Source organism: Budorcas taxicolor, chromosome 13 (assembly GCF_023091745.1).
Source record: "Budorcas taxicolor isolate Tak-1 chromosome 13, Takin1.1, whole genome shotgun sequence".
NCBI classification, from domain to species: domain Eukaryota; kingdom Metazoa; phylum Chordata; class Mammalia; order Artiodactyla; family Bovidae; genus Budorcas; species Budorcas taxicolor.
The window spans coordinates 65,435,863-65,553,409 of NC_068922.1; the positions used below are offsets into that span (position 1 = coordinate 65,435,863).

At 51.0% G+C, this 117,547-nt stretch overlaps 2 protein-coding genes across 2 annotated transcripts; both read left to right on the plus strand.

Moving 5' to 3' along the window:
- Nucleotides 1-3,214: 3,214 nt before the first annotated feature.
- DLGAP4 (DLG associated protein 4) lies at nt 3,215-89,862 on the plus strand. Its single transcript, XM_052651357.1, has 11 exons — nt 3,215-4,213; nt 7,505-7,746; nt 10,507-10,621; nt 13,210-13,260; nt 16,085-16,325; nt 57,122-57,483; nt 59,947-60,035; nt 60,555-60,967; nt 86,207-86,298; nt 87,046-87,201; nt 88,049-89,862. Exons 1-11 carry the CDS (start codon nt 3,215-3,217, stop codon nt 88,265-88,267), a joined length of 2,979 nt encoding a protein of 992 aa, XP_052507317.1. The 3' UTR covers nt 88,268-89,862.
- An 11,677-nt stretch (nt 89,863-101,539) lies between these two features.
- On the plus strand, nt 101,540-109,856 carry MYL9 (myosin light chain 9). The gene is made up of 4 exons (XM_052650698.1): nt 101,540-101,609; nt 104,581-104,790; nt 107,948-108,109; nt 109,065-109,856. Exons 2-4 carry the CDS (start codon nt 104,607-104,609, stop codon nt 109,235-109,237), a joined length of 519 nt encoding a protein of 172 aa, XP_052506658.1. The 5' UTR covers nt 101,540-101,609; nt 104,581-104,606; the 3' UTR covers nt 109,238-109,856.
- Nucleotides 109,857-117,547: the final 7,691 nt, after the last annotated feature.

Consider the following 117,547-nt stretch of genomic DNA (forward strand, 5'->3'; position numbering starts at 1 on the left):
CCAGGCTGGAGTGACCTTGCCGTGAGGCCTTATGCTGTCTCTTTCCCAGGCTGACACTCTTTGTCTCACAGTTGCTTTAGCTCCAGCATGCCACGTGGCTGGAGCCTAGGGTTAGCGGTCTGCAGAGACTAGCTCTCCTCAGTGGCCTTGAACACCCAGCCAAGAGCCATGGGGATGGGACTTCCCTGGTGGTCCAGTGGTTAAGAATCCACCTTGCAATACAGGGGATGTGGGTTTGATCCCTGGTCGGGGAACTAAGATTCCACATGCTGTGGGGCTACTGAGCTCCAACTAGAAGGTCTGTGTGCCACAATGTAAGATTCCCTGTGACATAGTGAAGATCCTCTGCATTGCAACTAAGACCTGATGCAGCCAAGTCAATAAATAAATAAATTTAACAATAACAACAAAAAATCTTTTTTAAAAAAATAAAAGAACTTCGGGGAACCACTGAAGTGGAAGGACGCTACTGCTTTGGCATTTTAGAAGTATCATTCCAGTTGCAGTTTGCAGCCTGGATTGCAGGGGTCTTAGAGTGAACATAGAGAGACCAGGGAGGAGATATGATTTTCCAGGTGAGCGGTGGGAGTGACATAGACAGAGGATACAGAGAGGGGATGGCATCCGAAAATATAACTGAGGTGGAGTCCCTGGGGCTGTCACAGTTGGGGTTCCTCAGAAGCATGACCAAGATAAGGATTCAGGTGCAAGTACTTTATTGGGGAATAGGCGGCACAGTGTGGGAGGAGGGAGGTAAGGCAGGGAAGGGCGGTGGCCAATGGAAGGAGCGTTATCAAGCAAGTGACCGCCCAACTGGAGCTCACTGAGGACCGTAGAGCCCACTCCTCTGTAGTCCCAGCCAAGGGGGAAAGAGCCAGGATATTTATATACCAACCACGCAGAGTCAGTAGCTGAGAGCTGCAGCCAGAAGGCGCGGTGGGGAGGGGGTTGTTAATTCTCCCGCAGTTCCTGCCAGCCACATGAGAGCAGAGAGCACTTCAGCTGCTAGAAAAAGCCCCCGCTCCCTCCAGCAGGGATGCAGGCACTGACAGTTGGAAGTCAGCCTATTGAGCATCACAGTGAGATACGGGTCGGGTACTCACAGCCACTGCCGTAGTCACCAACTGGACATGAGTTCAGTAACAGGCTCTTATTGAAAGACACAGAAACTCAATTCAGACTTAAGCAAAAAGGCTCTTAACTCTCATATCTAAGATGTTAGGCGAGATCTTGACAAAGGACTGCAGGCTGACACTCAGATAGCAGCCTGAGGTTGCCTCTTTCCCAAGAGTTTAGCCATAATCCCAGGGCTGACTCTCACTGGCTAACAAAGATCCTGTTTCTATCTCAGAGCCAATCAGTACTCGGGGATGCAGGACTCTGATTGGCCAGGCCTGGGTCACGTGTCTACCCCTGGCGCTCTGCAATAAGGCTGATTCCACCTAGACCACAAGAAGGGAGTCTGAATCATTTTTCAGGCACAGCGGGAACTGTTATTAGGGGAAAGATAAGAAAGGTCGGGAGAGAAGTGCTCGGGGCTGAGAGGGCGAGTGTAGTGTGCGCTTCTGGGGCAGGACTGCAGCTGTCTTCTGCTCCTGGTGGCCAGCCCGCTCCACCTCTGGTATTTGGAGGGAGTCAGGCCCCTGCTGAGCCAGCGAGCAAGCGGACTGTGTTTGCAAACTCTTCTGCGTTTTCAGTATCATCGACCTTTCTTGAGTGGGCACCAAGGACAGATTGCCACACACACAGTTCTCCAGCTGGAGAGCCGAGGAGGCTGGCCCCTGAGCTCAGGGACACTGCAGCCCTGAGGGGCTGTAAGGAAGCTTGGCCAGGAGCAAGAGGGATCCGGGGGTGGTTTTGTGTCTAGAGGGAGCTGCTGCTGGCTGGAGTGGAGGAGGATACTTGACTGTCTGGCACACTGATGGGGTAGGTGGCTGAAGTCTGAGTTACTTACTCACTTTGGCTAGAATTGCTTCTCCCAGCCTCGGTTTCCCCATCTGTAAAATGGAGACGATGGTCCTCCACCTCATCTGGCTGCTGTAATGAAGATAAAGATGCGAATCAGCAGAGTTCCTCTCCAGGCTGGGGATAAAGGCTCTGACAAGTCACCTGGTAGAAGTAGAGATGCTTCCAGGGGGGCTGTTCAGTCACAAGGACCATTATTAAAATGCTCTGGACTTCAGAAGTGGGGTCCCTCAGGCTTCTAGAGGCAAGGAGAGGTTCTGGCAAAGAACGGGGAGAATTCCACCCAGTGGACTCTGTGCAAGTCTCAGGCTGAGGAAGGCTTGAAGCACCGTTGGTCATGAAAATAGCCAGGTCCAAGGATGGCAGGCCTGCTTCCAGGGCCAGCACAGATCGTCCCATGGTGGTCTACACTGCCAGTGGGACCAGCCCTGGGGATGAGGGGTGGCTGTTTGGGGGACATGTGGAGTGAGCGTGCATGTATGGGGCTCCTTGCGGTGAGGAACAGTCATGCGGCCATGGAATCTGGAGGAGACCCTGGTGGCCCTGTGCTAAAGAATGCCTGCAATGCAGGAGACCTGGGTTCGATCCCTGGTTAGGGAATATCCCATGGAGAAGGGAATGGCTACCCACTCCAGTATTCTTGCCTGGAGAATTCCATGAACAGAGGAGCCTGATGGGCTACAGTCCATGGGGTCACAAAGAGTTGGACATGACTGAGTGACTAACACACACAAGAAGTCTGAGTTTGAACCTGGGTTTCCAGTTTATTGTGAAAATATATTCATCAAGATAGGAAAATAGAACATATTTTAACAGTTTGCTAGCCTGAGCTGTCGCTTTTATTTTCGTATATGGTGAGTGGGTCTCCATTTTACCTTTTTTTTTTTTTTTAATGCTATCATTTGTATTTGAAATTTAAAAAATGATATAAATGAACTTTAAAAAATTCCTTGTTTCCGTATAAATTTTAGAATAAGCTTGTCAATGAAGAATATATATAATTTTTTTTTTGGCCGTGCTGGGTTTTCATTGTCCATTTTACTCTTGATCTCAATGCACAATGCTAAGGGCAGGCCAGGAGTCTTCAGAAATCTTCCCAGCCTTGAGATCTGTGGGGAGTCTGGGCTAGCCTTAGCCTCCAAATCCAGCTGACGCCTGTCTGTCTTCTCTCCCCAGGTCAGCTGCTGCCCGGGAGAGGCAACCCGGGCGCCCCGCTAGGGGGACGGCTCCTGCCCTGAGGGCCGGGATCATGAAAGGCCTCGGTGACAGCCGCCCCCGCCACCTCTCCGACAGCCTGGACCCACCACACGAGCCCCTGTTCGCCGGGCCTGACCGCAACCCCTACCTGCTGTCGCCCACAGAGGCCTTTGCCCGTGAGGCCCGCTTCCCCGGGCAGAATGCCCTGCCAGGGGATGGGCTCTTCCCGCTCAACAACCAGCTGCCACCGCCGAGCAGCACCTTCCCCCGAATCCACTATAACTCCCACTTCGAGGTGCCAGAGGAGAGCCCCTTCCCCAGCCACGCCCAGGCCACCAAGATCAACCGGCTGCCTGCCAACCTGCTGGACCAGTTTGAGAAGCAGCTGCCCATCCATCGCGATGGCTTTAGCACGCTCCAGTTCCCCCGCGGGGAGGCCAAGGCCCGGGGCGAGAGTCCTGGCCGCATCCGCCACCTGGTCCATTCCGTCCAGCGGCTCTTCTTCACCAAGGCACCCTCCCTGGAGGGCACGGCAGGCAAGGTTGGTGGCAATGGTGGCAAGAAAGGCGTCCTGGAGGACGGCAAGGGCCGGAGGGCCAAGAGCAAGGAGCGGGCCAAGGCCGGGGAGCCCAAGCGGCGCAGCCGCTCCAATATCTCGGGCTGGTGGAGCTCCGATGACAACTTGGATGGTGAAGGTGGCGCCTTCCGCAGCAGCGGCCCGGCCTCGGGACTGATGACACTTGGCCGCCAGGCGGAGCGCAGCCAGCCCCGCTATTTCATGCACGCCTACAACACCATCAGCGGGCACATGCTCAAAGCCGCCAAGAACACCACCACCGAGCTAACCGCCCCGCCACCCCCGCCCGCACCCCCGGCCACCTGCCCCAGCCTTGGGGTGGGCACCGACACCAACTATGTCAAGCGGGGCTCCTGGTCCACTCTGACCCTCAGCCACGCCCACGAGGTCTGCCAGAAGACCTCGGCCACCTTGGATAAGAGCCTGCTAAAGTCCAAATCCTGCCACCAGGGTCTCGCCTACCATTACCTGCAGGTGGGTCCCTGCCAAGGTCAGGGGTGGGGTGAGGGGTTGTGGGGAAGGCACCAATTTGAGACCCAGCTGTACCACAGGTTGAGTTGGAAGGTTGTTTCATTCAGGCCTCGGTTTACTCACCTAGGAAGTGGGTGGCCGGTGGTATCTTGCTAATAAGAAGATTCTTTCCATTGGTCATGTGCTCAAGAGCCATTAAGACCCTTCTGAGACTAGCCCTGAGTAAGGACTAAAACATATCCCTGCCCTCCCTTAAAAAAAATATTTATTTTCATTTTTGGCTGTGCTGGGTTTTCACAGCTACACGTGGGCTTACTCTAGTTGCGGTGAGCAGGGGCTACTCTTCATTGTGGTGCATGGGCTTCTCATTGCGATGGTTTCCCTTGTTGCAGATCATGAGCTCTAGGCGCATGGGCTTCAGGAGTTGTGGCATACAGGCTTTAGTTGCTCCATGGCATGTGGGATCTTTCTGGACCAGGGATGAAACCTTCGTCCCTTGTGCTGGGAGGTGGACTCCTAACCACAAGACCACCAGGGAAGCCCATATGTCCCTGCTCTTGAGAAGAAAAATCTGAAAGCTGTGCCCTCTATCCCCTCCTAGAACCAATTGCATGGCATTCTGGTGCCAACCTCCTACCTGGTACTGCCACCAGACTGGGTGCTCCTTGAGGACAGGGACCATATCTGGTGCCATTCTGTGTCCCCAAGGCCCAAGACAGTCTGTCATAGAGGAAGTGCTCAAGAAACATGAGAGGAGAGAGGGGTAGATGAGCAGATGAGCACTTAAGTGAAGAGATCAAAAAGTAAATAAGACCTATTCCCAATTATCAGGATGCTAGGAGGAAAAAGGGGGCTTCCCAGGTGGCTCAGCGGTAAAGAATTCGCCTGACAGTGCAGGAGATGCAGGAGATGTGGGTTCGATCTCCGGGTCAGGAAGACCCCTTGGAGGAGGAATAGAAACCCATGGACAGAGGAGCCTGGCGGGCTACAGTCCATAGGGTCACAAGAGTCAGACATGACTGAGCGACTGAGCATGCACGCTGGAGAAAAAAACACACGAACAGACAGTCCTGTCAGTGAGAGCAGAATGTGATGTAGATGAGCAGGGAGCTGCAGGAGCCCAGAGGCCTAAGTCCTGTTGGAGGACTAGCTTTTTTCTTTCAGACACTAGAGTTGATTGAGGCACTTATTATGCACCAAGGTCCCACTGCTGGAAAGTGGCAGAAGGCTCAGAGACATCTCTGCTGCTACACATGCACTGGCCTCCTCAAGGGCAGGGTGAGTGGCTGTGACCTGGGGAGCTCCCAGCGCCAGAGCCCAAGCTGTAGGTGAAAATGGCAGGAGTAAATTTTCTGTTCACTAGATGGGAGGGGCTGCTTCAGTAGGTAGCGAGTGCCTCATCCCAGAGGGCAGGTCAGCACAGGCCTGGCCAGCCCTTGGAAACACATTAGATGCATTTTGAACCAGATGAACATCAAAGTCTGACAGAAGCCTGCATTCTTGTCATTCTATATAGAATTCTAAAGACAGTGAGACTATGGAGGAGAAAGATTCTTTTTGTTTTTCCAAAGGAGGGAAATGAAGTCTAGGCAGGATTTTATATATTTAAGGCTTTTGTGGCTCTCAATCTACCTTCCTTAGTTTAGAATATAGGAGAGGGTGGTGTGCCACCTAACTCCCTCTCAGATGATGTGGTTTAGTCTGATCATGTGAAAATGCTTCCATGAAATGCTCCCATGGTGAAACACCATGAAAGAGTGGCCCTGTGGGCTCTGGGTTAGTGCCAACTGTTTGCTCCACAGGAAGTAGGTGGGTAAGAGCTAGGGAAGCAACAGGTGTTAAGCAGGGGTATACAAAGCCACCTTCCCAAGGGACAGGTGGAGGAAGAGAGGATGGACTCGCCAATGGTTTGGGGTGGAATGTACAGAACAGTCGGCCGGGGAGAAGGCATTAATGAGAAGTCTGCAGGGGGGACCTGGGCTGGGAATCTCAGGCAGGGACCTTCCCTCAGCCAGGAATCAGCTACCAGCAATGCAGGGGCCAAGAAGAATGTGGACTCTGCAGGCATGGTGATTTGGGGAGTGTGTGCATTTGTGGATGTGGGCAAGAATCGGTGTGCTGTGTGCACTGAGAAACATGTGTGCCTGGGTGTCCACAGTGACGTATAGACCCAGCGAGAGAGTGCGCTCTGCATGTGTTGAGGCCGGGACACAGTGAGGCGGGGACAAGCTGAGGTGGGTCCAAGGTGCACTGGCGGCTAGTGTGCACGTGAGAAGGCATGTAAGCTCTGTGTTCACATCATGCACTCACTGAAGGAGCGGCACACCTTGAAGTAGCTGGGGTGTGTCCTTCAAGAGGCGGGAGCGGGGGGTTATGCCTGCTCTCTGAGATGAGTGTACATGGCACGATGTGTTCACCCTGTGCTGGGCTGAGGTACAGCCATACTCCGTCACATGGTGACCATCCACTGTCGTGGACACGTCGGTGGGTATCAGATGAACGAGGGCGTAGACTGTGCTTCCTGGAGCAGCTGGCGGATCCTGGCCTCAGAGGGCAGGAGGGGTCCCCTCCGTTGGTTTGCCATTGTAACCACTGGGGTCAGAGCTGCCCTCACAGCTGCAGCCTCACTTGCCCTTATCACAGCTCCCTTCCACTGATGGGGTCCCTGGGGTTCAGATGGGAACACTGAGCCCTTTTTCCAGCTCACCACATGGCTGCCCAACCCAGGAAAGCCCCTCTGCTCTCGGTACCTCAATTCACCCATCTATGGGGTGAGGAATGTTGGTTGGTTGGCCCCAGAGACCTCACCCCCATCCTTCAGGTGAGGTCCTCTGGCTGGGGCCCTCTGACTTGTCCTCCCCCACTATCCTAAGGTCTGGTGACCTCTTTCAGGCCTGCGGCTCTCATCTGTGCAGTGAGATCATGAGCCATCCACTGAGTTGGTGGGGGAAGTGATAGGAAGGTATAGGTGCTCACAACTGTAGCTGGGGTGGAAGCCATTGTGAACATTCTGTCTGGGTGGTTTTGCTGGGGCACCCAGCCTGGGATCCTCGGAAAAATCTAAGGCCAGGGAAGGCCACATAGTGAAACTTCCCAGGATATCTTTCGACGTAAGGCCGAATTCTTCAAGATGGGAGAGCGAGGGAGCTTTAAGGTCTTGGGGATGGGGGTTCCATCCCGCAGCTCCGTCCCTAGATGATGAGTCCCATCCTGGGTGGCCGGTGGCGCTCTGTGGGTGTGCGCTCCCCACCCGCAATCCCCGAGCCACCTTCGCTGAAAGCGGTCCATCCCCAGGTGCCCGGCGGCGGCGGCGAGTGGACCACCTCGCTGTTGTCCCCGCGCGAGGCGGACGCCACGGCCGAGGGCCCCATCCCGTGCCGGCGAATGCGCAGCGGCAGCTACATCAAAGCCATGGGCGACGAGGACAGTGACGAGTCCGGCGGCAGCCCCAAGCCCTCCCCCAAGACGGCGGCGCGGCGCCAGAGCTACCTGAGGGCCACTCAGCAGTCGCTGGGAGAGCAGAGCAATCCCCGCAGGTGAGCGCACAGCCCGGGCCCCTAGAGTCGCTCCCCTGCCCCCGGGAGCCCGGCACCAGAAACCCTGGCCACTCGAAGTTCGGCTCCCTAAAAGGACCACTCCCTTAAAGTGAGCCACGCCCCCGCGTGGGCCACGCCCTCCGGCTGTCCCCGCCTCCAGGGGGCCCCGCCCACTTGTGAGCTAGCCTCTGGGAAAGCCTCCTTGCTGCTGCTGCTGCTGCTAAGTTGCTTCAGTCGTGTCCGAATCTGTGCGACCCCATAGACGGCAGCCCACCAGGCTCCCCCGTCCCTGGGATTCTCCAGGCAAGAACACTGGAGTGGGTTGCCATTTCCTTCTCCAATGCATGAAAGTGAAAAGTGAAAGTGACGTCGCTCAGTCCTGTCCGACTCTTAGCGACCCCATGGACCGCAGCCCACCAGGCTCCTCCGTCCATGGGATTTTCCAGGCAAGAGTACTGGAGTGGGGTGTCATTGCCTTCTCCGAAAGCCTCCTTACCTGCTTGCAACCCCCGCTCCAAGCCTCGCCTTCCAGGTGAGCCCCTCACAGGTATGCCCCACCCCTGAGAACCTCGCCTTCCTCCTCTTCGGCTGCCGGCTGTCGGGAAAGCGCAGCCCCACAGATGAATCCTGCCCTCCAGCTTCAGACTCAGGTCCCCTAGGTGAACCCTTCTTCAGTTTAGCCCCCCTCCTGAGATCCTCCTCCTTAGGTTGGCCCCTGGTCTTTGATGAATTGACTCCGGACATCCCCGCCATTTGGTGAGCTACCCCACTACCCCCCTCCACCCCAGTTAAGTCCTGGCCACAGGTGAGCCTTATGCTCTGATGAGCGTAAGGGGAGTCTCTCTAGAGAGACTGGCCCAGGTAAACCCTGCCCAGAGGAGCCACACCCCCAAGGTGGTTTCCACTCCCACAGCCCCAGGAACTGCTCCAGGGGACCCTTTTCTTCTGGCTAGAAGAGCCCTGTCCTTTGGAGGATTAGGGAGAATCCAGAAGTCAAAGGGAGTGATACACAGCCTTCACCTGTCCATTACCTTGCCTGGAATTCCTGGAATGGGACCCAAGCCTATTGTTTTAAGGCTTGGAAGAGTTAGTGAAAGTGTGAAAAATGAAATGCACTCACACAGAAAACAACAATTAACATGTTAGAGAAGTGAGCTTTCACGTGCAGAAGTCACAGGGGGAATGAGAACAGAAAAGAATGAGTAGAAAACAGGTGAAAGTTGCTGCAGGCGATTCAGAACCCACTGAGGAAGAGAAACAAGCCAGAAGCAGACAAAAGGTGTGGAAGAGGTAAAGGAAACAAGGTTAGTGCTAGTTCTTCAGTTCCTGGGGCAACAGCCAAGGCTTCACGGAAAAGGCAGGCTGGGAGGACTGCAGCCGTGGGAAGAGAGCGGAGCAGATGACAGGAGCACCGAGGCAGGGAGTCTCCTTGGCCAGGACAGAAGGCAGGGAATGGCCTCCAGGTGGGAATTCAGGACACCGTAGGCTGTTTCTAGGTCTCACCCTCTCTGAGCCTTTTCCCCCTAGCTTTAAGGAAAGGAGGCTGAGCTGGATGATCTCTAAGATCCCTTCTAGTCCTGACCTCCTACAAGTCTTGAATGATCTGTGGGCATGGAGGGGGGAGAGGTGGGCAGGACCAGGGTACAGGCCTTGAATGAGAGCGAATTGATAATAGTAGTACAGGCATCCTTCAAACCACGGTAATACAGAGAATATCGCAATAAAGTGAGTCACGTGAATTGTTTTGTTTCCCAGTGCATGTAAAAGCTATGTTTACATTCTAGTCTATTAAGTGTGCCATAGCATTATGTCTTTTAAAAGGTACATACCTTAATTTTAAAATGCTTTATTGCTGAAAAATGCTAAGCAACACCTGACAACTCAGGGTTGCCACAAACCTTCAATTTGTAAAAAATAATTCTGCAGAGCACAGTAAAGGGGATTGCAAAAAAAGGAGCGTGCCTGGAGTAACAGTAACGGGGGCCATCTGTTAGCACTTGCTGCTCTCTGGGCTCTCTGCCTGCCCCAGTGCCCTTTAACCTGCATCTCTGAAACCGCCCCACAGCCCCAGCAGACAGGCACGGTGACACCTCCCACTTAGAGGTGAGGAAACTGAGACTTACGAGGTGACAGCTTACCCAAGATCACCCCGGGAGGAACCTGGGTTCCAGTCTAAGTTTGTCTATATCGAGGGCTGAGCTGTTGGCAGCTTGGACCTTATTTTGAGAGCAGTGGTGCAGAGGAGGCCAGTGGTCAGGTAGTTGTGAGAAAGACTGAAGCACCAACACTGTGGGGGGAAAGTGGTGAGTCTTCAGGAGCCTGGAGGAGGCTGCCTGGACATTGTGTCAAAACTGATGACTTTCGGGCAGCCCTAGCTGGAGGTCAAGGGTTGTGGGCCTTGACAGTCTCCTCTGTCCAGCCCCTGGAATTGCCCCAGGCTTGCAGAGGAAGGCGCTGTAAATTGAGCTGCTGTGGAGTGCCTCTGGTTTGAAACAGTCAAAAGCGAGCTTGTTCTGCCACCTCGTGGCTGCAGCGGACATGACAGGTGAAGGCCACCTGCACCCACGAGACTCACAAGGCCTCCAAAAGTTGGAAGCTCTCCCCTTGCTCATCACCCCTCATACTACCCAGGCTGGCAGTGACTTTCATTTTCCCTTGTACCACTGGATGACCTTGGCCAGTTTTCCCGCCTCTGGGCCTTAGTTTCCCAGGGTGAACAAAGAGGAGACTGAGCCCATTCTGCTCCCCATCCCCTCCCAGGAGTCTGGACCGCCTGGATTCCGTGGACATGCTGCTGCCCTCCAAGTGTCCAAGCTGGGAGGAGGACTACAACCCCGTCAGTGACAGCCTCAATGACTCCAGCTGCATCAGCCAGGTGAGGGTGGTGGGCAGCCAGAAGGCCGGTGGGCTGGAGAGAGCCCCGACTCCCTCCCAGGAGAAGGACCAACATCTGGGTCCGGCCTCCGCTGAGTGGTCCCTGAATGTCTGCCCTGTGCTTCTGTTCAGTCTTTGTTCCTGAAGCTGTCTGTGCATGTCTCTTCCCCACTGACCGTCCAGTGCCTGGAGAGCAGCCCCAGGGCCCAACACTGATGGCCTGAGCTGTGGGCACAGAGGGAGGGTTGCACTACTGCTGTCCACCCAGAAGCCCCGAGGATGTGGAACTGGAGACCTGGCTTTGAGTCCCAGTCTTGTTGCTGACAGTGTAAACCCAGGTCAAATCCCCCGCCCCCCTTCCCGGAGCCTGTTTCCTGACTTATCACCAGAAAGTAATCATTCCTATTTGAAAGGGTTGTGAGGAATCAGTGAGATAACAAACACAGTGTGCTCAGCACAGGGTAGCTACCTTGATGGTTAGTGCTGCCATCTTGCTGTGTGACTTCCAGCAAGTCGCTGCTCCACTTGACCTCCATGTCCTACCTGCTTGGTGGATAGCTGGGCTTCCAGGACTTGGCCAGTTCTGCCAGTAATAGTGGTAAGCGCGCTCTGCCGTACTATTAACTCAACCATCAGCTCCTGGATCCCTCACCACCACCCCAGAAGGTCCATATCCATATCCCCATTTCACAGATGAGGAAACTGAGGCCCAGATAGGTAGGATCACACAGGGAGGAGGAGGCAAAACTGGGCAGAGAGGGACTGTCAGGCCCAAACCTGGACCTCAGTCCCAACTGTGTTGTGCACAGTACTTTACCATTTGCAAAGGGATAGCCAGGCAAGGCTTGAGCGCTCCCTCCACGGTGTGAATGCGGGGACAAGGCCCAGAGAGGGCAGACACCTGCCAGTGGTAGCACAGTGAGGCAGTAGAGACAGTCAGGTGCAGACCCAGCTGCCTCTCTAGGCAGGAACAGGCCCCGGGTCCCACTGTGTGCAGCCCCACTGCCCAGGCTAATGGACTGCTTAGAACTTTTGGACCCCAGATCCCCACCACACCATTATACCTAGCCTGGCCGAGCTCTCCCCAGCCCCCCACCCTCAGGACTGTCATTCCCAGACTCCAAGGAGACCGACCTCAGATGGGGGGAGAGGTAGAGAGAGCCCCCCCACCCCAGCTAGGGGACCCTCTGCCCCTCCCATCCTCCAGATCCCACCAAGTCTCACCTGAACAGTTGTGCTGGCCTCCATGCCTGTCACCTCCAACCTATTCACGGCGGCCAGAGGGAGCTAGCAAAAGGCAGAAGTCAGATCACATCACCTGCTCCGCACCCTCCCATAGCTCCTGCCTCCCCCCAGGAAAGCCAGACCCACAAGGCCTGGCCTCCCTCTCAGACGTGATCTCTGACATATTCTGTCACTTGCCCTGCTCTTGCCACACTGGCCTCCTTTTGCTCCTCGCATCCCTCATTCCTGCCCCAGCCTCCCTGCGCTTGTTCCTCCCTAGGAGCACTCTTCTCTCAGATCTTTGCACAGCTGGTTCTTCTCTGTGATCCAGGTCTTGGCTCAAATGTCACCTCAGAGAGACCTGCAGTATCACTTCCCACCTCAGGGGGTCCCCGGGGGCCCGTTCCCTTACCTTGCTTCATTTTCTCAACAGCACTTCTGACTATCAGGAATTATATTTGTTTGCTTATTTACTTGGTGTCTGTCTCACCCTTAAGACTGGGAGCTCCCTGCAGACGGGGCCCTTGCTGTCTTGTCCCCACAGCGTCCCCAAGCAGGTGGTGCAAGGCGTGAAGGTGTTTGCCGGATGGACAGCGCCCTTCCCTGTCTCCCATTCTGTCTGTTCTCTCATCCCTCAGCCGTCTTGTCTGTGTCCCTCTGTTTTTCTCTCCTCTCATTCACATTTTTCTCTGATTCTCTCCAGTGTGTCTCATCTCCATGTTTCTCTCTGGGTCTGTCTGTCTGTCTCACATGTACCCTCTCCATCCCCCGCCTGGCCTTGGCACTGGAAACACACTTTTGTCCTTTGGCTACACAAAAAGGTATATGGAATCAGCCAGGCTGGGGACCCCAGCCAGTCTCTCCCACTACCCCCTGCCCAGCCCCAGTTCTCTTCTGGCCTAGAGTCCTCTGAAACCCAAAACCCTCACCCCGTGAAGCTTTGACATATGTGGCATCAAAGTCAGAGATGTCCAATTCTGTCTATATCTCTGAGTCTCAACTCCTGCCAGGAGAAGCTCCCCTCCCACCAGGCACTGGATGGGGTAAGCCCTGACCAGGGAAGAGAAGCCTCCAGGTTCTGCCCCTAGTCTATAGATCCTGGAAGGCCATCTGCCCAGCTGACAGGCAGCAGACAGGACCTCCATGGTTCCAGAAGCCAACCCAGGAGAAACACTTATAAACCCAGTCCCAGAAGGAGAGAGCCTCCTATCCCTGGAAGAAACCAAAACCTCCTAGTAACTGGGCCCCAGCCAGTCTGGGGAGGAGGTTAGACCAGCCCCAAGTTCTCTTGTAGCCAAGCCTGAAGACCCCACCCCAGCCCCCAGCTTCGGTCTCCCCGTAACCCTCCCCATCTCTTTCCTGCAGATTTTTGGACAGGCCTCCCTGATCCCCCAGTTGTTTGGCCACGAACAGCAGGTCAGTATGTTTGCCATTCTCTTGCCGCCCCATCCCAGAGTCCAGGGCTGGGCCTAGGCATCTCAGTGTCCTGGCCCCTAACCCGGACAGGTGCAACCAGAGCTAGCACCAGGAAAACCTCCTCCAAGGAGGATGGAATTGGGGCTCATGTTGGCACCTGGACCTTTCACTCCCTGGCCCTGTCACTTCACTTCTCTGTGCCTCAGTTTCCTCTTCTCAAAAATGGAAAAGAACGAGTTAGGTTCCATGGATGAGGCAAAAATAGCCCCAGGACATTAGGATAGCATTGTAATCAACTTTACTTTTAAAAAAAGAGTAGCCCTAGGATAAGGGAAGGCATATCCTGAGAGATTCTAGCTCCCTCCTTGTCTTCTCCCCCAAAGCCTGGGAAAGGCCAGGCAAGACTGTTCTATTTGGACAAATCAGGGGCTGGGGACATTGGCCTCCATGTTCCAGGCCCCAGATCCTCTGACTCATCTCTTTTCTTGGGTTCCATCAGGATTTTTAAGGATGTTAGGGTTCTGGGATGAATGCAGAGACTTCTCAAGTTTACCAAAGCTGGTGAAGATGATGCTGGTATTGGCACTGGCTGCCTGTCCCAAGGGTGCCCTCTCCCACGCACACACATCCTACCCCCGGAAGTGGTCCTTTCCTCCCCTCATCACCCAGCCCCAGCCCCAAGGCCACGTGGTCCACAGAGTAGAGCTAGAACTGGTCCTACATCTCCTGATTCCAGCTGGGGATGCCTCATGCACCTCCCACCTTCATTTCAGAGTTCCTCTTGGTCACACTGATGCAGAGGGTCTTTGGGGAGCCCACAGTGGGCCAGGTGATCGCTTCCTTCCTTCAATAGCCTCGGGAAAAGGGTGTGATGTTTCACATATAAAACCTCCAGGGGAGGTTCCCTACACACAGTGTACCCTCAGTGGTACACATACCAACAGCACTAACCAGCTGGCCTCTCCCCCAAGAGCTTGGGAGCATCTTAACCAACACTCACAAATCCTTGCAATCACCCCACAGAGCTGCCTGTAATAACAGGTACAGGTTATCAGCTATTTACTTTCCTCCCAACACACTTCAAAGCATGTGATATGAATTATCTCATTTAATCTTGACCACCATCCTGTGAAATCTGGTCTCTAATTAGCCCCCATTTTATAGATGGGGAAACTGAGGCACAGAGCAGTTCAGTGACTCGCCCACATTCATATTGTGAGAAAATGATGGACCTGGCAGTGAACCTCTGGCTGTCTAGCTCCAGAGCTGGGCCATTACTCTGCAATCCCAAAGCAAGACCTCATTGCCATTGGCAGTCACAAGGGTCTCTCAGTATACCTCCCTCAGGTTGCAGTTTTGGAGGATAAACACCTATCTCTTTAATACTCCCTCCAGGTGAATTCATGGTCTACGTGTTAATTTATCAGTGCTGTCTCATAGAACCTGGTGATAATTAGAAATGTTCTATAATCCATGCTGTCCAATAAAGATAGCATGAGCAAGTGCAACATGGCTAGTATAATTAAGGAACTGAAATTTTTTAAAATTATATTTAACTTGACCCTAGATAGCCACACATGGTTAATTACTACCATCTCGAACAGAGCAAATTTAGACCTTTCCAAACATATACTCTAAATTGGGTGATGATCCCTCTGCCAATTTACCTGGTGCAGGACCTGATAAGTTCACAGGCGTTCCACTTCATTTAGAGGAGGAAACACTGGTCTAAAGGGTTGTGCTGGCCTCAGGTCACACAGCAGGTCCAGGGCAGAGCTGGCCCTAGGCCCAGCCTCATCTTTTCCTCCATGTGGTGGAGGAAACTTTTGCCCCCCTGCCCTCTTGCCCAGGTGTCTCCCAAGACCCCTACCCAGTGTCCATCTTTGGCCGACTCACTCCTCAGCTCATACTTTGTGATCCCCAGGTAACAAGATGGCTTGAGACGTGGGTCAGACAGACCCTTCCAGAACTCTCAGAGGGTATATGTATGGTGAGGCCCCGCTACGCTCACAACTCCAGCTGCAGATTTGTAGGATCTTGAATGATTTTCTCTAGAGGGACACTTAGAAACCATCCAGATGAGGTTGAGCTAAATGTTGAGATTGAGGCAAATCGCACACATACCACCATTCTCCATACCGTGGCAGACATCACTAATTGATCCTCACTGCCACAACCCTCATTCCAGTTTTATTTTCTCTCACCAGACTATTGCCTCGCTTCGTCTCTGGCCTCTGCCTCCATTCCACACCCTCCATCCAACATCCATTCTGTATCCCAGGGCTAGATTAATCTTCCTTAAACACACATTTGGAATACTGATTCTGCTACTTCCTCACCGGGTGCACCTGGCAAGTAGCTTCCCCTCAGTTGCCTTCAGTTTCTTTGCTTATAAAAATGAAGGAATTGGACCATAAGATGGTAAATGTCTAGCACACCTAGTGCCACCTCCCCATTCCAACCATCAGGGCAAACATTACTAATTGAGTATAGCCTTCTTTCTGGTTGACTTCAGATGTGACCTCAAAATCTATTAGTTAATCAGTCTGAACACACAAGATATAACCTAGTTAACATCCTAGAAAGTACACTGAACAGTTTCTCCTCCATCTGAGAGATCAGAAAATTGAGGCCCAGAGAGGTGAGAGGGGCTATTTCTTAAGGGCTCCCTCTGCCCATCCCATGCCCTGAGTGAGATGGGAGCAGGAAGGTGGGCTGAGTTGCAGCACCAGACTCCAGCTCTGCCTCTGAGCCGACCACCAAGCACCCCCATCCCTCCAGAATGGGCGGAGATGGCCCCTGATGCCTGCTTTTGCCCGGACAGGTCCGGGAGGCAGATCTGAGCGACCAGTACGAGGCGGCCTGCGAGTCGGCCTGCAGTGAAGCGGAGTCGACTGCGGCTGAGACTCTAGACTTGCCACTGCCTAGCTACTTCCGCTCCCGCAGCCACAGCTACTTGCGCGCCATCCAGGCGGGCTGCTCGCAGGAGGAAGACAGTGTTTCCCTGCAGTCCCTTTCCCCACCGCCCAGCACCGGCAGCCTCAGCAATAGTCGCACGCTTCCGAGTGAGTACCGAGGTGGGGCCGGGACTTGTTCATTTGTTTTGCCAGGGGGCCCCTGGGACTGTGCCTGGTGGACTGCAGATGGATAGGAATCCATAGTGGGCAAGCCAGGAGTGGAGGGGTGGTTAGGCAAAGCAGGAGCCCTTGGGGCTGAACTTCCCACCAGCTGGTAAACTGGAGCTCAAACAGGGCGTGGAGGAAGGGGTCACAGAGACAGATGTCAACACTGGGAGTGGAGTGAAGGGGTCTAGCTTGTGAGATACTTGGTGGCCCCTGGGTCTCTAAAACCCTGATTCAGAGCAGCCTCCTGCTGGCAGGCAGAGCTCACTGAAGCCGTACTTACCGGTTTGTATTAGTTCATGTAGGCAAACCTGTAGGAAGAGTGGGACCCTGCAGGGAAAAGAATGGGATTTGCATTGAGCCATCTCAAAGGGGTGAGTTTGCAGGTGTCTCTCATATTCACAATCAGGGACAACCTGTCCTTCCTGATACCTGTTCTGAGTTCTCTGACAATAACCCAGGGATGATCAGAGAAAAGGGGGACCCTCTCTCCCGGAGCAAGCCATGATATCAAGACCAAGGAAAATCATAGTACAGTTTCTAGCTTAGTAGACGGAACTTTGATCTCACTCTAGCCAGCAACTTTTCCTCTCTGAGCTTCAGTTTCCCTGTCTATAAATTGAAGCATAAACCAGACCCCAGAGAGCTCTCCAGCAGATGAAGTAAGTCTGTGCCTAGGGAGGCTTAGGTGGGTGAGGCCTTGCATGTGGTAGGAGCTGACAAGTGTAGTTGTTATTACTGGTTCTCAGTCTTGACTCGGAGCCTCCTGACAATCAAAGGCATTTGGGGTTGGGTTATTGTAGGAGAAGACACTTGTTTCAAGTGCTCAGTTGGTGTCTGATGTGAACAAATGAGCCTGAATTTCAAGGAATTCTATACACAAGAAACCAGCTTATTGACTGGAATGAACTTGGCTAGGGACAGAGCAAGAAACCACTGTGTTTCACTATTGCCTTTCAAGTCATGGGTGATATCTGGGCAGGTTCCTGAGCTTTCTCTATCCCTTTTAGACCTTAAGGAACAGTCTTGTTTTCAGATATTGAGAGTCCGGCCTCATTTCAAAACACCAGGCTCATCCACTTCAGGCTTCATGCAGCTGGCAGCTAGGGCTTGACTGGCTGGAAAGCCCACAGTGTGGAGCTGGGCGTGGTGGTCAGTGTCTCCTGGGCTCCTTGTTCACAGTGGCCATTGCTGGTTCCTCCAGTGGGAGGGGAAGGTCACTAGTGCAGGGCTTGTCTAGCATCAGGACTTTTCTATGGGACAGATGCCACTCGCAGCTCTTTCTCTTAGAAAGAGGGCCTGAGGGCCCTCATGATGCCTTCTCTTCCAGCCTGGGAGCCCCCCTCCAGGCCACTGCTGCTTATTCCCCTCAGCTTCTCCAGCCAGTGGTCCCTCTCCTCCCCATTCAGCCTCTTTTTGCCAGGGGACCTGCCCCTGCCAGGCAGGCTTCTTGGACAGACTCCTCTGAAGACAACTCCAGCCCTACTGTCTCCCTCAGCTCGACTTAACCTATATGACAATGGGGCCTGTGCCTTGAAGAACTCTGAAAGTGCAGGGTGGTCTGCTCCACCCTTCCTTCTAGCTAACCCTACCAGCCTCTCCATTTTAGGAGTATCAAGCAGGCCCTGGGGTCCACATTGTTTGGCCTCCAAATCCAGGGAATCTCTCTGCCTGACTCTCCCAGGCACTCCATTCCAGTCCTCTAAGAGCCTTGGGTGGAAGGGTCAGATTTTCCACATCACCAGGCCCAAAGGAAAGTTCTCTCCCTTTTTTTTTTTGGTGGGGGTGGATGTGGGGGCATGCTGTGTGGCTTGCAGGATCTTAATTCTCTGACCAGGGATCAAACCCATGCCCCCTGCGGTGGAAGCACAGAGTCATACCCACTGGACCACCAGGGAAGTCCTGTAAGGGAAGTTCTCTAAGCAGAAGGTGAGCGTGGGGAATCAAACAGCACCTCCAACGATTTTGTTCAAATAAACCTTCATTCACCAATCTCCCCCTACCTCATTCACTCATGAATGGGCTGAGGTTGGGTGATGGGCTACATGACTCAGAGCTGTTTGGAACCCTGTATTGGTCAACTATTGATACAACATTGCTGCATAACAACCACCCACAAATGAGGTGTAAAAAAAAGTACCATTTATTTCTTTTACTCACCTTTGTGGTCAGCTGGAATGTGCTCCACATGTTTCTCACCCTCTTCCTGGGACCAAAGTGTCCTCCTGGGATCAGTGGCTTTGGCAGGGCATGTTCTTCTTGTGGTGATGGCAGAAGTGCAGGACAGCAAGCCTGACTACACAGGCACATTTCAAGGTCCCTGCTTGCATAGTATCTACAAAAATCCTATTGGTTGAAGGGGGTCATATGACTAAGCTCAACGACAAGGGATGAAGAAATACCCTCCCACCTCTGTGTAAGAAATTGATTTATATGGTAAAGTGTGAGGATTGAGGAAGGGGTGACGAGTCCGGGTCAGTAATTCAATCTATTGTGGTCCACTTTCTTGGCCACATTTATTCCGGTCCCTCTTACAGAAAATACCCTTATCCCAAAGATCCTGAAAAGTCTCATTCAACCATAACATCAGGATGTCATGGTACACCTGAAATTAACACTGAAAATCAACTATCCTTCAGAAAGGAAGAAAAAAGATCTCATGGTCTGTGTCAAATTTGGATTTGGCTCCTCTTGATTGAGGAACCTAAAACCTAAAAAAGAAAAAAAGGTATCTACCTGCCACCTCCCAAACACCCCCCCCCCCCCCTACACACACACACACAGCATGCATTGGTGAAACAGGGACAGGATGACTTGCAGGTCACATTCTTGTTCAGAAGGAGGGGGAAGGGGCTCGGAGACTTACTTATCCATGGCCATTGTGAAGTCCCTCTTGGCAAATACTGGGCAAATACTCTGAGAGAGGGAATCTCTCTTGATGAGGCCCAAGGTCTTGCTCCCTGGGGTTGATTCCCTAAGCCATGTATTTCTATAGCTCTCTGGAAGCCCTTCCTTTTCCATTAGCCTTTTTTGGCCATGTCTAAAAGAAGCACTGGAGAATATAGGTCTTTGGGTAGTTGACGAACTGTTGTTGCCAGCTTCCTGCCTGAAGGAAGTTAGGGACCCAGGTGTCTTTTTACACCTTGAATGGTCTCAGTCTCTTTAGCCTAAGCGATCATTGTTTTGGCCACACACCTCCCTCAAACACTTTATGGGTTTTCTGTGTATTGTATTCCACTTAACTTCCATGTTGCAAAAACTATACCATTAATTTTTAAGTTATGACAGTCTCTCTCTACTCAGTTATGACTACTTTGGGTACATCAGGCTTCTATGGGGCCATGCTCTTAAACTTTCTGGAAGCCCTTTTGAGCAGCTGAGAACATCTACTGAATGATACCTTATTATTTTCAAGTATTAATAAAAGATGTTGTAACTATGCTCTTGATTGGATCTGGCCCACAAGTTATATCTTAACTGGCCATGACCTTGGTTTGATCTTTGTCCCCAGGCTGCATATTAATTTGAGACTGATTTACTGGCTGGAGAAGTGTTGACTGATTTATTTTCCAACTCAGCCAAGTTCTGGGCTCTCTGTATTCCCTCTAAAAACTCAACACTCCCTGTATCTTTTATGAATTCCACTCTTTCTTGTAAGCCCTTATCAAATTCAGCCCAGAGGCACCAGCTCTTGCTTTCAACATTTACTTGGAAACCATCTTGCCCAAATCCATTGGTTCTCTTCAAATTCCTATAGATGGACAGTTTTACCACGCATTTTGTCTCTCCATAATGCAAGGTCACCTTTTTTCAAGCCTCCGGTAACAACTCACTGTGCACCACTTGGTCCCGGAGACAGTGCTACATATTTTTATTGCTCATACACCCCACTCTTGGTACCAATTTCTGTATCTACCAACTATTATCACAATAATGCCGTGGAACAGGCAAGCGCATCTAATTTCAGTGGCACCCAATAATACTCATTTGTTCTCATTCATGAGCTTTCCAGTCACCTGGTTTTGCTCCCATGTCCCATATCCTTCTCCTCCTGGGACAAAAGTGCATTCCTGGAATCAGTGCCCAAGCCATGCCATGTGCTTTCCATAGAGGTGGCAGAAGTATAAGAGGGCTAAGCCCACCATACAAGCACATTTCAAGTCTCCTGTGAACATCTGGTTGGTTAAAGCAAGTCACGTGAGCCCAAAGTCAAGGTCCAGGGAAATACACTCGACCTTTTGTGGGAGAAACTGCAGTTATGTAGCAAAGGGCATGAACACAGGGAAGGGTTGAGGACTGAGGCCAAAAATTCAATCACAGCCCATTCAGCACCTCCCATATGAATGATCCAGCATTTCTGGCTTTAAATGTAGGGATGGCAGGGAGGAGGGGGGAGGACTTCAATTATTCTCAATTTGGGGACTTAAGCCCAAACTAAGATACTCAGGAATGCATGGGAGGACTTCCCTGGTGGCCCAGTGGCTCCCTATGCAGAGGGCCTGGGTTCAATCCCTGGTCAGGGAACTAGATCCCGCCTGCCGAAACTAAAGATCCGGTGTTCTGCAACTAATATCCGGCACAGCCAAATTAATTAATTTAATTAATGTATTTTTAAATTAAGAAAGTATTGGTAGCAACATCTGATACCTACCCAGACATGTGTGCACATATATACCTATTTGTGGACATATATAAGATTCTATACCCTTAGACTTCTCTCCATGAAAACATATAAAAGCATATGCACATTGGTGTTCTCGCATGTATGCACACACATCCACCTAATCTCTACCTGCAGTTGCACAGATGCTCTCATATGTGTGTGTCTGTTCTTCAAGGCTCATGCCACCTCCACACCAGTGAGGAAATTGTGCCCCTACCAGATTGGAGCCACCAAAAACATCTCCCCCCTCCCCGCCACTCTGTTTCCCCACTCAGCCCTCTATCCAAGTCTCCATAGTGACCACTACATTCTTGCTTCTCTCCACTCCAACCTCTGACTCCCTCATGCTCAGCAGGTAAACTCACCTGTCTTGCAGGGAAAACCAAAGTCACCAGATTTTCAGACCTCTGCCCAGAGCTGCAGTTGGTCCCTTAGATACCTTAGTGCTGGGTTAAGAAAGACACTTAACTGTCATCTGTTGCAAAATTATCATGTCACACAATTTTTATTAGGCTTTGATCCTGTACTGCCATCTGCCACAAACATGTCATAATAAATATATAATTCAATTATGTCTATGTTATGAACAGCACCCTATCCTATATGTGGCATCCTTAATCTGTGTACAACCTGTACCACCGTACATGGCAGTCTTGCCCGCCATCACCTCCCTCGTTACAGACACACCCTAATATGCACAGGCACACCCTCCCACAGCCGCTGTCTCCCTGCAGGGGTCTCCTGCTCAGAAGGCTGCCCCCTGTCCTCAGCATATGTCTCCAAGAAGTGAGCCCACCGAGGGCTCTTCTGAGCCCCCAACTTGCCAAGGGGCATGAAAGCTCTTTGTCACTGTCACATGGGCACATATGCTCTCAGGCCATCAGCCGCGAGTGGGAGATGTGGGGTCAATTATTGAGACAGAGCCTGGCAGGGGTGGGCCCCTCCCCAGTGGCCATGGGCAAGGCATGGAGCTGCCCACCCACCCACCTACCCGCTGGGAACTGGCCAGCTTCCCAGCTGCCAGCGCTGCCTCCACAGACACCCCCTCTTTCCCTCCCCCTTTCTGACCCAGATTCCACATTCCGGAAATAGCTCTGGCAGGTGACTGGCAGGCGGGGGTCAGCCCCTACTGGGATGGTGGGGGAAGCAGCAGATACACGTTTAGGTACCTACACATGCCCCTCCCCAGCCACAGGACCTGCCGGGAAGGCCCCTGGGTACCCTTCAGTCTGCCCCATCCTCCGTCCTCTTTCTGCACTTCTGAGAAAGAAAAGAACAGAGAACAGAGACCGCCCTCCCTCCCACTCTTCCCATCTCTGACTCTGCCCACCTCCTTTCCTCTCCTTCCCCCCACCCTCCCTCCATCCCCTTCTCCCAGCTTCCCCTCCCCGCCATCATCTTAGTCTTCTGTCTGTCTCCCTCAGCCCTGTTTCTCCCCACCACCCGCTCTCCCGTTTTTCCTCTCCATTTCTGGCCTTTCTCCCTCCCCAGCCTGTCTCTCTCCCACTCCCTCTGAATCACAAGAGAGGCTGTGACATCACTCAGGAGCCGTGATAGTGGTGGGCTGTGGGATGATACCTGCGCCCCCCCCCCCCTGCCCTGCACCAGGTGCATTCTCTGCAGGGGAACATGGGTACACGTGTGTACATGCACAGATGTCCACACACCTGGGGTCACTCTCTGGTGGTGCTTGAGGCTCTAGGGTGAGCTGGGATAGGTTGCTGGCCTGGGAAACATCCTGGATCCTTTTGGATCTAGTTTCTGCTCTGCTAAGTCACTCTGGGTGGGTCCTGGCCCCTTCCAGATTCTCCATCTATGTTGTGAAGCTTGGATTTGGAGACCCCCAAACACCTCCTATCTGAGTCACAGAATTCTCTGTCCTCTTTTCTTTGTTCTCTCTCCCCTCCCCCGGAACTCCCCCAGTTTCTTCTCTGATTCATTCTCTTCTGCACAGACACAGGAAGGGAGGCTGACAAAATTCCAGTAAGCAGCCAGCCTTCCAGGCGCCCTCATCCCCCAAGCCCTCTCCCAAGCCTGACCCTCCACAGTCTCTGATTATCATGCTACAGGCTCCTGTCAGGTTGGACACTCCAGTCTCCAGAGTGTCAGGGCAGAGAGGAATCTCAAAGACCATCATGTCCAGCGATGCAAATAGGCTTCAACTCACGTGTCATTCCTGATCCCTGGAGCTCAGGACTGAGAGTGAGTTAAGCAGAGAAGTGTGGCACCATTGATTAGTGATGTCTGCTTTGGCCAGGAGAGTTGTACTTTTCTGACATTCCTGATTTAGCCCAGTTAATCATGTGCACACACACACGCATGTGCACACACATACATATTGACAGATATTTTACAAAGAAACTGTAGCCTAGAAAAGGTGAGTGTCAAGTCAGGGTAACCCAGTTAGTAGGTCAAGGAGCTCTTTCCCCTGCTGGGTCAGTCTGACTTGAGTTCCCCACTATTCTGTGGGTGTTGAGGGGTGTGCATCCAAGGTTCTGGTAAAGAGCTGCAGTGTGGTCACAGGAGTTTCAAGAAGAATCATCTGGCAACATGGGCAGGATGGATTGGAGGCTGTGCAGTGGCCTAGGCAAGGCCCAGGGAGCTTGGGCAGGGAACATACAGTCAGAGAATAATGCGAGTGTCCAGGAGACTTTCCTAGAGTGAGTGATGAGGAGCCAGAATTCCTGCCTCTTGAATGAGGGCCCTCTCCACAGAAGGCACTGGGCAGAATGGGGCCTTCCTCCCTGGGCCCCACCCAGCCTTGGACCAGGAAGTCCCTGGTTAACTGAGCCAGTCTCCTAAGTCCCATTTTTAGGCAGACCCGTAGAACCTTCTCAGGGAAACAGTGATTGGGCTGCTGGTGGGCAGGCTGGGAATCCCAGGTTTCTGAATGAGACAAAAATATCCCTTACTCCCTCAAGGGTAGAGAGGTCAGGCCAAAGGAGGAGAGACTAAGGTGCTTACATTGAATCGTGGAGGCCCTACAGTGGTGGTGAAGGACAGGAGCCTTGCCATGGGGCATCCCTTTCATTGACTAGATGTTCACTGATTACCTACCATGAGCCAAGTGGTGGTGCAGGACTAGGGACACCTCAGTGAACAAAATGGAAACCCTAGCCTTCATAGAGAGTATGCTCTTGTTGGGTGCAGATGGGTGGGTTGGAGAACAGGCAAAGCAGTCAGCATAAATAATGCAAATAAATATATGGGGTTTTAAAAATGTTTCTTTATTTGGCGTGTCAGGTTGCAGTCTTCATTGTGGCACGATCTTTTTGTGGTTGTGGCTTGGGGCACATCGTGGGCTTAGTTGCCCTGGTATATAGGATCTTGGCTCCCCATCCAGGGATTGAACCCACATCCCCTGCGTTGGAAGGCAGATTCTTAACCCCTGGACTACCAGGGATGTTCCTTAATTATATGGCTTATTGGAAAGCAGTGTAGGGCAAGGAGTACTGGGAGTGCCAGCAGGGGAAGGGGAGGGATATTGCAGCATAAATAGGGTACCAGGGTAGACCTCATTGAGAAACATGTTTGAGCAAACTCTTGAAGGAAGTGAGGGAAGAAGTGGTGGCGGGGTACTCCAGGCTGGGAGAAGAGTGATACAAATGCCCAGAGGCAGGAGGACTCAGTAGCTGATGGAGGCCAAACAGGGCTGTGGGTGTGGTTGGGACACAGCAAGGCAGTCAGGCTGTGCGCTGGGGCTTCCTGAATTTTCCTACGTAATCAATCTAAAGACTAAGTGAATGATATAGGTGTAGCCGTGACTGTGAGAAGGGCAGAGCAATCTAGTATTTTCAAAGTGCCTAGTGCAGTGCCTGGCATCAAAATGGCAGTGCCTGGCATCAATATTAAAAGGAAATGGTTGCTTTTAGTATTTTTGTTGTTGCTGTTTATTCACTCAGTCATGTCCGACTCTTTTGTGCCCCTGTGGCAGTAGCCCGCCAGGTTCCTCTGTCCATGGGATTTTCCAGACGAGAATCCTGGAGCGGGTTGCCATTTCTTTCTCCAGGGGATCTCCCCAACCCAGGGATCCAACCTGCATCTCCTGCATTGCAGGCAGATTCTTTAGCACCAAGCCACCAGGGCAGCCCGCTGTTATCATTATAACTTTATGCAAAAATCACAACAGTGGTATTGGAAACTGTATCATCTTCAGTAAACTTTTCTCCATTTTACATTTGCAAAACAGAGGTGCAGAGAAGGGCAGGGGCTTGTCTAGGTCACTTAGCAAGGCAGGTTGGGGAGCAGAAACTGGATATGCAGATGGTAGACTTACTGTAGGTGCAGCCTGGAGGGATGAGGCCCGGAGGACTGTGAGTAAGGGGACTCACAGGGGCGAGGTGGGGACTCCATGAGGTGAGGAATCTCCATGAATTGTGAAGGGAGTGACTTAGGAATTTACACAGCTCCTATTGCACTTGGCCCTCCAAGGTATCATGGATGTAATGGTTTTATTTTACTAAAGAGGAAACTAAGGTTCAGGAAGTTGAATGGGCATCTTGTCCAAGGTCACACAGCCCTCCAGAGGCTGAGCAGGGATTAGAACCCAACCTGCAAGACCCCAGATGAGCACAGCAAAACCAGGAGGGAGCGGTGGGGACACTAGAAACCCTTAGGACGTAGAGTCCATAGTATTGGGAGGCTAATTTGACCACACACAGGTGAGACGATGTGCTTGTGCGGAGCCTCTGTTTCCCCTGGGGAATATCCAGGTGTAGCCACGATAAACTGGTACAGACTCCGCGGGCCCCCCCGCTCGTCAGGGAGCATGCGTCCCGTTCCAGCTGGAACCGGTTTGTGGGGGCGGCTGGAGGGGCGGAGTCCCGGGTGCTCAGGCACGCGCGTGCTGACGTGGGCGCGCGCTCCCTCGCAGGGTCGGGCGTCCTGGGCGTGGGCTGGACTGAGCGTCTCGCGCGCTTGCGCACCCGCTCCGCCGGGCGCGCGCGACGGGCCACGTGCCGAGAGGGCCGCGCGCGGCCCCGCCCGCCCCGGGAGTCCCGAGCGACGCGCGCGCGCGTCTGACGCGGGGGGCGGGGCGGGGCGGGGCCGGCGCGGGGCTTTAACCCAGAGGCCCCGCCCCTCGGGCGTACAAAACCGGAGCCTCGGGCCGGGCCGCGTGAGGGAGGAGGGTGAGTGCCCGCCGCTGGCCGCAGCTGCCGCCAGCCCGTCCGTCACTTCGTCGGTCTGTCCGGTCCACGTCGTCGCCGCCGCCGCCGCCTCAGCCCGGACGCCTGGGGCCCGCCCAGCGCCTCTCAGAGCAGCCGCGGCCCCGCGAGGAGACGGGCGCCGCCCCCGCCCGGCCCTGCCCCCGCCCTCCTCCCAGTCTGTCCGTCCGTCCGTCCTCCCGCCCGCTCGCGCTTCCGTCCTTCTGTCCAGCCACCGACCCTGGGGCCCATCTCCCCGCTCCGCCCGCTTTGTCTCTCCCTGGCTCGCTGTCTCTTTGTCTCTGCCCTCGCGCTGCCTCCCAGCCCCTCCCTCGCTCCCCGATCTCGGGTCCCCCTCCAAGCGCTCGTCTCATCCCTCAGAGTCTCCCTCTCGGAGCGCCCCTGTTCTTCGGGACTCCCTCTCTGAGCGCCCTCTCATCTTCTGGGGAGGGGGCTTTCTTTCAGAACACCTTCCACACTCCCCGCACATCCCTTGGGGATCCTCCCTTCCATCTGTCCCCCACACCCCCGAGGTCTTGCCCCTTCTTAGCCCTCCTTTCTGCAGGCTTTTGCTTCTTTTGGTGTCCCCCCTATACGCTGGACCTCTGTGATCCCTTGGGGTCTCTCCTTGGGACCCCCGAAGCTCCCCAGCTCCCTGACTTCCGTACCCCCTTCCCTGCCTTTCCTTGGTTTGTCCCCCAGTCGTTGTTCTCTGTCGGGCCTCCGCGCCCCCCAGCCCCCTGGGTCGGGGTCCCCTGCTTTGCTCTCCCTGCCTCTCCCTGTCCTCACATCTGTCTTGCTGGTGTCACCGCTCGATGTCTCTTGCGCTGCAGACCCCTTTTTGAGGCTTCTCCTCTGCCGGGGGCTCTTGACCCCCACTCCCCCACCCCCCACCGCGCTTTCTCCGCCCCGTCTCCCTGTCTCCCCTTTCTCCGCTCCTGTGTCTCTCCCTCTCCCCTTTTCTGTCTTTGCCGGTCTCTGGGTCTCTGACCCCCATCCGGCCCTCATGGCTTTGTGTCTGGAGCTCTTGAAGCAATGTGAGTGGTGGGGTGTCCGGGTCGGGCCGGAGTCCCCCGCAGGCTGGCCGCGGCCGAGGCTCCATGGGGTTGGCGCTGGGGCGAGGGCTGGCGCTGGGGACTCCCCACCAAGAGGGCAAGGGGGTAGGGGCCAGGCTGTCTGGCAGAGGTGGGAGTGGGGGCCCTTCCTGCTCTGAGGCTTCTGCTTTAGTTGCTTGTGTGTGTGTGTGTGTGTGTGTGTGGACCGTGCCACGGGCTGGGCATCCCTGCCTGCTTGGCCCTGCATGGCCTGGCATTTTGTGATCGCTTGTGGGCAGGCCTGGGCTATTTTGGAGCCAGCAGGATGTGATATCACTTGGGCGTTTATTTAGACCTGACTGGGGGTGGGGGCTGCGTTCTTGCCAACTTGAGTAATCAGATTTTGCAGGGGGGTGCGGCCTCCTGGGCAGCTGGGCTGTGAGGTTTGGGGCCAGAACGTGTAAGCCACCAGATGGGCAGGTGAACCAGGGTTTATGCTGCCTTGGTCTTGCTGAGACCGTTGGTCAGGGTGAGGGGAGAAAGGAGTTGTTCTTCACGTGACCACCTTTGCGGTTTGGGTGTAGTGATCTAAGACCTCTGGGGCCATGGGTCTGCCAGCCTCAGACCTTGTGACCTTGAATGAGACCCTCAACCTTTCCCAGTCTCAGTTTCTCCATCTGTACAAAGGGAATCGTGTCAATCTCACAGAGTTGTCATGAAGATCAAATGAAATATCTGTAAAGACACTTTGGGAACTGCCAGCCTAGCTCTAACCTGAGCCCCACAGAGGGGAAGCAGCTAGTCCATAGGCACACAGGCTAGTTCATGGCAGAGTTGGGATGGGGATCTGGGCCTGGGACGCCCCGGTCCAGAGTTCTTTACCCCAAACTCCATTGCTACCTATTATTCAGAAATACACCTGTCCTGTCAATAGGGCAGGGAACCAGCTGTCCCCTTTTATGCCTCGATTCTCAGTTGTTCTTTTTCAGTTTGTAAAGGTAGGTGGGTGTGCCCAGCGGGATGTCTGTGCTGGGAGGCAGTCGGATTTTCCATGTTCCATCCCATTGTTATTTAAGGGTGGTCCTGCTTGCCAGTGGCACTTGGGAATAAAGTCAGTCAGTCTGTGGCTGTGAGCCCCACCTGCTTTGCCAGCTTCCCATAGAGCAGGGGAACAAAGGCCCCGGCTGAGAGATGCTCCGCAGACAGCTGGGGTCCGCTGTCAGGGAGCCTCAGATGTCCCAGAACTTTGGAGCAGGATATCAGATCAGCTGTGATAGCTCCCTCGTCTCATAGACAAGGCCCAGAAAGCACAGAGGATTCGGCAGGGACTCCTGCATCCTCCTCTGTAGCACTGCCAGACTTGTCACAGTCAGGCGGGGTCACCTGCTTACTGGTGTATAATGACAGCTTCCAGCATCCATTGACCTCTTATCGTGGGCCCCGAGCTTGACATGTTACACAGATTTCATGCAGTGGGGAGGAGAAAGGGCTTGGTTTCTGGTCTAGAAGTGGGAGGATCAGGGTGTGGTCCCCACACCGCATTGTGTCAGCGAGGCTGCTTTCCCCTGGGCTTCAGCTTCCGTATCTGCAACATGGGAATAATCTTCCTTGTCCTCAGACGGATTCTGAAATCATGGAATCCCTAAAGAAATTCTGGGCGGCAGACTGCCAAGGTTCTATTCCTGGGTCTGATGCTAAGCTGCTGTGTGACTTCAGACAAGTGTCTTCCTCTATCTGTATTTTTCCTTCAAAAAAATGAGGAAGTTGGATGTTGTGGTCTTGGAGGTGCTTTCAGCTCTGACATTTGAGGATTTTTTTTTTAAACACCTGTGGTCTTTTTTTTTTTTAATTATGAATGACATTTGAGGATATTGAGGTAACTGAAAGGCCACCTATTTGTACCTACATCTCGTCTTACCTGTGAAAGTGTGTATGATCACAGAATAACAGAATGTGTTGAGTGCTGCCAGGTATGTGTTGATAATATACTGTGGGGTTTCATCAGAGAGAGACCTTGTCCAGGCAAAGAGATCAGAGACACTTCCAGAAGGAGGCAGTGCTTGAGCCGGGCCCCTGTACCTGACACGTTCTGCCTCTTATAGGAACTGTTCCAAACGAAAGAAAGAGTGTGGGGTTTTGAGTCGAAAATGCCTGGTTTTAATTGTTCTCCACTCACTGCGGGTGTAATCTTGGTCTAGTTACTTTCTTTCCACTTCGGCTTCTTCATCTGGACTCAAGATAATCATATTTACACTGCAGGGTCATGGTGAGGATTAAGTGAGATTCCATATTTAAAAATACCTAGTACACAGTAAGTGACTTCTCAGGTAGCCCGGTGGTTAAGAACCCACCTGCCAGTGCAGGAGATATGGGTTCAATTCCTGGATCAGGAAGATCCCCTGGAGAAGGGAAGGGAACCCACTCGTCTTATTGCCTGGAAAATCCCATGGACAGAGGAGCCTGGTGGGCTGCAGTCTATGGGGTCACAATGAGTCATTCATGATTTAGCAATTGTGCACGTGTGCAGTACACACTAGGCATTTAATAAATGGGAGCCTTCACCTCCAAGTAATATCTGGATCCCTTTTTTCTTAGTGGGAACAAGACAGAGGCCCAGACTCTCCCACCACCCCTCTGTGGCTGGGGTTCAGGTGACAAGGAAAGCACCTTCTGGCTGTTCTGATGTATAATAGCAGTAATCCTCTAATCTCTCCCTCGCTGTGTGAGACCTTGTATAATCTGCCAGGCTCTTTCCTTACCCACTGTTCCCCACAACAGTCCTGGGAGGAAGTCAGAAGCCAGTGGAGTTCTCCCTGTTTCACAGGTGAATGAAGCACAGGGGGCCCGGGGAGGGCCTTGCGCCCAGGCCTCTTGACTTTTCTTCCGTTGCAACCACAGTGTTGCTCCATATTTACTGCTGCCTGGTAGCCTACCCCTTGGGCCACCTTCTCTCCATCTGGCATCTGTTCTGCCAGGAGGGTTTGCTTGACATTTCCCCAGCCTCTCAGCTCATCTCAGATTTAAAGAGACTAGCTTGAGTTCGGGTGGGGACTGAGTCACCACCTTCCTCCACTTTCTCACCCTGAGCCGCAGCCAGACATGCCCAGAGGGCCACCACCGTAGATCTGCTGGTCATAGACCCTGCACACAACAGGCATTCCTCCCAGAAGCTCAGGTGGCTCTCTCTGGGCTCTCCGGGGAGGGCAGGCTGCAGGGAGGCTCCAAATGTACTTCTTCACGCCTAGGGGGTTGGGAAGCACAAGCCACACTGAGTTGTTGCCTGGCCTCTTCTGCTTCAAGCCCTTATGTGTGCTCTATCCTCGCCCGTGGTGCCTCGCTTCCCTTGGAGGCCACATAGTCAAATGCCTCCTCTTCAAGAAGTCTGTGATTGCTGCCTCTGGAGTCATGTGAATTTAGTCTGCACTCGATGAAAGTGTGACCTTGGAGATCACCTCTCTCTGCCTCCGTTTCCTCATAAAATTTAGGCTCCACATCTTGACACAGTTCAGGCTTCTGAGCCCTATCCCCAAAGGGTCTCAGTTGACCGGTCTCCTTTGGGAGGTCTGGGTGCAGGAATGAGCTTTTTAAACCAGCCCCCTGGAGGAGGCTGATGCTGAGGGCTTGTGGATTGCGCTCAGGGAAAAGCTGAACTGAATGATTCCTGGCCTGGGGTCACAGTTTGGCTTGTCCCTACTGTGTGACCTTGGACTGATCGACTTTCTGCACTTCAGTTTTCTTCTGGGTCAGAAAGGGATGGAAATGCATTCCTCCCAGGTTGCTCTGAGAACGTAAACTGGTATCGGAAAGGTCCTGCAAGACATGGGAGCATGTCTGCCACACTGGGTGTTGGGGACTGTGCTGGGCGGTTTCTGGCATTATCCCACTGCATTATTGCAACAATCCTGTGATACGGGTCCCAATATGATCCCGAACTGACAGGTGGGGAGACTGGTCCCTCATCGTGCTCTTTGTTTCAGGCAGGATTGGTTGTTTCCAGAAAGAGGTTACCAACTTCCCCTGCTCAGTCCCAGCAGTAGATGCTGTCAGCCCTGGCCAGGGTAGGGGCTGTGAAATTGAACAGCTGGGCAGGAGTGCAGTGCAGTCAGCAATAGGAATTGAATGAGGTTGTCCAGGTGTGCGCTGTGCGTGCCTCTCAGGTTCTCAGGTTTCCCAGTCCTGTGGGAGGGGAGCCACATCTGCCTTCCGTCCCTCAGCCTGTGTTGGAATCAGCTGGTTTATCACCCGCCCACCCCTGGGAACCAAGGAAGACAAAAATCTATATTCTGGAGTTAAAAGATTATTGTTGCTTGTTTCACTGTAAGAAGCAGGCCCAAGGAGGGGAAGGGACAGGACGTGCCTAGCACTCCAGAAGACCATGTCAGGGCCAGGCAAGAGCTACTGCCCTGCCTCCCCGCCCAGGTCTCCCACATTTCTCTGTCCCTGGCCTGGTTCGCCTGGGGAGAGCTGGTGCATGGAGGCTCCATTTGGCCAGTATAGAGGACAAGAGCCAGAAAAGTGGTCCCAAGTGGTTGAAGCTGGACGCATCTCAGCTGAATTGGGCTTGGAAAACACTCTCTGACCAGCGGTCTGCCCTCCCAGCCCTGGGCCAGACTCGGAGAGGATGGGAAAGACCAGACAGACAGGGCCTCTGCCCCTGGGAACTCAGGCTCTGACAAGGGAGACAAGGCCTACAATTATGAGAGACTGTGTGACAGTCTGTAATTAAGCATCTGCTGAAGAAAGGCTTTGTCTGCGGAGGAAGAAGTGAGCGTGAGCCAGAGGAAACAAGAGCCCTTGAGAGGGGGACTGGATTCAGAGACCAGCGTTGGGGCTGGCATTCCTGGGGATGGTTTCTCCAAAGGTAGAGGTGTGGGGGCTGGACACGGCGAGCACATATTTTGGAAACAGTGAGTAGACAAGTTTAGCTGCCGCTCTGGGAGGGCCCAGAAGGTTGTAGGCTGCATTGAACTTGAGCCGAAAAGCAGAGACTTTAGAGAGCCATGGAAGGTTTTAGAGCCAGAGCAGCACAACTGGAGGATTTTTTTCAAGATGAGTCAGGCTGGGTGAGTGGGACTGAATGAAAGTGGTGACGGGAGGAGCTTTGCAGGCATCCCGGAGAAGGAGAGGGCGGGGTGCAGGGGGAGCCCATGGGAGGGGAAAGGGCCAGTTGGTGTGCAGAGGATGTGTGTTCCCTGAGGAGAGCCCAACTAGGGGCCTGATGGGCCAGCGAGAAAGATGCTGGGTCTTGCTATTTGGAGCAGGGAATAATAGTCTGAGTGCATTGCTCGTCCACCTGCTCTGTGCCAGGCTCCGTGCCAGGGCCTCCATGGGTGCTCTCGTGAAATCCTCTCAATAAGCCCGAGGCAGGCAGACTTACCATCCCCCTTTTACAGATAAGAAACGTGTGGCTCAGACCCAAGGCTGACTGCAAACACTGGCTCTCCCAGTTTAGCTCAGCTTCTTAGAAAGGAACCTCCTACTGTTAGGGTCCTGGGAATCTGAACCTTCTTGACCCTTGAATTAATACACCCCTTGGGCTTTCCAGGCAGCACTAGTGGTAAAGAACCCACCTGCCAGTGTAGGAGATGTGAGAGACCTAGGTTCAGTCCCTAGGCGGGGAAGATCCCCTGGAGGAGGCTGCCACTGTTCATTCCAGTATTCTTGGTGGAGAATCCCGTGGCCAGAGGAGCCTGATGGGCTATAGTCCATGGGGTCGCAAAGAGTCGGACACGACTGAAGTGACTTCGCACACATGCACGCGCAAGTGTGTCCCCTAAAGCCCACACGCCCCCTGGTTTCTAGAGACTGGAAGACCGGGGCTGAGAACCAGCTCAGAATTCCTTAAGGTGGAAACATCAGAGAACTGAAGGGCCTTCACATCAGCCGTTTTACTCACCAGGCTGTGAGCAGCCTCCAGAGCTGGGCCTCCTGTGGCTGGTCCAACTGTGGGCACGTCTATGACTGGGCACACTGGAATTCTCCTCCAGCCTCCTCCCCCACCCCCAAGAGAGAGTGTTCCCTGGCCCAGCCACAAAGGCAGGAAGGGACTTGTCCAAGGTCCTCTCAGCTCAGGAGAGCCGGGTGATGAAACCCAGTTCTCCTCTCCCAGGCTGCAGCCAGGGATGCCCCCTAGGCAGAGGGAAGGCGAGGGGGAGTGGCTTCTAGGGGAGGCAGCAGTGGTTGGTCACAGTGCGTGGCTTGGAAACCAGTGGCCAGTCCTTCTCTGTGCGCCCCCTTGAGCAGAGCCATGGCCGGGGGTCTTGGCACAGCTTCCACGCGCCGCTCCCCACTCCTCCCTTGCCTGCAGTAAACACCCCTGGGATCCTGATGCCAGTTCTAGTGATAAGTCTCTTCAGTCATGTCCGACTCTTGCAACCCCGTGGGCTGCAGCCCACCAGGCTCCTCTGCCCATGGGATTCTTCAGACAAGAACACTGGAGTGGGTTGCCACTTCCTCCTCCAGGGGATCTTCCCAACCCAGAGGTCGAACCAGCGGCTCCTACATTACAAGCTAATTCTTTCCCACTGAGCCACCAGGGAATACACTGGCATCTACTCTCTGAGCCTAGGGGTTTACAGGGTACAATTGTAACTGCTCCCACGATTTTCATACCAGAAAGCAGGGCGAGAGTTTCGATGAGGGATTTTTGTGCTCCTTTGGCACAGACTGAGCCTGAGAAATTATGTAGACATTGGCGGAGTGAACTAGAGTGCCCTGTGCTGTCCCTTTTGATTGTAGTAATTCATTTGATCAATGCTTTACCACTTGCCAGGTGCTTTGTTGTAAATGTGATCATTCTCAGGTATATTCATTCTTTTTATTTTGTTCTCAGCACATTAGTTTTGGATCCTTAATGTTTGTGTAGCCCGTTTTTGATTTGCAGAGAACTTACCCACCTTATCTCAGATTCTTACCCAGCCCTAGGAGGTCACTACTGTTCTTGTCATCCTCATTTTCCAGAAAGTGATTTGACCAGGGTCACTCTGGGATTTATTGACTGAGCTGTTGTTCACTCATTCAACAAATATTTATTAAGTGCCTGCTGTGTGCCAGACGATGAGCTGGCCCTGGGAATACAGTGACCGGGAGAGCCATTTTAGAGACTTAGCTTCTGACCGCCCAGAGTCCACCGAACCTTCAGGGTCTAGCAAGGATCCACTCCAGTGCTCCTTCCCCCCACCCTGGGCTCTTTCCACTGCAGAGCCCTGGAATTTTGGGCATGAGGCTTACACCTAAATTGTTGTAGCCTGTGAGCCTTCAACCTGGAGCATCATGATGAAGCAAGCCAAGACAGCAAGTCTCTGCAAACTGAACTTCAAGAGTGACAAAGGAGGTCTTCGGTAATGGCTTAATTATTAACAAGAAGGTGAGGGAGGGCATATCTACAGAAGGCCATCTGCTTCTCCCCAGGGGGATGGAAGTTACCCAAGGGCGACTGTACCTAAGATCCTGGCCTGAATTTTCTGCTGCCTCCAAATATTTGATTACAGTCTTCACAGATGTGGAGCCCTGTGGCCATGTGCTAAGCTGGGGACCCTCCTTGCCTCCTTTAATATTAAATGAGACAAAGGCATATCGTAGGATATCAGTCTGGAAGGAACTCTCCCAGCCTCCTCACTTTCCCACGAGTGGGAACCACGTCTCAGAGGGGAAGGGTCTTGCCAGTATCCTATATGGAGAGAGATTCTTTTCTCCCTTTCTGTCTTAACAGCCCGACTTAGTTTCCCCAGTCCTTCTGGAGGAACTCCCCCCTCCCAACTGTACCTGTTGAGCATTCAAAGCCCTCTTCAAGTCTTTCGTATGCCTTAAGGCCGAGTTTTTTTCCCCTGAGTCTTCCCTGCTACTTTCTCCCCTGCGCAGACCCGGTGGTGTCCAGGCTGCCTCCATCTGCTTTCGGAAGCTGACCACCTGTTCTGCAAGGTGACCAGCAGCCCTTGTTCAGTTCAGTCACTCAGTCGTGTCCGACTCTTTGCGACCCCATGAATTGCAGCACGCCAGGCCTCCCTGTCCATCGCCAACTCCGGCCATCTCATCCAGCAGTCCTTGAGGAAGCTTCAAAATCCAGGTGTCTGGGCCTTGCCCCCAGGGAATGCAATGCCTGTCACCTAGAAGAAAGCTTCCTTGGGTACATTTTGCTGGAGTTCTTTTTTATGTGCAAAAGTTATGCTTCTCTTGAGAAAGCAATCCATGTAGGCGGTTAAACATTTCAAACTTGTAGGGAAAAAAATGTCTAGTGATAGTTGTCTGTCTCCCACCTAGGCTCCTAGATCATCACTGTCAAACAGTCTTGGTGTTTTCCTCCAGAAATATTCTGCATACGCGGGCAGCTGTGTCCGTCAGTCCATCTGGTTTTACTACCTAAGGAAATGGCAACCCACTCCAGTGTTCTTGCCTGGAGAATCCCAGGGATGGCGGAGCCTGGTGGGCTGCCCTCTGTGGGGTCGCACAGAGTTGGACACGACTGAAGCGACTTAGCAGCAGCAGCAGCAGTCCCTGCTGTTCTGTTCCTTGTCGGCTTCACGCGAGACTGTCTCTTATTGTAGGTTGTTCCTGCACGTGGCCGTGTAGTCCCTTGGTGGATGGGCCACCCATTGTTTATCTGGTCCTCTACTCAGGGACTTTTGTGTTGTTCCCAGCCTTGCTGTTACGAACACCGTTCCCCACTTGGCTGTATGTATGTGGGCAGGCATCACTGTGGGAGCCGCTCCTGCAAGTGGAATTGCGGTTTCCAAGAATCTGTGCACCTAAACTTCTGTTACCTTCTTCGGCATCCTGAAAATCTGTGTGTTTTGTAAAGCACCGTGGTTAGGTATTGACTATGCTGATCCAGCCTAGAGAGGGGGAGGCCGACCAGTGTCACTCAGCAGTTCTAAGCCGTGAGATGTCTCTAGAGTAAGGTGCAGATGGGAGGGAGGGGGGGCAGGAATGAAGGGAAGAGATGGGCTGGGGGACACATCAGAAGTGGAGCCAGGATGGTGGGGAGGGATGCTGTTACAGGTACCTGGGGACCTGTTTGTGACTTGGTCTGCAGGGAGAGATGACTGCCCCTACACACACACCACACACACACCACCCCCCCTTCCCCTGCTTCTCTGGTGTGTGCCACACCTGCTTGGCAGCAGCTAGGCCAGTGAGCTCATTGGTCCAGCAAATATTTACTTAGCTCCTGAATCCAGTTCTGGCTTAGCCACTCTGTCTCTGTGCCTTTCCAAGCCTCAGTTTTCCTCATCTGAGAGATAGGGAGACTCCTCCTTGCCTTCCTCATGTCACCAGGCTCCATCTCACCAGTGGGGAGATGTGGTAATCCAGCCATCTCCAAAAAACAGATGGCAGTGGTCTTAGCCATATCGTGGCTGGCACCCCGGGGTCAGCAGAGAGTGAAGTTTGGACCCATCCTGGGTGGGCTGCTGTCATTCTTGGCAGATGGCCTTGGCCCTCGAGTCAGGAGTTTCCAGGCAGCTGTTGGTGTCTCCTCTACAACTGTCTCCAGTCTGTACCAAGACTGGATCGGGCTCATCTCCGGGGTCTTCCTGACTGCTCTGTCCCAGGGGCTGCTCAGGATAAAAGAGTTGAGTTGACAGGTTGGAGAGAGACAAGACAGGAAGCTGAGGGAGGGTCTCCACATGGCAGCCAGAGTTTTGTGTCCTCCCACAAGCCCACAGGAAGACCCACAAGGATGACCCAAAAGGTCATCCTCTGGTCATTTCTGCAGCTCCTTTTCAGTTCTCAGTGGTGGCAGGGATGAGGAAGGGGGAAGTTCTGTCCTTTTTCTAGTTTAAAGGGACACTTGAAATCACTAGCCGAGTTCCTCCTCCTGTTTTATCAGTGGGGAGACTGAAGCTGAGGTTGAGGCCCTCCTCCCAAGTGAGAAGTCAGGTGTTCAGCCCTTAACTCTCACTCTCTCTCCCACGTTGTCCCCGTCTTTAGTTTCACTTTGGGGTTAAAAACCAAAGTGAAAGAAAAAGATAAAGCAGGAAGCAGCTGCCCGAGACCCAGCCCAGGCCGCAGTGGGCCCTGGGGGGCCTCACAAGGCCTCGCTGGCAGGGGAGCAGGCCTCTCTCCGACCAGCTCCCACCCTGGTTCTGGGGGCCTGGCTGGGTGGGGGCTGGGCAGGGCCCCGCCAGGAGAGGCGCCAGGCTGAAGACAGGCGGTGGCCTCCTGGCCAGGCCCACGCTGTCTGGGAGACAGCCAGTTCGACGGGTTCCCCCCCGGTAAAGTCAGCCTCTCCCGGGTGTGGCCCCAGGTGGGGAGCAACTGCCTTTGAAACTCCCGTCCTTCCGGGGCAAGGCCAGGCTGGAGCTGGGCCCGTGTTGGCCTGGGAAATCAACCCTGGCTTCCCGAATCCAGCTTGCACAGAGCAGTTCCAGTCTCCCTGAAGGTAAGAGCTAGCGCCCATCTCCACCAAGAAAGCTTTTAACCTTTCAGTCCCTGTGGGCACTTACCTCACCCCCTGGTGGTTTCAAGGACCCAGATGGCCTGAAAGCCTTTTGTCCTGATTATGCTTCCAGCCCCAGGGGCTTGGAGAGGACGGGTTGTGGGGAGCAGGAGCCGTGCTTCTCCAGGAGTTGGTAGGTGGCCTCCAACAAGCCCCGGGATCTCAGGTTCCCCATTTGTTTCTTGGCAGGAGCTAGATCCTTCTAGCTCTGCCGTTCAGCCGAATCAATCTTGGTCCCTCGAGCTAGTGAGAAAGTTCTAACATGCTTTGGGGTTCGCCCATGTGTTTCAGAGATGAACCGTTGCCTAACTACCTGGGGTCTCAAGTTCCTGTTTCTCTATGCTTTTTCTAAGGAACCTCTCAGCCTTGCCAAAGCAGATATGGTAATAACTTGGTTGCTTCAACAAATAGGACTTTTTTGTCCACCTCTCTTCCTCTCCTCTGCACAATCCCAAGGTCCCTAGGCACAGAGCTATGTTGGTTCAAGTCTGCTCCGGGAGGGCACACACTGAGCACACAGTAGGTGATCTGGACGTTGTGGCAGAGCGACTGCACTGACATCCACACTGGACCATGCTGCTCCCCTGGGAGGCAGAACCCGGCGCTTACAAAGCCCAGCCGTGTCCTGAAGCCCACATGCCAGGGGCCGTGCAGCCCGGTAGCTAAGAGCATAGATCTGGAGTCATACTACCGGGATCCAGATCCTAGACTGCTGCCTGGAGCTGTGAGGCTTTGGCAAGTCGCTTAATCTCTCTGGGCCTCAGTTTCTTCATCTGCAAAATAGAGGTGATAATACTGATATCACACGAGTCTCAGTGTGAGAGTGAGTGTGCGTGTATATATGTGTGTAAAGCACTCAGCTTGATGCCCGGCACAGTGGAAGCACTTAAGAAAGAAATGTTAGCCCTGCTCTTATTGATATCCAGAGAAGATGTGGAATATTTAAAGACCATCCCTGTCCCATGCCTGGGAAAGTTCAGATGCACCTGGTGTTTGGAGAGGAGTTGGTCATCTGATGGCTCTTTGTCGAGTGTGGGGCTCTGATGGGGAAGATGAAGCCAATTGAGGCAGGCTTTAGAGAGGACCTCAAAAGCAGGGGAAAACTCCAAGTGGATGGAGATTTTTAGGGGAGGGTGCCTCGGGTAGGAGAGGGAAGGCAGGGGCTGGTTATCCAGGGGTCTGGGGATCTGAGTCAGGCTAGAGAAGCCTGCCCAGAGCTGTCAGAGTCCACCAGGCATTCAGCCAGGGTTTATTTCGGTGCGGTCATCACTCCGTTGGGCAGTTTGCTTCCCCGGGCTGTGATAAGGAGTCTGCTCTTAAGTGCCGTGAATACAGTAATAGGTCCAGGCTCTCCTGGAACGTTCTTGCCTTCCCAGGCTGCATGAGGTGCTGTCGGCCCAGCACAGGGAGTGGTAGCAGTCAGCAGGTGTCAGCCTGCAGGGTGGGAGGAACTGGGCTTGTCCGGCGGTACCTGTGAAGGCAGGGCAGCCAGCGCTACTGCTGCCACAGCAGTTTCCCCAAAGAGGGCACGCGCAGCAATGTGTGGGAACAGTCCAGGGGAAGAGGACTTGGGTTCATCCCAGCCAGCTCCTCCCCGCCCCCACCTCCACGCCCCTTTCCAAACAATCGGCCATTCATGCCACGCGCTGAGCCAGGGGAAGAAGAGGGAACAAGACAAACTTGGTCTCTTTCCTCAGGGAGCTTGGAGACCCCATCCAAGCAAGTAAGGATACACAGGATACTGTATAATTGAAATCAGAGCCCTGAAGGAAACATAGTTGCCGAGAAGGACTTTCTCAGAGAGGATGGGGAAGGCACCTCAGGGAAAGTGGGGTGGAGGATGGGAAGGAGGCAGGCCAAGGCAGATTGGGAACTGCATAGGGGCAAGACCCTGAGCTTTAAGGCTTTTGGTGTATGGAGGGAACTGGGACAGGTTCGGGTCTGAAAGGGTCTGCAAGGTCCGGGCCGGGCCTGGCTGGGCTTGGTGAGCTTGATTAAGTAACATCAGCGCTTCCAAATACTTACATCATCATCACTGTCATCATCAAGTTTTCATACTGATCATTAGTCATCTAGGGAAAACTTCTTCAGCGCTCCCTACTTACTGCTAACGCCCTTTCACATACTGCTTCAGCAGTGCACAGAGCCCTGTTGCTTCCCTCGCTGAGGGAGGCGGGTTGCAGTTAGCACTGCTGTTTTTAGAAATGATGGAACAGAGAGGTGAAGTGACTTAACTGGAGTCACACAGCTTAACCAAGATTTGAAATCCTGACTCACTGCTCTTTCTTTTCTGCCAACTGCTTTTGTCTAAGAAGTCCAAAGCAGATGTTTCTACTTCTTTTTAGCCAGATTGCCATTCCAGAATGGCTCATGCTTAGTCGTACCTAACTCTTAGCGATCCTTTGAACGGCACCCTGCCAGGCTCCTCTGTCCGTGGGATTTTTCAGGCAAAAATACTGGAGTGGGTTGTTGCCATTTCCTCCTCCAGGGGATCTTCCTGACCCAGGGATCAAACCCACGTCTCTTGCATCTCCTGCATTGCAGGCAGATTCTTGACCCACTGAGCCGTTGGGGAAGCCCAGTTTGAAAGTTCTGGTGCAGAATGATGGCATAGTGGTTGTGTTAGGGCACTGGGATTAAAGTGACTTTATAACTTCTCTGTACTGTTATACAGGGTATTTATAGTTCTTTTTTTTTTTTTTTTTTTAAGTATTTATTTGTCTGTGTTGAGCCTTAGTTGCAGCACACAAACTCTCTAGTTGTGGTGCGTGGACTCCGGAATGTGCAGGCTTCAGTAGTTGGGGCGCGCGGGCTTAGTTGCTCTGTGGCATGTGGAATCTTGTTTCCCAGACCAGGGGTCCAACCTGCATCCCCTGCGTTGCCAGGTGGGTTCTTAACCATTGGACCATTAGGGAAGTCCCAAGTTTTAATTTTTTTAACCTCCACATTTACCTTCCTTCTAACTCCTTTCCAAGGTTCTAATACTAACACATCCATCTCTACCCTTGTAGACCTCCAGTCTTTTTAATTTTCTATTTGCATTTTAAAATTTTGTTTATTATTTATTTTTGTCTGCACTGGCTCTTCATTGCTCAGCTCGGGTGTTCTCTAGTTGGAGCAAGTGGGGGCTGCTTTTCGTTGCAGTGTGTGGGCTTCCCGTTGTGGTTCTGGAGCACACACTCTCGGTGTGAGGGCTTCGGTAGTTGTGGCACGTGGGCTCAGTAGCGGCAGCTCCCAGGCTCTAGAGCACAGGCTCAGTAGTTGTGGCGCACGGGCTTCGTTGCTCCACAGCAAGTGGGATCTTCCCAGACCAGGGATCAAACCTATGTCCCCTGCATTGGCAGATGGAGTCTTAATCCACTGCACCACCAGGGAAGCCCTGTTTGAATTCTGCTGTTCCCCACCCCGCTTTTTAAATTTCTGTTTCCTGAATCTCAGGAAATAGTCGTCTCAGATTATTAGTCAGCCCCTGCTCATAAATACATTTAAGTCAAATCAAAAAATTCATGCTTAAAGTAGCTTTAAATATTTTATTTGTGACTTCTGGATTTTGGTGAAAAATCAGTGTGATGACTGGGGCTCATTTGTAGAGGATTCCTCAGTGGACTGTCACTAGCCCATTTTTTTTTTTTAAATTGCGGTTAAGTATACATAAAACTTTACTGCTGAAACTGCTTTTAAATGCACAGTTCAGTAGTGTGAAGTACAGTTCACATCTTTTACAGCTATTGCTGCCCTCCATCTCTTTTTATCTTTGCAGAGCTGAGACTCTGTACCCATTCCCTCCTCCTCCAGCCCCTGCAAATCACACTTCTACTTTCTGTTTCTGTGGCTGGGTACCTCATGCACTAGCCCATTTTAAGGAGGTATATTTGAAAGGAAGAATAGGTGGTGTCTGAATAACAAACTTTTCGGGTTAACTCTCCAAGTTAATGCACACCGCAGCCCTCAGCTTTACTTGGCTGGGTTCTAGCAGAATTTATAAAAGGCTGCTCATCTCCCAGGAGGGCTGTCTCCCCAGAGGCAGCCTTGGTTCCCACGCCCGTGGTGGCTGTGTGGAGCCTGGGCACAGCTTCAGGATCCTTCTTAACACAGGCAGGTGCTACTAATCAACCAGAAGCAGCACACCCGGTGGAAACTGTGTCATTCCCGCCTAGTGCCATGCCCAGCCTTTACAGATCAGTCCTAGGAGGGGAAGGGACCATTTGAGGGGCAAGTGATGTCACAAGTCTCTTTGTGAGAGCGGAAAAGGGCCTGGCAGGACAGCCCAAAGCCTGGGGGAGGCGGGTGATAGGTAATGCTTGCAAAACATCGGGGCAGAGCAGCTCCCAGAGGGGTGGAAGGTAAGGTCAAGGTCAAGTCCACTTTCTCCAGGTGCTCTTCAGAATGCTGGCTTGGGCTTGAGGTCTGTATAAAAGTAAATGCTAGCCGGAGTCCACCAGCAGAAAGGGGAAACCAGGCTTTCTGTGGTGACTTCCAAGCTTTATAGGAACGTGTGTTGTCAGTCTCCTTGCCAGCAAACTTGTATTTTTGTTGTGCAACCAGATGCTGTGAAGGTTGGTTTCTGGAGATTGAAACCTGAAAGGTTTTCCCTCACTTAGTAGATAGAACACAGCTTGCTGGGTGATGCTGAGCAAATCCCTCAGCCTCTCTGAGCTTCCGTTTCCTCAGCAGCACAAAGGGCAATGGTGAAAACATCTCCTCGTGGGGATCAAATGTAAGGACCTCGGAGAGTGACAGGGCCATAGCCGCCGATGCCTGAGCAGGCGAAAAACACCGGTACCTATGACTATTAGTCGCTAATATTCAACCAGTCCTTACGGGGGCGTCTCACACTGTGGCATTGCAAGGGTAGGGTTCTGTGGATGGGATTGGGAAGCTGCTGACCTTCCCCTGGGTAGGTTTTCTTTCAAAGAGATCTTCCCAGGTGTCACCATATTGTGCTTTTAGAGGTGGCGGGAGAAACATTGAGTAGAGAGGGGTATGGCCGCGTGAGGGGGAAGGCCCTGCGGCCCTGCGCTGCTTTGGGGGTGAAGTCAGAGGATCCTGCCTCGTGAGTGGCAGGCACTCTCTGGGGGGACCCCTTCTGGGTGCCACGGGCATGGGAAGCACGCGGTCCTTGCCTTCCGGAGACTCAGAATCTAAAGGGAGAAGGAGAAGAGTAAGGCCTGTGAAACAGTGTGATGGCAGAGGCCTGTGACGCCTCTAAACCGGTCACAGGGGGTGACCCAGTGAGGGGCACTGGGCCGGGGCGTGAGGGCAGTCAGGGAAGTCTCAGAGCGAGGAGTGCTCGGAGTAGACCAGAAGCGGGGGAGGCAGTAGGGTGCAGGAGTGGGGGTGGTGCAGGCAGGGAGCAGCCATGCAGAGGCCTGGACACTGCAGACATGGGGGGTTGGCATGGAGAGGGGGGCAGAGAGGAGTTAGAGGGGTGCTTGGTGAGGCAGGGACACCAGAGGTCACCACCCTAAAATATTAACACAGGTATGCAGGTGTGGCCCCGGGGGATGGGCAGGTGGCTGAGGTCCTCAGGACCCTGAATTTTCCTGAGCCTGCCCCCTGGAGGGACAGGACACCTCGCTTCTGCCTCAGGCCAGAAACCCCCAGCTTCTGGGCCCTCGAGTGCTTGGAGGGCCTGGGGTCAGACAGCTGCCCTGTGGGCCCCTGGCTCAACATGCAGGCCCCTCTTGCCTGGAGAATCCCAGGGACAGAGGAGCCTGGCGAGCTGCAGTCCATGGGATCGCAAAGAATTGGACACAACTGAGCGGCTAACACACACACACAGGCAGTTGTAATGATGGTTCCTCACCTGCCAAGCCCTTTCCCATCTGTGGGAAGATGAATCTTGTGGCAGTCCTAGGGCAGTGAACAGGGCGAGCCCGTATCCTTCCCTTCTTACCAATGGGAGCCTTAGTCATAACCATGAGTCAGTGCAGAATGGTGCTCACACTCAGGGCCTCCCGACCTACAGGCTTCCCTCAACTCAGCAGCAAGTGTGGGGGGAGGTGAGAGCCAGGATAGCTAGTTCCGGCCGCCCTCATATTCTCAGGAGGGGGTTTCCCGTCTCAGGTAGGGGCTCTGTGCCACCAGACTGTCCAGAGGAAGTCCAGGTCCAGCCCTGACCGTGCTGTCTTAGAGGTAGTCCTTCCTTATTTCCTTGGTAGCTTGGCCATCTGAACATTCTCCTGCCCCTCCTCTGATTGTTAGAACCAATTCTCTGGACGCCAAAAAAGAATTGAACAGTGAATGTCATACACACAAAAAAGATGTATGATGTCACATTGAGAACTGAGTGTGAAGTAGGAAGCAAAGAAAGAGCAAACATCTTAGGCCTGGGAGGCATCTTAGAGGCCACACCTGTGGGAGCATGAGTCCCTCCCTGCATCCACTGTGCCTGGGTCCAGCCTAGCTGACCACCTCCTGAGCAGCTTTGCCCCTTAGAAACGCCTCCTTAGGATGAGGCAACATCTCTTCCCCTTGGACCCCCACCTTCGTGCCCCTCTTTGGTTGCACTGTGATGACCGGGACCATGTGTATATGTGACAGTCTCCTAGGTATTTGAAGACTTCCCGGCTCCTACTCCAGTCCCTCAAAGCCCCCCACCCCTCGTGTGCACTGGGCACGGCTCGTGGTGCACACGTGTCACGCCCATCTGTGGCAGATCTGTGACACACGCCACTCGTCAGTTGCAGGAACTCTTGTTCCCTGGTGGCTCGAGCTTCCCTGGTGGCTCAGATGGTAAAGCATCTGCATGCAATGCAGGAGACCCGGGTTCAGTCCCTGGGTCGGGAAGAGCCCCTGCAGTAGGAAATAGCAACCCACTCCAGTCTTCTTGCCTGGAGAACTCTGTGGACAGAGGAGCCTGGTGGTCTACAGTCCACGGGGTGGTAAAGAGTCGGACACGGCTGAGCGACGAATACTTTTTCTCTCTGTTCAGTCAGTCCCAGGCTTTCTGCTGCAGTACTCCACGTGGCTGCACCCAGTCGGTGGAGCTTTACTTCACTGTGAGTTTCCTGAGGTCGAGGACTACTCATCCTGGGTCCCTGGGGCCCACCCAGGGGCCAGCGTGCGGCCTCACTTGTCATAACAGGAGGATAGATTAGAAACTTCTCCCCAGTGCACATTGTCCCCTTCTCGTCAGGCTCCAATTTGGCAACACCCCTGTCCACAGTCACCAACAGTCCCCACTGCTTTACCCAGGAGCCCCCTGGGGTTGCCCCCTCCCTGGTCCTGCACCTTCCTCTGGTGATATAGCCTCAGACCGTGTCTGTGATCCGCCGGAGTCACTAAGGCATTTTCCCACGTGTCTTCTGCTTTGTGTAATTGTCTAACTTGGGATCCTGAACAGAGGACCTTAATATAAGCTCTGAGGGCCAGGCCCTCTCCCTTCCTGTGTCCCTGTCCCCAGGCCTGGCACCACAGAAGGTGGCTGGCCTGGGCTGACCTGAGCTGAACTCACGGTTTTCCCCATTCACTGCCGCACCGTTCATCTCATCTCGTCTCTCAGCTGCCCAGGGTTCTTGGCTCCAAATTCTGTCACCCGATAGGCCACCTGTCACTCCAGGCACAGTGAATGAGCCTGTTAACACCGTCTTTCTATTCTGGGATTCGCTTGGTCATTCAGAATGATGAAAGAGGCCAGCAATCGAGGTGCACAGGGCCTGGCAGTGTCTGGCTTTGCACACTGGACGCAGGGTCCTGTGACAGCTTGTCAAAAGCCAGGCTTTTTGTGACCCGTTACCAGGGTTTGACGTCAGCCCTCCAGTAGTGAGGATGGTTTTAGAGGCTCTTTCTTTTAACTGGCACTTCCCAGGCTGGGCTCCTGGGACAAAGGCCGCATCGAGGTTCACATGCTAGAGCTGGCATTTGACAAGTCAGATGGTATTTGAAAAGCCAAATCTTGGATCCTCCACCCCCTACTCCTCCGCCAGGCCAGGCAGGGGCTGTCCACGTCAAGTTTTTGCGTTGGGCTGGAGCCATAGTGGCCCTGTAACGGGCCATCTTCTACCTGTCAGCACCTCCTTACTAGAATTTATAGCTTTAATGTACGAGAGAAATCATGATTCAGTAACTGCTGGCATCTCTTTAAAGCTTGGACTCCCAGGGGTGGTGGTAATAAGATGTCCTGTGGGGTAGGGCAGGGGCCTCAGCAGAGCTTCTGGCAGAGCCAACTTGGCAGGCAGGTCTCCGGGGAGAAATAGAAGGATTCTTGCAGGAGATTCCAGCACAGAACGGGTGGTGAGGGGTGAATGTTGCCTGACAGGTTGCTGACTGGATACAGTCTCGGTAATGGTAGAAATGTTGTTTTGAGAAACAGCATGCTGGTTAGGGGCTGGAGGAGGTGGGGCTCGGCCACAGTTGGGTGCCTCCCTGAATGTCTGGAGCCGGTGGTCTGCAGGGTAGGGGGCGGGAGGCATGGGGAACACACACACTCAGAGCCCCAGGAGAGGTTGTTGCTGGGAGCGCGTTTGCCTTTCTGACCCTCAGTTTCCTCATTTGTACTATGAAAAGGTTGAATTAGTCTGGTGGAGCTCAAAATACCAGATGGGGAAATGGTATTTCCCCCCCACATGGAGGGGAAAAGGAAAATGGAGCCCCTCCGAGGGCCCTGGCTGGGAGTCAGCCAGCCTCCCCAGGCCCTCTTGGGGGTCCCTGGAATCTGGCTTGAGAATCACTGGAATTACTATCTCCTCAGACCCTGGAATTTGAGAGTTTCACATCCTCATTCCAGTCACAGTACCCCGTCAACCAGCTATGTGACCTGGGACAAGTGGCCTCATTCTGGTCTCTGCTTTGAGGCTGTAGTGAGATTTAGCCAAGCTGGGAAAGTCCTGAGTGACTGGGAAACCCATATCAGGGGTTCTGGTGTTTTCTGGTGAAGGGTCAGAGTGTCCAGGACTGCACATCCAGGGGAGAAGGGCGCTGGGTGGCCGTAATCACAGAGCAGGGCACCTTTTTCGTCCATATGCTGGGGCTCTGGTCCAGGAGCACCAGACCTCTGTCGCCATGGGCAGCAGAGCCAGAGGCACCGCCAGCTAACTCACTCAGAGGATATCGCCAGACCCTGCGTGAGGACCAAGACTAGGGTCCTGACTGGGGAACTGGCCTGGCCAAGATCTCGCAGGCCTGGCTGAGTGGCACCTGCCTCCACCCCTGGGCAGGGTGGTGAAGCAGCAGCTACGAGTGCCGGCTCTGGAATCAGAACGCCGGAGCTCAGATCCTGGCCGCCTGACCTGGGGCTGTTCGCTACTCTCTGAGCCTCACTGTCTTCCTCTTTGAAGTGGGAACGATAGGCCTGGTGAGGACTTGATGATCTGATACAGTTACATCTTTTCATGCTAGGCCAGTTCACGGCCAGCCCTCCGTCTGGGGAGATGCCCTGGAGCTTGTGAGTCATCTGGCAGCTCGCTGTCCTCAGAGAACCAGCTGACCTGAACTGTGGGTCTATCTGGAGGGCATTGCTTAACCCCATCCTCCAGCCCCTCCAGCCTGAACGTGTCAGGACAGAACCACCTCAGACCTTGAGCCCAACGGGGATGTGAGCGGGGCTTTCTGAGGAGCAGCTGTTTCTGGAGGGCACCAAGGCTGTTGCCCCAGCAACCGAGCAGGTCCCTCCCAGGCAGCTGCTCCAGGGCCTTGAAGGGGAGGGGGGGGGTGGCCATTTGTGTTCCTGGTGGGGCTCTCCTGTCCCCCGTCCCCTGTGCCCTGGTGCCATGGGCCCGCAACCAGACCTGGCCTGCCACCAGAAGGGGTTTCTCTGCTTTTGCCCAGCAGACCTGACATAGCGCCAGAGGGGCCTCCTGCTTCTATTTCAAAGTTCCCAAGGGTCTCCTGCCTTTGCAGGAGGTTCTTGGGGACCGGCTTCCTGGGGTGTAGGGGAGAGGAGCTGGGGTTCCGGAAGGAGCGGGGAGGTCTGAGGGCAGCAGCTCCAGCAGTCGCAGCCTTTGTGCCCCGGGCCATGTTAGCAGGCGGGCGTGTGCCAGCACAGTAGTTTGTTTGTTTGTTTTTTTAACTTTGGATTAACTAACTCTGTTTGTTAATCTTGAGGTTTTACTTATTTATTTTTAAGTCCAGATATTTCTGGCTTCACTCACCCAGGTCTCCACCTGACAGCCAGGGGCCAGAGGCATTAGAGGCCTGGTGTCCCATAGACATTTAAACTTCTGACGCCCAATCAAAGGCGAACCCACTTAGCTGGGAAAACTAAGTGATTAGACCCTGTGCAGAGTATACAGCCCACCATGGTCTCACAGAGCAGACTTTTCTACGCAGCCACTCTTTTCTCCTTTTTAATAATTTTTATTTACTTACGGCTGTGTTGGGTCTTTGCTGCTTCGAGGGCTTTTCTCTGGTTGTGGTGAGTGGGGGCTACTCTTCATTGCAGTGCATGGGCTTCTCATCACGGGGCCTTCTCTTGTTACAGGGCGCAGGCTCTAGGCCCTTGGGCTTTAGTAGTTGAAGCACATGGGCTCAGTAGTGGCAGTTCCCAGGCTCTAGAGTACAGGCTGAGTTGTAGTCGCGGTACACAGGCCTAGTTGCTCCGAGGCACGTGGGATCTTCCCGGACCAGGGATCGATCCCAAGTCTCTTGCACTGGCAGGCAGATTCTTTACCACTGAGTCACCAGGGAAGCCCCACAGCCACTCTAGAAAGCTAAATGCCTGTTCTCCCATCTATAAAACATCAGTGATGATTATCTCCCCTCCCAGGCCTGTGGAATAAAGTAGTACCTGGCCCAGTACTCACTCGGTCATGATCCTTTAAATCTGTACATAAGATAGGCCTTGCCTGGAAGACATTGCTTGAAGCACGGCTTCATTGCTAGACTTCACACAGAATGACATTATTTCATTCTTTTTAATGGCTGTGGAATATCCCATTGTATGTATGCACCACGTCTTCCTGATCCATTCCTCCATCAGTGGACATTTAGGTTGCTTCAGTGTCTTGGCTGTTGCAAACAGTGCTCCGGTGAACTCTGAGGTGCACGTATCCTTTCAGGGCATGGTTTTCTCCAGACGTATACCCAAGAGTGGTATTGCAGGGTCATATGGTAGCTCTTATTTTTAGTATTTTAAGGGACCACCATATTATTATCCATAGTGTCTGTACCAGTTCACAAGGAGTTTTTCAGAGTATTTGCCCTGGGCATTAGATTCTAGCTCCAAGTCAGGAATAAATCATTCTTCCCTGAGCCTCAGTCTATCCAGCTGTCAAACGGGTTTGTTCAATCATTCAATAAATATTTACTGAGCCCAGCCCTGTATTGGGCTTGGTCCTGGGAAAGCATCTTAATCCTATAAAATATTCAGGGTCAATCTGTAAAGTGTCTGCCTGCAATGAGGGAGACCCGGGTTCAATCCCTGGGTCAGGAAGATCCCCTGGAGAAGGAAATGGCAATCCACTCCAGGATCCTTGCCTGGAGAATCCCACGGACAGAGGAGCCTGGCAGGCTACAGTCCATGAGCTCACAAAGAGTCAGACACAACTGAGTGACTAACACACACACACAGTCTCAGGAAGCTATGTTAGATACCCAGGATGTGTAATCTGGTCGGGGAGAGGGACAGAAGACAAGTGAACCAGTAGGTTGATCAGTGCCTGATAAAACCAACAAGGTCCTCAGAGCAAGAATAGCAGCTGTAGACAAGGGTGGTCAGGGAGGACCCATCAAGGATATGACCCCTGAGCCAAGACCTGAGTGGGCAGCAGCGATGAGAGCAGGTTAAGAAGGAGGAGGTGTGCAGAGATGGGGGTGGGAGCATCACAGACAGGAGCAGCAGGTTCAAAGGCCCTGAGGTGAGCACGCACTTGCCGTGTTTGCAGAACAGCAGCGTGACTGGAACGGAATGAGCAAGGGGGACGTGCAAGAACTGAGCGTGAAGAAGGGGCAGTGCCTGTTGCAGGCCAAAGTAGGCAATGTTATGGAATGGGGAGCCTTTGCAGAACTTGAGAAAAGGGAGGCAGTAATCTAGTTTGTACTTTTTTTTTTATTATTATTTTATTTATTTTTTTTTTTAGTTGTACTTTTAAATAACTCCTTGGGTTACTGTCTGGAGAGTGGTTCTGGGTGAGTTGGGCCACTGACAAAGCAGGGAGGCAGGAGGGTAGGAAGTGGCAGCCTGGACCGGGCTGATGGGATGGAGAAAAACCTGGCTCTGTGACATGTGCGTTTGTGGGGGAGGCTGGGGAAGAGGGGGTGGGACTCCCCAGGCTCCTGGAGTGTGTCACTGAGTGCAGGGGGTCCCCTCTCCAGGAGAACAAGGCTGATGTGAGGGAAGGAGGCGCAGGTTCATCTGGACACTCTGGACTTGAGATGGCCTTGGCGCCTGACACAGGGCTGCCTCGTGTGCCAGGCCGTGGAGATAGGAGGCGATAACGCACTTCCAGCTGCAGTCATGTCTGCGTGCTGTGGAATCCTCCGACTGCAGGCCCATTCAGAGGGACTGTGAGGGATTCTCTGGGCAAGAAGGTCGCACTGTTCCTGTTGTCTAGGCAGCCCCAGGAAATCAAGGACCCTCTCTCGGGCCCCCTGGCTCCATTTCACCAGCTGAACTACCTGAATTCCACTTCGCCAAGCCAGGCCCTGCTCGAATCTGTCTGCCCACGCTTTGAGCTCTTCTGCCCTACTCCTCTGCTCAGAGTACCCCTCCACCTAAAAACCCCGCCTTTCTTTCCCTTCAGTGACTCTGGTCCATCCTTCCAGACCCAGTCAACCTTAATGTCTTCCAGCTGTCCTCCAGAAAGTGATCAGTCCCTCCTTCATCCAGAAACCATGGTGACTGGAATTGCAGGGGCCACCCCAGGATTACAAGGCATCTTCATATCTGCCAGCTCTTTGGATCCCATTTAGAGCACTTGGGATGTCACACCCCACTTTCTGGGTGAAGCAGTTGACCTGCTCAAGGCTGTTGTTTCCATGTGACCCTCATGGAGTTGGTGCCATAGCCGGGGCATGGGGGAGCGGTCAGACTTCAGGCAGCCTGGGTTCAAGCCCTGGCCCCAATGTTACCTGGCTGGAAGGTGAGCTTGGCCGAGCCTCCGCACTTCTCTGAGCCCCACCTGGAAAATGGAGCAACGACAGACCTACCTCACATACCTGTTCTGAGGATTTGTTTGGCCAAAGTCCAATCCATGCTTATTATTCACAGTGCTTAACACACATAATGTCTCACAGACACTGAATTAGCGATCCTGAGCCATTGTTCCAAAGGGAAATGCAGAGTCCTTGCATGTTCACCAGCTGCCAGCAGAAAACACCGAGGCTTCGGTTAAAGACACCTATTTAGTATATTGTTGATGTGTCAGTGTGGAATTCGGCCAATAACACCGTAACTCACGCCTGAACGAAGCTTGTCTGACCCAGACGGTTTCTCCATAAGGCACGTCACAGCCTTCCTGCACTTAACAACGCGGGACCGCACTTCAGCACTGTCCTTCGGGCCATTTCAAACTGAGAAATCACCACCAGCAACAAAAACACACAAACGTGAAAGCGCAGCATTAAGTAGGCTAGGAAAAGCAGGCGTGTTTACAGTATGAGCTGAAACAGAAAGACGGGGTCGCCCTGTTCAGTGTCAGCTGGGAACCTGCGTGTCGGGCTCTGCCAGTGGCCACCAAAGCCCCACGAGTGTTGATTTAAAGGTTACAGATGAGTCTTAGCGTGTAGGCAAACTTGCATTACAGACTTGTCAATAATGAGGGCTGGGTATAGGTGGAGCACTCGCTCAGTGAGGTCTGCGGTTAGTGTTGGAACTGACACCAACAGGAGTGTGTCCTGAGCGCGTCCCCTCTGGACAGGGCTGGGACTCCCTGAGCTTTGTGGCTTTGTCTTCCCCAGAGTGTCACCTTGGTAACCTCTTGGCTCCTGTGGACTTCGGGGTGGGAGGCCAGTGTAGGTTCTGGAGGCCCTGAGGCCACCCCCCACTCCCCTCCCCCAACTGAAGGGTTTGTTCCAATTCCACTGGGTGGGTGGTGGGACCACTGAAAAGTTTCAAAGCAGAGGTGTGATTGGATTCCTTAAGTGGCCCATTGATCAGCATGAAAGAGGGACAGGAAAGGTAAGACAGGAAGACGAGGAGTCAGGGAGCAGCAGTGTGGGGCGTCTGGGGGCCTGGCTGTCAATCAAGAGAGAAGGGAAGGATGGGGAGGCAGTTAGGAAGCACCTGGCTGTGTGCACTGGCTCCCCAGGAGGATGTTGGGGGGAGAAGTGCCGCCAGTCCCTCTTGCTGGTGTTTGAAATTAAAGTTTGATGTTGTTGTTCTAAGGAGCAGTGAGGGAGGTGGTTCCAGGCTGGCACAGGGAGGCAGGAGCAGGGGGCATGTGGGCCGTCAACAGGAAAGTGGATCTCAGAGGCCAGTCTGTCCTGGGATTTTCTCCCAGCATCCTCTGCTTTGGGGAGGGAGACAGGGAATAAAGAGGAACTGGAGGCCGAGGGGGTGGGGAGCCTTGACTTCTGTTTTTACCATAGCAAGTGAGCCGCCCAGTTTAGCTGCGTGTTGACCCGTTGCATGAGACAAAGAGGGATCTTACAGGTTCTCAGTCAGCCCTTCCTCCAACAAGCCCTCCCTGGAGCCTGGCAGAGCCAGCAAGGGAGGTCAGCTCCATTTGCACGGGGTCTCGGGTGGGTCCACTGGCTCTTCTGCAGAGCTTGTGGCCATGGCTCCCACACTGTTGAGGCTGCTTCCTGCTCGGTTCCTGGGCACCAGCAGACCTGAGGGCTGGGCTGGGCCTCCAAAGCATTTGCAGGGGGGCTAGCATCTGGAGGTTGCTAGGGAACCACAGCCACTCCTCTGAGCACCTGAACTCTGATTGGCCATCTTCTGTATCTTGACATTAAAAAAGACAAACAACGTGCAGAAGCAAATTTATTCCAAGCTGAGAGTTTGCTGGGTAAAATCTTGGTGCAGAAGGCAGAAATGAGACAAAGGGGGCTCCTTCTCAGAAGAAGCGAGTGCTTGTGCACAGTAGGGTGGGGAGACTGGGCTGGATGTCTGGGGCCTGGGGCCAGGCAGCCTCACACAACTGGCTTCTGTCTGATCCTGGGCGTGAGGGACCGGCTGGGCCAAGGTGAAGGCAGGGAGGCACATTGTCCCCAGGGCTCAGCAGTGCAGTGCGCAGACAGTGCTAGGGCTCAGCAGACACTTCTCTTAGAATCTTTAAAAATACAGGAACCAGCTGGAGGAGCCGGTCACCATGGAGTGATCCCCAAGCTCCCCAGGGCAGGTCTGGAAGCTTTCCAGAGTGAATGGACGCAGAGTTGGCCCCGCTCACCGCGCTGGTGTCGAGTGTGGCACACAGGGCAGGGAGGGCCGCAGTCGCATCCTGGCCAGTACCAAAACCCTGGGTCTCAGGGCATTTGCTTCCTCTAAAGTTCATTGGCAAATGATGGTTGTGCACCCTCTGGACTGGGGCCCGGTTGCCGACACGCATGGGACACACACTCAGTCGGAGGCTTGGCCATGGGCCTGAGTGCTCCAGAGGAGAGGGTCAGACTTTGCCTGGGCCAGAAAGGGCTGGGGGTGGAGGGCTGGGCCGGAGGGCAGGAAACACGGAGGATGTGCAGAGGGGTTTTGCCTGAGATGATGCATGTGCAAGAGGGCTTCGGTGCATGATGAGTGTGGCATGTTTGGGAAAGGGTGGGTGGGCTCTCTGAAGCTCGAAGGGGCATGCTGAAGGGGTGGGAGGGCAGAAGGTAAGGCTGTCGGCGTGGGAAGGTGGGACCAAGAAGAAAAGGCTCCAAAGTTGGGACGGGACTAAAACCTCGGGTTCTAAAGTGCCAGAAGCCTTCACTATGGCTAAATCCTGATTTTCGGCACTGGAGGGGGTTTTTTTGTAGTGGTGAGGTTCTTTTTCTTATTTAGCAAATACTTATTGAGAGCTTTCTGTGCTTGAGACGTCACCATGGGCCTGGGATACGACCTGCTGTGCCAAGACAGACAGAGTCCCCCATCCACGTCAGGCCTGTAACCACTGGCAAGTAAATGCTGAGATGAGCAGATGACAAACGTGGCAGGTGCTCTGATGGAGATCCTGAGAGACACAAGATTAGGGAGCAGTCAGGGGAGGCCTCTGGGAGGAAGTGACCCCTGAGACGTGAGGAGCTGAGAGAAGCCTTCCGGCAGAAGGGACAGCATGTGTAAAAGCCCTGAGGTGGGAGGAAGTGCAGGAGTTAAGAACACAGACTGGCTGCATCTGGATGCTGGAAGGGGCTGCAGAGGTGTCGGCCTGTATTTCTCGGCACTTCATGCCTGTGAAATGAGAGCTGTACTGTAGAGTCAGGCCCCATCCTCCTGCCCTGGCTCGGGGTGGTGGGGAGCGTACAGTGCTCACAGATGAGTGATGCCTCCCACCCACAGAGGCCCCAAGGCCTCAAAATCCACTCCGTTAGTCACACCACTTATCACCTGTGCCCCCGGAGACAGAGAGAATCCAAGATAAGTTCACTTCTCTTTCATCACATCTGGCTATCTGGCCTGGCCTCCCTAGTTCACTTTCTCTCTCTCTCTAATGAGTGGGTGCATCAGCAGGACTCTGGCATACACACCCTGAGAGAGAAACTGGAGGGTTAGCCCTCTGTACAGGCCTTTGACTGTGGAGGGTCCCATTGTGTCTTGGGTGGGGCGGGTCCCTGCACAGAGTGACTCGTTCAAGCCAGTGTCAGCCTACAACACAGGTTGGGGACAAGGACCCTGATTGTGATCACAGGGCCTCAGCTAGGCTTAGAGCCCAATTCTGGGTCCTCACACTCACTGCCATCCCCTTTAGGGAGATGTTCTTAGGGAGGTGTCCCCCTTTAAGCATTTTGAGCAGATTGAGGCTTCTTCCTTCTGATGTGGGGAAGAAAACTCCACTGAAGCTTCCTTGGGACATTCAGGCCAGCCAAACAAATGAATCATGAAATCCCTGGTGAGTCTGGGCTCTGTGGGTTGTGGGCTTCAACAGACTGCTCTACGTGTCAGCTCTTGAGGGAGACTACCCTGGGCCTGGTCAGAGAACCAGTCCAGTCTCCCACAGGGGCTGGGGAGTGGTAAACTTTTGGCTCACCCCTAGGTGTGTCTCCCTCAGAACGAGAAAGCAGTCAGCCATGCTGGCCCTGGGCTGTCTGACCTCAGTGATGTAGCAGGTGTGTGTGTCTGAGGGGCTCCCCGAGCAGGGCTGGGGAATTTTGAACGGAGAAGGGGCTGAGTGCTCCCAGAGCACTGGGTTGCCTAGACTGGCGGGCACGAGGCGAGGCTCCGGGGCTTTTCCGTGGTGGCCTCTGGTGGTGAGGCACTCGAGTCACAGCTGTCGCTCTGCTGAGGGGGGCCCCTGGCTTTCCCAGTCCCCAGGACGGGCCTGGCCTAGTACACGTATCTGTCAGGTGAACAGGCGGACTGTCTAAACTACATTTTTTATTTTTGTTGCTGTTGGTCACTCAGTCGTGTCTGATTATGTCCACACGGGCTGCAGCACACCAGGCTTCCCCGTCCGTCACCGTCTCCTGGAGCTTGCTCAAACTCATGTCCATCGAGTCAGTGATGCCATCCAACCATCTCATCCTCTGTCGTCCCCTTCTCCTCCTGCCTTCAATCTTTCCTGGCATCAGGGTCTTTTCCAATGAGTTGGCTTTTTCTTTTTAGGCAGTGGTAATTTGCATACACTTGCAGGAAATAATACAGCAGGATCCTGGTACCCGTTACCCCGTTTCCTTCAGTGATGACATCTTGCAGAACTGCAGGCTGCTGTCATAGCCGGAATACTGACACAGATGCAGCCCAGCAGTCTTAACTCAGGTTTCGCCGTCTTCACTTGTATCACCTGTGGTGCATTTAATCCACTGTGCTTTCATCACAAGTGCCGGTGCCTGTACCCACCAGCATGGTCAAGATACACAGTTCCCATCAATTCGCACATACTGGGGTCTTCCCTGTCACCCTTTTATAACCAAGTCCTCCAGCCTCTTCATCACTCTCTCCCCCAGTCTCCGCACAAACTGCTAATCTGTTCCCATCTCTATAATTAGGTCATTTCAGTAATGTTTTATAAATAGAATCACGTGATCTGTAACTCTTGAGATAGCTTTTTCACGAGGTATAATTCACTTGAGATTCATCCAAGTGGTTGCTTACATCATTGTTCCTTTGTGTTGGTTGCTGAGTGGTCTCCCATGGTCTGGGTGCACCGCAGTTGCTCACCCATTGAAGGACTTCCGGGTTGTTTCCAGTTTAGGCCTATATCACATAAAGTTGCCATGAACATGCACGCCTAAGTTTTTTGTGAACATGTTATCATTTCTATGGGTTAAATGCCCAAGAGTGTGGTTATTGGGTTGTGTGATATTTGCATGTTTCATTTTAAAAGAAACTGCCAGATCGTTTTCCAGGGTAGTCGTATCATCTTACATTCCCACCAGCCGTGTACGAGTGATTCCATTTTTCCACATCCTCACCAGCATTCGGTGGTGTCCCCGTTTCTTATTTTGGTCATTCTGGTGTTTCCGCAGTGATGTCTCATGGGGCAGATGAATGGGCTCTCCCGTCCCTTGTCCATGGCCCCGGTGGCTCTGAGCCTCCTTTCGAGGGTTCCCACTGGGCCGGCACCATCACCTTGATTGACAGCCCCTTGAAGGCCAGGCTTAAAGCCTCTTCTCTGGCTCCTGCTCCCTGTGGGCCTCACCTCGGTAGAGGCTGTTTCCATCCTCCCTGGGGAATGGGCAGTTGGAGTTAAGATGACGAGAAAAGCCACTGGATGTGACCCCACCCCTCAGAGGAAGTAGCTTCTGCTAGTTGACCAGCATCTCCTGTTTCAGACCGAGAGTCGAGCCAGCCCTGGGCCAGGATCGGAATGGGACTCTGAGACCCTACCTCCCACCCAGGGCAGGTCTTAGTTCCCTGAGTCTTGCTGGACACAGTCTGACTGGGTGCGATGGAGTCTTGGGGGAGGCAGACTGGTGTGTGGGGTTTTCACGTCATGAGGTGGGAGTGGTGGGGTGGGAATGGCACCCTGTGGGGAAGGATAACTGAGCCCTGAAGGCTGCCTTGGTCTTTGAGTGGACAGGGAGGGGGCCTCCAGCAGAGGAGCAGGGTGGAGGGAAAGCGGAGTAGGAGGGAAAGACCGAGAAGGGGAGTGGCAGGTCTCTGGGCTTGAGGACGGGCAAGGTTAACCATTCTTCACCTGTCCTGACCACACCTCTGCTATCACTGCGGGTGCCCCAGCTGGATAATCCCTTTGTGTGGGACTAAGAGGGGGAGGGTCTGTTGGTCCCTCTGGGCATCCCCCACTAGACTTGACCTTGGCGCAGCTTGAGGATGGGCAGGGCTCGGGTCTGTCTGTCTTGGTCATGGCTGTGTCTGACCCCCATTCTCCTCCAGAAATCCTCACCGAGGCCAGAGCTAGGGTCGGGTCAGGTGGGGCCTCAGCCCTGAAAGGGGCTCCAGAGGGCTGGCGGCTTCACCCTTCCCCTGCCCTCCTCTCGCCCATCTGCAGGTTCATCATGCCTAGTGGCGTATAAGAAGACCCCGCCACCGGTCCCTCCACGCACCACGTCAAAGCCGTTCATCTCCGTCACAGTCCAGAGCAGCACCGAGTCTGCCCAGGACACCTATCTGGACAGCCAGGACCACAAGAGCGAAGTGACGAGCCAGTCTGGCCTGAGCAACTCCTCGGACAGCCTGGACAGCAGTACCCGCCCGCCCAGCGTGACACGGGGCAGCGTCACCCCAGCCCCCGAGGCCCCTGAGCCACCCCCAAAACATGCAGCTCTGAAGAGCGAACAAGGGACGCTGACCAGCTCCGAATCCCACCCCGAGGCCGTCCCCAAAAGGAAACTGTCATCTATAGGAATACAAGTAGGGGCCCCTTTCGCACTCTGTCCTCGGCCTGCACCGCGCACCTGCCTGCGTGTAATTACATCTGGCGGAGGCCCACTAGGTCTCCTGGGTCACGGTGGTTTGTCTGTTTTGGGGCGTCGGCCCCAAGTGTCCAAACCAAATTCCACCCATAAGCCATGCCTTCCTCGAGGTCGCCCGAACGTGGTGTGGGCCATGCAGCTGTGGGCGCGTGTCCCTGCTCCAACGATGGGTTGTCCCGGTGAATGTAGTTACACTCAGCCAGCCATCTCCTGTCCACTGTTTGCCTGTCCTCTGTCTGTCTGTTCACTCCACCCTTTGCCCTGCCAGCCGACGTGTGAGAGACAGGACTGGCCCGACAGTTTTCTGATCCAAGGTCAGCTCAGGTGCGGAGGCTGCAGCCCTGCCTGGTGGTGGGAGCAGCGTGGAGCGTAGACGCCAAGGGCCGGGGGGACCAGGACCCAGGGCCCTGGAGCCTTGGGGGTTGCTCCAGGGGGACTTTGCCCAGAGCCTTCTCGGGCCTTGGGGACAGGTAGGTTGCTCAAGGTGCCAGGCCCACAACAGATTGAGAAGTGGGACATTGATCCTGACGCCTCCCTCCACAAGAAACGATCCAGGCAGATAATTCCCTGGGACCAAGGGGCCAAAGCCAGGAGACGCCTCCGGAAGCCAGGCTCTCAGTGCACTCGTGACCGCTGCGCGTAGCAGGGCCGGTGCACTAGCTTTCCCCCCACCGCGGTGCCTCCTGCATGACCTCATAGCAGTACTTGAGCTGAGTGGGGAAAACCTGGGCCCCGCCTGGCAACTTTGAAGAGCTGTTCTACATCCTTAATTAAGTAAAGCACACTCCAGGTGGGGAGTGGGGAGGGCAGCTACAGTGGGCTGAGAGCTTGGGGAAGGCAGAGCCCCTCCTAACCCAGATGCCGATCAAGGACATCCAGGTGGCGTGCGTGGTGGCTTAGATCAGACAGGATCTCCGTTTCCCCGGCCACCCCTGGCCAAGTGCACGACAAAGCATCAGAATTATAGAAGGAACATGGGACTCTAAGGAGGGCTGAATGGACCAGAGATGGCTCACTGGCCAGTTGCTTGCACTTGCTTCTTGGGGAGGCAGAGTTTAGGCAGCTCTAGGCTACAGTTTTCGCCACGGATACAAGAAGAAAGTTGGCCGGGAGACTGTGTTTTCTGGTCTCCTTCATAAGTTCAGCCCCTGGCCTATACTCTGGAGGGATTCTGAGGGGTACAGAAAATCGCTTAGTCTTGGTTGGGCAGCCCCACCCTCTCCTTGGCCAAACCAGATGATCTCATCTTTACAGAAGACCTGAGAGACAGAGTCATCCTGATTCTTTCACTCAGAGGTTCACACGGGGCTGTGAACTCTGGCTCTCGGGCCCACCCAGGCGTCTCCCTGTCGGATCACCCCACTCCCATCCAAGCTCTCCAAGCAGTTCTTGGGAGCCGGTGATGCCTCGTCCCCTGAACTGGCTATAGCTGAAGGAGACATGCAGTCACACCCTCCATGGTGGGGAGGTGCCTGGCGCTCAGCCCCGTCCCAGGAAGCCTCTCTGGCCTCTGTGAAGCCAGGAGACCAGAGCTTCCAATTTCCAGTGACAGTCCCAACAACCCTCGTCCTATCCCTTAGTGCCTCAGACTGCTCAAACCTGGGTTCTCCCTCATTCATGAGCAGTGATGGAGAGGCTGGCCTGGCTACTCTGTGGCCACGTACCTCAGTCCCAGGAATGAACGGTAGGCCCAGGGCATCCCTGGTATAGAGAAAGTGCTGGCCTTGCACGTGGCCCTGGTCCTACTGCTGCCCCGGCCCACCTGGTGCTGAAGGTAACCTCAGCCGAGTGTGATCGAGGCCCAGGGATGGCATTCCATAGGGCCCAGGGACTGGGCCGGCTGTGGCCTTGGTGACAGCTTTCAAAACCAGAACTGCTGCCCAAGGTTTGCCCCTCGTGTGGCGCCCCCAGCCTGCCCTTCAGCTGCAGGGTTGGGGGAGTGACCTCTGCCTCGAGACAGCCTGGCTTCAACTACACCAGATAACGGCTGTGGCTTTGTGTGTGTGTGTTTTCTTTCTCTTTCGTTGTCCTTTTTTTTTTTTTTCTTCTCTCTGATGCGTGTAAAGGAGAGGACTAGAAGGAACGGTTCCCACCTCTCGGAGGACAACGGACCCAAAGCGATCGATGTGATGGCACCCTCCTCAGAGTAGGGAAAGGCGGTCCTCTCCACCCCATCCCACCTCCCGCCCGCCTGCCCGCCCGCCTCCGCGCGAATGAGCAGTGCCCGGCTTCACCTGGTCCGGCCTCGGGCCCACGTGCAGTGTCCGCATGCCTCGTGTGCGTCTGTCCGCTCGTCCGTTTGCGTCGTCCCACTAATGTGAATTTCAGCAGCAAGTGTGGTGTTTGTTTTTTTATTTTTGTCTTTGTCCCCGTGCCGTGGCTGTCGTTGTCCTTCAATAAGGTTGACTGCATTCAGCCAGTGCCAAACGAGGAGCCCAGTCCCGCTACCAAATTCCAGTCCATCGGGGTTCAGGTAGAGGACGACTGGCGGTAAGTGGCACCGAGGTGGTGGCTGCCTCTCCCCTCTCCTCTCCCTCCCTCCGCTCTCACCTCTCCCGCGCCTCCTCCTCCTGCTCTCCCTAACCCACTTCTCCTTGCTGGATTTCTAAGAACCAAGCTGGGTTGGGGGTGCGGGCGGTGGTCCAGGCGTGGGAGGCTGCGCGGGCAGGGCGGCTGGTGTGCTGATGAGCAAGGGTGAGCACTTGCTCTTTGAGAGGAATCAGCCATGGGGACTGAGGCTGGGCGGAGTCATGGCCCAGCACCCCCAATGTTGGTGGGCTTCCTGGCCCCGCTGCAGTAAACAGGCAACCTTATGACCTTGTCTGTGTGTGTGTGTGCGGGCAGGGCGGGGGCTGAGCTGAGAATGAGACGGGGCTGTGGGACCCGCTTCAGGCGCATGGTGAGCAGACGATGCATCCGTTTCTCTGTCTCCCGTGTGTCCGGGTCGGGGTGGCCTCTGGTCTCCGACCCTCTTGGTGACTCACCCTTTCCTGTCCCCACCCCCCACAGAAGCAGTGCCCCCTCTCACAGCATGTCCTCCCGACGGGACACCGACTCGGATACCCAGGATGCCAATGACTCGAGCTGTAAGTCCTCTGAGAAGAGCCTCCCAGATTGCACCCCGCACCCCAACTCCATCAGCATTGATGCCGGCCCCCGGCAGGCCCCCAAGATTGCCCAGATCAAGCGCAACCTCTCCTATGGAGACAACAGCGACCCTGCCTTGGAGGCATCCTCGCTGCCCCCGCCTGACCCCTGGCTGGAGACCTCCTCCAGCTCCCCGGCAGAGCCCGCGCAGCCTGGGGCCTGCCGCCGGGACGGCTACTGGTTCCTGAAGCTGCTCCAGGCAGAAACAGAGCGGCTGGAGGGCTGGTGCTGCCAGATGGACAAGGAGACCAAAGAGAACAACCTCTCTGAAGAAGGTGGGTACTGCGAGGCTGGCGTGCTGGGGCGGGTGGTGGGGGTGCCAGCCCCAAGTCTCCAGGGCTCGGCAGGGGGAGTCTCTTTAAGTTCTCTTCTTGGCTCAGTTGTGAACCCACCTCTTATTTTCATTCTTGCTTTTCTTCCTTCTATCCACCTACATAACCAGCCTTTTTCCAGAAAGAATTTATGTCAGCAGCTGATAGTTGCACAGGCTGTGGGATCAGCCACCCCCGCGGTTGAATCCCAGCTCTTTCCTTACTAGGGAAGTGACCTGGCCAGGTTTCTTGAACCTGTTTCCTTACCTGTAATGTGGAGATAGTCCTACCCTCTGATGTAGTGGTGCTTGTTCAAGGTCTGATGAAGTACCAAGCACAGAAACTTGGCACCATAGTTACGCCTTCAGCAGTTCCTTATTGAGCACCTACTGTGTGCCAAGCATCAAGCATCTACCTGTGGGCTCAGCAGGGTGTGCAGAGCTGTGAACGGGTGAGACGGAGATCATCTACTGCCCCACTTGGTTTCTGTCTACACCATACCTGTTTCCAAAAATTCCCCTGAGAATATGTAGGGAGCCTGCAGTCACAGGTGGTTGATACAGGGGAGGGGAGCTCTGGCCCCCAGTTTGCTCCCCTCCACAGACCAGGCAGGAGGGACGGGTCCTCAGAATGTCCAGAAGGGATGGAGCATCCCACTGAGCCCTGGTGGGCAGGGCCTGAGGAAGACACCCCTTGAAGATGCAAAGTCCCTGTTTCCACTGTTTCTAGGCCAGTTCCCAGCTCTGATGTCACAGCAGGGAACTGTTGTGAGGTATATGCCTAATAACTTCTTACAGTACTAGCATTTACAAAATCAGAGCAGTGGCATGGATCCTGAACTGCTTCTGATAGAAACCATCCAGCCCTCTGGCCTTCTTCCTCAGCCTTCCCCACCTTCAGCTCTCAACTGCTCTGTCTTCTGGTATCTACCTTCAATATTTCTTTCATTCGTTTTTTTTAAATGGGAATGCCTTTCATTTCCTCTCATTAGTCATCATCATGTATTGAAATCTGCTATAATAGTTCATATTTAGCTCTGTCACTTCCACTTCCTGTGCCCCACCCTCCATATATTACATCAGTTTAGGGTTAAAAAAACAACCAATATTTCTGTTTACTGTGAGCATGGAAATGATATTCACTGCAGAGCCTTGTAGTATGATTTCATTGTCTCATACATTTTATTTTCCCTAAAATAAATGGTTGCCTCCTCTTCTGTATACTTTGTTTTCTAAGCTCTTATTTGTAATTTTTTTCACATGCCCCACAAGATCTGCCAGCCCACCATTGACATTGTTTCCCAGGTGTGCAGACGTATCAGATCATCTCATGATCTCCTGTTTTTCCCAGTGCCCTCTGTCCCCGGCTCTGGTCTGGCCAAGTTGCTCTCTAGGCCTGCTACCTAGCTGCTGTCCGGAGGCTTCCCTTTTCTTCACCTGGGACTGCCCTTAGCTACTTTCCTGCTTTTTGGACCATGTGGTCTTCTGCTTTCCTGGGTTTAGTCCTTAACTTTACTGGAGCACACCTTCAGTTGGAGATAAATTTTTGGAAACCACCATATCTTTTTTCAGACCTCATATAGTTTGGCTGAATGTAAAGCTGAAAATAATAAATACCAATTATTTTTATATAACTGTAGATATATATATATATAATATTAAATAAAATTGAAAATAACTTTCCCTTAGAACCTTAAAGAGGCTGTATTATACTTAGCTTCCATTACTTGTGCTTAAAAAAAAAAAAAAGTGTGGACTTCCCTGGTGGTTCAGATGATAAAGAGTCTGACTGCAATGCAGAAGATGTGGGTTCAGCCCCAGGGTCAGGAAGATCCCCTGGAGAAGCAAATGGCAACCCCCTCTAGTTTTCTTGCCTGGAGAATTCCGTGGACAGAGGAGCCTGGTGGGCTCCGGTCCATGGGGTCACAAAACAGCTGGACACGACTGAGCAACTAAGACTTTCACTTGTGCCTAAAAGTTTGAGGCCGGTCCAGTTCTTAGTCCTTGGAAGCTGTTAGAGTCTTCACTTCACTTCTTTTGTGAAGGTTCTAGATGATGTGTCCTGGAATGGGTCTTTGTGCCAGTAGTTAATAAGCCACTTGTATGTGGAGACCTTTTCTTTCTGAGAAATAGTCTTGCATTAATTTTTAAAAAACAATTCCCTCACTTCTACTTGTTCTGCTTTCTCTCTCTGAAACTGCTGTCACTCAGATGCTGGGTTTGCTGAGCTGATCCTGTCTCACATCTTTTTTGTCTCTTATCTTTTTATTGTCTGTCTTTCTGGAAGACTTTTTCTCTTTTTTTCCATGCTATAACAGCTTTATTGAGATATAATTCGCATGCCATAAAATTTACCCCTTTTCAGTGTTACCATTAGTACAGTCAGTACACTCATGATGTGCAACCATCACTACTATCTGAATTCTGGACATCTTCATTACTCCATAAAGAAACCCCATGACTAAGCAGTCACTCCTCATCGCCTCCGCCCCACTGTCTCTTAGCAACCACTAATTCTGTCTGTGGATTTGCATATTCTGGACATTTATGCAAATGGAGTCATACAGTATGATCATATGACAGGACTTTTGTGTCTCACTTTTGCCTTTTCTTGCCACACGTTTTGCAGGCTCATTCATGTTGTAGTGTGTATCAAGTTTTCATTCCTTATCATGGAATAATATTCCATTCTATGGATATACTACATTTTATTTAAACATTTGTCTATTGATGGACATTTGAATTGTTTCCACTTTTAGGCTAGTGTGAATAATGCTGCTATGCACATTTGTGTACAAGTTTGTGTATGTAACCAGAAGTGGAATTGCTGGGTCACATGGTTATTTTGTGTCTAACTTTTGGAGGAACCTGCTGAACTTCCATAGTGACTGCTCCGTTTATAACATTCCCACTAGCAGCACACAAGGGTTCTAATTTCTCCACCTCCTCACGAACTCTTGTAATTACTGCTCTTTTTGATTATAGCCATCACCGTGGTAAAGTAGTACCTTGTTGTGACTTTGATTTGTGTTTCCATGGTGGCTAATAAAGTGTATAGCATTTTTGCATATGCTACCTGTGTATCTTTTACTGGAGAAATCTATTGAAATTTGGAGGTTTTCCTGACTTCACTCTGTCCATCAAATGTTTATTAGAGCCGTCCGTATAACAGCACTTTGTTACTCTGTTCCTTTTTAATAACATTTTTTCCTTGTTACGTGGATAGAGTATCTTCTACCTTTCTAAGACCTACATATATATTTATTTAAGTTTTCACGTGTCTCTGTGTTGTCTCTGTTTCCTTTAGATCCTTCTTTCTATGTATCTTTTTCGGTTGGAATCTTTCTTGGAATGTCCAGTAATCTTTGGTTGTTTATTCATATTAAAAGTGAGCAACTAACCCAGGAGTAGGAAGGGATGGAGTATAACATTGCTGATTTTATTGTTAGCCTAGTAGTCCCTCTTGTTTTTTAATCTTATGATTTAATTTAAAATAAAACTTCAGAATTTCCTGACCGTCCAGTGATTAGGACTCAGCACTTTCGCTGCTGTGTCCCAAGTTCAGTCCCTGGTTAGCGAACTAAGAATCCCTCAAGCCATGTGGCATGGCCAAAAAATAAAATAGAACTTAATTTTAGAGTTAGCAAAAGCAAATTATATAAAAACAGCAAAAAAGTCATGGTAATATACTGGTGTGTTAGTAATATACAGTAATAATATCAAAGACGAAATAATTATTTAACCATCAGGATAAAAACTCTCTAATAGCAGGATAAAACTCATAATAGCAGATAAAACTATTATGAATAATGCCGCTGTGGACATTTCACGTACAAGATTTTGTTTGACTACCTGTGTTCGTCTTTTGAGTATATACCTGTGCATGGAATTGCTGGATCATGTGGTAATTCTTTAATTTTTTTCATTTTGTTACTATGAAATATATATAAAACCTGCCATTTTAGCCACTTTTAAGTTTGTAATGCAATGGCATTACTTATATTCACAATGTTGTATATCACCAACATCTATTTCCAAAACTTTTTTATCACCTCAAATTGAGATCCTGTACCCATTAAGCAGTAATTCCCCATTCCCCTCTCCACCCAGCCCCTGGTAACCTCTAATCTGCCTTCTGTCTCTATGAATTTCCCTATTCTAGACCTTTCATGTAAGTAGAATGATAGTGTTTGTCCTTTTGTGTCTGGCATGTTTTCAAGGTTCATCCATGTTGTAGCATATCAGAACTTCATTCCTTTTTATAGCTGAATAGTATATTCTACTGTATTTAAATACTGATACCACATTTATTTGGTCCATGCATCTGTTGATAAACATTTGGGTTTTTTCACCTTTTAGCTACTATGAATAACGCTGCAGTGAACACTGGATATAAGAATCTGTTTCATTCCAATTTTCAGTTCTTTCGAGTTTAAACCCACAAGTGGAATTGCTGGGTCACATGGTAATTCTCTGTCTGGCTTTTCGAGGAATCGCCAAACTGTTTTCCATAGCAGTTGCACCACTTTACATTCCCACCAGCAATGCATAAGGGTTCCAGTTTCACTATAGCTTTGCTAACACTTGTTATTCCATCTTTAAAAAAAAAATTATAGCCATCCTAGTAGGTATAAAGTAGTATCTTGTTGTCATTTTGATTTGCATTTCCCTAGTGACTGATACTAAGCATCTTATCATGTTCTTATTGGTCATTTGTGAATCTTTGGAGAAATATCTATATTCAAATAGTCTCTTTAATGGGGCTGTTTGTCTTTTTGTGGTTGAATTTAGGAGTTCTTTACATATTCTGGATAATAGGCCCTTGTCAGATACATGATTTATAAATATTTTCTTCCATTTTGTAGGTTGTCTTTTCATTTTCTTCATAGTGTCCTTTGATGTGCAAAAGTTTTTAATTCCAATAAAATCCAATTTATCTATTTTTCTTCTATTGCTGTGCTTCTGTTTTTTTAAAATTATGACTATATATTAATTTAATAAAAATTAAAATTAGGACAGGGACTTCCTTGGTGGTCCAGTGGTTAAGAATCCACCTTCCAATGCAGGGGACTCAAGTTTGATCCCTGGTCTGGGAACTATAATCCCACATGCCACAGGGCAGCTAAGCCCACGCCCTGCAATCAGAGAGGCCCAGAAGCTGCAGTGACCACCCGGCGCAACCAGAACAAAGACCAGGACGGAAAACACTGAGGCAGGGAGAGGCAACCAGCAGGTCTGTGGGCAGGGCCTTCTGAGAGCTAGGCTTGCAGACACCTCAGAATATTGGTTTCAAATAACACACAGTAAAAATCATGTCAAGATAACAAAGGAAGCCAGGTACATTAAGATATAGTTACTAAAATAGTAAATAAGCCTGTGATGTGATAATATATGTACTTCTTTGTTAAGGCATTAAATAATACAGTCTTGCAGTGACAGTAAGCGTTATTTCGAGATCGCTGTAACCGCTGTAATACGACATGAAATTCTCTTTGATTTCTGTTGGTGACAGTGTGGCAGGTGCTCCTGACACTGAACCAACGTATTTGTTGCCTATCTGAGTTTAAGGGCGTCCTGTTCTAGCGTGACTGGGTGGCAAACTGGTCCTTTCCTTAGAAGATCTTGAAACGTCAGTATCTTTTCCCTGTAACCCTTCAGAATCTTCTTCGGAAAAGAACCCTCTAGTTTCTCCCGGGGGCCTGTGTCTGGTTGCCGGCATCCCAGATGCTAGGCAGCAGGAGGGTGCTCACAGACCATCATTCATTCCATGCTGTCCTCCACTGACCCTGCCTGGTGGCCTAGGGTTGGAGCACCTAGAGCAGCACTTAGAGTCAAAATATAATGTGAACCGTGAACTTTAAATGTTCTAGAACTGCATTTAGAAAGAAAAAAGAGATAGGTGAAGTTGATTTTAATACATTTATCTTATTCAGGATGTCCAAGTAGTAGTGTTTCAACATGTGTTCAACACAGAAAATTATTGAGGCGTTACATTACTTTCCTACTAAATATTTAAAGTCCAAAATAAATAAAATAGAAGTCCAGTGCGTACTTTATCATTCTCAATCCAGACAAACCACATTTCAGCTGCTCACTTGCTTCATACGACCGGGAGCTGTCGTATTGGACGGCACAGATGAGGAGAATAAGCCTGGGGTTGAGGGGACTTCCCTGGTGGTCCAGTGGCTAAGACTCCACGATCCCAATGCAGGGGCCCCCGGTTCAATCCCTGGTCATGGACCTAGATCCCACATGCCACAACTAAATATCCCACATACTGCAACTAAGACCCGGTGCAGCCAAATACATTAAAAAAAAAAAAAAAAAGCCTAAGGTGGAGGTGCAAAGATACCTTAGTGACAAAGTGTTGGTGGAGTAGGTTAAACTTTCTGGCACTATTCTTAATTCTTTCTGGATTGAGAAAAGGCTTCCCTGCTAAGGGTAATTATGTCATGCCAAACAGTATTACCTTCCTGTAGTATTATAAGCATGTGCTCTTTCAACATGATAACATTTCTCAATAAGCAGTCCCAGCCCTTGCTGTTGAACCCGAACTCTGCATGGAGCCCTTTCCCCAGCCCTGCATCTGTGGCTATAACTTAAGGACAGAATTGGTCACATTGCTCTGTCCCTTAGATTCAAGATAAGTATTCTGACTGCTCAGGTGAATCAGTAACACGCATGCAGGTGGCTGCCTTTCTCAAATAGGTTTTGTGTTAAACCACCGTTCATCTCCAGAACATTTTCATCTTCCCCAGGTGACACTCTGTACCTATCAAACACTAACTCCCCATCCCCCCTCCCCCATCCCTTGGCCACCACCATTCTTTGCATCTCTGTGAATTTGACTACTCTAGGCACCTCATATAAATGGAATCATATGGTGTTTGTCCTTTTGTGACTGGCTTAGCATAATGTCCTCAAGATTCATTGACCTTACAGCTTCTATCAGAATTTCCTTCCTTTTTAAGGCTGAATAATATTCTCCTGTGGGGAAAGACCCACATCTTGCTTACCCGTTCATCTGTCAGTGGCTACACAGGTTGCTTCCATCTTTTGTCTGTTGCCAATAACGACACTTCTATCTCTTAGGACCACAGTTCTTCCTTGACAACGCTGCTTTCTGATCAAATTATGTGTGTCCAGGCAAGGCCCTCGCCTGCCTTACGGCCACAGGTTTCTTGTGTTTAATATTTATTTGCTGCATCAGGTCTTAGTTGTGGCACGCAGGATCTTTAGTTGCAGCTCTCCAGTGTCTCTCTAGTTATCACGCAGGCTCTAGAGCACACAGGCTCGGTAGTTGCTGCACACGGGCTTAGTTGCCATGGGGCATGTGGGCTCTTGGTTCCCCAGCCAGGGACTGAACTTGCATCTCCTGCATTGGAAGGTGGATTTTTAACCACTCGACCACCAGCGAAGTCCACAGCCACAAGTTTGTTTTTTGTTCTTTTTTTTCTTATGGCCACAAATTTTAATGTCACTGTTCTTAGATCTCTGGAAGAGCGTTACCAAGGAGTGCCTGAAGGAGACCACGGTACCTGCATATCATGCAGAAACCTGGCAGAGATCCTCCAGGCATTGCAGCTGGAGGGAACAACAGGGACAAAGGCAAGGAAGCAGGGAAGGGCAGGTTCCAGGAACCACAACTGAAAGAAAGGGATGGGAAGAGTAGGAAGCTCACTGAGAGGGGCCTCAAATATCAGATCAAAGTATTGAGCATTATCCTCCAGGCAGGGTGGGGAGCAGCTGAAGATCTGAAGTAACAGTGAGATGGTCAGATTTTCTAATTAGAAAGATCACCCTTGACTGCTGTGTTGAAAAGGCTTTGGAAACAAGGAGACCTGGGGTGGAGGAGGAAGGAATGGATAAACAAATGTTTCTGAATGTTCCAAATGAACCAGCCAGAGGGGCCCTGGGTTGGAGTCAAGTGGAGAGCTGTAGCTTCCCTGGTCTGGGCCACAGGTGACTGGAGAGGTCATTAACTTAAGGGAGATGGAGGCAGGACATGCCTGGTTGGATAAGGGGGAGCCCTTAGAGAAGCAAGATCAAGTTATGCACATCTTTCTTGCTGTTGAAGGAGGTGCAGATGAAAGCAGCACTTAATTATAGCCTGTGGAAAGTCCTGTGGCCTGGGGCGTTGATAAGACTAATTCCAGAGAATCAGCCTTGAGCGCTGGGCGGCTTACCATTCTTGTTTACTCGCTGCTACCCAGTGAGGTCTATTCAGTCGCTCAGTCGTGTCCGTCTCCTCGCCACCCCATGAAGTGCAGCACGCCAGGCCTCCCTGTCCATCACCAACTCCCAGAGTTCACCCAAACTCATGCCAGTGAGGTCAGACCTATTAAAATCCTGTCTTGAAGAAGAAACAAACACGTGGAAGTGAAGTGCTCCACCGCTCAACAGCTGTGTGACCTTCGGCACATCTGAGCCTACTTCTCCCCGCAGTTCAGTGGGGACCATGACCCCTTCTTAGCGTATGGCGGGGGTAAGATGGGACCCTGTGTATGAAGAGTGCTTGGCCTGAGTGCCCCGCGGTAAATGGTACCAGCTGTGCCTGCTGCAGCTGCCGCCACCATCACCCTAACTTGTAGATGGACGCAGCCCAAGCCAGGAACTGAAAGGAGGCTCAGTGCCGGGAGGCTAGAGGTGAACAGGGGTGGAAACAGAGCCGGCAGCCGGAGGGAGGGGCCCACCATCCCGTCTCCTTGGCGCTCTCGAGAAAGGGAGCTATGAGAGAGACCTTGGGGGAGTCACCTCACTTCTCCAGGCCTCCACTTCCTCACATGTGACTTGGGTGGACCAATATCAACCCCACCGGGCTGTGTATTAATGCAAGATTAGAAACACGAAGCCCTTGGCAAGAACCCAAAAGATGGTAGCATCAACATCTTACTTTTCTTATAGATACAGTTTTATTTATTTATTTATTTTTGGCCGTGCCGAGTCTTCGTTGCTGCATGGGCTCTTCTCTGATGACAGTGAGCAGGGGCTGCTCTTCATTGCAGTGCGAGGACTTCTCATCCAGTGACTTCCCTTCTTGTAGCTCCTGGGCTCTAGAGCACAGGCTTAGCAGCTGTGATGCACGGGCTTGGTTGCTCAGTGGGATGTGAGATCTTCCTGAACCAGGGATAGAACTCATGTCTCCTACGTTGGCAGGCCGTTCTTTACCACTGGGCCACCAGAGAAGTCCTGTATGAATTTTAGGATTGGTTTTTCTGTAGCTGCAAAAAAAATTACTGGAATTTTGATAGGAATTGTATTGAGTCTGAAGATTACTTTGGGTAGTACCGACATTTGAACAATATTAAGTCTTCTAATTCATGAATAAGGGGTATGTTTCCATTTATCACTAATTTCTTTCAGCAGTGTTTTATAGTTTTCATTGTGCTAGTTTATCACCTCCTTAGTTAATTCCTAAATATTTTGTTCTGTTTGATGGTATCATAAATGGAATCATTTTTATAATTTCCTTTTCAGGTATTTATTGTTAGTATATAGAACTGTAACTGATTTATTTTTGGCCACACAACATGGCTTGCAGGATCTTAGTTCCCTGACCAGGGATTGAACCCAGACCCTTAGCAGTGAAAGTGCAGAGTGCCAACCACTGGACCACCAGGGAATTTCTGAAATGCAACTTATCTTTGTGTATTGACTTTGTATCCTAATCCTACTTGCTTTGCTAAATTCATTTATTAGTTCTCTCAGATTGCTTTGGTGGAATCTTTAGGTTTTCTACATATAAGGTCATATCATCTGCAAACATTATTTTACTTCTTCTTTTCCAATTTAGATGCCTTTTATTACTTCTTGCCTAACTGCTCTGGCTGAAACTTCCAATCCTGTGTTGAATCGAAGTGATGAATGTGGGCACTCTTGCCTTATCCCTGATCTTAGAGAATACACCCTGGAGTATGATGCTCATTGTGGGTTTTTCATATATGGCGTTTATTTATTGAGGTAGCTTCATTCTATTCTTGGTTTACTGCTTCTCTCATGAAAGAGTGTTGAATTTTGTCAAATGTGTTTTCTGCATGGATTGATTGCATGGTGTTTCCCTCTCATTCTGGTGATGTGGCGTATTTCATTGATCAGCTTTCACATGTTGAGCCATCCTTGCACTCCAGGAATAAATCCCATGTGGCCATATGTATAATCCTTTTAATATGCTGCTGAATTCTGTATTTTGTTGAGTATTTTTGCATCAGTGTACATAGGGATGATTGCCTGTAGTTTTCTTGTAGTATCTTTGTCTGGCTTTGATAACAGGGTAATGCTGGCCTCATAGAATGAGATAGGAAGTGTTTCCTCCCCTTCAATTTTTGGAAAAGTTTAAGGAGTGCTTTTGCTGCTGCTGCTGCTGCTAAGTCACTTCAGTCATGTCCGACTCTGTGCGACCCCAGAGACAGCAGCCCACCAGTCTCCCCCATCCCTGGGATTTTCCAGGCAAGAACACTAGAGTGGGTTGCCATTGCCTTCTCCAGTGCATGAAAGTGAAAAGTGAAAGTGAAGTCACTCAGTCATGTCCAACTCCTAGCGACCTCGTGGACTGCAGCCTACCAGGCTTCTCCATCCATGGGATTTGCCAGGCAAGAGTACTGGAGTGGGTTGCCATTTTCCAGTGGTCATGTCTGGATGTGAAAGTTGGACTGTGAAGAAGGCTGAGCGCCAAAGAATTGATGCTTTTGAACTGCGGTGTTGGAGAAGACTCTTGAGAGTCTCTTGGACTGCAAGGAGATCCAACCAGTCCATTCTAAAGGAGATCAGTCCTGGGTGTTCTTTGGAAGGACTGATGCTAAAGCTGAAACTCTAATACTTTGGCCACCTCATGTGAAGAGTTGACTCATTGGAAAAGACTCTGATGCTGGGAGGGATTGGGGGCAGAAGGAGAAGGAGACGATAGAGGATGAGATGGCTGGATGGCATCACCAACTCGATGCACACGAGTTTGGGTGAACTCCGGGGGTTGGTGATGGACAGGGAGGCCTGGCAGGCTGCAATTCATGGGGTCACAAAGAGTCGGACATGACTGAGCGACTGAACTGAGCTGAAACTGTGGTGGAGGTGATGAAGATAATGGTGATCTCCTTCAAAAGATCCCATGCATGGACTGCTACACTCAGTGCCCCCAACCATGCAGCAGACCACCACAGACCCACACCTCCACCTGAGACTCCCAGACACCCACAGGCAAGTCCGGGACAGTCTTTTGTGGGGTCACTGCTCCTTTCTCCTGGGTCCTGGTGCACAAGGTTCTGTTGTGCCCTCCAAGAGTCTGTTTCCGAGGCCTGTGTAAGTTCTGGCAGCTGTATGGTGGGGTTAATGGTGGAGTGTTTTTAGTCGTCTTTAAATGGTGGATTTCAGCAGTGAAGCCACTGAATCCAGAGTTTTTCTTTGTTGAGATTTTTATTAGTGATTCAGTCTCCTTACTAGTTACAGGTCTATTCAGATTTTCTATTTTTCATGATTTAGTCATGAATTTGTCCATTTCATCTAGGTTTTCAAATTTGTTGATGTACAGTTATTTTAAGTACTCTCTCATAATCCTTTTTTATTTCTGTAGAATTGGTAGTAATATGCCCACTTTTCATTTTTGATTTTAGTATTTGAATCTTCTTTTTTTCTCAGTCTTCCTAGCTGAAGTACTGTCAGTTTTCAAAGAGCCAACTTCTGGTTTTATTGATTTTCTCTATTTCACTTATTTCTGCTCTAACCTTTATTATTTCCTTCTTTCTGCTAGCTAGGGTTTAGTTTGTTCTTTTTCTAGTTTCTTGGGTTGTAAGTTAGGCTGTTGATTCGAGGTCTTTCATCAGTTTTTAACGTAAATGTTTCTGGCTGTAAGTTTCCCCCTTGGCATCGCTTTTGCTGTGTCCCATCAATTTTGGTGTTATGTCTTTTGTTTTCATTTGTCTCAAACTATTTTCCAAGTTCCCTTGTATTTCTTCTTTGATCTACTGGTTGTTAAACTGTGTATTAATTTCCACAGTTTTGTGAATTTTCCAGTTTTTTGTTACTAATTTCTAATTTTGTCCTCTTGTAGTCAAATAAGATATTCTGTATGATATTATCTTTTAAAAAGTCTACTAGGGCTTAATTTGTAGCCTAACACATGGTCTGTCCTGAAAAATGTCCCATGTATACTTGAGCAGAATGTGTATTCAGTTGTTGTTGGGTGGAGTGCTCTGTACGTGTCTGTTAGATGTAGTTGGTTTATTATGTTGTTTAAATCCTCTGCCTTACGTATGACGGGTGTTCTGTTACCGTGAATTAGGTATTGAAATCTCCAGCTGTTGCTATTGAAGTTTGGGGGGTTTCTTGTTGTTTCATATGCAGGTGTTTAATCCATATGCAGTTTACATTTGTGCATTCTAAGATCTCATCTTACTTTTTCATATGCAGAGCCAGTTGTCACAACACATTCCTGAGTCTCTGCTTTCTTTGCTGATTAGTCATAGCAGTCATAACCTCTGCCGAGAATTCTACACATGCAGGGGTGTGTCTCTGAGTTCGTTCTCTTCTGCTACCCTTTTGTGTGTTTCTGTGTTAATACGACTTAATTGCCTAGCTTTTTGGCATGCCTTGGCATCTCAGAGGGTGAACTCCCTTCCCTGTTCTTTTTGTTCAGAAAGAAAAAGTCTACTTATATCTTCATTTTTCCAATCCTAATTTTAGAATTAGCATATCAGGTTCCTCAGAAAATTTTTGCTGGATCACTGAATAGGAATAGAGTGTATAGATTACTTTGGGAAAAACTGATACCTAAAAAAATACTGAGTCTTCTTAGCGATGAATGCAGTTTATCTCTTCATTTATTCAGTTCTCCCTCTTACATGCTCCTTTCCAAGTGTAAGTAACATATCTGTGAAGACCTTACATATTTGTATTAGATTTATTCCTCGCTACTTTCTGGGTTTGTAATTTTTTTTGGTAGTAAAATGAGTTTTTATATTTGCATACTTAACATTGAGACATCTGCACTGATCTTGTGTCCAGCAGCCTTGTACAGCTCTCGGTCCTCTTGGATTCACATCATAAATGACCACGTTTGCTCGGACAGCAGTTGCCGAGTCTGCCTTTCTAATCTTACTGTGTCTCATGCGCATCTTGTATGGCTGCAGGAGTGTCTGGACGCTGTGGGACAGTAGGAAGACAGCGGCATCCTTCCCTTGGTCCTGACCTTCATTCAGTGAATATGCAGTGAATATTTACTGAATTCTTTCCACACGCCAGCTCCTGGGGATGTAGCAGAATCACACGAAGTCCCTGCCCTCATGGAGCTTACATTCTTATGGGGAGAGACAGGAAATAACCAACTAAACATACAGTGTGCAGGATGGTTAGACATGCAGCAGAGAGAACAAAGCCCAGTAAGAGCAGGATGGAGTGCTGCGTGGCTGGGGGCAGTGTTGCTGTCCCCCATGGTGTGGTCAGGGAAGGCCTCCCAGATAAGGTGACCTAGGAGCAGAAGCCGGAAGGAAGGAAGAGAGAAGCGGTCTTAGAACTCTGAAGATCAGAGAACTCCAGTGGTGAGCAAGAGCTTGACGTGTTCCAGGCTTGGGGAAGGCGGCCAGTATAGCTGCAGGAGTGAGCAGGGGGGAGGTGGGGGATGAAGTTGGTGTGGCAGAGCCCCAGATCACAGAGGGCCTCAGGGTAAAGGCTTGGCTTTGATTCCCCAGAAGAGAACACATTGGAGAATTCTGAGCCCTGCAATGTGACATTCTTTTTTACAGGGTTAATCTAGTTTCTCTGTTCAAAAGAGAGTGGGGGGAGGGGCACAAGGGGAAGCTGGAAGATGAGTTAGGAGGAAGTAACAGGATCTGGGGAAGAGGAGATGGAGACTGTGGAGTGTTTAAGGGAGGGGTCAGATTCTGGGTGTATCTGCAAGGTAGAGCAGGATTTCTTGACAGGGTTGGATATAGACTTAAGAGTGAAAAGAGTCAAAAAAGATTTGGTGTTGTGAGTCACAGAAAGGATGGAGCTGCCCCTGCGATAGGAAAGACTTAGTATAGATATCAGGAGAAAAGTCAGGAGTTTAGTTTTGAACACTATCAAATTACTTATCAAAGCGGAGAGGTCAAGCAGGCAGTTGGATACATGAGTCTGGTCTCCTCAGGTCTCTGGGTTGGAGATCATATTTGAAAGCCATCCAAGTACAGACTTAAGGTCAAAACTGAGACGAGAATTCTCAAGAGAGAATCAACTATGTCCGATGCTTTTCTGATGGGCACAGCAGGGCAGATTTAAGAATGTGAGGTCATCACAGGCTTCAAGAGCTGGTCTGCTTTGGAGGTGGTGGGGTGCCGAGGGGAGGACAGCCTGACTGAAGGACTAATAGAATAGCTGGGAGACCACAAGTACAGATGACTCCACTGATGAAGTTCTCTGTTCAGGGAGCAGAGAAATGAAGGGAGCGAAGGGTCAAAGGGGAGGGCTCGGACTTTTCTGTTGTTCTTTTTATGTTTAAATGGAGTGTTACAGGCACATTTCTATATTGTTGAGAATGACTCCGCAGGAAAAAGGAAATTCATTATGCAGGAGAGAAAGGGGGTAACTGCTGGATGACATTCTTAGGTGGGCGAGAAGGAACTGAACTAGTAGAGAACAGAGTGACAGGGGGAAGCAGTGTTCGGGGAGCCCTGAGGTGGGAGGGCAGTTACCAACACAGCCTGAGAAAGTCAGAGGGGGCATCGGGAGGTTGGGGAGCATCTGAAATGGACACCAAGGAGAGAGAAGGAACCATGTGCAAGATGAGGCTGTAGAGGGAGATCTGAGGGGGGTGTTAATCCAGAAGATGGGCTTCTTTTTATTCTGCTGTCAGTGTAATTGTGTTGTATTAGGGGCTGCCGTCTGTGGGGTTGCACACAGTCGGACACGACTGAAGCGACTTAGGAGGAGGAGGGGATGTGTATCATGCACTTAAAAAAAATTTTTTTTAATTTTGTTTGTGCTGGGTCTTGGTGCTTTGTGAGGGCTTTTTCTCCAGTTGCTGTGGGAGGTGCGGGGGGCTGCTCCCTGTTGCAGTTCACGGGGTTCTCATTGCAGTGGCCTCTTCTTTCGCGGAGCACGGGCCCTAGGTGCGTGGGCTTTAGCAGGTGCAGCTTAAGGGCTCAGTGGCTGCGGCTCCTGGGCTCTGAGCAAGGGCTCAGTATTTGTGGCCCATGGGCTTTAGTTGCCCCGAGGCATGTGGGATCTTCCCGGACCAGGGATCGAACCTGTGTCCCCTGCATTGGCAGGTGGACTCCCATCCAGTGTACCACGAGGGAAGTCTAGCACCTTCTATAAAATGGTGAATTGGTCCTTTTCTCCTTAAAGTTCTGTCACATTTTGCTTTAGATTATTTTGAAGATATCTTAGATGTACGAAGCTCAGGATGTAATATCCCAGGTGAATGTTTAGTGATTCATTCTATTTTTCCAGATGCCTGATTGTGTTTTGCCTCAAAGTCGTCGTGGTAAAGTGTTGAGAGTATTGCTGTACCAGCTTTCCTTGGTTAGTGTCCATCTGTCACACAGCGTTCAATCCTTTCACTCTCAACTTTGCTCTTGCCTTATAATTATGCCTCTTATATGCATATACCCGAGTTTGGTAATCTGTTCAGTCTGCTGATTTTTATTTCAAAAGTAGAGAATGTTATCCATTTACAATGGGATTTCTCCTCTTTGGATTTATTCTTACCATGTTATTTTGTGCTCTTCATTCTACTCTTTAGAGGTTTCTTTTTTTCCCTCTCTCTTTTCTTGCCTTCTCTCTCCTCATTCCCTTTGCTATTTTGAGGTTGTGTTTTAATTTGGATTAGGTTTGCCTATAAATAACATTTAAAAAGGAAAGAAAAGGTGGTTTGAACAAGACTGTTTATCTCTCTCACATTCAAGAATGTCTGCAGTAGTAATGCTGTAGCTTCTTCTTTAGGTTCGATGTCATAATTGGATTCCATTCATGAGATCTTCTCATCTTTCCCAATGGCTGCTGGATTCCAGAACCCCAAGAGCATTCCAGCAGCAAAGGAATCAGTAGCAAAACAGAACAAGCCAGCCCCACCTACCACTCCCACTTTTGTCCCTTTGACCAAACTACTCATAGCTTGTCGCAAGGGTAGCCTGGGACATGCCTGAGTCCTGGCAGCCATGTATGTACCCAGTTAAAACTATAGGTCCCCCCAGACAACTTGTTTTCAAACGCCTGTGCTGCGCTTGCTGGACAGAGTGTGCATATTAGAGCTAGGACATCATACTAACAGCAGAAGCCGTTATTCAACCCTGGTACTAAATGTAACTTGTTCTATGACTTTGCATACCATGTATCATACTTTCCATTTGACAATACTTTGTCCTAGAAAATCCAGTTTGCTTGAGAAATTCCTGTGTTTTATTTCATCTGAATAAAGTTGCTGTTTGAAACAAAATAAAGAAAAGGTTCTACTTCTGAGGGAGAAGGACACAAATGCTAGGACAACTAGCCATAACTGCCACAGAAGTTACGCACTGTATTTCTGTTCCTTTAACACTTAAAATTGTAAAAGTAAGTTAGTCAGCATTTTTACCTTTCTCCCAAACAACATAAAAGCCTTAACATATAATTTATCTAATTGTTTTCTTATGATTTAAAACCGCACACATTATCATTATATAATTTTCAATTATCTAAATGTGTGTTTAAATAATAATTCCCATGTGTTTATCATTTTCTTTGTTCATAATTCCTTATCTCAGATCTTCCTTCCTGGATCGTTTTCTTCTTTGCTGAATTCATCCTTTAGAACTGTCTTTTTTTTTTTTTTTGGCTGTGCTGGGTCTGGGTTGCGTCACGTGGGCTCTCTTTGTTGCAGCGTATCAGCTGTCTCTAGTTGCGGTGTGCAGGCCTCTCTAGTTGCCCACAGCATGTGGGATCTTAATTCTCTGACCAGAGGATCAAACTAGTGTCCCCTGCATTGGAAGGTTGATTCTTAACCATTGGACCACTAGGTAAGTCCCTAGAATTGTCTTTAGTGAGAACCTGAGAACTGGAATTAACCCTGTTTTGATTTATCTGAAAACCTTTACTTTTGCTCTCATTCTTTCTTATTAACCTTCATTTTTATTGTGACATACACACGCAAACAGTAGACAGAGTAAAGAAGAATGTCCAACACTCCTTTTCTCACCACCTAGTTTACAAAATGGAATATTACCAGTATCTTTGGACCTGATGATAGGTCACCTTCTTTCTGCCACAGCAGTAACACTATCCTGAATTCTGTTAGTTATACCCTTGCCTTTCTTTATACTTGCACCACATGTATGTGTGACCCTAAGGAACATACTGTTTAGTTTTGCCTGCTTCCAAAATTTACATTCATAGAAGCCGGGTGTCTGTATTCTTCTGAAGCCTGCCTTTTTGGTTCAGCCTTGTTTGTAAGATTCATCCATGTTAATGCATGTACGTGTAGTTCATTCTCTCCATTAACATGCAGCATTCCACTGTATGAACATATCATTGCTTATCCATTCCACTGATGAGCATTTGAATTGCTTCTACTTTTTGGTTGTGAGCAGTTTTTTTATAATAGTATTAAAATGTTATTTATATATCATAAAATTCACCCCTTGAAAGTATACAATTTAGTGGGTTTTAGTATATCCACAGAGTTGTGTGACCATCACTGCTACCTAATTTTAAAAGTTTCCTTACCCCAAAAAGAAACCTTGTACCCATTCAGCCATCACTCTGTAGGAAATGGCAACCCACTCCAGTATTCTTCCTGGGAAATCCCAGGGACAGAGGCGCCTGGCAGGCTGCAGGCCATGGGGTCACAAAGAGTCAGACACGACTTAGCAACTGAGCACAAGCACTGAAACACGGATCTGCTTCATTCGCTAGAGCTGCCCGTTCTGAACATTCCCTGTGGGGGGACTCATATGCGGTGCCCGCTTGCAGGTCTGGACTCACTCTGCCTGGTGTTTCTGAGGTTTCCTCATGCTGTAGCATGTCAGCACTTCACTCCTTTCTGCTGCTGAATAGTACTCCATTATATGGGTATACTGCATTTTGCTTACCCATTCATCAGGGGTTTCCACTTTTTACTGGTAGGTCTTCTTTGAAACACGACAGGTTAACTTTAATGGAGTCCAGTTGGTGTTTTCATTTGTCACTTGTGACTTGCTGTCAAGTCTATGAAGCCATTGCTAATCCAGCCTCGTGAGGATTTTACTCCTGTTTCCTTCTAAGAGTTTTATACCTTTAGTAGTTACATTTAGGTCCATGATCCATTTTGAGTTAATTTTTGTATATGGTGTGAGGTGTTGGTCCACCCTCATTGTTTACACTTGGATATCCAGTTGTCCCAGCATTTATTAGTGAGACTCTTCTTTCTCAATTGAATAGTCTTGTATCCTTGTCAAAAACCAGCTGACTAAATGTAAGGGTTTATTTCTGGACTCTATTCCACTGCATCAATGTACATGTGTATACTTAGGCCACGACTGTACTGTCATGATGACTGTAGCTTTGAAATAAATAAGTTTTGAAATTGGGAAGTGTGAATCCTCCAATTTTATTTTTCAAGTAAAAGAAGTTTATCGTTAGTTCTCATTTTTTCACTAAAGGAAGTTCTAAAGTTCATACTTCATTTTTCATTTCCATATGAATTTTAGGATCAGATGGTCAATTTCCTCAAAAAACAGGCAGATAGGATTTTATTTTGATAGGGATTGTGTTAAGTCTGTAATTCAGTTTGACAGGTGTTGTCATCTTTTAAGTCTTCTGAACATGAACATAGGCTATCTTTATTTAAGTTCTTAAAATCTTCTTTCAATACTGTTTCGCAGTTTTCAGTGGACAAGTCATATTTCTTTGTTAAGTTTATTCCTAAATATTTTGTTCTGTTTGGTGGTATTGTAAATGAAGTTTTTCTTCATTCCATTGTCAGCTATTCACTGTTACTGTATAGACACAACTGATTTTTATACATCAGTCTCATATGCTGCAACCTCACTGTTCTGGGGGGAATTCCTTAGGATTTTTTATATACATTAAGTCCCCTGCATATGAATGAGTTCCACTCCAAGAGCACATCTGTAAGTCGAGATTGTTCATAAGTCTAACAAAGTTGGCCTTGGTATCCAGCTAACACAATCATTTATATAGTACTGTACTGTAATAGGTTTATAATACTTTTCATGCAAATAATACATAAAAAACAAGTACAGAAAGTAAAGAAAACATTTTTAATGTTACAGTACAGTATCTTGAAAAGTCAAGTAGTACATTGCAAGAGCTAGCATCCAGGGGCTGGCACTAAGGGCAGGAAGCGTTACTGACTAGAGGAGGGAGAGGCGGTGGCAGACAGCGGAGCTGAACGACGTCGGCAGGGGAGACACCCCTGCCTGACCCTGACGGGACGCGTGTTCTCATCTTTGAAAGTCACAACTTGAAGGTTCGTGCATAGGAGACTTACTGTAATTGAAAAGACAGATTCCTCCAACCTGTTGTTCTTCAGGAATATCTTGGCATTGGCTCTTTGCTTTTTCCATATACATTTTAGACTTGGCTTTTTAACTTCTATGTTGAGGTTCTGACTGGAATTATATAAAATCTGTACATCAGTTTGATAGAAAATTGATGTTTATGAATGAGTCTTTTGTATCCAAGAACATGATTATGTCTCTCCATTTATGTAGGTCTTCTGTAGTGTCCTTCATTTAAATTTTATATTTTCCACATAGAAGTTTTCCATACTGTTTAAAGATTCATTAGATTAGTATTTTAATTTTGGAAGGATGTAAGTAGTAGTTTGAACTCCGGGAGTTGGTGATGGGCAGGGAGGCCTGGCGTGCTGCATTTCATGGGGTCACAGCTGAGCGACTGAACTGAAATGAAGTAGTATTTTTGTTATTATATTCTTTTTCTTTGGTTGATGAAATGCTCTTGGCCTTTTTATTGATCTTGTATCTAGAAATACTGCTATATTCTTATTTGTAAATAAGGAATTGCTTTTAGCATTGTACCACTGCCTATGAGGTTTACTATAGGTCTGTTGTAAATACGCTTATTCTGGTTAAGAGAATTGTTGAATTTAATGGGATTTTGTGTATCTATTTAGATAATCATATGGTTTTTCTAATCTGTAATGTGGTAAATTTATTGATAGATTTTTCTTTCTTGTCTTCTATTTAGATTAATCAGATATCTATTTCCACTTTGCTCATGTTAGCTTATTGTTCTTTTAGCAGTTACTCTGTATCCTTGACTTTGTAAGACTAAACTGGTACTTTTACCACTTCACAGATAACGCAAGGACCTGATCATGTGTACTATGGCCGTGAGATATTTCCATTCTATAAATATGATCTAACTGCCCCAAGACATTATTTTTGTTTTATACAATCAATATTACCCACATAATTATTCTTTTCTTTCTGGTAACACTTGACTCCTTTATTTCTGTGCTTGCGGTTATGAGAATCACTTTCCTCTGCCCTAAGAACTGCCTTTAGTATTTATATTAATGCAGTATTTGTCTTAAAATGTCTGTATTTTTCCCTCTCTTTTTTTGAACAGTATTTTTTGCTAAGTATAAAACTCTAGGTAGGTATTAATCTTCTTTCAGCATTTTTATTTACAAAAGTTACTATGTTCTGGTTTCCAGACTTTCTATTGGAAAGTTAGTCTTCCTGCTGCTGCTTTGAAGAATAATTTTTTTCCCCTTTGCTTTTAAGATTTTTCTCTTGTATTTGAGTTTTATCCATTTTTACTAGGATACCTAGGTATGGTTTACTTTGTGTTTTTCCAACTTGATGCTCCCAGGGTTTCTTGAATCTTCAGCTTGAATAACTTTCATCAGTTTCAGAAAAGTCTCGGCCATCATTTCCTCAGATCTCTGCTCCATTTCAGTTCTTCTCTCCTTGGGGACTCCATTTACACATATTTTAGACTGCCATGTCGTTTCTTCATTTTCTCTTCCGAATTTTCCTTCTTTTATTTCCTCCTCTGAACCTCAATCTGGACATTTCCTGCTGGATTATTTTATAGTTTAGCTGTAATTAATCTACAAAACCTATCTATTGCAATCAGTGGGCTTCCCTGATAGCTCAGTTGGTAAGGAATCCAATGCAGTGCAATCTGCCTGCAGTGCAGGAGACCTGGGTTCCATCCCTGGTTTGGGAAGATCTCCTGGAGAAGGCAATGGCTACCCACTCCAGTATTCTGGCCTGGAGAATTCCATGGGCTGTATAGTCCATGGGGTCGCAAAGAGTCGGCCGTGACTGAGCGACTTTCACTTTCACGGCAGTCAATTTCAGTATGTTTTTAGTTCTAGAATTACATTTTATTCTTTTTGATAGATTTCTGGTTCTTCGCTGAAATTCCCCATCATGTCATATATTTTCTTGGACAAACTCAGTCCTTTTAAAGCCCCTGTCCAGTACTTCTAGTACCTGTGTCCCCTGTAGGTCTTTTACTTTTTCTGATTTTCTCTTCGGCTGTGCGGTCATTTGGTCCTACCTCACGGCATGTTTGGTGAATTTCCAAGTTTTTATTTTTCGTTTATTGGCTGTGCTGGGTCTTTGTTGCTGCACGGCTTTTCTCTAGTTGTGCAGGCTTCTCATTGCAGTGGCTTCTCTTGTTGCGGAGCACAGGTTCTAGGGTGCTCAGTTCAGTGGTTGCAGCTTCTGGCTCTAGAGCACAGGCTCATAGTTGTGGAGCCTCACAGGCTCACAGGCTTAGTTGTTGCATAGCATATGGGATCCCCGGATCAGGGATCGAACTCGTGTCTCCCGCATTGGCAGCGGATTCTTTACCACTGAGCCACCCGGGAATCCTCACGCTTGGTAATTCTTATTCAACACCAGAAACTGTATATGAAAACTACAGAAATAACTTGAGACTCAGGATGATTTTTTTTTTTTTTAAGAATGATTTTCTATTCTTCAAGAATGGATTTACTTTTGCTTCTTACAGACGATAGCATAGGGCGAGAAAAACTTAATCCAGTATGGGATTCAGCTGATTCAGAGCTGGGTTTTGTGACAGCCTCGGGTATTTCCAAGCCCCTCCTTCTTGGCAGACACTGAGCTCCAATTTTGTCTTGCCCCCATCTTAAGACGGCTGGAAGCTTTGCTCAGCTTGAGGTGCTTTCCCCCAAGTTCTGTCTGCCTTGTAGCTCCGAATTCCAGTTTTGGTCTCCCTGTCCCCGTGGAACTACCACAAGCTCTGCTCAGCTTCTCAGACTCTCAGCCACCACTTCGTTGTCTTAGCACTCAGATTTCTGCTGCCTATAAATTTGGGAGGCGCCTTGGGGTAACAGACCATCAGACTCACCTGATTATAGTTTCCCTTCTCACTGAAATCTTAGCCTCTCAAATTCTGGCTGCTTTGGTAACTTTTTTAATGCCCTGAAAGAGATATTTTGTTGTTTTGAGTATCTTATTTAGTTTTTTGGTGGGTTTTTAAGTTCAGTTTATCTGATAGTAACTAGTTTTTCATAGCCAGAATCAGAAGTTATTAGAATTTTCTAATATTGAATCTGTCTTGTAGTACCAGAATAAACCCAGCTGAGTTATATTACTTTAGTACATTGTTGCACTTTTTAAAATATGTGATTTAATAATTTTGCTTTATTCTTGATTATTTGGCTGGTAGTTTTCCTTTCTCATCCGTGTCTTTACTACCAAGGTTCTCTAAGCATAAAATGAGATGGGGTGGTTTTTCTAGTCATATCCTAAGTCATGATCACTCTGAAGAAATTTCTTTTCTTCCATTTTCTCTGTCCTTTTAGAACTCTGACGGATGTATGTTAAGTTTCCCTCTCTCTTCCATGTCTCTCAGTCAGTATCAGTTCAGTTGCTCAGTTGTGTCCAACTCTTTGTGACCCCATGGATTGCAGCACTCCAGGCTTCCCTGTCCATCACCAACTCCCGGAGTTTACTCAAACTCATGTCCATTGCGTTGGTGATGCCATCCAATCCTCTCATCCCCTTCTCCTCCCGCCTTCAGTCTTTACCAGCATCAGGGTCTTTTCCAATGAGTCGGTTCTTTGCATCAGGTGGCCAAAGTACTGGAGCTGCAGCTTCAGCATCAGTCCTTCCAATGAATATTCAGGACTGACTTCCTTTAGGATTGACTGGTTGGATCTCCTGGCAGTCCAGGGGACTCTCAAGAGTCTTCTCCAACACCACAGTTCAAAAGCATCAATTCTTCGGCGCTCTCTCAGTCACTTTCTTTTAAATAGTCTCTTTGTTGTAATATACCTACTTGCTTCTTCTTTTTTTCTTTTTTAGTATTTATTTTGTTTGGCTGCACTAGGTCTGGGTTGCCGCATGTGGGATCTAGCTCCCTGACCAGGGATCGGGTTCAAGCCCCTGCGTTGGGAGCACAGAGTCTTGGCCACTGAACCACCAGGGAAGTCCTCTAGTTGCTTCTTCTATTTCTTAAAAGAAAAAGAAAAAGGTACCTAAGTGTAGTCTTATGATGAGGAAATCTTCAAAAGGGACTTCTTTTATTCCCATTCTACTTTAGACCAAGCCAGGTACATACACCCACTACCTGCAGTTATTCCTGGCAGCTTTAAGATGTCAATTTAGCAGTGTAAGGGTTTTGCACTGGGAGCTTTTCCACTCCTGTTCCCTCATCGGTACTGGTTTTCCTTATGGTTTATTCTTTGTGCTGGGTCCGTCATGGCCCTTGTTTCTGTGATGCCTGATTTTTCTCTTGCATAGTTCCAGAGCTCATGTCTTACCTCCTTCCATGCTCTTTAAATCTCTTTTCAGAGCACTTCAATCTCTGCTTTGAACTGCTGTTTAAATATCTGTGGCTACAAGTCACACTTTTCATCTGTTCTCTGGCAACAACTTTCTGGTGAACACTTACCTGCCATTTGCTGCTCCTGTACTATGTCAAGCTCCTACGTGGGCTCCTTTGTAATAACTAATTTCTAAATGAGGTGAAATTCCTCCTAGATAAGCTGTTGTAAGTAGACCATTGTGGGGGAGGAGGCAGGAGGGTGTCCCAGGCTGGCAGGAGCTCCTCAGCATGGTGACGGGTGCAGTGTGCCCTTCAGCTTGGTCTTCTCTCCAGGACACCAGAGGGCAGTTACCAGCAGTGTTGTCGCCCCCTGCCCCCCACCCATGGTGCTGAATCAGGTTCAGGGAAGCTCCTGTTGCAGTCCACACCCCTTTTTATTTCAAGCTATGCCACTTTTAAGAACTCAGAACTGCCACCTTTATCTGAGCCCTTCAACTGCAGGAACTCTCCCTGCGTGGCTATCACTGCACATTGACACTCTCAGACACCGTGCTCCGGATTCTATCGGGAGGCAGTGTGCATCTTGATTATTTACTGTTTTGCTTTTCAGTGATTTCTAAGGGGGTTAGGAGATAGTATTGTCTTCCTGCTACTTTATTATTTTGATGACATACAACATAATTAATTTTTTTACTTTAGAAAAAAAAACACCTGACTGCATCCGGCCCCGGCTGGGGCATGGGGGCCTCTCACTGCAGCACACAGGCTCTTTGTTGCAGCCCGCAGGCTCCCCTTTCGCTGTGGCGTGTGGGATCTTAGCTCCCTGACCAAGGATCAAATGCGCGCCCCCTGCATTGGCAGTGTGGAGTCTTAACCACTGGAGTGCCAGGAAAGTCTCCCTTGCCACTTGAAAACCAGAAATCACACTAAAAGACTTCAGTCTTGTATTCCTGGGCTGAACACTTCATGGTTAACACTGCTCTTTGCTTTAAGACTTTTGCATTCCTAATGAAAGTGGCCTATTCTTGTCATGTCCTATCTTTTCTCAGGGCTCCTGAAATTAGCTGTTTCATTTTCTGTGTTTATTTACTCTCAGGAAGAATTTGAATATATATAACAGGGGTTATCTGTTCCTTGAAGGTTTTGTAAAAACCTCACCTATAAAACTATATAGGCCTGGTTCCTCTTTCTAGAGAAGATTTTTAACTCCTGCTTCAGTTATTTTAAACAATTATTGGTCTAATCAGATTTTCTATTTCCTGTTGAGCCTATTGTAGTAATTTGTTTTCCTGAAAAATTTTTTTCCATTTAAACTCAGTTTTCCGATTTATCGCTATGAAATATCCGTAGAAACTAGTGGGTTAATTACTGTGTAAATAAAATGAAGACTGGCTGCCATCAGCAAATAACGATCAGTGTCCTGAGGTGGTGGGGAGGGAGGTGGAAGCAGACTTGAGCTCTGCTCAGCCTTCGCCCCCTTCTTTCTCAGTCTTAGGGAAAGTCCTCAGTGCTGTGGGCAGTGCCCAGCTACTGATGTCGCAGAAATTCCAGCAGTTCCGGGGCCTCTGTGAGCAAAACTTGGTAAGTGTGATTCTGCTTCCTCCACCACGGGTCTCCCAGCCAGAGCCCCCGGCTGGATTAGCCTCTAAGCCTCTGTGACCTCCTCCCTGACATGGAGAAGGTCCTTCCTCCCCAGCCACAGTGCCCACAAGGAAAGGGCCAGGAGTGGTCCTTTCAGGTCTTTAATACCTTCTGAAATTGAAAAGTGAACTCTGTGTAAAAACAGACACAGGGAAGTTAAAAATCAGTTAGCACTGATTTATTACAACATACTCTGTATCTAAGAAGACAGTCAAGGTAAGAACTGAAGAAATAACCGCCATTAGGCTTGGTGGGTCTCCCTTCTCCTTCACCCTCACCTGTCGGGCGGCAGCTATTCCTGTGGGGAGCTTCTTTCCGTCCGGCCAGGGCTGGGGGACAGCTGCCAGTGTTTGTCTCTAGGACCAGTAGGGGTTTGGGGGTTCACCGAGGAAGTCATGATGAGGAATGTGTTGGCTGAGAACAGAATGATGGGAGGGCACCCCCATGGGTCTGTAATCACACCGACCTGGGAGTGACGCTGCCTCCTCCCTATGAGATGAGACGAGCCGCACGCCAGCCATACGGTAGGCCACGAGGGCCTTCCTCACCAGAGCCCGGCAGAGGTGGCGAAGGCTTCGTTACCATGTGCGTGAGAAGCCACACAGGGCCAGGAGACCATCCTTGGGATGTGGTGCAGGACAAGCCCCCTTGCCCTGCTGGCCCCACTGACCCTGCTCTGTCCCACAGAACCCTGAGGCCAACCCACGTCCAACGGCCCAGGACCTGGCAGGGTTCTGGGACCTGCTCCAGCTGTCCATCGAGGACATCAGCATGAAGTTTGATGAACTCTACCACCTCAAGGCCAACAGCTGGCAGCTGGTGGAGACCCCCGAGAAGAGGAAGGTGAGCATGGAGCAGTGCGGAGGGGAAGTCCAGGGACAAATTCCTGGTCGGCAATAACGCTGCCCACATCGGTCAGTGCTGCTTGGCTCCCTTCTCCGTGTGTCGTCTCTGAGCTGGGGGCTCACGTCCATCAGTGTGCGGGGTCCATGCTCGGCGCTCGTCCAGCATGCCGCTGGCTCTGTGTAGTTGAGGCTGCCCCCAAAGCATGCCTTCCTGCCCTGCATGTTTGGAAAATGGGACTCCTGGGAGACACATGCCCTCAGCCTGGAGCGCTAGTGTAGTCACAGCTGTTGGAATGTCAGAGGCAGAAAAGGGGTCCTTCTCCTGGGACCATGCTGCCAGGAGTCCAGGGGTCTGGACCGGATTCTGCCTCCCAGGCTGGCCTCATCCCTGAGGCCCGGGTTTCCATCTGTGAAACGGTGCCCAGTGCCCCCTTCAGTTGTTGGGTACTGGACTGTGGCCCTTGTGAGTTCTGATCCCCTAGAACAGCATGTGCAATGTGATCTGGGAGTCAGAGGCCCTGAATTTACATCCCGGCTCTGGCTGTGCGATTCCTGCGTGAGTTTTGGGCTCAGTGGTTCCAAGCAGGGGTGGGAAGAGGTGGTCTGTCCGTCCCCTCCTATCAGAACACCAGGATTATAAGCTTGCTGTTTGCTCCTGTGCCTTGTGCTCTTCCCACCATCATTGCTTCTGTGGCTTCCTGGTTCCAAATGTGTGTTGCTTGTGCCCAATGCAGGGGAGCTGGGGTGGAGACTCCAGCTGCCAGCATATGGTGGGTGGTGGTGCCGCCACATACAAGGTGGCACCTTTATTTTATTTTTCTTCCCTCCTCACTGTCTCACTAAAGGAAGAGAAGAAAGCACCCCCTCCGGTCCCAAAGAAGCCAGCCAAATCCAAGCCGGCAATGAGCCGCGACAAGGCCTCTGATGCTGGGGACAAGCAGCGTCAGGAGGCCCGCAAGAGACTCCTGGCGGCCAAGCGGGCGGCTTCCGTGCGGCAGAACTCAGCCACAGAGAGCGCGGACAGCATCGAGATTTACGTCCCTGAGGCCCAGACCCGGCTCTGAGACCAGGAAGCAAACAATTTTAAATCATTAAAAAAAAAACACCAACTAAATGCAAATGGAACAAAATTTTCTCAACCTTTAGTATGGTTATTCTGTCTAGAGACCCTGAGCCAACTTTCAAATTGACGCATCCAAGGGCTCACGATTTGGCTTCTTTGGGTCCCTCCAAGCTTTAGGTTATGGAGACTTCACACACACACACACACACAAATCAACAAAAACATGAAACTAGGAACCTTTTTTTCCTCCTCTTGCTGGGCGCGGCGGACTAGATAGATGGACTTTGGCAACTCCCTGGCCCGGCCTCCAGACCACGGTCTTTTTACTCGTTCTGTCTAATGAGAGCTTAAACTAGCCTGTTTACAAGATGACGACAGCCCGGGGCAGCCTTGGGTGCCTGCCCTGCCCTTCCTCCTCCCGGCTACCCAGCTCTGACCGTGGAGTTCTCATCCTTACGTTTCTCTTTGCCCTTCAGAGCTCACACAGGGGTCACCATCCTGACGATCGGCTTTCTGGTTCTCAGCCCTTTGTGTGGTTGAGCCCAGAGGACAGAGAGATGGACACGCATCCCCTCCCCCACCAAGTGCTCACACACAATCACACATGCGTGTGCACACGATTGCAGGTTCCTCTCAGCAGAAGCGGCCCTCCCACTGTGCTGCAGCAGCCTCCTGTCTCACCTTTCTGAGACCAGGAGGAGGGCTGAGGTCTTGGGGGGGGGGGGGGTCAAGGATGAGATAAAAACCACAGCTACCACACTCCAGACTCCCGCCTTTTTCTTCTCTCCAGCCCCTTCCTTCCTTCAGCAAAAATGTACAACTCAGAGTGACTTGCTGGGGCCACTCGAGAGGGCCCCCACGTTCCACGGGTGGTCTACCCCTGGCCGAGCCTGTGTACAGTACCCGAGGGGCGGGCGGCTGTGTCTGTACGTATGTGTACATATGCACATAGACCTTAGAGTGTATATTTAACAAACGCCCCTCTGCTCACCCATGCCCACCAGCGCCACCGCTGGCTCTCGGGGCACCTGGCAGGAGGCGGGTGTGTGAATAGCATATATTTTTACATGTACTATATCTAGGTGTGTGTACAAGTGTGTGTAAAAATACATACCCTGTGTGTAAGCAGCCCTCCCCCCTCCTTTTTTTTTGGACTCTCACCTGACCACCACCATGGGCCCATCTGCCCAGCCTCTGAGTTTTCTATTTTTTTACCCCAATCATCCTTCTCTCTCTCCAGCCCCACTCCCAGGGTGTCATGAGCCCTGAGCTGCAATGGTCCAGGCCTGCAGGGTGAGGGGAGGGTGGGCAGGGGGCAGGGAGAAGGTGAGGCCGGCCCGCAGCGAGCTCTGTGCACGAGGCTGCACGCTCCAGTGGCCACAACTATGGTAATTGGGGCTATCCTCTGTCCAGCACCCACCGCAGGGGGCCTGGGTGAACTGCGGGCCTGCTCTAGGGCCCATTCCAGCTTGGCCGCCGTCTGTGACCTTGGGCAAGTCACTTGACCTCTGTGTGCCTCAACTTCCTCCTCTGTAAAATGGGGACAGTCCCCGCCCCTCCCTACCTCACAGGCATGTTGTGAGAATAAATGAGGTAATGTGTACCAAGGGCTCATGGTGTTATTGCGGTGGAATGGGCCAGGCTGGCATGAGGCGGGTGGAGTGAACGCCCCAGGAGACAGCCAGACCCCTTCCAAGTGGCAGGGGTCTCTTTGGAGACAGGTGTTCTGGAGGGCAAACTGCAATTCCAGCTAAAGCACCAGCTCGTGACGCTGGGCAAGAACACTAAGCTCTGGATTCCCTTATCTGGAAGCTGAGTGTGTCACATCTGCCTGACCAGCTTCCTTGAAGAAATAAATGCTTAGTAAGTTGCTGTATGGGCTGCCCTGGTGGCTCAGAGGTTAAGGCATCTGCCTGCAATGCGGGAGACCTGGGTTCAATCCCTGGGTTGGGAAGATCCCCTGGAGAAGAAAATGGCAACCCACTCCAGCACTCTTGCCTGGAGAATCCCATTGACGGAGGAGCCTGGTGGGCTACAGTCCACGGGGTCGCAAAGAGTCGGACACGACTGAGCGACTTCACTCACTCACTCACTCAAGTTGCTATATGGTGGGACTTCCCTCGTAGTTCAGTGGTGAAGACTCCACGCTTCCAATGAGGGGACATGGGTTTGATCCCTGGTTGGGGAACTAAAAGTCCCACATGCCATGTGACACGGCTAAAAAATGTTTTTTAAAAAGTTGCTACACCAGAGCCAGGATGGGCCACCCTCACTGACAGCTGGTGCCTGCTCCAGACCCTGACCCTGCATGCACTTCACCCAGGATGGGGCACTCGGTACCCCTGACAGCTGTCTCCACCCAGACAGTTACACGCCCTGGATGCGCTTTCTGAGCACCCACTCTGCCAGGCCCACGGCCTGCAGGTCACTCGCAGAGCTCACATTCTGGTGGGGGAGACAGAGCGTGTCCCAAGTGAGCTCCAACCCATGGCAGGTGGTAGAGAAGGCGCTGCGGCGCAGTGAGGCCGTGGGAACCCTGGCGGCACCGCTCAAGCTGGCCTGGGCAGCAGCCTCTGGTCAGGGAGAGGGACGGGTGCTCACCGGCTTCGGGGGTGGGTGTGGCGATGGGGTGTGGGGGAGACCGCGGGAAAGTGCATTCTAGGCAGAAGGAACAGGAAGTGATATCTGGAGGTAATATGTGTTTTAGAAGGTTCCTGGATTAACAAACCATTGTAAATACAACACTGTAAACCAATTCTACTTCCCACTAAACATTTTTTAAAAAGAAAGTTCTTGGGCCCAACTGAGCTGCAGACACCTGGTCTCCTCCCTTGGCCCAGCCCAGCTGAGCTGCTGTTGACCTCAGGCCCAAGGGAACTACCTTCCCAGGAGCTTTGTTTGGGCTGCCCTGCCCTCTCCAGCAGGGCCGTCTGTGAGCTTATCTGAAGCCACTGGGCCGGACCCCCTTCACTAGGAGCAGGGTGTCCTCATGTCTAGATCCTGGTAGTGGTGGCTGAGCATCCAGTGACCACGGGTGGCTCAGATTAACTCCTGGGGCTGCCTGGACCTAGCCCTGCCCTGAGACATAGCCGAGAGTGACTCGAGGGTAAGTGAACCAGTTTCAGGTGGCCTGGGCACTGAGCTGGATGCTCAGAAGCCTGGAGGAATATAGAAGCTGCTCCCCCTGGCTTTGACCAATCAGCAGCCAAGCTTTATGCCAGCCCAGCCTCGGGGCACCAGGAGGACCCTCACCCCTTCAGAGCCTGAGTGTTTCTGCTACAGCAGGGGCAAGGCATTGTGGGTCATACCAGGGAGAGCCCTGCACACCCCGTGTCAGAGCATGAGTTGCGGGGGGGAGGGACACACCTGATGTGCTGAATCTGGGCCCCTGCTCCCAGCCCTCCTGGCGCAGCAGAGGAGAAGCCTGCCTCCCCAGGCTGAAAGGAGCGTTTCATGTCTTTACCCAGAATCGCCAACTGGCAAGATTTTGCCGTATTTGCATAGTTCCTTTCTGGGACACAAACATCTCCCTCACCTCAAGCATTTAAACATAAGTTGCACACACCATGCTGGTTCACCCCAAACACACCAGGCGACACCTAAGAACAGGGACACTCCTTCCCATGTGAGCACGTGCCACTGGGTGCTGTGCGCTCAGTCACTTTAGTGGTGTCCGATTCTTCGCGACCCCATGGACTGTAGCCCGCCAGACTCCTCTGTCCATGGTTTCTCCAGGCAAGAATACTGGAGTGGGTTGCCATTTCCTTCTCCAGGGATTTTCCCAGCCCAGGGATCAAACCCACGTCTCTTGCTTCTCCTGCACTGCAGCGGATTCTTTACCACCAGCGCCGCCCGGGAAGCCCAGTGCCACTGTCACCCCCTTAATTTAACGGCCGAGGGGCCCTCAAGCACCTCCCTTACCCAGGACAGCACCGAGGCCTTAACACCAGCTAGAGCGGGGCTCACACTCCAGATGGCCCGCAACAGCCTCCACGGCTTCTCCTTCATATCCAGCCAGGATCCAAAGCAGGACCAGTCACTGCTCTCACGTTGCCATGTCTCTTTACTCTCACTGAAGCAAAACCAGTTTCCCCACTTGTTTTTTCATGATCCTGACATTTTTAAAGTTCCCAAGCATCTTGCAGAATGTTACATAATTTGGATTTCCGTTTCCTCATGACGAGACTCAGATTAAACAGTCTGCACATGAGCATGGCTTAGATGATGTCCCCTTCCTGCACTCTGTTCTATCAGGGAGGCGTTTTTCTCTTCATGGAAAGGCAGCTTCCCAGGGCACCTGAGAATCCTTGGCGTCTGCGTTTCCAGAGCACAACCCTTGACGGAACAGAAAGGGCCAAGCCCTCTGAGCCAGAGACCACGAGGACCCCAGATGAACTGAGATGAGAAGCTCCCATCACCACCAGCCCTGGAGCGGGGCTGATAAGAGAAATGTAAAGTGAAGTTGGGGGACTTGCCTGGTGCTGTGGTTAAGACTCTGTCACGCAATGCAGGAGACGTGGGTGTGATCCCAGGTCAGGGAACTAAGATCCCACATGCCAAGGAAGCCTGTGCAACGAGGATCCTGCGTGCCATAACTGAGACCTGATGCAGCCAGATAAATATTTTTTAAAAATAAAATGAAGTAGGGCATCTGCTACCCACCTGAATCTGGCTGATCTGAAAAATCAACGCAGTCCTCACTGCCTTTTCCTTACGGCAGCCAAGGGACTCCTCAGAAGCACCCCCTCCACTCCCTCAAAAGTCCCCCTCTGACCAGGACCCTTTGCACACTTCCCGGTACCAGTGGGAGAAAATCCAGCCTCCTCACCTTGGTGGCCTCTGCCCACCTTTCTGGGTGCACCACCCATGGGAGCCCGTCCCTTGCCCTCTGCCTTCCAGCCAGCCGGCATTTCTGCAAGGAAACCCTCCCAAAACACCTCAGGCCAGGCTGGTGCAAACCCCCTGCTCTCCATTCAGAGCACAAGAGTGATGTCCTTTGTTGCTGTCGCTGGTGCTTAGATCTGTGAGATTACAAATGAATACAGTATCGGTCTCCACCAGGGAGACAGATGGGCTCCCCGAGGGCAGGAATAGAGTGTTTTTTCACTGGTCTTGGTGCCTAGCATCAGGAAATATTTCTTAAATGAACGACTTTGTTGGGGAGTACAGGGGCGGAACTTCCTGAAGAAGGTAATATTTGGGCTGGGCTTTGAAGGATGAGCAGGAGTTCTCCGAGCTGCGGCAGTGAAGGACACAGAGAGCAGAGGCAGACAGGTAGGACTGTGCTGCTGCTTGGGGAGGGGTGCACTGGACAAGCCTTGAATGCCAGGTTAAGTCCAAGAGCTTTTACCAGCTTTGAACAGAGCAAGGTCATTTCCTTTCATAGAACCCAGTTTCCCTTAAGACAGGAGCCCCCAGTCCCAGCCTCCATGAAGCCATGGTACTCTGGTGACCCAGTCAGCACCCGAGTTTGTCCCCAAAACAGGTCAGGGGACCCAGGCCTGGAGAAGTCCTGTGACCAAGAGGGGATGTGGGCCCTTGGAGCCCCTCAACTGCTAATGGCTTTAACTTCCTATAGACTGAGAACTCCTACATCTAAATCTACAGCCTGAACCTTTCCTGAACTTTACACTTCCTACTCACCATCGCCACTTAGATGTCTAACAGGTAATCTCAAAGTTAACATGTCCACCAACTAGTAAAAGGAAATGAGAAGGGTTAGAAAAATCACCATTTGGGGACTTTCCTGGTGGTTCAGTGACCTCGGTTCGATCCCTGGTCCACGAATTAAGATCCCACACACCTGGGGGCCGCTGAGCCCATGGCTGCAACTACTGAGCCTGTGCTCCAGAGCCCGCAAGCCACAGAGAAGCCGTTGCAAAGTGAAGCCATTGCAATGAAAGGTCCTCGCGCTGCAACTAGAGGGCAGCCCCCACTTGCCACAACTAGGGAAAAGCCCATGTACAGCGGTGAAGAGCCAGTACAGCCAAAAACAAACAAATAAATGAAATTTTTAAAAATCCACAGAATAATCTCAGGAAGTACCAGGTAACTGACCCGGACTCTCCAAAAATCTTAGTCTGTGAAAGACACAGAAAAGCTCAGGGACAGATAGATGGACTTCCTGGTGGTCCAGTGGTTAAGAATCCACCTGCCAATGCAGTCGACACAGGTTTGATCTCTGGCCCAGGAAGATTCCACATGCCATGGGGCAACTAGGTCCATGTGCCACAACTACTGAAGCCCGCTCACGCCCTAGAACCCGTGCTCTGCAACTAGAGAAGCCGCTGCAATGAGAACTCTGCACACCACAACTAGAGAATAGCCCCAGCTCGCCACAACTAGAGAAAGCCTGCACAGAGCAACGAAGACCCAGCATAGCCAAAACAAAGCTAACTGACAGATTAAAAACACTGCAATCAATGCAGAAAAAAAAACTCGATAAAACTCAACACCCTTTCATGATAAAGAATGCATGACAAATTAGAACTTCTTCGAGCTGACACTTGAGGAGGGAACATCCCCCCTCCCCCTAAAATCCACAGCTAACATGTTTTATGGTGAAAGACTGAAAGCGTTCCCCTCAAGATCCGGAACTAAGATGAAGAGTTTCACTCTTGCCACTTCTATTCAACACTGTACAGTAGGTTCCAGCCAGGGCGTTTAGGCAAGAATGAGCTTAGAATGAATAAGTGAATGAACAGATGGCATCCAAATTGGAAAGAAAGAAGTTAAACTATCTCTATCTGCAGATCACATGATCTCTCATTCAGAAAATCCTAACAGGACTTCCCTGGTGGTCTGGTGGCTAAGATTCCATGCTCCCAGGGCAGGGGGCCCAGGTTCCATCTCTGGTTGAGAAAGTAAGACCCCACAAACCATGTGGTGTGGCCAAAAAAGAACAAATTTACAAAGAATGAAGCACTGATACATGTTATGGAATGAACATACATGGAATTTGAAAACATTATGCTAAGTGAAAGAAGCCCCATATTATATCCATTTACGTTACATTTCCGGAGTAAACAAAGAGACAGAAGGTAGATTAGTGTTTGCCAGGGGATGGGGGAAGGGGAGGGGAGGACTGACTGCTAATGAGTATGCAGTTTCTTTGGAGGTGATGCTGGTAGAGAATCTGCCTGCAGTGTGGGAGACCTGGGTTCAATCCCTGGGCTGGGAAGATCCCCTGGAGAAGGGAAAGCTATCCACTTCAGTATTCTGGCCTGGAGAATTCCACGGACTGTAATAGTTCATGGGGTCGCAAAGAGTCAGACACGACTGAGCGACTTTCACTTTCACTTTGGGCGTGATGAAATGTTCTGGAGTTACACGGTGGTGATTTGTGAATTTTTTTTTTAAATTTTCTGAGTTTTAAAATCACTGAATTGTACCTTTGAAAAGAATGAATTTTATGGTACATAAATATAAGTTTTAAAAATGATCTTAAACAGAGAGGTACACAGAATGGGAAAGATTTTTGCAAATGACGTATCTGATAAGGGATTAGTATCTAGAATATACAGAGAACTCTTACAACTCAACAACAAAAAAAGCAAACAACCTGATTTTTTAAGCAGCTTTTGGGGTGTTTTTTTTTTCGGCTGTACTGCATATCATGTGGGATCTTGGTTCCCTGACCAAGGATCGAACCCAGGCCCACGCAGCAATGAAAGTGCCGAGTCCTAACCACTGGACCGCCAGGGCATTCCCTAAATGGGCCAAGAGTCTGAATAGACACTTCTCCGAAGAAGATACACAAGTGGTCGATAAGCACATGAAAAATGCTCAACATTAATTATTGTGGGAAGACAATAAACCACAATGAGATATCATTTCCCACTCATTAGGGTGACTATTATTTAGCAAAAAGAAACAATAACAGAAAATGACAAGTGCTGGCAAGGATGTAGAGAAATTAGAATTAGTGCACTCTTGGTGGGAATGTAAAATGGCATAGCTACCATGGGAAACAGTATGGCAGTTCCCACCAACCCCCCCCCCCCCAAAAAAAAACAAACTAAAAACAGAGTCACCATATAATCCTTCAATTTTGCTTCTGGATATATACCCTAAAAAAAAAAAAGAAAAAGAAAATCAAAAGCAGGGACTCAAAAAGATACCTGTAGTACACCCATATTAAGAGCAGTATTTTTCACAATAACCAAAAGACGGAAGCAACACAAATGTCCATTGACATGAATGGATAAGCAAGACTGTGGTCTTTCCACACAACGGAATAGTATTTAACCTTAAAAAGGAAGAAAATTCTGACATATGCTGCAAGATGGATGAACCCTGAAGAAACTATGCCAAGTGAAATAAACCAGTCACGAAAGGACAAATACTATGTGATTGCATTTATATGAGTTTCCCAGAGTGGCCAAATTCACAGAGGCAGGAAGGGGAAGGGTGGTTGCCCAGCAGGTGAGGGAAAAGGACAGGTGATGGCTGTTCACTGGGCTACAGAGTCTAAGCTGAGAAGATGAAATGCTTCTGGAGATGGACAGAGGCGACAGCTGTACAGCAATGTGAATGTGCTCAATGCCAAGGAGCGATACACTCAAAATGGTTAAAACGGTAAATCCTGCTGTTTTACCACACACAAAAAACCACTGCAGATGGTTGACTGCAGCCATGAAATTGAAAGACGCTTACTCCTTGGAAGAAAAGTTATGACCAACCTAGACAGCATCTTAAAAAGCAGAGACATCACTTTGCCAACAAAGGTCCACCTAGTCAAGGCTATGGTTTTTCCAGTGGTCATGTACGGATGTGAGAGTTGGACTATAAAGAAAGCTGAGTGCCAAAGAATTGATGCTTTTGAACTGTGGTGTTGGAGAAGACTCTTGAGAGTCCCTTGGACTGCAAGGAGATCCAACTAGTCCATCCTAAAGAAAATCAGTTCTGAATATTCATTGGAAGGGCTGATGCTGAAACTCCAAATACTTTGGCCACCTGATGCAAAGAACTGACTCATTTGAAAAGACCCTGATGCTGGGAAAGATTGAAGGCAGGTGGAGAAGGGGATGACAGAGGATGAGATAGTCGGATGGCATCACCGACTCAATGGACATAAGTTTGAGTAAACTCCGGGAGTTGGTGATGGACAGGGAGGCCTGGCGTGCTGCAGTCCATGGGGTCGCAAAGAGTCGGACACGACTGAGCAACTGAACTGAACCACACACACACACACACACACACACACACACACACACACACACGAGGATCAAAGAAATATGACAACCTAGGATTGGCTGTTAGAGCAGAAAAAAAAATTTTTTTAAAGAACATTATCAGGATAATTGGCAAAACTTGAATATGGACTGTTACACAATAGTATTAAATTGATGTTAAAATTTTCCTGATTTTTACAAAGATATGTTACCAAGTCCAAGCTCACTCTGCTCGCCACATGACAGGCCTATGAATCCAAAAGAAGAGGTATTGAGGCAAGGAATATGACTTTATTCGGAAAGCCAGCAGGCCGAGAAGATGGCAGATTAATGACTCAAAATAACTATCTTTCTCAGGGGTCTGGATTCCAGTTTCTTTCATAGAACCAAAAAGAGAAGGAGTGAGGAAGTAAAGTGAAAAGACAGAACAGAGAGGGAGAGGCGGTGGAGAAGTAAAGTAAAACGGCCATCAGTCTTGCAAAACATGTCCAGGAATGACCAGCTGTGTTAAAGGGGATGTGTTAATCTCTTCTTTTCACAGGTGGGCAGGGTCAGATTATCTCCTTGTGAACTGAACAAAGGCACTTTAGTTTAACAGTCAGGCAGAGAAGCAGGGTCCTCTGAGGCAGGCCAGTACATATGATTATAATAACAGCAATGAAAAGCAAGTTAAAGAAACAGTTCTACAAGAGTACATGGTACAATGTAGGGAATATAGCCAATATTTTATGGTAACTATAAGTGGAATATAACCTTCAAAAATTGTGAATTATTATATTGTACACCTATAACTTATATAATACTGTACATCAACTATACTTCAATTTTTTACTTTTCCCTGGTTTTAATCATTGCATTATGGATATGTAATACTTTCCTTCTTAGGAGATACTCACTGAGGTATTTCAGTGTAAAAGGGCTTGATCTGTGCAAGTTACTCTCAACTGGTTTGGGAGGAGAATACACACACACACACACACACACACACACACACACACACACAGAAGAGAATGTAAGGAAGCCAAATGCTAACAAGTACAGAATCTGGATGAAGGTATACAGGAACTCTCTGTATAGTTCTTATAACTTTATCCTAAATTTGAAACTATTTCAAAATAAAGTTTTTAAAATGTAGTAAGTTTTAAATATGTCCAAAACAGAACTTCTGATTCCTCACCAAACCTGCTCCTTCCATAGACTCAGCTTAGACAATGTCAGCTCTTTCCTTTCCAGCTGCTCAGACTGAAACCGGTATATGGTGTCTTTTCCAGGGCTCTGAAGAGCTCCAGTACCATAGTTCTTGATGTCTCAGTGCAGAGAAGAATTCGGCGAAAGCAGAGTGGTAGATGAGAAGTGATTTATTAGAATAGGATACTTGTGAGGCTTGCAAGTGGACAGGTGAGGAATGCCACACCCGAGAACTTACTGGGCTACAGTTTTACAATCAAAGGATAAGTGGGGAGGGGGAGAAGACCTTCTTTGTCTTCCTTGAGTCATGTTTTCATCATTAGTTCATCCTCCGGGTTGTACAGGGGAGTTTTCTTGTCCCTGTGTGGTCAAACTAGGTCCACAAATTATTTTTGTGTGCAGAGAGCATGTCCTAGGGATCAGTAACTTACTGTGCTCACTGGGCAAGATGTGGGGCTCATGCCACAGTTTTTTTATTGTTGTGGGGCATGTCTCCTGCTTCTGTGGCCTGGTTTTGTTGCTAAGCAAGCCTGCTTGGTTCTGTGCTTAAGCAAACCTGCTTTCTCGAGTACCCATTAACTTACAGGGGGTCTCCCGTATTTTTCTACTTACAATCCCCACTGAGATTAACTACTTAATCACCTTGGAATCTTCACACACACACACATTAATCACCTTGGAATCTTCACACACACACCAATCCACGTGAAAATCCTACCAGTTGCAACTTTAAAATATGTCCAGAATCCCATCATTTCTCCCACTGCCAGCTCACTAGTCTGGACACCTCATCCTGCTCAATAGCTCCTCACTGGTCTCCTTGCTCCCTGCCGCCGCCGCCCCACCCCCCCACTCCAGGAGGGATTCAGGTAAAACATAAGCCAGATCATGCCACCCTTTGCTCAGAACTCTCTAAGGTCTTACAGAGGTCTGCAAGTGTAAGCAGGTAAGCGAAGAGGTCCCTGGAGAAAGAGAACCAGGAATGGCTTTTCTTCACATAAGGGAAGCCATTCTGGCCTAAGCCATTTTATGATCTAAGCCTGGCCACAAAGCTTGCCCTTGAACAGTTCTCGGTAATGAATGATGTTAAGGGAACAATAGCATGCAGAAAAGAGGCAGACAGTGGTGATAAAGCGCAGTCCCAGTTCCTCCTCAAGTGATTATGCATAACAATTCATCTTTGAGTACTCCAGGAACTGAACTTCCCACCCAGGTAGAGGAAGGAATGATGACACTGACCCTCTTGACTTCAATCAACTAAACTTTGGACTCAGTGAACCCTGGCCGCAATTCTATGAGGAATTCTCCTCTGCTTAACCCCTTCATGAATATGCACATACCCTTAGCTTAAAAGTGAAAGCAAAAGTCACTCAGCGGTGTCCAACTCTGTGACCCTATGGACTATGGGGTCCATGGAATTCTCCAGGCCAGAATACTGGAGTGGGTAGCCGTTCCCTTTTCCAGGGGATCTTCCCAGCCCAGGGATCAAACCCAGGTCTCCTACATTGCAGGCGGATTCTTCACCAGCTGAGCCTCCCCCAGTTTTGCTGTTCAGGGAGACACTGCTTTAGGAAAGATTCCCCCGTGCTCTCCTTACTGACTACAGGAAGTAATATTTCCTTCCTCCTCCTGATCTTTGGCTTGGCAGTGTCTATTGGTTTGACATCCACCAAAAGGCAAACCCAGTTTTGGAGTAACACAAGAATCCCCGGGGCTAGGTCCCTACTGCTTCTCAGACCTCCTCTCCCAGCCTCTGTCCCTCAGTGACCCTGACCAGGAGTTGGACAAGCGCCCCCTACAGGGGTTCTGTCTCAGGTGTTCACTGGGCCGGGCTCACTCCCTCACCTTCCTGGAAGGCAGCCCCTACCTCTCCTTTGCTCTCTCTCCCCTCACCTCCTTTATTTTCCTTCAAGGCATTTGTTTCTACCCTCCAAGCTGTGTAGCTACGGGTTCATGACATTTCTCTCCACAAGAACAAAAGCTTCCTGAGCACTACAGTTCACTGCTATTTCCCCAGCACTCGAGCACCGTGCCAGACAGCTGTCAGTTAATATTTACCAAGCAAGTAACTGGACGTTGAAAAGTTCCCTCGGGAATGGAACGTCTGCGTTGGATCAAAGGGAAGGAGAGAAAGGCAGGCAGGAGTCAGGGTGGGAGCTGATGCGTAAGCTGGGCCTTCGGGGGTCACAATGACGGACAGGGCCTGATGGCAAAGACCGAGAGGAACGGGTCTGTCCTCCCAGCCCCCATCCTCTGACTCAGGCCAACAAGAGAGGGATTTGGGGGTGCAGCCCCACTAGCAAGGATGCTCCGGGGGTCCCCCGGTCCCAGCTCTCGCTGGCGCCCCAGGGCCTCCGTGGGTCTTCCTGGCCACTAATTCTCACCACCACCCTCCCCTTGTGCAGGTGAGGGCACCGAGGGCACTTGGAGAGTGACTTGGCCTAAGGCCCTTGGGCGCCCCACCCCCGCAGGAACCTGTGAGTGCAGCAGGCTCTTCTCTGGGAGTGGAAAAAAGCCGTACTTGGCCTGGTGGAAAGAAGCTCTCCCCGGGGAATAGGCCGGGGCGCGGGCTCTGGGGGAATGGTGGGGGTGGGGTCCGAGAGCTGGAGGCCCCCGGAGGTCCGGCGGCCTCGCTAGAGAGGAAGGACCGGCCCAGACAGACCCCCTTCCCCGGGCTGTCCAGGCCCCCCACTCGCCCCCGTCCCCTCCCCCAGCCCCCCCAGCCCACCATGGGGAAGGCCCTCGCAGACTGCGGGGTTCACCCGGGAACACCCCACCTCCCTGGCCCGTGGGTCGCGGCCAAATAAGGCCGGGCTGCCGCGGCCCCGCCCCTGCCCGCCGCCGCACATTCTTCTGCCTTGTAAGGCCCGGCGCCGCGCCCCGCCCCGCGCCCCCACCCCCGGGCCCAGACCCCACCGACGGCCCGCCGGTCCTCGCTCCGCAGCCGCTCCGCGCACCGCGCCAGCACCTTCTCCGCACCAGGTGGGAGCCCCGCGGCCCGGGGGGTCTGGTGTGGGCGGTGTGACGGACGCGGCTGGGACATGGGGTCGCGAGGGGGAGGTGGGGGTCGCAGGGTCTCTGGCCAGGGACAGATAGTGAGGCTGGGGCGGCAAGGTCGCTCCGTCCTACGGGGATTCGGGCGGCGGCTGGGCAGCAGGGAGACTGGACAGGCTCTGGGAACCAGTGGGCCTGCAGCAAGGGAAGACTGTCCAGGCCCTGCCCCTTCGCTGTGAAGTTAGAGATGCCGAGCCCAGAACTCGAGGTGTCCCGGAGGACGGGAGGGGCCTGGGGTCGCTGGCATTCCCTGCTCTAGAGGACGCATCTGTGTCACAGACGGGAAGCAGCCCTGCTAGGCTCCCTCGGAGCACCCCTGACCCCTCCCCTATCTCCTTGGCCAGGAAAGAGGGATGGAGACCGGGGTAGCTTGTCTCCGCCATCACACCAACGCTGAATGCCATCTCCAGGACTTCCCTGCTCTGAGCCCGCTGCCCCCCTAGGCCTTCTGGGTGGGGAAGCTTGGCCAAGGGCTGTAGGGCTCATCCCCTGTACCCCCTGGCCTGACAAGGCCCTGGGCTGCAGGAAGTGGTCCCCACTCCTCCCCAGCCCTGCAGCTGCTCTGGCTACTTCAGGAAAAAGTCAGATAACTCCCCCTCAGGGGAGGCGAGTTTACCAACAAGGCAGCTGGCACTGCCAGCCATAGAGACCCTGAGGTAATGGGGGACTCAGGCCGTGTCTTTGCTGTTACAGTGGGGTTTCCAGGGTCAGAGGTGGGGAGGTGGCACCTAGCTGTAGCAGGCCAAGGACCAGTTATATCTGATCCCTGGTGTCTAGGACCCCCAGGAGGAGGCGGCGATGGCTCCAGGTCTTAAGAGCTCAGCCTGGCTCTGACCCCAGTTCCTCAATCAAGCCTACAAATTGCCTCTGGTCACAACAGTGCCCCTCAACTACCATCGGCCCACCAGGAAAGGCCATTTGCCATCCCCAGACCTAAGCCTAGCCCAGGGGTCCCGGCTTCCAGCTGGACTCTATCCCTCTTATGGGCACACCAGTTCTTTTAATTGCACGGTGGGGGCACCCCATTTTCCCCACCCTGCGAGGTTCAGTGCTCCAAGCCCTGTCACAGCCCCTCGAGAGAGAGGGCGGGCATGGGGCGGCCATGGAAACCAAGCCAGGATCAGAGCAGTGGGTGAGCTCTTGGCCACTCCTGCCACATCGGCCCTAGAACTGTACAGATGGGGGTGGCAGTGACTGACGGGGACCATGGCAGTCTCTGCTGGGCGCGGTGGACTTCTCCTCGGCTGCCTTCTGTGGGCATCGTGAGTTAAAGTTTCCAGAGAACACCCGGCTCCTCGAAGCACTCCCTGCCCACGGCACTGTCCCACCCCAACCCCCTCCCTAGGCTTCTGTCTACCCACCTTGAACCACACGAGAAGCACTGGGGGCCAGGTGTGTGGGTGCAGGGGGACAGTCTCTAACTATAGGCAGTTGTGCCTGTGGGGAAAGGCTGGGGCTGGCCAGCATCCCAGCTCAAGGTTTAAGATCTCAAAGGCCAAAGATCCAGAGTGACTTGGACAAGGTCATGGGATAAAGGCCTGGAAGACAGATTGAGGAGCAGTCAAGGCTTCTTGCAGATCCTCAACCACGAGACTCAGGACAGAGGAAAGAGGGGGCAGCAGTCCTGGGGCCCCAAACTGCCCCAGAAGCCACAACAAGCATTCAGGGAAAGAGCCCCTTGTTGCATCTCAGTTTCCCCATCTGTACAGTGGGGTCAGTAGACTGGCTAGCTGCCTTCAAGATCATTCATTAAGCAAGCATCTATGAGTGCCACCATGGGCTTAGGTATAATTCAGGGTGCTTACACCAGCCCTGACTGATTGTGATGGAGAGAGACCTTTAAGTGTTTGCTGTCAAAGCCAGGGTGGGGGAGCTGCTCCCCAAGGGCTGTCTGAAGAACTGGGCTCAAGTAGGAAGGTTGTTTCAAGGGAAGAACCAAGAAGGAAAGTCTGGGGGTATCTGGGAGCAGCCAGAGGTCCAGCTGGGCAGGATCACAGCTGGCAAGAGGGATGGCAAGGCGAGTCAGAGAACAGGGTAGGAGAGGCTCAGAGGGCCTCCTTCTGTGCCAGGCTTGGTGGGAGAGGGGGATGGCAGGAACCCTCAAGGGCTTCAGGGTGAAGTACTGGGGTCTGCATGCAATGGGTGAGACTGGCTGGAGGTTCGGAGGCCAGGCCTAAACAAATGTAACAGGAAGCTGGAGTGCTCAGTCTGGGGAAGCTTTATGCTTCTATAAGCACTGAAGAGGGAGAACAAAGAGCAGGGCCCAAATCAGGTCTGTCCCCCACCCTAAGGGGCTGGTCAAGTGTGGACAGGTGGGGGGAAGGGAGGCTGCCCAGAGCCCTGGCCTTCCAGAACCTCCAGAGGAGGGAGAGGAGGAGGAGAGGAGAAGGAATGCAAGGAATGCAGGGCCGCCGACCGGCTCCTTCCTGCTGCTGGGGGCAGGGAGCCTCGGGGCCTCTCCCAAGGCTGCCCACCTTGTCACTGGGAAAGAGATGGATGGTGTGAATGCTCTTGAGGATTAAGGGAGATAAAGCACGGAAATGGTTGGCACCGAACCCAATCCTAAGTGTCTACCCACACCATGACAGCAGAAATAGCTTCCTCTGGGCCGGGCACCATGCCAGGGGCTTTTCGGGCACAAGTCAATGGATCCCTTTGGCTGGGCCCTCCTATCCCATTCCAGATGAGGAAACACTTCAGAGAGGTAGAGGAAGTTGTTTCAGAGCATGTCACAGGGCCAACGCTGGCTGCTTCTGTGATGAGCCGGGTGGCAGGAGCCCCCAGCCTACAGGAGCACGAAGGCCAGGCCCAGGCGCCAACAGCCGAGTGGGGTGGGGTAGGCCAGAAGCTTTTCTGGCCCAGGGTCACTGGCTCTCCCATCTGCACCCTCTGCCTACAGGAAAGCCCCACACGCCTGCAGCCAAGATGTCCAGTAAACGGGCCAAGGCCAAGACCACCAAGAAGCGGCCACAGAGGGCCACGTCCAATGTGTTCGCGATGTTTGACCAGTCCCAGATCCAGGAGTTTAAGGAGGCCTTCAACATGATCGACCAGAACCGGGATGGCTTCATCGACAAGGAGGACCTGCACGACATGCTGGCCTCGATGGGTGAGCAGAGGCAGGGCTGGGGGGCTGAGTGGGCCCATGAGGGCTGCGGCTGGAGCAGGCGGTGGGGTGGCTCATCCCTCAGGGAACACTTCCTGTGTCCTGACTGAGGTGCCCACCCTGGAGAGGAGCTGCCACCTCTTTCTCCATTTAACAGACAGGGAAACTGAGGCACAGAGCAGTTCGGCACTGGACTTGAACCCAGACAGGCCCATTCCTGCCTCAGGCAGATCTGCGGTTTCAACTGCCTGGTGCCACTTCACTGAAGGAAAAGGATCAGCAACTACAAAACTGCAGACTTTCCATTGTACAGATGGGGAAACTGAGGCCTAGAGTGGAGGCCAGGGCACCTCCTTGCTCCCTCAGAGGTCACCTGTGTCAGACTCTGAGAGGCAGACTCCAGTGACTTCCCCAGACTCAGAATGTCAGAGCTGAAAGGCCTCAGGAATCCAGCACCTTGCACCATTGCTCAGATGGGGAAACTGAGGCCCAGAGGCCAGGCCTCCAGACACCAGCCCCCAGATGCCAGCCCACCAGACACCAAGGTGGTCTGCCTCCACATTGCTCCCCATGCACTGGCCACAGACAATCCCCCTCAGCCCCAGTTTCTGGTGCCCCCTTCATCCAGATGAAAGCATCTGGGTCAGACACTGACTGGGTGGGTGGTCTCAGGTAGCAGAGGAGGCAGCCTCTGGCAGTCATGCCTGAGTCAGTCCCTGGCACCGCCCCTCACTGAGCAGCCCACTCAGGCCCGTGGCCCGTGTGTGCATTCCAGGGGGTCTAGTGAGAGGGGCAAATGACCCAGGAGGGCGGACGATGGACACTGTCCCCACCCTCAGTGCCACACCTCTCCCAGCTTCAGGCCAGACTCACCTGGAGGCTCCTCCCTGGGGAGTCAGGGGCAGGAAGGAAGACTGAGGCCTGGGCAGGAGAGGGGCTGTGTGTCCTGCTGGCACCAGCCATCCCACGGGGACACTGCAGAGTGTGGGGCTCAGAGGAGACAGGGACACAAAGACTCCTTCCCATTTAGGAGGTAGAACCCGGGCTTCCCAGGTGGCGCAGTGGTCAAGAATCCACCTGCCAATGCAGGAGATGCAGGTTCAGTCCCTGAGTCGGGAAGATTCCCCTGGAGGAGGAAAGGACAACCCGCTGCAGTATTTTCTTGCCTCCATGGACAGAGGAGCCTGGTGGGCTGCAGTCCATGGGATCGCAAAGAGTCAGATGTGACTAAGCAACTGAGCACACACACCTGGGCTCTCAACCCCAGAGACTAGACTGGATGTTTACCCAGAAAAACCCCCACTCCTGTTTGCAGCTCAGTCAGTGGGTCCACAGATCAGTCAGGGTCTCTGGTTAAGAACATCACCCTCTGGGAATTCCCTGGCAGTCCAGTGGTTAGAACTCTGCACTTCCCCTGCAAGGAGTATGAGTTTGATCCCTGGTAGGGGAACTATGGCACCCCACTCCAGTACTCTTGCCTGGAAAATCCCATGGGCGGAGGAGCCCGGTGGGCTGCTATCCACGGAGTTGCAGAGTCGGACACGCCTGAGCGACTTCACTTTCACTTTTCACTTTCATGCATTGGAGAAGGAAATGGCACCCCACTCCAGTGTTCTTGCCAGGAGAATCCCAGGGGCGGGGGAGCCTGCTGGGCTGCCGTCTCTGGGGTCACACAGAGTCGGACATGACTGATGCGACTTAGCAGCAGCAGGGGAACTAAGATTCTGTGGGTCACGTGACACAGCTGAAAACAAGAATCAGGACCACCATCCTCAGTGTTAAAAACAAGAACAGCAAAGAATAGCTTCCCTGGTGGCTCAGACGGTAAAAACAAGAGCAGCAAACAATAAAACGGTAGTAACAAGCGGCAGCTCTGCGGGTATGATCTTAAATCTCAAAGGTAGACGTGATTATCATTCTCACTTTATAAATGAGGAAAAACAGGGGCTCAGAGAGGTTAAGTGATCTGCCCAAGCTCACACAGCTACCAAGTGGCGGAGCTGGGATTTGAACCCAGCAGCTGCTCCGAGTCCGTAGGGCTGTGCCAGTCACTGTTCTGTGCATATTACAGCCATTGCCGTCTTCATCTTCGCAGTTCTCCTCAGGGGCTGGGGAAGCAGCCACAGAGCTGGGATTCAGACCTTAGCCTGTGTGGCACCAAAGCTCGCTGGTTTACCTACTGTCGAAACTGTGCCTGGGGTCTGGGGTCTGGCTGCCTGGCTTCACACGCTGGCTCCATTCTTCACTCGCGGTGTGACAGAGGACAAGCCACCTCACCTCTGAGCCTCAGGTCCCACATTGGTGAAAGGGGTAAGAAGCTGAGGCGGTGACATTTAAAGCCATAAGGCACACAGGGTACCAAAGGCAGGGAGCGGTCCCCAGAGGGGGGCTCTTATACCTCAGACAGCGTGACCCACAGCGATATCCAGACCCCAGACCCGAGGAGGCAACTGGTCGAGGCTGCCAGGGGAGTGGGCGGCGATTATCAGTGGGAAAGGGCAGTCAGAACCGGCGGTCCCAGAGGGAGGCTTTACAGTTTACTAAGTTAACTGCTGCTGCTGCTGCTAAGGCGCTTCAGTCATGTCCGACTCTGCAATCCCATAGACAGCAGAGCCCTGGCTCCTCCGTCCCTGGGATTCTCCAGGCAGGAACACTGAAGTGGGCTGCCATTTCCCTCTCCAATGCAGGAAAGTGAAAAGTGAAAGTGAAGTCATTCAGTCGTGTCCGACTCTTAGCAGCCCCATGGACTGCAGCCTACCAGGCTCCTCCGTCCATGGGATTTTCCAGGCAAGAGTTCTGGAGTGGGTCGCCAGTGCCTTCTCTGACTAAGTTAACTAGTCAGCTCTAGTTTACGAACACTAGGGCTTCCCTGGTGGCTGAGATGGTACCTGCATTTCAGGACGCATGGGTTCGATCCCTGGGTGGGGAAGATCCCCTGGAGGAGGGCATGGCTATTCATTCCAGTATTCTTGCCTGGATAATTCCATGGAGAGAGGAGCCAGGTGGGCTACAGTACATGAGGCCGCAGAGTCAAGACACGACTGAGTGACTACCCTTTCACACTTTTCAACAGTTAACTAAATTTACTGTCTCTTGTCTATGGGGCTATGCGGGGAGGGGACGGGAGGTGAGAGCAGGCACGGATGGCCCTTCCCCACAGGGAAGAACCCCACGGACGAGTACCTGGAGGGCATGATGAGTGAGGCCCCAGGGCCCATCAATTTCACCATGTTCCTCACCATGTTTGGGGAGAAGCTGAACGGCACAGACCCCGAGGATGTGATCCGCAACGCCTTTGCCTGCTTCGATGAGGAGGCCTCAGGTCAGTCGGCAGCCTCGGGACAGAGGCCTGGATGGGGCTGGGGCTGCACACCTCGCCCGGGCACCCCGTGTATGCAAGTGGCACCCAGCTGCGCTGGCACCTCAGGGCCCCCCTCTGCCTCCAAAGGCCAGGACAGAGATCATCTGTCCACCTGTTTCTGCCACCAGAACGATAAAAGCTGCTTCCTTGTTTTGTCCCCGCCAAAGGCTAAACTGAAACAGCCCACATCCCGTAAGCCTTCCCACTTCTTAGCTCTCCTGTTGGCTCAACGCACTGGCTTCTGCTTTTGACCCTTCCAGAAACCAAACCATCTCAGGCCCGTGGGCCAACAGGTTACAGAAACCAGCGCCCCCCACCCTCAGGTCCTCCAAAGGGCTTCCCAGCCACCGCGGGTCTCTCCCAAGGACAGGCCTGTGGGACGCCGCTGGCAGTAGCTGCTTCAGCAGTTTCTCAGGGGCCAGAGGTGCACCACAGGCCTAAGCAGGTCAGAACCTTTTCCTGACTGCGTCACAGCTCCCTAACTAGGTTGGCATATTTTCCTCCCCATTTTCCAGATCAAACAGGCAAAGAAAGGTTAAGTAACTTGCCCAAGGTCACACAGCTAGAAAGAAGAGATCAGCATTCAGACGCAGGCAGTGGAGCTCTGGGGCCCAGGTTCTTCAAGCAGCACCGTCAGCACCTCCACAGCCCCAGGCAGGGCCTCCCCAACCCTCACAGCCCCAGGGCCCCCATCCCTACCGCCACAGAAACACCTCGCAGACAGCCGCACTGCAGAACTGTTCCCGCTGGGCCCTGGTGACCTTGAACTGAACAGACACCAGGGCTGTGTCTTTTCCTGGCGCCCCCGCCCCCCACCTCCAGCTACAAGGTCTGCGAGTCCTGGGGGGGCCCCGGGCAGGGGGTGTGAGGTGTGTCTCAAGGCCCTGGCCCTGCGCCCCCTCCGCCCCCGCCCCAGGTTTTATCCACGAGGACCACCTTCGGGAGCTGCTCACCACCATGGGTGACCGCTTCACAGACGAGGAGGTGGACGAGATGTACCGAGAGGCGCCCATTGATAAGAAAGGCAACTTCAACTATGTGGAGTTCACCCGCATCCTCAAACACGGCGCCAAGGACAAGGACGACTAGGCCATCCCAGCGCCCCCTGCCCGGCCCCTGTCCCAGCCACCTGCTCCCACATACACCGTCTGCACCGGCTCCGTGCCCATGAGCCCAGAGCCCCCTCTCAGAGGACTCTCCCCCTGAGGGGCCGGGGGCCCAGCTCCGAGTGAAGGAAATGACTGAGAAAGCACAGCACCAGGCCAGGGGCAGAGCCAGCGGGAGGCCGGTGACCCTCCGAGGAAACCCCATCTTCTCGGGAGCTGGGCCAGCCAGGCCCCAAGAAGAGCCCCGGCCTCGGCTGTTGCCTGCCCGCTTCCGGCTGCTCCCCACAGGAAGGGCTCTGTGTCCTGGTCTGGGACACCACTCCACTTGCACCGCCCCCGCAAGCCCTTCCCCAGCCACTGCCACAAACACACGAATCTCACCGAGGTCCCCTCTCAGAGGACAGGGTGCCACTCCCCTCCCCGACACCGTGCCCGGCCACGAGAACACTCCACCCCACCGGGAGTGTGCTCTGGAAGATGCAAGAGGGCGGACGTTTCGTCTTGGGGAGGCAGAGCCTCTAACAGAAGGTTGAGCATTGCTTTGGGTGTGTATGTCTGTGGCTGGGGTGAAATAAAGGTGCCCTGAGGCCCCAAACACCGCCCACCCTCTCCTTCCCCAGTGGCTGCCCCGTCCTTCCCTCCACCCGCTGACTACCAGCCCAGGGAAGGCTCAGCTGAGACCAGACCAGCTGCGGGAGCAGGCAGATCCTGAGGGGAGAAGCTCTGCTGGGAGGGAGCCACCACAGCAAACCCCAGTGGGGGTTCTGGGGCTCTGAGAGGGCAAGGGTCAAGGTCACAGCCTTCAGGACTAGAGCCTGGTCTCCAGAGTCCCCTCAATGCTCCTGGGGAGCCAGGTGGTCATGGAAGAGCAGGGAGGCTTTGGGAGCTGTGAGGAGGGGATGGAGATGAGAAAGAACGGATTCCCTGCAGGCAGCTACCAGGTGTCTAGGTGCACTGGAGGGTCGGTTCTGCCACGTGACCAGCAGCACAGTAAGCCACAGCTTTTCACATCCCACATGTGCAAGAGACCAGCAGGACGGGTCCCTGTTACAGTTGACAGTGGGGACACTGATGATGGTACCTGGAGCCTAATGGGAAGGGAAATAAATGCTGGTTGAATGAACAGAGAGACAGGGACAGGGACCACCTGAGACCACCCCCCAGCAGGTCTGGGGCAGAGCGAGAGCTGGTCCCTGGCCTCTGAACCTTCCATGGGGTTCAGGCCAGGACTGGACACATCCCATCTGCACCCAGCAGGGAGCAGGTGCTGCTGCCTTCCCTAAAGGTCACCCAGAGCCAGCCAGCCACAAAGGTATGCGGTCAGCCGAGCACTAAGGGGACCCTGCATCGGCCTAGGAAGCCAAACCTCCTCCAGGCCGCCGCCCCAGCGTAGGTACCCAGCCCTTTCCAGCGGAAAGCCACGAAAGCCCTTCTCTTGCCTCCAAACAGCCCCACAACTCCCTGAGGTCAACTTTAGATGGAGCCAGCCCCAAAGGAGTTCCAAAAGGGTCCAAATGCTCCCCAGACTCAGTCCTAACCACACCATACCCTTGACTCTGACCCCAGACTGTGGGCCCTGAGCAACCCTCATCCCAACCTGACACTGAGCTTGGCTACCCACCCACTGGGACCAGTTCCCAGGACTCCCAGAGCACTGGCCACGCAGGCCGGACACCAGGGTCCAGGTCTCTCGGCAGAGCCACTGTGGTACCAAAGGCCTTCCTGGACGAAGGCGGGGACGTGGGGTCAGGAACAAACCTCCTTGGTCTCAACCCCCCCGTTGTGCCACAAGCCTCCTCCCCCTCCACCCCAGAAAGAAAGACTCACCCAGGGGCGGCAGGCTGGAACCAGTGCAGCCTCACTGGTCTCAGAGCTGGCGGGGGCTGAAGGAACCCTGGTGACGGGAAGAGGGAAGCGTTCTGTGTGTGGAAGGGCAGGGCCAGGAGGAAGTTGCAGAAAGCGCTGAGGAAGAGGGTACTGCAAGGCATGGAGACAATCTGAACAAAAGTCCGGGAACAGGAATGCGCGTGGCACAGACGTAGGACCCAAGAGGAAGGCGCGTTTCACTGGTTAATTTATTACCATCTCACAGCAGCCTCTTAGAAAAGCAGCAGCAGCAGCAGCAGTTTTATTTCTTACAGGCAACATTTAGAGGGAATAGCGAAGGGTCCCAAAAGCTGCAATGTCTGGCACAAAACTCAGAAGAGACATGCACGCGCATGCACACAAAGACCAGTGGATGTAAAATGATGAAGACTGAATGTTTCTGTAAGGCTAGAGAAACCGTAAGCAAAGTTAAAACCGAGTACAGATGGGGAGAAAATATTTGTAGCGTGATTAATTTTTTTTTTAAGTTAATGATACTATCGTATAAAAAGAACTTCAATCATTCAATAAGAAAAAGGGAATTCCCTGGTGGTAGGACTCTCAGGCACTTTCACTACCAGGACCAGGGTTCAATCCCTCATCAGGGAACTAAGATCCCTACAAGCCCTGCAAAAAAAAAAAAAAAAAAAGCCATGTCAGTAGGGAAAAAATGGGCAAATAATATGAAAAAAAAAATCTCAGAAGAAATACAAACACTTAATAAGCATGTTTTATTTTATTGGCTGCATCTCAGTTCCCCAACCCATGTCCTCGGCAGTGAAAGCAGAGTCCTGATCACTGGAATGCCAAGGAATTCCTTAAAACTCATTTTTTAATGAAAAAAAATTGTTTTCTGCCGGACTGCGGTTGATTTACAATGTTGTGTTAGTAAAACTCAGTTTTTAGAAATGGTGCATTTTTACTGTATTAAAATGAAACAAGGAATTAATATCTAAAAGAAAAAGTTGTAGAATCTAATAGGCAAATGAGCAAAGTGTATAAACAGGAGACTCACAAAAAGGGAATTTCAACCAACAAGAAAAATCTATCAACCTCATTGGTGTTCAGGAAGCAAAAGTAAGAGACCACTTTATACTCGTCAGATTGCCAATCAGAGACACAGATAATACCAAATACTGGCCAAGATGGAGAGGAGGGGGAATCCCCATACACTGGCTGACAGGGGACAGACTGGTCCCCCACGCAGGACAGCATTTGCCAGCATTTGTGAACAAGTGAAGCCCCTCTGGCTCAGAAACGCCCCAGCTATAGACATCTCCCAGAGAAACTGGGGGCAAGCCCAGACGGGCAGGACACCATGTCCACTGCCCCCCCGCACAGATGGCAGCAGGGCCTTGGAGAGACCCCGAGAAGCCCCACACCTGTCACAAGGAGAAGGAATAAGAAATGTGACAGACGCAGGATGTGGAATACCACGCAGCATTCCGATGCAACCAATCAATGTTCCTGCATCAACACAGACAGGTATTAAAAACAATGTCTGGGGGAGTTCCCTGGGGGCCTAGTGGTTAGGAGGTGGCCCTTTCACTGTCATGGCCCAGGTTCGTCCCTGGTTGTGGGGAGGGAAAAACAATGTGTGGGGTGAGGAAAGGAGAAACCGAATGAGTGCTAGCACCTAATAACCTAAATGTGATTTTAAAATCTGCATAAGATTTTAAAACCAGCATAAGGGAACTTCCCTGGCATTTCACTGGTTAAGAAACTTGCCTAAGCAAGGGACACGGGTTTGATCCCTGGTTTGGAAAGATTCCACATGCCGAAGGCAACTGAGCCCGAGCACAACTACTGAGCCTACGTTCTAGAGCTTTCGAGTGTAGAGCCCATGCTCTGCAACAAGAGAAGCCACCACAATGAGAAGCCAGCCCACCGCAATGAAGAGCAGTCCCCACTCGCTGCAAGGAGAGAAAGCCTACACACAGCAACAAAGACCAGGCACAGCCAAAATGTTTTTTAATTAAAAAAAAAAAATTCATATAATTCTTCACATGCCCACCCCTGTTTTATAGATGAGGTCTAGGGGATCCAAGGTCACTGCGAAGAAGAACCAAGACTCAGACTAGAGGTTAAGTTGGTCAGCCTATTATTACTGTATTTATTGGCTTATAAGATACAAAAGATGACCCCAATTTTACAAAAGCTGTGGAGAAATAATTTTGAGGTCATAGGTAATAGAATAATTAAGAGAACAAAATTAGGTTGCAATCCTGGTTCTGCCATTTAATAACAGCATGAATTTCAGCATGTTATCTGTCCTCTCTAAGGCTCAATTTCTCTACTATAAAATGGAGATAACAGGGACTTCCTTGGCGGTCTAGTGGTTAAGACTGAGCTCCCAATGCAGCAGGCGTGGGTTCCATTCCTGGGTGAGAAACTAAGATCCCGCATACCTTGCACCACGGCCAAAAAAATAATGAGGATAATTATATGCACCTCATAGAGTCATTATGAGGATTAAATAAACTTATACATAGAACAGTGCCTGGTACATAAAGTGCTACTTTTAAATTATTGCATAAAATGAATCTTAAAAACACCATAAAATGAATCTTAAAATACATGCGTTGATTGTGATCTTAAAGTCCTTTTATAGAAAACACCTTTGTTACATAAATATATTTCAGAGGATTCTAGTAGGAATTCATAAGCTCTGGAAAGGACAACAACCGTAAAAGCTAAGGAAAATAGTGATATAAATAACAAGATTTACCAGGTTTGCCAGTAAAGGAAACCGCCTTCCATACATACAATGGCGTAAATGAGGACATCAGGGCTGCAACCAAGCGAATAAAAAGCAAGCTACAATGCATTCCACCTGGTACCTGCCGCAAAAGCATATATTATCAGCAAAATCTGTTAGAAAGCTGCAAAACGCATCCTTGCAGCCATGCTGTGTGTTGCTATACTTTCCCACTAGGGGTCGCCCACGGTCACCCAGAGTTCCATTTCCAGCCCCTCTGCTTTCCTCCACCGCCTGCTGCCCCCTCAGAGCTGCTTCTGTTCTAAGATGCTCAAGGGACTGGCGGCCCTGGGTCCATGGAGCCCTCAGAAGCTGAAATGAAAGAGTTCTTCACCCAGGTACCCAAGAACCACCTTGAGTACCATTTCTGTCCATCTACAATACAGACATATTACAAGGCAGCAGGGAAATTGTAAATGCAGTTTTTTTAGGAAGGGGAAGAGGAGACGAAAATCCTATGAGAGCGAATAGGATATAATCCTCATTTTGCAAGTGAGGAAATCGAGACTCAAAAAGGTTAAGCAACCTGTTCAAGGTCACACAGCTAGGGAACTTCAGAACTGGAATTTACATCACACCCAGGTGGGTGAGAGCTCCATCACTTCGTTATTAATCCCCACCCTCAGATCTGGGAGGTGAACAGGAGGTATGATGGAGGGGTCAGGAAGCGATGTCTACTTCCTCCCCCAAAGGCCCTCCACGCCGTCCCCCACTGGTCCAGGATGGCTGTCGTCTTTCCCTACTGAACCATGACATTTGACGATGGGGTCCAGGTTTCTTCTTGACCCCCCCATCCTGGCAGAATTGCTAAGCTACACAGTGAGTTGATTCACTGGGTCAGAACCCCTGAGCCCCACGCAGAAACGCTCTTCAGTGCTTCGGTGTGACTTGGCTTCCTTCCTCTCCTGGCCTCACGTCCCTCCCCCAGTGCCTCCTCTCAGCTGTGCAATCTCCCCTCAAACCCTGTCAGTTCTGCAACCAGAATCCCATGCAAGTCCCCAGACTGGTCCCACTGTCAGACTGACCTGAAGCCTCTTCCTCTGATCGCTGGACTTCATCTGGACTACTGAGACATTTCTTTGTTCTCATGTTTTAAAAAAGGAAGTGTAACTTATACACGGGGCTTCCCAGATGGCGCTAGTGGTAAAGAACCCACCTACCAATGCAGGAGCTGTAAGAGATGTGGGTTCGATCCCTGGGTTGGGAAGATCCCCTGGAGAAGGGAATGGCAACCCTCTCCAGTATTCTTGCCTGGAGAATCCCATGGACAGAGGGGCCTGGTGAGCTGCAGTCCATAGAGTCGCACAGAGTTGGACATGACTAAAGCGACTTTGCATGCAAGCACAAAACGTATATATAGAAAAATGCATACATTGAAGCATACAGATCCATGAACCACACTGAGTCTCTTAACCAGCCTTTCTGATTCTCCCCAAACGCGCCTCTCCTCCATCCACAGGGCAGTTTCCAGTTGTATTAATACATGGGACCATGTCACTGCCCTGGGCAAAACCCTCCAGCACGTTCTTCCTCTGGAATGTTTCAGGACAGAGACTTACAGACACAGCATATAAGCACATCTCATTTTTGAGAAAGAAATACAAGTCAGATATAAATTCTCCCTTAAGAAGGAATTCATGGGACTTCCCTGGTGGACCAGGGGTAAAGAATCCTTCTGCCAATGAAGGGGATATGGACTCTATATCTGATCCGACAAGATCCCACATGTTGCAGGGCAGCTAAGCCTGTGCCCCACAACTACTGAAGCTCACACACCCTACAGCTCGTGCTCTGCAACAAGAAAAGCCACCGCAATGAGAAGCCAGCCCCTCAAAGAGTAGCCCTGCTCACTGCTGGGTGCAGCGAAGAAGACCCAGCGAAGCCAAAAATGAATAAAAGGAATCCACTTCCACTACAGGGAAACTATGAGGCACAAGGTTGCCGTTTAGTCGCAAGCCATGTCAGATTCTTTGCGTCCCCATGAATTGCAGCCTGCTAGGCTCGTCTGTCCATGGGATCTTCCAGGGAAGAATACTGGAGTGGGTTGCCATTTCCTTCTCCAGGGGATCCTCTCAACCCAGGGATCAAACCTGCATCTCCTGCACTGGGAGGTGGGTTCTTTACCACTGAGTACGTGGGCCTAGAAGGATTTTGTTTACCCAGATGCTGAGCTGTAAAACGTCCCCAACTGGGATGATGAGAAAGCGAATTTACAACCCAGTGAAAAGAGAACATGGTTTCACTGTACATGTAAGCTACTGATCAACTAAATTTAATGTATGATTAAATTTAACCATTTATTGTTGTTGCACTTGTTTCTCTTTACTATTGCTTTGTCTGTGTCCCACAGTTTTTCGTCTCTGGTTTTAAATTATCTATTTTTGGCTGCACTAAGTCATCATTGCTTCGTGAGGGCTTTCTCCAGTTGGGGCAGGCAAGGACTACTCTCTAGCTGCTGTGCACAGGCTTAGCTGCTGTGCACAGGCTTAGCTGCTGTGCACAGGCTTAGCTGCTCTGTGGCATGTCGAATCTTCCAGGACCAGGGATCGAACCCATGTCCCCTGCATTGGCAGGCAGATTCTCAATCACTGGACCGCCAAGGAAGTCCTGTTTTTGTTTCAAATAAAACTTATCCATTTTAAGTGCAAAAAAAAAAATTAATTTTGACAAATGTTTGCTCATTCCCCTTTTTGGCTGAGCCCTTTTAGTTCACACAACCATTAATCCCCTTTTTTAATATATTTCTTTCCTTTCCTAGAATTTTAAATGAACAGGCCATACAATACTGGCTCCTTTCACGTGGCATATATTTGAGATTCCTTTATGTTACTGCATGTCCCTGCAGTTCCTTTTCAATGGTGAGTAGTATTCCACTGTAAGGATCTATAACACAATTTATTTAGCCTTTCACCCGCTGATAAATATTTGGGTTGCTTACAGTTTGAGGCTACTATGAATAAGGCTGCAATGAACATTCATGTACAAGTTTTTGCGTGGACACATACTTGGCTCCCTCCCAAAAATGACAGATTGCTCTGTGATGCTTCTTGCTATTCCATGCAAAAAATAGGTACTCTCTTGCTACTGATTTACTAGTCTTTCCCATATGAAACACAGACACACACAATGATTTGTGAAATACAGATTAGAAAATTGTAAGAAGTCAGGACTTCCTTGGTGGTGCAGTGGTTAAGAATCCACCCTGCAATGCAGGAGACAGGTTCAATCCCTGGTTGGGGACTAAGATTCCAGCTGGAGCTGGGCATCTAAACCCAAACGCTGCAACGAGCTAATCCGTGCACCACAAGGAAAGATCCCACATGATGCAGTGAAGATCCTGGGTGCCACAACTAAGGCCCAAGGCAGCCGAATAAATAAATAAGCAAACAAATAAAAAGAAAACTGAAAGAAGTCATATAATGTAACAAAATGAAGATTTGTGTGTGTGTTACTTTCCCTATTTGCCAAGCATTAGGCAGAGCACAGCATGAGCATTTCATTATTTTATCTCTCATAGTAGCCTTCGGAGGAGACAGCGCTGCTATTCCCATTTCCTATACAGGAAGCTGGTCCAGGCTTTCACTGCTGAAGGTGAGGGTTCCATCCCTGGCTGGGGAACTAAGATCCTGCAAGCGGTACAGCATGGCCAAAAAAAAAGAGGAAAGATTT

Excerpts from the sequence above, each read along its gene's own strand:
- DLGAP4 (XM_052651357.1), top strand. The coding sequence starts at position 3,215 with ATGAAAGGCCTCGGTGACAGCCGCCCCCGCCACCTCTCCGACAGCCTG. Across the intron at positions 16,326-57,121 it reads CAATAGTCGCACGCTTCCGA|GTTCATCATGCCTAGTGGCG; the intron begins GTGAGTACCGAG and ends GCCCATCTGCAG. Across the intron at positions 87,202-88,048 it reads AGACCCCCGAGAAGAGGAAG|GAAGAGAAGAAAGCACCCCC; the intron begins GTGAGCATGGAG and ends GTCTCACTAAAG.
- MYL9 (XM_052650698.1), top strand. The coding sequence starts at position 104,607 with ATGTCCAGTAAACGGGCCAAGGCCAAGACCACCAAGAAGCGGCCACAG. Across the intron at positions 104,791-107,947 it reads CGACATGCTGGCCTCGATGG|GGAAGAACCCCACGGACGAG; the intron begins GTGAGCAGAGGC and ends CCTTCCCCACAG. Across the intron at positions 108,110-109,064 it reads CTTCGATGAGGAGGCCTCAG|GTTTTATCCACGAGGACCAC; the intron begins GTCAGTCGGCAG and ends CCCCCGCCCCAG.